The following is a 108,691-nucleotide window of genomic DNA, read 5'->3' as shown; positions in this document are numbered from 1 at the left end:
TAACAGACTCTAAAGGTCTTTACCAACTAATTGGGTTGAGAAGCGTGCCAAACATTTCAGACTGGGACTGCCGCGGACGAGCAGGGTGATTCCCTGATCCACCTCTACGCAAACGACATCTTTCTGTATACATCTGGCCCTTCTTTGGACACTGTGTTAAAACCAGTTGCGACGAGCAAACCCGGATCCGGGATCCTATTTATAGCCTCAAGCTCATTACCATAACGCAACGTTAACTATTCATGAAAATCGCAAATGAAATGAAATAAATATGCTAGCTCTCAAGCTTAGCCTTTTGTTAACAACACTGTCATCTCAGATTTTCAAAATATGCTTTTCAACCATAGCAAAACAAGCATTTGTGTAAGAGTATTGATACCTAGCGTAGCATTTAGCATAGCATTCAGCGTGCAACATTTTCACAAAAACAAGAAAAGCATTCAAATAAAATAATTTACCTTTGAAGAACTTTGGATGTTTTCAATGAGGAGACTCTCAGTTAGATAGCAAATGTTCAGTTTTTCCAAAAATATTATTTGTGTAGGACAAATCGCTCCGTTTTGTTCGTCACGTTTGGCTACCAAAAAAAAACGAAAATTCAGTCATCAAAACGGCAAACTCCATAATATCGACTGAAACATGGCAAACGTTGTTTAGAATCAATCCTCAAGGTGTTTTTCACATATCTCTTTGATGATATATCGTTCGTGGAAGTCTGGTTTCTCCTCTGAATCAAATGGAAGAATACTTGCAGCTGGCGGTTGCGCACCAATTTCGATGCAGGACACCAGGCGGACACCTGGCAAATGTAGTCTCTTATGGTCAATCTTCCAATGATATGCCTACAAATACATCACAATGCTGCCGACACCTTGGGGAAACGGCAGAAAGTGTATGCTCATTCCTGTCGCATTCACAGCCATATAAGGAGACAATGGAAAACAGCGCCTCAAAAATTTTGCTCACTTCCTGTTTGAAGTTTCATCTTGGTTTCGCCTGTAGCATCAGTTCTGGGGCACTCACAGACAATATCTTTGCAGATTTGGAAACGTCAGAGTGTTTTCTTTCCAAAGCTGTCAATTATATGCATAGTCAAGCATCTTTTTGTGACAAAATATTGCGCTTAAAACGGGAACGTTTTTTTATCCAATAATGAAATAGCGCCCCCATATTAACAAACCTCCAAATGAGCTTCAATGCCATACTCATTATGTGGCCTCCAACTGCTCTTAAACGCTAGCAAAACCAAATGCATGCTTTTCAACCGTTCGCTGCCCGCACCTGACCTAGCATACGTGGACAACTACAAATACCCAGGTGTCTGGCTAGACTGTAAACTCTCCTTCCAGACTCATATCAAACATCTACAATCCAAAATCAAATCTATAATCGTCTTTCTATTTCGCAACAAAGCCTCCTTCACTCACGCCGCCAAACTTACCCTATCCTACCGATCCTCGACTTTGGCGATGTCATCTACAAAATAGCTTCCAATACTCTACTCAACAAATTGGATACAGTCTATCACAACGCCATCCGTTTTGTTACCAAAGCCCCTTATCTTCTTATGGCTTAGATCCCGCTAACGGGATCGATATGACAACAGCCAGTGAAAGTGCAGGGCGCCAAATTCAAAACAACAGAAATCTCGTAATTAAAATTCCTCAAACAAAGAAGTATTTTACACCATTTTAAAGATAAACTTGTTGTTAATCCCACCACAGTGTCCGATTTCAAAAAGGTTTCGAAAGCACACTAAACGATTATGTTAGGTCTGCACCTAGTCACAGAAAAACACAGCCATTTTTCTAGCCAAAGAGAGGAGTCACGAAAAGCAGAAATAGAGAAAAAATTAATCACTAACCTTTGATGATCTTCATCAGATGACACTCATGTTACACAACACATGTATGTTTTGTTCGATAAAGTTCATATTTATATCCAAAAATCAGAGTTTACATTGGCGCATTATGTTCAGTAGTTCCAAAACATCCAGTGATTTACAGAAATACTCATCATAAATGTTGATGAAAATACAAGTGTTATGCATGGAACTTTAGATAAACTTCTCCTTAATGCAACCACTGTGTCAGATTTAAAAAAGCTTTACCGAAAAAGCACACCATGCAATAATCAGAGTACAGCGCTCAGACAACAAAACGAGCCATATCAGCCATGTTGTGGAGTCAACAAAGTCAGAAATAGCATTATAATTATTCACTTACCTTTGATGATCTTCATCAGAATGCACTCCCAGAAACCCCAGTTCCACAATAAATGTTTGATTTGTTCGATAAAGTCCATTTACAGTGCCTTGCGAAAGTATTCGGCCCCCTTGAACTTTGCGACCTTTTGCCACATTTCAGGCTTCAAACATAAAGATATAAAACTGCATTTTTTTGTGAAGAATCAACAACAAGTGGGACACAATCATGAAGTGGAATGACATTTATTTGAACAAATCAAAAACTGAACAAATTAAAAACTGAAAAATTGGGCGTGCAAAATTATTCAGCCCCCTTAAGTTAATACTTTGTAGCGCCACCTTTTGCTGTGATTACAGCTGTAAGTCGCTTGGGGTATGTCTCTATCAGTTTTGCACATCGAGAGACTGACATTTTTTCCCATTCCTCCTTGCAAAACAGCTCGAGCTCAGTGAGGTTGGATGGAGAGCATTTGTGAACAGCAGTTTTCAGTTCTTTCCACAGATTCTCGATTGGATTCAGGTCTGGACTTTGACTTGGCCATTCTAACACCTGGATATGTTTATTTTTGAACCATTCCATTGTAGATTTTGCTTTATGTTTTGGATCATTGTCTTGTTGGAAGACAAATCTCCGTCCCAGTCTCAGGTCTTTTGCAGACTCCATCAGGTTTTCTTCCAGAATGGTCCTGTATTTGGCTCCATCCATCTTCCCATCAATTTTAACCATCTTCTCTGTCCCTGCTGAAGAAAAGCAGGCCCAAACCATGATGCTGCCACCACCATGTTTGACAGTGGGGATGGTGTGTTCAGCTGTGTTGCTTTTACGCCAAACATAACGTTTTGCATTGTTGCCAAAAAGTTCAATTTTGGTTTCATCTGACCAGAGCACCTTCTTCCACATGTTTGGTGTGTCTCCCAGGTGTCTTGTGGCAAACTTTAAACAACACTTTTTATGGATATCTTTAAGAAATGGCTTTCTTCTTGCCACTCTTCCATAAAGGCCAGATTTGTGCAATATACGACTGATTGTTGTCGTATGGACAGAGTCTCCCACCTCAGCTGTAGATCTCTGCAGTTCATCCAGAGTGATCATGGGCCTCTTGGCTGCATCTCTGATCAGTCTTCTCCTTGTATGAGCTGAAAGTTTAGAGGGACGGCCAGGTCTTGGTAGATTTGCAGTGGTCTGATACTCCTTCCATTTCAATATTATCGCTTGCACAGTGCTCCTTGGCATGTTTAAAGTTTGGGAAATCTTTTTGTATCCAAATCCGGCTTTAAACTTCTTCACAACAGTATCTCGGACCTGCCTGGTGTGTTCCTTGTTCTTCATGATGCTCTCTGCGCTTTTAACGGACCTCTGAGACTATCACAGTGCAGGTGCATTTATACGCAGACTTGATTACACACAGGTGGATTGTATTTATCATCATTAGTCATTTAGGTCAACATTGGATCATTCAGAGATCCTCACTGAACTTCTGGAGAGAGTTTGCTGCACTGAAAGTAAAGGGGCTGAATAATTTTGCACACCCAATTTTTCAGTTTTTGATTTGTTAAAAAAGTTTGAAATATCCAATAAATGTCGTTCCACTTCATGATTGTGTCCCACTTGTTGTTGATTCTTCACAAAAAATACAGTTTTATATCTTTATGTTTGAAGCCTGAAATGTGGCAAAAGGTCGCAAAGTTCAAGGGGGCCAAATACTTTCGCAAGGCACTGTATGTCCAAATACCTCCTTTTTGTTCACGCGTTTAGCCCAGTATTCCAAATTCACGAGGCGCGATCACTAGGTCCAGATGAAAAGTCAAAAAGTTCCATTACAGGTCTTAGAAACATGTCAAACAATGTATAGAATTAATTTTTAGGATGTTTTTAACATAAATCTTCAATAATGTTCCAACCGGAGAATTCCTTTGTCTTCAGAAATGCAATGGAACGCAAGCTAACTCTCACGTGAACGTGTGTGACCAGCTCATGCCACTCTGGCAGACGTCTGACTCATTCAGCTTCCATTCCCCCCTCCTTCCCAGTAGAAGCATCAAACAAGGTTCTAAAGACTGTTGACATCTAGTGGAAGCCGTAGGAAGTGCAATATGACCCCATAGACACTGTATATTCGATAGGCAAAGAGTTGAAAAACTACAAACCTCAGATTTGCCACTTCCTGGTTGGATTTTTTCACAGGTTTTTGCCTGCCATATGAGTTCTGTTATACTCACAGACATCATTCAAACAGTTTTAGAAACTTCAGAGTGTTTTCTATCCATAATATGCATATATTAGCAACTGGGCCTGAGTAGCAGACAGTTTACAGGCAGTTTACTCTGGGCACCTTATTCATCCAAGCTACCCCATACTGCCCCAGCCATATTATACCACCCACCACTGCGACCTGTATGCTCTCGTCAGCTGGCCCTCGCTACATATTCGTCGCCAGACCCACTGGCAACAGGTCATCTATAAGTCTATTCCAGGTAAAGCTCCGCCTTATCTCAGCTCACTGGTCACGATAACAACACCCACCAGCGTTCCAGCAGGTATATCTCACTGGTCATCCCCAAAGCCAACACCTCCTTTGGACGCCTTTCCTTCCAGTTCTCTGCTGCCAGTGACTGGAACGAATTGCAAAATTGCAGCTATCTGAGCAGCTAACCGATCACTGCAGCTGTACATAGTCTATCTGTAAATAGCCCACCCAATCCCCATATTGTTTTTATTTACTTTGCTGCTCTTTTGCACACCAGTATCACTACTTACACACCATCATCTGCTCATCTATCACTCCAGTTTTAATTTGCTAAATTGTAATTACTTTGCTACTATGGCCTATTTATTTATTTTACCTTTATTTAACTAGGCAAGTCAGTTAAGAACAAATTCTTATTTTCAATGACGGCCTAGGAACAGTAGGTTAACTGCCTTGTTCAGGGGCAGAACGACAGATTTGTACCTTGTCAGCTCAGGGTTTGAACTTACAACCTTCCGGTTACTAGTCCACCGCTCTAACCGCTAGGCTACCCTGCCTTACCTCCTCATGCCTTTTGCACACACTGTATATAGACTTTGTTTTTTTCTATTGTGTTATTGACTGTATGCTTGTTTATCCCATGTGTTGTTGTTTCTGTCGCACTGCTTTGCTTTATCTTGGCCAGGTCGCAGTTGTAAATGAGAACTTGTTCTCAAGTAGCTTACCTGGTTAAATAAAGGTGAAATAAAAAAAACAGGTATGATCATGGGAAGCGACTCAAAGAAAAATGAAATACTCCTATAAAATGGGGGCTTAGTGCCCATTTGCAAGCAGATCTTCAATTCCCTAAATGTTTTATTTAATTCCCAGAGGCTAGGAGTTTCCCCATTGAGTAAAACTGATTAAATGCTAAACTAAGGTTCCCAGGTCGGCTTGTTTTTTCATTGATTACACTGCAGTCACAGGTCACACTTGATTGGCCAGGTCTATAACAGATGTAAGAACTGAATGATTTGACATTCATTCATCTGCATTTCAGGTCTAGAGTGGCTAGACCATGTTTGCTAACTAACTCACTGTGATGGATATCTCAACTGATGCATATTGGATGGACACATTGAAATAAAGCCTTCTAAAACACGACATTTGCCGAGGGGAATATATGCCTTCAATGGCATTGCAACTGGAAAAGGAAAACCTGCACTCACGGAAGTGAAACAAATGGTGGCATTGCCCAATGCCCAATACGTTGCCCCATCATGCTTATGTGATGAGTAAACTTGCCTGAGACTAGTATTAACTCCCCAAACTAATGCCCAGGCTTTAGCTTAGCGGGCTAACACTGTCTTCTGGTGCACAGACTACCTGGGTTCAAAACCCAGTCTGTCACATTAGGTGCACCATGCATCAAGACCATAAAATACACAACAGCTATTTTATGAGAGACTCTAAATCAAGTGACAGGACTAGATAACAATTACGAGACACTGTCTTCTGAATTTAACCTCCAGCCTGTAACAACCCAAACATCCACCTGGTCTGTTTACTCAAAGACTGTGTCCCAAATGGCATCCTATTCCATATGTGCTACATTACTTTTGACCCTCATGAAAAAGTACTACTGAATTACTACTCATTACTACTACACAAGATCTACACAAAACCTACTGGTTTTACTACTTGATTGCTATTGAGATGAGATGTGTAATAAATTAAGTAATAATGACTGATACATTGGGATGCTTCACTACTGGTGAACACTATGCATTTCCTATTTATTTCCATTCTCCCTTAATGACTACTGTGTAACTACTGAGCTTTTTTAGTATCTACTACCTAAAACTGTCATGCCCTGATCTGTTTCACCTGTCTTGGTGATTGTCTCTACCCACCTCCAGGTGTCTCCTGTTTTCCCCATTAGTGCCCGATGTATTTATCCCTGTGTTTCCTGTCTCTCTGTGCCAGTTCATCTGGTTTTGTCAAGTCAACCAGCGTTTCTCCTAGCTCGTATTGTTCCCAGTCTTTTTTCCTAGCCCTCCTGGTTTTGACCCTTGCCTGTCCTGACACCGAATCCGCCTGCCAGACCACTCTGCCTGTTCTGACCTCGAGCCTGCCTATCCCCTCGTACTGTTTGGACCTGGTTTATGAACTCGCCTGTCCCCGACCTGACGTTTGCCTACCCCTTTTGGTGTAGTAAATATCGGAGCTCAACCATCTGCCTCCTGTGTCTACATTTGGGTCTCGCCATGTGCCCTCATAAAAACCTACACATACCTACACAATTCCTACATGCTCTATGCCTACTCAATCCCTATTGAATTACTACTGCCATTTGTGTGTGTAGTGTTGTGTCACTGCTGAATTGCTCCTGATCCTTTTGAATTAATATTGAAAACTGACACATTTTGTCACATTGTTCGTAATAACGGTCGGACGAAAGGCGCAGCGTGCATAGAGTTCCACATGTTTATTAAAATGAAACTCACTAACAAAAACAATAAACCGCAAACGAGACGTAACGACTGGAGTGCTCACAGGCACTACACAAAAACAAGATCCCACAAACTAAAGGTGGAAAAATGGCTGCCTAAGTATGATCCCCAATCAGAGACAACGATAGACAGCTGCCTCTGATTGGGAACCATACTCGGCCAACAAAGAAATAGTTCAACTAGAATGCCCACCCAAATCACACCCCGACCTATCCAAATAGAGAAATAAAAAGGCTCTAAGGTCAGGGCGTGACACATTTACTACTCATCTTCTTGCTTCCCTACTGTCACTACTAGACGAGTGCACATGTTATTTCCTCAAGTTTCTAACTGTAGTTGTATAATCAAACAATAAATAACAAGCTAATACAAACTTAATTGAGATTTTGTTTTTATTAAATACATATTACATATTTACACTTATGTTAATCCCTTTTTGACCTTGTCTTCTTTGGCTTTGATTTAACTATCTTCAGATCCTCTTTTTTTGTTGCGGCAACATTTCTCCACCACAGTATCCTTTTAGAAAATTAAGACAAGCACAAGAGGCAACAAATTATAAGCCATTATCAACAGAGGTCACATAAGACAACCCAGAAAAACATTTGATAAACAATGTTAATCTTGCCAACAATGGTCTCCGGTATTCTTATTTCGAGGGCCTCCTTGGCAACGTGTCAAAAGAGGTAAGTAGAATGAGTAAGTATACTAATATGAACATACTTTATATTTGCACACAAACACATACTTATTAATTAGCTAGCAGTGTCACGCCTGCTCCCACTCCCCCTCTCGCCAGGCTCCCCAGCATTGCGCACTCCTGCCACCATCTTTACGCACACCTGCCTTCCCCCCTGTCACGCACATCACCGATTATTGGACTCAATCAACTCTGTCATTTCCTCCCCTATATCTGTCTGTTTCCCCGCTCTGTTCCCTGCTTCAGCATTAATGTTCACATGTCCTTGTATACCCGTGTGCTGACGCTGTTCCTGTCTTGTTTCATGGCTGTTCCTGATTAAACGTTTGCCTCCCCATACCTGCTTCTCGTCTCTGGCGTCAGTCCTTGCAAGCATGATGAAATCAGTCTACATAGCTTCATTTCAATGGGGCTAGCAAACAGCTAGGCTAAACACAAGACCATTTTGGCTAGCAGTCTTTTAGATGTGGTAAAAAGTTATATAAAAGACTAAACAACGACATGAAAGTAGTCATAAACCATAAAAGAATGTTTAAACTTACAGATGGTGCCAGCACAAGGGGTATGAAAGGGAGGATTACAAAGGATGGAAGATGATTATAGTTAGCTAACAGCTACTACTTCCTGTTTTGACTTCTTCTGTGGTCGCGAAAAGCTGGTAGTCTGGTTCTAGTGTAGTGACTACTTATTTACTACTAAGTAGTCAAAATCTATACCCGATTACTACTGAAAACACTACTGTTTTCCTACTGAACACTACAAAACTCTACTTGTGTATCTTGAGTAGTGCATAAACTACACGTTCACTACGTAGTCACTTCTGCTCAAATAGGTTTTTGTGTAGTAATTCACCAGTATTTTTCATGAGTGGGGTCTATAGGGCTCTGTTCAAAAGTAGTGTGCTAGGGAATATGGTGCCATTTGGGACACAGTAATGATATTTTTACCCCTTGTACTTTAATTTTATGGTTGTTTTTTTGTACCAGAGCCTCCTTCCAATCGCTGTTACTTTGTTTTGTACAATACCCCTTATTTTGACGTCAACACAAACAACTTCAATTATGGCAGTTTCAGACTGATCTATGTAGCGAACATAGAGCAGTGGAAGAATTCACTTTGATTCGTCAGGCAAATCTTTAAGGAGAGCCTGTGATATCTTGAGTTGGTTGCATACTAGGGAGATGTCGTGTGACCTCATGTCCATGGTTGTGGTGACTGGAACAAGTACTGGGACAAGTTCCAGTGTGTGTTGTAATGTGCTCAGTTGTTCTCAGTTCCCACCACAAATCCCAGCGGCCTGAAAAGGTATAGGGGAAAAAGGTATAGGGGAAAAAGGTATAGGGGAAAAAGGTATAGGGGAAATTCCACCCCTGGTCCTTGAATGTAACAGCGTATGTACAAACCACCATTAAACCACCTTATCTCTTGACTGGTGATATATCCTTAGGGAGTAAGGGTAAACAGGAATCCTCTCCAATACCAATAAAACAACATACATTTTTTAGCAGACACTCTTATCCAGAAAGACTTACAGAAGCAATTAGGGTTAAGTGCCTTGCTCAATATTTGTCTTTTTTTTTACCTAATTGGCTTCTGGATTCAAACCAGCGACCTTCTGGTTACTGGCCAATGCTCTTAATTGCTACATGGCTATTGCGGCCCACCCGCTCAATGACATGGTAGAGTAGGTCATTATTGGGCAATACCCAGAGTTATTGTAAATGTCTTCCATTTCCTGGTATCAATATAACGCCATGCCTGTGGATGGACACCAGCACTCTCATTGAACCGTCCAGTGTGGAGTAGTGTGTAGTAGTAGTCCATCTGTGCGTTCCCACAGTGTAGTCCGTCCATCTGGTCCACCCCCATCCATTCCCGTCCGGACTTATCCCTTGCCATAAGCCAACAGGTCAAAGGTCAATGCGGGGGTCAGTGGAGAGCTGTTGATCTCTCTCTGTTTTAGCCACGGGCCTGTGATGTAACCACAGGGTGCTGTACAATGACAAATAGCATCATGTCCAGTGTCGAACACTTGTGAATGTGAGCGGGAGAGAGAAAGTGAGCGTTGAAATTCACATTGGGTAGACAGCAGACTAGATACAGATGTAAGATCTTAATTTGAGCCAGTTTGCTACAGCAGGATAATTATCCTGCAGCAACAGGGAATGTGAATTATTATGTTGATTATAATTAATGTACATTTTTGTAGGGGTTGATACATTTCTTGTAAGGGAACATTTTAAAGTGGAAATTGCAAACTTCAGAAGCCTTTTTAAACCTCAAATACACTGCATTGCAGAACAGTTATCCTGCAACAGGGTTCTCAAATTAAGATCCTACATCTGTAGATGATCTGGTGGAATGACAAGGAGATCAAAAGTGATGCTGACACGCATGCACAAACACACACACAGAAAGAGAGATTGTGTGGAGGTCAATCTAAATTTAGTAGAAGTATGCTCTGCACTGTCTGGCTCTCCCTGCCAGTAGAATAAAGCAAATGTAACAGTATAACTTTAGACCGTCCCCTCGCCCATACCCGGGGGTGAACCAGGGACCCTCTGCACACATCAACAACAGTCACCCACGAAGCATCGTTACCCGTCGCTCCACAAAAGCCGCGGCCCTTGCAGAGCAAGGGGAACCACTACTTCAAGGTCTCAGAGCAAGTGACGTCACCGATTGAAACGCTATTTAGCGCGCACCACCGCTAACTAGCTAGCCGTTTCACATCTGTTACACAAACACAGCAGGACTACACACACCAATGGCATACCACACGCCCTCACAATACACTATAGACTCACTATGACCTCTTGGGAGCCTCCAACCCAATAATTTTTTGAGGGGGTTGGGGTCCAGGGGCCCTTTCCCTCCAGATAGCATATGAACAACTCATAAGCCATGTTCCTTGCTCAGACCTTGCAAGGGGGCCTCACAAAACTGTGGCATGCCAATGACACACACACAAACTGTATAATGTGTGTATTACATGAACTGACCCTGAAAATACGCCCGAAAGTGGGCCCCAAAATGTAATTCTTAGATGCTACTGTGAAAATAATGCCATGTGGTTTGATGGAATTTTTGTCTTAGGACTTTTGTCTGTGACTTTGTTTTGTTTAACTTGTCTGTGGCACTTGTTTTCTGCAACCGTTTTAATGAGGGATGGATCATCATCACTGTTTCTGGGATATAATTACTGCAGCAAGGCCGTATTCATAAAGCTTCTCAGAGTAGGAGTGCTGATCTACAATTAATAAATACCGCCCCTGGTATTGGAACCATAACAGTCACAGTGGAAGCTTAATTACAGTTAAGTTAAAATCCAAATATGTTCCATATCCATATACTGTACCTCTATGAAGGATGAGCAGTACAAACCTGCCAGTCCCAGATGATACTACCCCCCCCCCCCCTCCCTTCAAATCCTATCCTGCATTCTCCCCTCTCACCCTGGAGCGAGCAGAAGCACGCCACGACATCGGCAGCAGCAGCTGACGTCACTTGTTTACCATCTTCTAGGTCGGCGCTCACTCTACCTCGCTCTCTGACTGTGGCACACTGTTACGCAACCGCTTTTATGAACCTGGCTAACTCTGCAGTCCTACTGTGTAAAGTGAGACCTATGCTATGGCTGACTGTGGATGTTGGTTTGGCTTTTCATGACAGCAGACCATTGTATAGGCCTATATCCCTGTCCGGCATCTGCTCTACTGTATAAATGAACCAGGTGCCCCTACGATAAACCAGCGTGGAGTGTGTGTCTGTGTTCTCTGTCCTGCGGGCTCCATCTCTCCCTGGCTTTCTCCACTACTGCAGCAGCAGCAGAACTGGATATAAACAACTCTGGCTGTGAGGTGACTCAGGATGTGCGGCTCTCTCTCTCTCTCTCCCTCCCCCTCCCTCTCTCCCTCTCTCTAGCATGTAGAGGGAGAGGAGGCCCCCTAGTGGGCAAAGATTATTGCAAACCGGACGACCTACTTCAGAGGTAGACGTTGCCCCCTAAGCACAGGTCTAGGATCAGATTGCGCTACCCTGAATAATCCTCTTAACCATTAGGAGTGTCTGACTTTCTATCAGTGTCAGGGTATTTTACCTACGAGTGCCTCTGCATCCACTGCAAGCCCTATAGTTATTATTACATTATAATTAAAAGGAGTGAAGATCCTGTTCGTCTCTTTATAGATATATTGGTCGCTGGTTAAACTACAGTACCAGTCAAAAGTTTGGACACACCTACTCATTCAAGGGTTTTTCTTACTTTTTTACTATTTTCTACATTGTAGAATAATAATGAAGACATCAAAACTATGAAATAACACATATGGAATCATGTAGTAACCAATTTTTTTTTAAACAAACCAAAATATATTTTATATTTTAGATTCTTCAAAGAAGCCACCCTTTGCCTTACCGACAGCTTTGCACACTCTTGGCATTACAGTACTTGACTAGCATGGCTGGAGTCTTTGACAATTTTTAGGGCCTTCTTCTGAAACTGCCTGATATAGAGGTCCTGGATGGCAGGAACTTGTCCCTAGTGATGTACTGGGCTGTACGCACTACCCTCTGTAAAAAAAACAAACTTGAATGAGTAGATATGTCCAAACCTTTGACTGGTACTGTATATAGAATTCACTGTAAAGAGTAAGCAAGAAAAAATGTTTTTTGGTGTGCACACAAATTTCAGTCTAAAATACTTTCATTGATCTGTGGTGTACAATACTTTCTCGAGGAACTAAAGCACCACAGTTCATATACATCTTTATCTTCATGTTTTGCTTGGTGCAGGGACTCTTGACCTCGAGTAAATCTGTTGGTTGACATGTGGCAAGGTTGTTTGTAGGCCTACATTGTGTGTTATGTTTAGGGCAGTCAGGGCATTCCAGACTATATAGTTTAATACAGCCGTGAGGCATGTGTGTGTGTGTTGCATACTGTGTCAGGACTTAAATGACTTAACCCATTTTTATGGACATTGGAACATGAATTTGATCAAATTCAAAGCTATTATGTGTGTGTGTTTACATGTGTGTTTACAAAATGAATATTACTTAATGATTATTTTTCTGCATGTAACCAAAGGTATTGTGACCACGTGCTGTATCTGCATCAATTAATATGTATCGAAATTAAATGTTTTACAGAAACATTGATAAAATGAATGTTATCCTATCACCTTTTTATATATATAAAAAAAGTTGGACACAAAATAAAGGGCATTCTAATTAGCAGTGCGCTAACATCTAATTTATGCCACTCCTTCATCCAGCTGTGGTTTGACACATATATATATATATATTTTTACATGTATCTGCCGCCCTCTCCTGACGTATGAAAGAATTGCTTTTCCCCAGGTCCATTATGTCTCTTGTTTTGTTTCCGACTGGATGTTTTACGCGGCTGACGGTTTCCGCTTTGTGAACAAGGAAGTGTTTTTTTAGAAACTCATATAACAGTTTGTAAATAATCATCAAAAACGGCTATGTTTATGTTTTGAGACCGAGAAGAAGTAACCGGGTAATTTTATACGTTATTTGTTGAATTTGAAATCGCATCATACAACATGATAACATGAATGTATCTAACGTTAGTATCTGAGGTAAAAATCTGTCGTTCTGCCCCTGAACAAGGCAGTTAACCCACTGTTCCTAGGCCGTCATTGAAAATAAGAATTTGTTCTTAATAACTGACTTGCCTAGTTAAATAAATGTAGATAATAAATAATCTAACAGCTGTGCCTATAGATTGCATGCTAGCTAGCATAGCTTACCGAAGTGGCCCCAACTGCATAACCATGCACCATTGCACAACCTCTGGCACAACAACGCTAACTAGCTGTGTTTAGCATTCTAGTGCTCAACTACTGTCTGGTTTGTTTCAGTTTCGTCAGGACACGTATGATGGATGCAGTCATAACCCGGGCATGTCACAGCATGTTGTAGAGGAGGGATCCCCAAAGAGTTGCAAGACACTGACGAGTTGGCTGGTTGCTTTGAGGTAAGATAGCTAGCTAACTTTAGATGTTGTATTCAGGCTATGCATTGTATAGTGTACATTCTCACTAACTAGTTTCTAAACATGTGGCTGGTGTGATGGATTAGGTCATACAGATTTTTTAAAACACATTCTCAAGTTATGTTTTGTTTATTGAGTAGTCATTAGCTACGGAACTGTGAGTAATTTGGGAAATGTTGTTATACCCAATGTACTGTGCTGCATATAATGGACAGGCTCCAGCCCTGCATGTTGCAAATGAAGTAGTCACTGTAGAACACTACTTACTAAAGTACAGGATCATATTTTTCTATCATATAACAATTACATAAACACCTGAATGAAAACTAAGAGCATCCCTTAGAATCTATGGGTCATTAACGTTTGTTCTTTTTTAGTTTTTTTTAGCTTTTACAATGGAGGGAACCTCAAAAAGTGAATCTGCTGCTCCCCAGAGCTCTGTCGCTGCTCAAGTTCCATTTCTTCACCTGTGCACCACGCTTGAAAAAATACAGAAGACCAAACTCCGACCAGACAAATCAAAGTTTCTCCGTGACTTCATAGACTCCTGGAGGAAGTTCCATGCGGCCCTCCACAAAGACAACCCTACCACCACAGACTCTTTCTACCCGGCCATGCGTCTCATAGTCCCCTCGTTCGAAAGGGAGCGTGTGGCCTATGGCATTAAAGAGAGTATGTTAGCCAAGCTCTACATAGACGTCTTGGGTCTCCCCAAGAATGGACCGGAAGCCAACAAACTGTTGAATTACCGCACCCCCACCACATCTCAGGGGGAGGCGGGAGATTTCGCTCTTATGACCTACTTTGTGTTGAAGAAACGCTGCACAAGCCAGGGAAACCTCACCATCAGAGAAGTCAACGACTTTCTGGACTCGGTGGCCATCAACAATGCTGGTAAGCAGAAGGACCTGGTGAAGAAGAGCCTGCTGCACCTTATCACCCAGAGCACGGCACTGGAGCAGAAGTGGCTTATCCGCATGATCCTGAAGGACATGAAGCTGGGGGTCAGCAAAGAGACCGTGCTCCAGGTGTTCCACTTAGATGCGGCCGAGCTCTATAACGTCACCACAGACCTAAACAAGGTGTGCCGGCAGCTCCACGACCCCTTTGTGTCCCTCAGCGAAGTGTCCATTGGCCTGTTCTTTGCCTTCAAACCTATGCTGGCCGCCGTGGCCAACATGCGCCAGGTGGAGAAGCAGATGGGCAACAGCACCTTCTTCATAGAGACCAAGCTGGATGGAGAGCGCATCCAGCTGCACAAGGATGGCGATGTCTACAAGTACTTCACACGGAACTCCTTCGAGTACACCCAGCAGTTTGGTGCATCGCCGCTAGAGGGCTCCCTGACGCCTTTCATCCACAATGTCTTCAAGCCCCATGTAGTCAAATGCATCCTGGATGGGGAGATGATGGCGTACAACCCCACTACCGACACCTTCATGCAAAAAGGAAGCAAGTTTGACATCAAGAGGCTAGTGGATGACTCCGAGCTGCAGACGTGCTTTTGCGTTTTCGATGTACTTCTTGTGAACGACCACAAGTTTGGCAACGAGACGTTGAAGGTGCGCCACGACAACCTTCAGACTGTCTTCACTCCTGTTAAAGGGAGGATACACGTGGTGCCGAAAACGGAGGCCAAAACTATGCAAGAGGTGGTAAACGCCCTCAACGAAGCCATTGACAACAGGGAAGAGGGCATCATGGTGAAAGATCCCTCATCCGTCTACAAGCCCGATAAGCGAGGTGAGGGCTGGCTCAAGATAAAGCCGGAGTACGTTGATGGCTTGATGGATGAGCTCGACCTGTTGATTGTCGGAGGCTACTGGGGAAAAGGAAGGCGAGGTGGCATGATGTCTCATTTCCTTGTCGCGGTGGCCGAAGCTCCGAAGCCTGGAGAGAAACCCTCCGTTTTCCACACGCTCTGTCGCATCGGTTCCGGCTACACCATGAAGGAGCTGTATGACTTGGGGTTGAAGCTGGCCAAGCACTGGAAAGTCTACCGGAAGAACGACCCTCCGGCCTCTATTCTGTGTGGGACGGAGAGACCGGAAGTCTACATTGACCCGTGCAACTCGGTCATCATCCAGGTGAAGGCAGCAGAAATAGTCAGTAGTGAGATGTACAAAACCAACTGCACGCTACGCTTCCCCAGGATCGAGAAGATCCGGGAGGACAAAGAGTGGCACCAGTGCATGACCCTAGCTGAGCTCGATCAGTTTCGCAACAAGGCATCCGGGAAGTTGTTCTCGCGCCACTTCCGCATCAATGACGAGCCTGAAAAGAAGAAGCGCAAGTTGCCGGCAGCGGCCAAGCCCAAGAAAGCTGTCGGCGTCATCGACCACTTCAAGTCCCAGGACCTATCTGGCGTTACCAAGGAGACGGACATGTTCGAGGACGTGGAGTTCTGCGTTATGAATGGCAATGAGGCGCACCCCAAGGCGGACCTTGAGAAAGCAGTGGCCCGATGTGGCGGTATTGTAGTCCAGAACCCGGGACCGGACACCTACTGTGTGATCGCCGCTGTGGAGAACATGCGCGTGAAGAACCTGATCTCTTCAGACCAGCACGACGTAGTGTGGGCTGCCTGGCTGCTGGAGTGCCTAGACAGGAAGCAGGTGGTGCCATGGCAACCGCGTCACATGATACACATTTCACCCTCCACCAAGGAGCACTTTGCCAAGGAATACGACTGCTACGGAGACAGCTACTTTGTGGACACGGACGAGCAGCAGCTGAGGGAAGTCTTTGGTCGGATTGGTAGAGTGGACACTTTGACGGCACAGTGCATCGCTAAGTTGGAGGAACGCTTCAGCTGGGATGACCTCCCCACTAGCATGTTCAGACCTTTCAGGGTCTACATGGACAGATACGCAGACATAGGAGACCCTAAAAGCATCGTACCGGCAACTTGTCTGGACACGCGGGCTCTGGAATTCCGCTTCCACGGAGGGACAGTAGTGCAGAAGCTTGAGGAAGGGGTCTCTCATGTCATAGTGGTGGAGGAAATAAGAGTGTTGGCTTTAAGAACCCTCAGACGACTCTTTACCAAAAAGTTTAAGATTGTTAGAGAGTCATGGGTAACAGAATCTATCAAAGCAGGGTTTTTGCGGAATGACAATGACTACCTAGTGTAATGCAAGCACTGGACAATAAGCACGTTATGATTGACATATCTCTGGGATTGTAATATTTTGTTTTAATCCATTTTAGAGTGTAAATAAGTGTTTGTTTTAAAGGATTTTCTGAATCAAAGGTAACGTTATCCAGTGTTTTTCTACACATTTCAATATGGATATAGTGTAGGCCTATATGTAATGGTGTATCTACTTTAATTGAGGTAAGCTATTTTAATGTCCTTACCAATGCAGACTATTGTGTTGAGATATTTGAGACTGTCAATCCCATCATTTCCCAAACTGGCAGCGAGACACCAAAGGGTGAACGTTTTGGTTTTTGCCTTAACACTACACAGCTTGATGATTAGTTGATTATTTGAATCAGCTGTGTAGTGCTAGGGCAAAAACCAAAACGTGTTACCCTTGGGGTCCCGAGGCTGAGGTTGGGAAACCCTGGTCTATCCACTAAACTATTTGTTTCATTTAATGCAAATTATATTATACTGTATGTTTTTCTTTTAATCTTTTCAATTCTCATGTTTTGGAACTAAAATAAATATTTTGAATAAATATGGGAATTGGTATTAGAAGATTGTCTTCATGTTTTGTCCAGGTATCGAAATATTTCAACTGTTGTTGCAATGTTAACTTCAGTAGATTAACTGACTTTAATGAATGAAAAAGTGACTTTTTATAAAGCTGTTAATTTGAGATAAAAAATAAGAAACCTGCACACTGCTCTTCCTATTATCACTGCGCTTTATTAAGCTTTAAGGCCTTCTTCTTAGTTGGTAATTAAATTACATCTATGCTGAACAAAAATATAAACACAACAATTTCTACCATTTTACGTAGTAACATATCATATAAGAAAATCAGTCAATTGAAATAAATTCATTAGGCCCTAATCTATGGATTTTGCATGCGGTGATGGGGTGGATGAATGGCACGACAATGGGCTTCAGGATCTCGTCACCGTATCTCTGCATTCAAATAGCCATCAATAAAATGCAATTGTGTTCTTTGTCCATCGCTTATGCCTGCTCATACCATAACCCCACCGCCACCATGGAGCACTCTGTTCACAACTTTGACAGTTGACATTAGCAAACTGCTCGCCAAAACGATGTCATACACGTGGTCTGCAGTTGTGAGGCCGGTTGGACGTACTGCCAAAGTCTCCTAAATGACCATGGGGGCGGGTTATGGTAGAAAAATTACCATTAAATTCTCTGGCAACAGCTCTGGTGTACATTCCTGCAGTCAGCATGCCAATAGCACGCTCCATCAACATTTGAAGCATCAGTGGCATTGTGTTGTGGGACAAAACAGCAGTCTTTTATTGTCCCCAGCACAAGGTGCACCTGTGTAATGATTATGCTGTTTAATCAGCTTCTTGATATGCCACACCTGTCAGGTGGCTGGATTATCTTGGCCAAGGAGAAATGCTCACTAACAGATGGAAAAGAAAATTGTGCAGAACATTTTAAAGAAATACGTTTTTTGTGCGTGTGAAACATTTCTGGGATCTTTTATTTCAGCCCATGAAACATGGGACCAACACTTTACATTTACACAATGTTGTTGTTTATATTTTGGTTCAGTATAGATAAACAGTAAAAGTCAAACGTTTGGACACACCTACTCATTCAAGGTTTTTTATTTATTTGTACTGTTTTCTACATCATAGAATAATAGTGAAGATATCAAAACTATGAAATAACACATTGAATCATGTAGTAACCAAAAAAGTGTTAAACAAATCAAAATATATTTTATATTTCATATTCTTCAAAGTAGCCACCCTTTTCCTTGATGACAGCTTTGCACATTCTTGGCATTCTCTCAACCAGCTTCATGAGGTAGTCACCTGGAATACATTTCAATTAACAGGTGTGCCTTGTTAAAAGTTCATTTGTGGAATTTGTTTCCGTCTTAATGGATTTCAACCAATCAGTTGTGTTGTGACAAGGTAGGGGTGGTATACAGAAGATAGCCCTATTTGGTAAAATATCAAGTCCACATTATGGCAAGAACAGCTCAAATAAGCAAAGAGAAATGACAGTCCATCATTACTTTAAGACAAAGGGTAGTCAGTCAAGAGAATTTCAAGAACTGGCTCTCAGGAGGACCGCCACAGGAAAGAATGAACCAGAGTTACCTCTGCTACAGAGGATAAGTTCATTAGAGTTACAAGCCTCAGAAATTGCAGCCCAAAAAAATGTGTAACAGACACATCTCAACATCAACTGTTCAGAGGAGACCGTGTGAATCAAGCCTTTATGGTCAAATTGCTGCAAAGAAACCACTCCTAAAGTATACCAATAAGAAGAACAGACTTGCTTGGGCCAAGACAAACAAGAAATGGATATTAGACCGGTGGAAATCTGTCCTTTGGTCTGATGAGGAGAATGACCCAACACACCTCCAGGCTGTGTAAGGGCTATTTGACCTAGAAGGAGAGTGATGGAGTGCTGCATCAGATGACCTGGCCTCCACAATCACCCGACCTCAACCCAATTGAAATAGTTTTGGATGAGTTGGACCGCAAGGTGAAGGAAAAGCAGCCAAAAAGTGCTCAGCACATGTGGGAACTCCTTCAAGACTGTTGGAAAAGCATTCCAGGTGAAGCTGGTTGAGAGAATGCCAAGAGTGTGCAAAGCTGTCATCTAGGTAAAGGGTGGCTATTTTGAAGAATCTCAAATCTAATAGTTTTGATGTCTTCACTATTATTCTACAATGTAGAAAATAGTTTTTAAAAAGTAAGAAAAACCCTGGAATTAGTAGGTGTGTCCAAACTTTTGATTGTGACTGTACATAACATGAAACAGCACATTAGTAAGGCAGACAAATGACCTTGAACGAAGCCAAGAATGATTGTCTGTCTTTGCTGGTAAGCTGTTTTTTTCATGTTTGTACCTTCCAATCCACCTCCAGTTGCCATGCCTGTTGAGTGAGAGGAGAAAGAGTGCACTGCCTGGCCCTGCTTTGAGTAGAGTGAATCAGTGAGCCGTGGGGGGTTATTGATGGGTCCAGAAGGGAACGATGTGTCTGTCAGAGAGATGGGCAAGCCACAGGAGTCCTCCAAAACAGGATCCTCCTGGGGCTCTCTGCAAAGATGTTCCCTCTTGAGAAAAGGTCATAGAGGTACCGTGGGACTGAATGTCTGTTGTTGTTCCCTTCCCAACCAGTCCCTGTTGAGTGTATGGATTCGTCTCAAATGGCACTCTACTCCATATAAAGTGCACTACTTTTGACCAGGACCCAGAAGGCTCCGGTCAAAAGTAGTGCACTATATAGGAAATAAGGTGCCATTTGAGATGCAGGCCATGTGTTTGGGGGCTTTTTTTTCTCAACCAAGTAAACAGTGTGGTGGGATTAAATTGAGTCTTATTGGGGTTCCACATCGACAGCAAACTGTAAACTACTTTATTTGAATAAGTGCCACGGAAAGTATTCAGACCCCTTGACTTTTTCCACATTTTGTTACATTACAGCCTTATTCTAAAATTGATTAAATCGTTTTCCCCCCTCACCAATCTACACACAATACCCCACAATGACAAAGCAAAAACAGGTTTTCGAAAATTTAGCCCCCCCCCAAAAATAATGAAGTATTACATTTACATAAGTATTCAGACCCGTTATTCAGTACTTTGTTGAAGCACCTTTGGCAGTGATTACAGCATTGAGTCTTCTTGGGTATGATGCTACAAGCTTGACACCTGTATTTGTGGAGATACTCCCATTCTCTGCAGATCCTCTTCAGATCCTTGGATGGGCTATATTATGGATGAGCTATTTTCAGTTCTCTCTCGAGAGAGAGAGAGATGTTTTATCGGGTTCAAGTCCGAGCTCTGGCTGGGCCACTCAAGGACATTCAGAGACTTGTCCCAAAGCCTCTCCTGCTTTGTCTTGGCTGTGCTTAGGGTCGTTGTCCTGTTGGAAGGTGAACCTCCGCCCCAGTCTGAGGTCCTGAGCGCTCTGGAGCAGGTTTTCATCAAGGATCTCTCTGTACTTTGCTCTGTTTATCTTTGCCTTGATGCTGACTAGTCTCCCATTCCCTGCTGCTGAAAAACATCCCCAAGCATGATGCTGCCACCACCATTTTCCACCGTAGGGATGGTGCCAGGTTTCCTCCAGATGTGATGCTTGGCATTGGGCCAAATAGTTAAATCTTGGTATCATCTGACCAGAAAATCCTGTTTCTCATGGTCTGAGAGTCTTAAGCTGTCTTTTGGCAAATTCCAAGTGGAGGAACTCTAGAGCTCTGTCAGTGACCAACAGGTTCTTGGTCACCTCCCTGACCAAGGCCCTTCTCCCCCGATTGCTCAGTTTGGCCGGACGGCCAGCTCTAGGAAGAGTCTTGGTGGTTCCAAACTTCTTCCATTAAAGAATGATAGAGGCCACTGTGTTCTTGGGGACCTTCAATGCTGCAGAAATATTTTGATACCCTTCCCCAGATCTGTGCCTCGACACAATCCTGTCTCAGCGCTCTACAGATAATTTCTTCGACCTCATGGCTTGGTTTTTTTCTCTGACATGCACAGTCAACTGTGGGACCTTATATAGACTGGTGTTTGCCTTTCTAAATCATGTCCAATCAATGGAATTTACCACAGGTGGACTCTAATCACGTTGTAGAAACATCTCAAGGATGATCAATGGAAACAGGATGCACCTGAGCTCATTTATGAGTCTCATAGCAAAGGGTCTGAATACTTACAGTACCAGTTAAACGTTTAGACACACCTACTCATTCAAGGGTTTTTCTTTATTTTACTATTTTCTACATTGTAAAAATAATAGTGAAGACATCAAAACTACGAAATAACACATATGGAATCATGTAGTAATCAAAATGTTTTATATTTGAGATGCTTCAAAGAAGCTACCCTTTGCCTTGATGAACTTTGCACATTCTTGGCATTCTCTCAACCAACTTCACCTGGAATGCTTTTCCAACAGTCTTGAAGGAGTTCCCACATATACTGAGCACTTGTTGGCTGCTTTTCCTTCACTCTGCGGTCCAACTCATCCCAAACCATCTCAATTGGGTGGAGGTCGGGTGATTGTGGAGGCCAGGTCATCTTATGCAGCCTGGAGGTGTGTTGGGTCATTGTCCTGTTGAAAAACAAATGATAGTCCCAATAAGTGCAAACCAGATCTGATTGCATATTGCTGCAGAATGCTGTGGTAGCCATGCTAGTTACGTGTGTTTTAGTAGTGTAGTTCTTAAATGACCTGATTTGTAACTTTGAAAATAATTTAGTCAAACAGATAGTGAACTGAAACATTTAAATTTGATTCTAGAGGAGGGACAATGAATATACAAATAATTTGGTTAGGGTGTAGGGGCAGATTTATGTAATCTTGTCTTGAGGAGATTTGATTGTCTATTTACTTCATTTTTTCTGATCAGTGGAACAATTCTCATTATTAACATTGGTAAACAGTAATTAGTGTGCTTGTCATCAAGAACACTACCGTTATTCCTCACACTTATTTTATTATTCCACTTCTTCCCAACTTTTCCAGTGTAATCTGATATGCCTACTTGTGTCTTTTAAAATATATTATATGGAGCTATGTAATATTGCAGCCATTCATGGACAGTTTTGAATGTCCTACAAATAAGCATTGGATATTAAATGCGCCAAGAATCAAATGTAATTTTTCACATTTTAGTATTGTGTACATGCTTGGCAGAGATGGTAAGGGGACTCACAACTCATAAACACATATTTTGTCTATGTAGAGTAAGATGATGACAAGGATCTTCAACTAATAGACATAAACCACCTGAATATTGATATGTATTATGATTTTCTTGAAGGTTGGGTGATTTTGAGAAATGATTGTTATAAAAATAACATTTTCAAACACCCAGCACTTGGGAAACATAGATCAGGGATGGCCAACCCTCCTGGGGAGCAAGCAGGACCTTCTTCGAGATCTATTTTGAAGATAGAGTTCACCCAAATGACAAAATACAAAATGTTTGTGCCCTTACCTTGAAAGCAGTCTATGGACAAGGAGACTGCAATCTATGATTTGGTTATCCACTGCCATCAACCATTACTATTATTATTTCCTGTGCAGAGCCTTGGTGTAGTGGTAACACACCCCTGCACATACAACTTTCCACCTGAGAACAGGATCAATCCCTGTTTCCAACTTTCCTGCTGTTTCTAGCATTTGCCTTTCTCCCCACTTCATTACTGTCTGAAATAAAGTGTCAAACCACCTAAAGGAATATGTTAGCATTCTTAAATATTAGCATTCTTAAAGTTTCATCCCACCAGTCTCAACATCAACAGTGAAGAGGCGACTACGGGATGCTGGCCTTCTACGCAGAGTTGCAAACAAAAAGCCATATCTCAGACTGGCCAATAAAAATAAAATATTAAGATGGGCAAAAGAGCACAGACACTGGACAGAGGAACTCTGCCTAGAAGGTCAGCATCCCAGAGTCGCCTCTTCACTGTTGACGTTGAGACTGGTGTTTTGCGGGGACTATTTAATAAAGCTGCCAGTTGAGGACTTGTGAGGCGTCTGTTTCTCAAACTAGACACTCTAATTTACTTGCCCTCTTGCTCAGTTGTGCACCGGGGCCTCCCACTCCTCTTTCTAGTCTGGTTTTGAGCCAGTGTGCACTATTCTGTGAATGGAGTAGTACACAGCGTTGTACGCAATCTTCAATTTCTCGCATAGAATAGCCTTAATTTCTCAGAACAAGAATAGAATGATGAGTTTCAGAAGAAAGTTCTTTGTTTCTGGCCACTTTGAGCATGTACTCGAACCCACAAATGCTGATGCTCCAGATACTCAACTAGTCTAATACTCAACTAGCTTCTTTAAATCAGCACAACAGTTTTCAGCTGTGCTAACATAATTGCGAAAGGGTTTTCTAATGATCAATTAGCCTTTTAAAATTATAAACTTGGATTATCTAACACAACGTGCAATTGGAACACAGGAGTGATGGTTGCTGATAATGGGCCTCTGTATACCTATGTAGATATTCCATTAAAAGATCTGCCGTTTCCAGCTACAATAGTCATTTACAACATTAACAATGTCTACACTGTATTTCTGATCAATTTGAAGTTATTTTAATTGACCAAAATATAGCTTTTCTTTCAAACACAAGGACATTTCTTAGTGAACCCAAACTTTTGAACGGCAGTGTAAGTAGGACACGTGACATCCAGACAACTTTGAGAAAAAACACTTTATATCGGAGTTGTCTCGAGATGGCTTTGCATATTCATTGAATGAGGCTTGTAGCATAGAATCTCTCTCCATTGAATACAGGCGGTGGACGTCAACAACCCTAATCTAATATTCAAAAAGAGATTACAATAAATACATATTTCCACCAATCAAAAGAAAGGATAGGTGGGAGCTAGTCTTGCTGCTTTGTGGACAACGACTCCCATTGTTGGAGCGGAGAGACATGTACCTTGTCAGTAAATACATCATCTTTGACTGCACTCACCTATTCCGCATGTGTTTCTTCTGGTGCTCATTAAGAAATGCAGCAGCCATTACTGAAGCCCAAACAAGAGTTGTCTTTGGGGTGTGGTTTAATGTGGGTATTTCTTGGGTGTGTCTTTGCCATTTAATAACAGCAAACAAACAAGAGCAGCAGTGAGTAAGTAACTTAGTGACAGCGAGGCTAGCTTTGCTACCAAGAGAAGTTTTGAAGTTGAGGACTTCTCCCCTCCTGAGTTCTGACTGACTCTCCATCTCAAGATGATCTGCTAATTGAGTTCTATGTGTGGGCTAAAGCCTGAGCTGACCTTTAGCCAACTTGACAGCAGCTAGCTAGCTTAGCTTGGGGATAGCTACAGCTGTCAAAACACAGTATTGCCAAGATAGCAAGAAGTACCAGTGTCTGGAATGTATTTTATGAGACACTCGTTCTACAAGACCTTTCTACGAAAGTAGCTTGCAACTTGATGTTTTATCACGTAAAGACATGTTACCATGGAAACTATATCAACAACTGGGAGTTGAATGCCTGGTCTTCAGTCAGCTCAGCTGTCAACATGATATTCTATAACTGGTTAGTTTTGTCTTGTCTCGTCATTCTTTATGTTTGCTGCTAGACCTTTCCGGGGGACAAATCCTAGAACTACAGGTGTAGTTAGCTACATGTGGATATTGCACAAACACAGCCAGCTTGATTGTAGATAAATTGATTAAAAAAAAAAAATGGTTGTGTTTGTGTTAAAGACAAAACAGTGTCTGATGTAAATAGGATATCATATTGATTTGCTTACAAAGACGGTATGCCAACACTCTTAACAATCTTTGGTACAACTTCAGCTCTCCCAGAACTAGCATGGCATTCCATTCTATTTCTATGGTCTATTCTATGGGTTTGGTCTGAGATATGTTCCGGATATGTTCCGGATAGCCTCAGACAATAACATTGATGTATACGCTGACTCGGTGAGCGAGTTTATTAGCAAGTGCATCGGAGATATCGTTCCCTCTGTGACCATTAAAACCTTCCCTAACCGGAAACTGTGGATTGATGGCAGCATTTGCACTTTCAGTGCCACCGCTTTTAACCACCGCTTTTAATCATGGCAAGGTGACCGGAAATATGACCGAATACAAACAGTACAGCTATTGTAACGGTTGTCGGTGCAGCGTGGTAAGTGTCCATATTTTAAATATTTTAATGAACACTGAAAACAACCAACGAACAGTCCTGTAAGGTACAACACTAAACAGAAAATAACCACTCACAAAACACAATGGAAAACAGGCTACTTAAATATGGTTCTCAATCAGGGACAACAATTGACAGCTGCCTCTGATTGAGAACCATACCAGGGCAAACACAGAAATAGAAAATCATAGACAAACTAATATAGACAACCCACCCAACTCATGCCCTGACCATACTAAAACAAAAGGCAATACAAAGGAATTAAGGTCAGAACGTGACAGCTATTCCCTCCGCAAGGCAATCAAATAAGCAAAGCGTCAGTATAGAGACAAAGTAGAGTTGCAATTCAACGGCTCAAACACGAGACGCATATGGCAGTGTCTACAGTCAATCATGGATTACAAAAAGAAAACCAGCCCTGTCGCAGATACCGACGTCTTGCTCCCAGACAAAATAACAACTTCTTTGCTCGCTTTGAGGACAATACAGTGCCACTGACACGGCCCGCTACCAAAGCCTGTGGGCTCTCCTTCTACGTGGCCAACGTGAGTAAAAAATGTAAACGTGTTAACCCTCGCAAGAATGCCGGGCCAGACGGCATTCCTAGCCACGTCCTCAGAGCACGCACAGACCAGCTGGCTGGTGTGTTTACGGACATATTCAAACAATCCCTATCCCAGTCTGCTGTCCCCACATGCTTCAAGATGGCCACCATTGTTCCTGTTCCCAAGAAAGCTATGGTAACTGAACTAAATCGCCCTATTGCACTCCTGTCATCGTGAAGTGCTTTGAGTGACTAGTCAAGGACCATATCGCCTCCACCCTACCTGATACCCTAGACCCAATCCAATTTGATTACCGGCCCAATAGGTCCACTGACGATGCAATCGCCATCACACTGCACACTGCCCTGTCCCATCTGGACAAGAGGAATACCTATGTAAGAATGCTGTTCATTGACTACAGCTCAGCATTTAACACCATGGGACCCCCCAAACTCGTCATTAAGCTCGAGTTCCTGGGTCTCGACCCCACCCTGTACAACTGGGTCCTGGACTTTGACGGGCCGCCCCCAGGTGGTGAAGGTAGGAAACAACATCTCCACCCCACTGATCCTCAACACTGGGGCCCCACAAGGGTGCATTCTCAGCCCTCTCCTGTACTCCCTGTTCACCCATGACTGCATGGCCATGCATGCTTCCAACTCAATCATCAAGTTTGCAGATGACAATACAGTGGTAGGCCTGATTACCAACAACGACGAGACAGCCTACAGTGAGGAGGAGAGGGCCCTCGGAGTGTGGTGTCAAGAAAATAACCTCTCACTCAACGTCAACAAAACAAAGGAGATGATCGTGGACTTCAGGAAACAGCAGTCCAGTACGATCTGAGAAATTGCTGTCCTGATAGCCAGAAGCTCTTTTCGGTCATAAGTGGCAGACGGTGGCAGAAACATTATGTACAAAAGAAGTTACAAATAACGCAAAAAAACACACACAATAGCACAATTGGTTAAGAGCCTGTAAAACGGCAGCCATCTCCTCCCGCACCATTCAACTTTAACATATCAGCTAACCATATCATATGATATAGCAATCTGATCCTCAACTGTGCAGTCAATAACGTGGAGCACAATCATTAGTTGATGCAATGCAATGCCTGCAATGTAGTTGGGGGGAACGCCACCAAAAGCTTGATCATTAGGATACATTTTCCCCCAGTATACCCTATACTTGATTCAGAACTGAAACTTAAGAATGCAATTTTTAATGAGATTTTAAAAAAAGACAAGGTAGCAAAAATGATCGGACAACAGTACATGATATCTCAAAAAGACACCACACAGCAAACTACCAATAGCAGTGTAGTGTTTCTCATAAGCAATGAAATAGTAGCCTGTCTGTCTATTCCATAGTGTGTGTGTGTGTGTATATGTGCATGCTATAATATCAATAATTGTTTCCTAGAATGCATCTATGTTTGCCTATGTTTGTGTGTTTGTATGTGAGAGAGAGAGAGTTATAAAATAAGGAAATTCAATAAGACAGACAGAAACATATTTTTTTGCTCTTTTGCCTCTACAGCAAACTTCTGATCAGCTTATTTGTCTGCATCCTCTACACTACAGTCTACGGTTTAAAGCATAGCTCTCAGACCAGCTAGCTCTCAGACAACTGGTCCCATATTCTTAAAGCATCTCATAGTAGGAGTGCTGATACAGCTTCAGTTTTAACTTTTGATCATAATGAATAAAATCACATGAACAAGGGGGACCTGATCCTAGATCAGCATTCCCACTCTGAGATGCTTTATAAATATGACCCCTGACCTCAGTTCAGTTTCTGGTCTGTGGTAAATTGCCTATAGATTGCAGTCATCAATGTCAAGGACACATAGTGATGCGGAAGATTGCCAAATGCATGACGTTTTGTTTCTTTCCACTGATCTTCTCTCATGCTTTACTTTGTGTCAACTGGGTATTTACAAAAAAAAACAAAGCATTTGTGAATGAGTAGTAAACTAATTTGTGTGGAGAATAGAGAAGGAACTAAGAAGTATTCTACAGGAGAGAAGAGAGCGAATGCATTGGTGGACAGCACCTGGTGCTGAAATTAGTTCAAGGAGATTTGTTTCCAGGAATCTTTACCAAAGCTCATCTAGCTATTCACCCGTTTTATGCAACCTACACCATTCTGGAGTGTCAGTTATTTAACTGTGTAAATGAGAAAGAAACACTTTTGTTTTGGTTTTTAAATGGTGTATTTCAAATGTAATTCAAATTTTATTTTTTGCATTCAACTCCACTAGTGGGGGAACGCTTACAGACAGAACTGAAACCATTCCGGTTTCAGGATCATGGACAGCTATGGCTGCGTTTTGTGACTGAGGTTAAATATTTCATATTCTATTTTGTCATCCATTAGGCTACTTGTTGAGCTGACTCTCCTGTCTCTCGAGTCCTCACTATTTTCTAGACTCTTGTTTTAGCTTTCAGAGTAGCTGGATGGCTACTGATCCTGCACCTTCTGAAAACAGACCATTCAGGTGCGTCAGAATGGAACGGTCGCAACTCTAAAGATGTCGCGCACGACACAGCACCTCCAAAAAGTGTTCCAAGAAGAACACGATGGCGACAACTAACCCAGGACCGAGATGACAGTGGACATCAAAAGACAACATCTCTGGCACTTTGCCGCCTAGCAGACACGTAAGCGAAAATCACTGGGCTGACATAGAACCCAGCCCTCATCCGAGAGCCACCACCGGCGGATTCAAGGCGAACGTAAATGCAGGTTGCCGTAAAACGGGTCTACACAAAGGACCAGTGCTGAGCGCAGGCTATAGCAGAGGAGGGGGAAGCGAGACATGTTGCTACAGAAAACTAGCATCTTCATCGGAGAGCCATGGAGAACGCGGCCCCATCAAATCACGGCTTAATCTCCTCCAACACATTAATTGAATGTGAATTACAGATAATCGCGGCGGTAAACCAGCAGCACCACCCACGACACAACATTTAAGAGGTGAACAACGCAAATTAGACCCCAAGTCAATGCATGTTGTGGCAGAGAAACCCCCACGGTGGAGTCGGCCGGTGAAGAAGCGCGTTACCAAAATATGACCAGGGGTGCTTGGACGTGTCTGCAGCAAGAAGACGGCTTCAAAATCTGGCTAGAACCCCGCGAGAACGAAAAGCCATTCACCGACTCAGAGCGGGCCCAGAGATGGCGACTGTCCTTGGCTTCACTCTTGTTTGTAACCATTCTGCTCTCTGATCACTTATGGTTCTGCGCCGAGGCGAAATTGACAAGGACCCGTGATAAGTTTGCATTGACGGACATGGGAGTTTACCCATCTGCAAACCCAATCCCATCATCCAACCTCCATTTAGCACACAGCAGCCTCCGAGAAAACGAATATGCTATTTTTGTAGGGAATTCTACCAAACCTTTGTGGCGACTTGAAACTTGCCATCGCGATAGTTTATCTAAAAACTGCTTTACTTTTGATGACGCCGACCATTTGTGCAAGGACCTTTCGGGAAAAGAAGGGACCCGGACTGTAAATATAAGTGATTTGTACCTTTCCTTTTGTAATTCTTATTCTCTTTTGGATTTGTTTTACGGGTCTACGAGTCCGGACAATTTGAACTGCAGTCTTGACGTGATTATTGATGGCGATGTGGCGAGGTGCAGCCTGTGCGTCCAGGCGTACCAGCGCTACGACCAACACGCCCTGGAGAAATATGAGGAATTTGAGCTTATGACTCAGAAATATGAAACGGATGCATATTCAGTGAGAACATGCATGGATGAATGTAAGGTAGGCTGACGGGGATCGTCCCCCAATCTGTTGGTTTTGCCTAAATAGATGCAGTTTGGTCTCATACAGTCGTCGATCGTCATGGTAACGGATGTCAGATTCAAGGAGATCCTCTGCTCTCTTACCAGAAGGCTCAAACAGGATGAGAAGCATATGGCCTTATAGTCTAAGGTCTTGCATGTGTGTCTTTGGTTGCTTTTTCCACAATTGAGGAGTTTTAAATCGGTTGTGGAATGGAAAAAGGGCAAGGCCTTGAGGTGTCTTAACTTTCCTTCCACAGGCTCCACAATATCACTAGAAATAGGCTATTACTTCCAAGCAAATATCAGCCAGATTTACATGTTAATTCTTTCTGTAAAATATTGATTTAGATATTTTATTTTGTGCTAGGCTAGTATATGGCAAAGACTACAATAGCTACTACTATTTTCCTATTCATGCATCATCCCGCACCGCACCACACGCAGGTGGTGGTCTTTTTTCAGCATTGAGCTGCGCATGCGGTGTAGCGGCCACTCGGTGCCAGGTGTTCCGCCATGGCCACTCCACTCCACATTGAGTACATTTCAATAACGTTAACAGGGCACCGGTGGCTTCCATTCCTAATCCGCTGGAAGGGCCTTTCCCCCCGTCGCATTTGGCACAGCTCGTTATTCGCCTGCTGTATGTAGCCCAGGGCAGTCTTATCAGTCGTAAACTCGACAATGGCGTTGACACAGAATTACGACAGCTGCTCTCTTTTTATCACATAATTTATACCTCAAATATGACTATGTGGCCTGGAGGAAGCTCCGAACCTGTAGTATTGTTTTACACTTCACCGACTGGTTGGTCAAGAGCCATTAAAATAGAGGTCTATGTTTCAGTGTGCCCTTGCCATCTCTATTCGGTAATTGTATGCAACATTCACGAGTAGCCTGCTTGGAAAACATCGTTTATAGTGCATTCGAGGTTTTTGGTGTGAGATTTCCTGTGCCTTTAGAGTTTCAGTATAGAAATGTTGTTTAGTTTTAATCTTATTTTTTTAATAGTCGACAGCCAGACAGCCACCATGGACGTGTGTGAGAGCTGTCCATGGTGCTGAGATCCATCTATAGAAAGGCGACGCTCCAAGCGAATGGCAGCCAGGCGGTCAGTATTCATGAACCAGTCAGTGACAACAAACAAACAAATCATGATAAATCATCACTTAAATAAATGCATTTGCTTGAATATGACTATGATTCTGTATACACACATAGGCTACAGTAGCGCACCTCATTTTATTAATTCACGTGAATGATCAACACAACAGAGGGAGATTGATTCAAAATGTTTTATTCAGCATTGTGGAAATCGTATCAGCATTGTGGAAATCGTAAAGTAGGCCTATATTGTTGTTGGTTGACTGTTGAAGTGTAATGCTCTTTATACTGATGATGCACCAGTAGATTAGATAGGCCTAGCCTACATGATATCCAAAGCCACACAGGGGGGGGGGGGGGGGGGGGGCACAGTGTGGGATCGAGTTGCTCCTAGACACTGATCTTGGGTCAGTTTCACATTTCCCCCACTAATGGTTAAGGCTAGAATTGGGGGGTGGGGGAAATGGGGCACCACCTGAAGTGCTCTATGAAAACAGGTGTCTGTAAACCCGACATATGAGTCATGATAATAGTGTGTGTGTGTGTGGTGCTGAAAAAACAGCTCCCAGCCTCCCACCAATAGGCCAGGAATCACTGTGATGAGGATGCAGTAACAGCCACACTATTTTATGATGATTTTGGCAGGTTACTTTTGGCAGGATGTTTTCGTCCTTGTGGAGCTTACTGTGGTTCGACAATGATGAGGTAACACAACCAAAACATTGGCCTACCTTCATATTTGTTTGATAATTATCAAGGGACATCTCCATCACTACCAAATGTTGGTTAAGATTAGTTCTCTCTTATCAGTATTTACAGTTAATTTGTAAAAAAAAATATATATATACTTTGAATTTCATCCTCTTTTTCTCTCTCATGCTGTCTCAACCGCTCTTCCAGTACTACCTTCATCCCTGGTTTTGACAGGCAGATGACGGATGTTGAGGACATCACTCTAAAACCCAAAGCATTTTTAACTCAAATACATCTAGTAAGTTATACTCAAAGTCAATGAAAAGTCATTATCACTTAAAAATGTTAATATGGCACTGACTCAAAACTAAATGAGAAGTCACACCAATATATATATTTTTAAAGATACAGTATGATAACAAATTAACTTTTTTTCCCAGCATACTCTACTGCAGGTAGATTTTTTGGAATTGTTTTTAATATCTGTGTTTATGCATGTACATTGATTGATTGATTCAATCATTGAATTTTTGCATCGATAAGGGAAATGGTTCTTAACCCTAGCAGTCATTATGATTGCAGGTTGCGGGTGAATACAATTCGTAACTGTTGGATAGATGAATACAGGCTAGATTCCAATAGGAATTACATATCACTTTGCAAGCCAGCATAATGTCATTTACAGTTAGTGTTTCAAAATTCTAGTAAATTTCCCAGGTTTTCCAGAAATCCTGGTTGGAAGATTACTGGAAAAATGTTTGCGAAAGTTTGCAACCCTACTTGTAAACTATGAGTTTAAGGCCACTATATAAGGCCTTCTGATATATGTAGTGGTTCAATTACAATGATAATATTCACCTAGGAACTCACTTGGGGAAGTCCAAAGGACTGAAAATTGATGAATTCAACAACCATGTCTCAGTCACTAACAAATACAGTCATGGGTGGAAACTATACAAATGGATCAAAAAAAGGCAAGGCACACTGGGAAATTGTTAAAATCAAATCAAACTGTATTTGTCGACTACAACAAGTGTAGACTTTACTGTGAAATGCTTACTTACAAGCCCTTCACCAACAGTAAAGTTCAAGAAGAGAAGAAAATATTGACCAAGTAGACTAAAATAAAAAGTAATAATAAAAAGTAACACAATATCGAGGCTAAATACAGTGCCTTGCGAAAGTATTCGGCCCCCTTGAACTTTGCGACCTTTTGCCACATTTCAGGCTTCAAACATAAAGATATAAAACTGTATTGTTTTGTGAAGAATCAACAACAAGTGGGACACAATCATGAAGTGGAACGACATTTATTGGATATTTCAAACTTTTTTAACAAATCAAAAACTGAAAAGTTGGGCGTGCAAAATTATTCAGCCCCTTTACTTTCAGTGCAGCAAACTCTCTCCAGAAGTTCAGTGAGGATCTCTGAATGATCCAATGTTGACCTAAATGACTAATGATGATAAATACAATCCACCTGTTTGTAATCAAGTCTCCGTATAAATGCACCTGCACTGTGATAGTCTCAGAGGTCCGTTAAAAGCGCAGAGAGCATCATGAAGAACAAGGAACACACCAGGCAGGTCCGAGATACTGTTGTGAAGAAGTTTAAAGCCGGATTTGGATACAAAAAGATTTCCCAAGCTTTAAACATCCCAAGGAGCACTGTGCAAGAGATAATATTGAAATGGAAGGAGTATCAGACCACTGCAAATCTACCAAGACCTGGCCGTCCCTCTAAACTTTCAGCTCATACAAGGAGAAGACTGATCAGAGATGCAGCCAAGAGGCCCATGATCACTCTGGATGAACTGCAGAGATCTACAGCTGAGGTGGGAGACTCTGTCCATAGGACAACAATCAGTCGTATATTGCACAAATCTGGCCTTTATGGAAGAGTGGCAAGAAGAAAGCCATTTCTTAAAGATATCCATAAAAAGTGTCATTTAAAGTTTGCCACAAGCCACCTGGGAGACACACCAAACATGTGGAAGAAGGTGCTCTGGTCAGATTAAACCAAAATTGAACTTTTTGGCAACAATGCAAAACGTTATGTTTGGCGTAAAAGCAACACAGCTGAACACACCATTCCCACTGTCAAACATGGTGGTGGCAGCATCATGGTTTGGGCCTGCTTTTCTTCAGCAGGGACAGGGAAGATGGTTAAAATTGATGGGAAGATGGATGGAGCCAAATACAAGACCATTCTGGAAGAAAACCTGATGGAGTCTGCAAAAGACCTGAGACTGGGACGGAGATTTGTCTTCCAACAAGACAATGATCCAAAACATAAAGCAAAATCTACAATGGAATGGTTCAAAAATAAACATATCCAGATGTTAGAATGGCCAAGTCAAAGTCCAGACCTGAATCCAATCGAGAATCTGTGGAAAGAACTGAAAACTGCTGTTCACAAATGCTCTCCATCCAACCTCACTGAGCTCGAGCTGTTTTGCAAGGAGGAATGTGAAAAAAATTCAGTCTCTCGATGTGCAAAACTGATAGAGACATACCCCTAGCGACTTACAGCTGTAATCGCAGCAAAAGGTGGCTCTACAAAGTATTAACTTAAGGGGGCTGAATAATTTTGCACGCCCAATTTTTCAGTTTTTGATTTGTTAAAAAAGTTTGAAATATCCAATAAATGTCGTTCCACTTCATGATTGTGTCCCACTTGTTGTTGATTCTTTACAAAAAAATACAGTTTTATATCTTTATGTTTGAAGCCTGAAATGTGGCAAAAGGTCGCAAAGTTCAAGGGGGCCGAATACTTTCGCAAGGCACTGTATCTCACTGTCCAATTACTGTAAAGTATTACAGAGCTTCAGTATTGGAACAGTTATTCCAACCCCAACAATCATGCTTGCATTCCAAATGGCATCCTATTCCCTATATAGTGCACTGCTTTTGATCAGAGCCCTCAAAAGTAGTGCACTAAGTAGGGAATATGGATTTTTGTGTTGTTTATATCTTTAACTACATTATTTTGCCATAGATTCACTATGTCAGGCTGGTCCTATATCTGTTTGTGCTGGCTTTCCAATTCCTATTGTCAATGTTTGGTGTGACAATGAGAATAGGAGTTGACAAGATAGCGCAAATAGATCTGGGACCAGGCTAGAGTCGCTATGTGTCACAATATAGCGTGCCTGATGCAGTGCGTTCTGTTGGCCAATTGACTGCTGTCACAAGGGGCAGGTTCAAAGAGAGGTCACTCTTCAGAGAGTTGTATGGAAACATCTGGACATACTGTAGATACTTGTGGCTCAGTTGGTAGAGCATGGCGCTTGTGGGTGTGTGTGTCTGTGTGTGTGTGCATGTGTATGTGTGTTGTCAGACAAACAGGTCATGTACAATCAGGGTTGGTAAATTACTTTCTAAATGTAATCAGTAATGTAACTTTTGGATTACCCAAACTCAGTAACATAATCTGATTACATTCCATTACTTTTATGATTGCAGGATAAATCAGTGTTAAAGTTTACATAGCTGGCCATATATGAATGTTACATTTTACTTTATGGGTTGGTGATGTAGACTTCTTCTAACCCATCGCTTTCTACTTGCGAAAATATTAACCGCCTTGGCATTTTTCCTATTTTGTTGCCTTACTTCCTGGAATTAAAATAGATTTTTGGGGGGTTTGTATCATTTGATTTACACAACATGTCTACCACTTTGAAGATGCAAAATATGTTTTGTTGTGAAACAAACAAGAAATAAGACAAAAAAACAGAAAACTTGAGCGTGCATAACTATTCACCCCCCAAGTTAATACTTTCTCCTGGGGTATGTCTCTATAAGCTTGGCACATCTAGCCACTGATATTTTTGCCCATTCTTCAAGGCAAAACTGCTCCAGCTCCTTCAAGTTGGATGGGTTCTGCTGGTGTACAGCAATCTTTAAGTCATACAACAGATTCTCAATTGGATTGAGGTCTGGGCTTTGATTAGGCCATTCCAAGACATTTACATGTTTCACCTTAAACCACTCAAGTGTTGCTTTATCAGTATGCTTAGGGTCATTGTCCTGCTGGAAGGTGAACCTCCGTCCCAGTCTCAAATCTCTGGAAGACTGAAACAGGTTTCCCTTAAATATTCCCTGTATTTAGCACCATCCATCATTCCTTTAATTCTGACCGGTTTCCCAGTCCCTGGCGATGAAACACATCCCCACAGCAAGATGCTGCCACTATCATGATTCACTATGGGGATGGTATTCTCGGGGTGATGCGAAGTGTTGGGTTTGCGTCAGACATAGCATTTTCCTTGATGGCCAAAAAGCTCAATTTTAGTCACATCTGACCAGAGTACCTTCTTCCATATGTTTGGGGAGTCTCCCACATGCCTTTTGGCGAACACCAAACATGTTTGCTTATTCTTTTCTGGCCACTCTTCCGCGACGCCCATCTCAGTGGATTGTACAGCTTAAAGTGGTCCTATGGACAGATACTCCAATCTCTGCTGTGGAGCTTTGCAGCTCCTTCATGGTTATCTTTGGTCTCTTTGTTGCCTCTCTAATGCCCTCCTTTTTAAATATGTTTTTATTTCACCTTTATTTAGCCAGGTAGGAAAGTTGAGAACAAGAGAGGGTTCAGATTGTCTAGTCCGGCTGATTTGTAGGGGTCCAGATTTTGCAGCTCTTTCAGAACATCAGCTATCTGGATTTGGGTGAAAGAGAAATTGTGGGGGCTTGGGCGGGTTGCTGTGGAGGGTGCCGGGCAGTTGACCGGGGTAGGGGTAGCCAGGTGGAAAGCATGGCCAGCCTTAGAAAAATGCTTATTGAAATTCACTGTGGTCAAATCAAATCAAATCAAATGTATTTATATAGCCCTTCGTACATCAGCTGATATCTCAAAGTGCTGTACAGAAACCCAGCCTAAAACCCCAAACAGCAATCAATGCAGGTGTAGAAGCACGGTGGCTAGGAAAAACTCCCTAGAAAGGCCAAAACCTAGGAAGAAACCTAGAGAGGAACCAGGCTATGTGGGGTGGCCAGTCCTCTTCTGGCTGTGCCGGGTGGAGATTATAACAGAACATGGTCAAGATGTTCAAATGTTCATAAATGACCAGCATGGTCGAATAATAATAAGGCAGAACAGTTGAAACTGGAGCAGCAGCACAGTCAGGTGGACTGGGGACAGCAAGGAGTCATCATGTCAGGTATTCCTGGGGCATGGTCCTAGGGCTCAGGTCCTAAGAGAGAGAGAAAGAAAGAGAGAATTAGAGAGAGCATATGTGGGATGGCCAGTCCTCTTCTGGCTGTGCCGGGTGGAGATTATAACAGAACATGGCCAAGATGTTTAAATGTTCATAAATGACCAGCATGGTCGAATAATAATAAGGCAGAACAGTTGAAAGAAACTGGAGCAGCAGCACGGCCAGGTGGACTGGTGACAGCAAGGAGTCATCATGTCAGGTAGTCCTGGAGCATGGTCCTAGGGCTCAGGTCCTCCGAGAGAGAGAAAGAGAGAAAGAGAGAATTAGAGAACGCACACTTCGGTGTCCTGTGTGAATCTAATAGGACAGGAGAAGTACTCCAGATATAACAAACTGACCCTAGCCCCCCGACACATAAACTACTGCAGCATAAATACTGGAGGCTGAGACAGGAGGGGTCAGAAGACACTGTGGCCCCATCCGAGGACACCCCCGGACAGGGCCAAACAGGAAGGATATAACCCCACCCACTTTGCCAAAGCACAGCCCCCACACCACTAGAGGGATATCTTCAACCACCAACTTACCATCCTGAGACAAGGCTGAGTATAGCCCACAAAGACCTCCGCCACGGCACAACCCAAGGGGGGGGGGGGCGCCAACCCAGACAGGATGACCACATCAGTGACTCAACCCACTCAGGTGACGCACCCCCTCCAGGGACGGCATGAGAGAGCCCCAGTAAGCCAGTGACTCAGCCCCCGAAATAGGGTTAGAGGCAGAGAATCCCAGTGGAAAGAGGGGAACCGGCCAGGCAGAGACAGCAAGGGCGGTTCGTTGCTCCAGAGCCTTTCCGTTCACCCTCCCACTCCTGGGCCAGACTACACTCAATCATATGACCCACTGAAGAGATGAGTCTTCAGTAGAGACTTAAAGGTTGAGACCGAGTTTGCGTCTCTGACATGGGTAGGCAGACCGTTCCATAAAAATGGAGCTCTATAGGAGAAAGCCCTGCCTCCAGCTGTTTGCTTAGAAATTCTAGGGACAATTAGGAGGCCTGCGTCTTGTGACCGTAGCGTACGTGTAGGTATGTACGGCAGGACCAAATCAGAGAGATAGGTAGGAGCAAGCCCATGTAATGCTTTGTAGGTTAGCAGTAAAACCTTGAAATCAGCCCTTGCTTTGACAGGAAGCCAGTGTAGAGAGGCTAGCACTGGAGTAATATGATCAAATTTGTTGGTTCTAGTCAGGATTCTAGCAGCCGTATTTAGCACTAACTGAAGTTTATTTAGTGCTTTATCCGGGTAGCCGGAAAGTAGAGCATTGCAGTAGTCTAACCTAGAAGTGACAAAAGCATGGATTAATTTTTCTGCATCATTTTTGGACAGAAAGTTTCTGATTTTTGCAATGTTACGTAGATGGAAAAAAGCTGTCCTTGAAATGGTCTTGATATGTTCTTCAAAAGAGAGATCAGGGTCCAGAGTAACGCCGAGGTCCTTCACAGTTTTATTTGAGACGACTGTACAACCATTAAGATTAATTGTCAGATTCAACAGAAGATCTCTTTGTTTCTTGGGACCTAGAACAAGCATCTCTGTTTTGTCCGAGTTTAAAAGTAGAAAGTTTGCAGCCATCCACTTCCTTATGTCTGAAACACATTCTTCTAGCAAGGGCAATTTTGGGGCTTCACCATGTTTCATTGAAATGTACAGCTGTGTGTCATCCGCATAGCAGTGAAAGTTAACATTATGTTTTCGAATAACATCCCCAAGAGGTAAAACATATAGTGAAAACAATAGTGGTCCTAAAACGGAACCTTGAGGAACACCGAAATTTACAGTTGATTTGTCAGAGGACAAACCATTCACAGAGACAAACTGATATCTTTCCGACAGATAATATCTAAACCAGGCCAGAACTTGTCCATGTAGACCAATTTGGGTTTCCAATCTCTCCAAAAGAATGTGGTGATCGATGGTATCAAAAGCAGCACTAAGGTCTAGGAGCACGAGGACAGATGCAGAGCCTCGGTCCGATGCCATTAAAATGTAATTTACCACCTTCACAAGTGCCGTCTCAGTGCTATGTTGATGTCTAAAACCAGACTGAAGCATTTCGTATACATTGTTTGTCTTCAGGAAGGCAGTGAGTTGTTGCGCAACAGCCTTTTCTAAAATTTTTGAGAGGAATGGAAGATTCGATATAGGCCGATAGTTTTTTATATTTTCTGGGTCAAGGTTTGGCTTTTTCAAGAGAGGCTTTATTACTGCCACTTTTAGTGAGTTTGGTACACATCCGGTGGATAGAGAGCCGTTTATTATGTTCAACATAGGAGGGCCAAGCACAGGAAGCAGTTCTTTCAGTAGTTTAGTTGGAATAGGGTCCAGTATGCAGCTTGAAGGTTTAGAGGCCATGATTATTTTCATCATTGTGTCAAGAGATATAGTACTAAAACACTTGAGCGTCTCTCTTGATCCTAGGTCCTGGCAGAGTTGTGCAGATTCAGGACAACTGAGCTTTGAAGGAATACGCAGATTTAAGGAGGAGTCCGAAATTTGCTTTCTAATAATCATAATCTTTTCCTCAAAGAAGTTCATGAATTTATCACTGCTAAAGTGAAAGTCATCCTCTCTTGGGGAATGCTGCTTTTTAGTTAGCTTTGCGACAGTATCAAAAAGGAATTCCGGATTGTTCTTATTTTCCTCAATTAAGTTAGAAAAATAGGATGATCGAGCAGCAGTGAGGGCTCTTCGATACTGCACGGTACTGTCTTTCCAAGCTAGTCGGAAGACTTCCAGTTTGGTGTGGCGCCATTTCCGTTCCAATTTTCTGGAAGCTTGCTTCAGAGCTCGGGTATTTTCTGTGTACCAGGGAGCTAGTTTCTTATGAGAAATGTTTTTTGTTTTTAGGGGTGCAACTGCATCTAGGGTATTGCGCAAGGTTAAATTGAGTTCCTCAGTTAGGTGGTTAACTGATTTTTGTCCTCTGGCGTCCTTGGGTAGACAGAGGGAATCTGGAAGGACATCAAGGAATCTTTGTGCTGTCTGTGAATTTATAGTACGACTTTTGATGATCCTTGTTTGGGGTCTGAGCAGATTATTTGTTGCAATTGCAAACGTAATAAAATGGTGGTCCGATAGTCCAGGATTATGAGGAAAAACATTAAGATCCACAACATTTATTCCATGGGACAAAACTAGGTCCAGCGTATGACTGTGACAGTGAGTGGGTCCAGAGACATGTTGGACAAAACCCACTGAGTCGATGATGGCTCCGAAAGCCTTTTGGAGTGGGTCTGTGGACTTTTCCATGTGAATATTAAAGTCACCAAAGATTAGAATATTATCCGCTATGACTACAAGGTCCGATAGGAATTCAGGGAACTCAGTGAGGAACGCTGTATATGGCCCAGGAGGCCTGTAAACAGTAGCTATAAAAAGTGATTGAGTAGGCTGCATAGATTTCATGACTAGAAGCTCAAATGACGAAAACGTCATTTTTTTTTTTGTAAATTGAAATTTGCTATCGTAAATGTTAGCAACACCTCCGCCTTTGCGGGATGCACGGGGGATATGGTCACTAGTGTAGCCAGGAGGTGAGGCCTCATTTAACACAGTAAATTCATCAGGCTTAAGCCATGTTTCAGTCAGGCCAATCACATCAAGATTATGATCAGTGATTAGTTCATTGACTATAATTGCCTTTGAAGTAAGGGATCTAACATTAAGTAGCCCTATTTTGAGATGTGAGGTATCCTGATCTCTTTCAATAATGACAGGAATGGAGGTGGTCTTTATCCTAGTGAGATTGCTAAGGCGAACACCGCCATGTTTAGTTTTGCCCAACCTAGGTCGAGGCACAGACACGGTCTGTGGTGACAGTGTTTCCTAGCCTCAGTGCAGTGGGCAGCTGGGAGCTGCTCTTATTCTCCATGGACTTTACAGTGTCCCAGAACTTTTTTGAGTTTGTGGTACAGGATGCAAATTGCAGATCCTTGTCTGGTCTGTGAGTTTTGGTGGGCGGCCCTCTCTTGGCAGGTTTGTTGTGGTGCCATATTCTTTCCATTTTTTAATAATGGATTTAATGGTGCTCCGTGGGATGCTCAAAGTTGAGGATATTTTTTTATAACCCAACCCTGATCTGTACTTCTCCACAACTTTGTCCCTGACCTGTTTGGAAAGCTCCTTGGTCTTCATAGTGCCCCTTGCATAGTGGTGTTGCAGACTCTGGGGCCTTTCAGAACAGGTGTATATATACTGAGATCATGTGACAGATCATATGACACTTAAATAAAGTCCACCTGTGTGCAATGTAACTAATTATGTGTCTTCTGAAGGTAATTGTTTGCACCAGATCTTATCTTTGGGGCTTCACAGCAAAGGGGGTGAATACATATGCACGCACCACTTTTCCATAAAAAAAAAAAAAAGTTAAACAAGTAATTCTTTCATTTCACTTAACCAATTTGGTCTATTTTGTGTATGTCCATTACATGAAATCCAAATAAAAATGTATTTAAATTACAGGTTGTAATGCAACAAAATAGGAAAAACGCCAAGGCACAGTATATGGCTCCTATTGCAGGCTGGTCACTAGAAACACACAACAATTTCAGATATTTGAAAAGGTCCTGAGGTCTTCGATATATGCCGTCCTTTAGTTTGATACTTTCACCAAACCATAGCCCTAACCTTAACCATTCTGAATTAATACCTAAACGTAACCCTTTGAGATGTTTCTGTTTTAACCCTGTAACCACGCGGAATTAATGGGTCAAAAAACGACGTTTATCCAAATACGTCAAATCCCGAAGTGAAACTATGAGATCAAGTTGCCTACTGACTCTTATAGGCCCCGTTCACACTCAAATTGTACAACTGATGTACAAAATGTTTGACAAAATAGTTAAAACGAAGATCTTCTCTGTAACGGTTTCCTCCAGCATCTTCACAAGGTCCTTTGCTGTTGTTCTGGGATTGATTTGCACTTTTCTCACCAAAGTACGTTCATCTCTAGGAGACAGAACACGTCTCCTTCCTGAGCGGTATGACGGCTGCGTGGTCCCATGGTGTTTATACTTGCATAATATTGTTTGTACAGATGAACGTGGTACCTTCAGGCATTTGGAAATTGCTCCTAAGGATGAACCAGACTTGTGGAGGGCTCCAATTTATTTTCTGAGGTCTTGGCTGATTTCTTTTGATTTTCCCACGATGTCAAGCAAAGAGGCACTGAGTTTGAAGATAAGCCTTGAAATACATCCACATATGGCATATTAAATATATGATGCTATTGTTATCATATAGAAACATAATGGAATATTGTACATCATGTTAGCATCAACATACATTATTGTTTAACCTCTCTGATCTACCCATCCCGGATCCGGTATCGTGAATACAGACTCAAGCTCATTACCATTACGCAACGTTAACTATTCATGAAAATCGCAAATGAAATGAAATAAATATGCTAGCTCTCAAGCTTAGCCTTTTGTTAACAACACTGTCATCTCAGATTTTCAAAATATGCTTCTCAACCATAGGAAAACAATCATTTGTGTAACAGTAGCTAGCTAGCGTAGCATTTAGCGTTAGCATTATCGTTAGCATTTAGCAGGCAACACTTTCACAAAAACCAGAAAAGCATTCAAATAAAATAATTTACCTTTGAAGAACTTCAGATGTTTTCAATGAGGAGACTCTGTTAGATAGCAAATGTTCCGTTTTTCCTGAAAGATTATTTGTTTAGGAGAAATCGCTCCGTTTGGTGCGTCACATTTGGCTACCAAAAAAAACCGAAAATCCAGTCATCAATTACGCCGAACTTTTTTCCAAATTAACTCCATAATATCGACTTAAACATGGCAAACGTTGTTTAGAACCAATCCTCAAGGTGTTCTTCACATATCTCTTCGATGATATATCCTTCGTGGAAGTGTGCGTTTCGTTCTGAATCCCAGGACAAAATGACCGCAACTGGAGATTACGCACGAATTTAGATAAAGGCCACCGGGCGGACCCCTGGAAAATGTAGTCTCTTATGGCCAATCTTCCAATGATATGCCTACAAATACGTCACAATGCTGCAGACATCTTGAAGAAACCACAGAAAGCACATGGTCGTTCCTGCTGCATTCACAGCCATATAAGGAGACATTTGAAAACAGAGCTTCAGAGATTCTGCTCATTTCCTGTTAGACGTTTCATCTTGGTTTCGCCTGTAGAATTAGTTATGTGGCACTCACAGATAAAATCTTTGCAGTTTTGGAAACGTTAGACTGTGTTCTTTCCAAAGCTGTCAATTCTATGCATAGTCGAGCATCTTTTCGTGACAAAATATTGCGCTTAAAACGGGCACGTTTTTTTATCCAATAATGAAATAGCGCCCCTATAGGCTTAACAGGTTAATTCAATTTCACATAATTTCGTATTTCATTTTTGATACATGTGATGTTGGTTCAACCTTAATATCTAATGATCATCATCAACAGAGGGAACATATCAGGTGTACGCTAATAAGCTGTAAAAAAATATTTTTTAATTTATAAGACAGTCAATATTCAGACCACTAGGGGTCAATGTTTTTAGATAGGATATCCAGTAACCCTCTCTTTGTAGTAGTAGGATCTCAATGTTACCTCCTCTCCTTGTTAGAGCAACATGCTCAATGCCTGTGTATTTGAGGGAGGAGATGGGATATTTAGCTTCATCAAGGTGAGCTGCTACTGGATAGTCAATGTTCTTACACCTGATTGAGCTGCGGTGTTCAGCTATGCATTGTTTTAATTGTCTTTTCATTTGTCCTACATAGGCTTTTCCACATGAACAGGTGATGAGATAGATTACTCCCTTGGTCTTGCATGATATGATACCCCTAACAGGGATCTTTCGACCTGTATGTGGGTGTCTGAAGAAAGACGTTTCTATGGTGTTATTACGCTGTGCGCATGAGCCACATTTGCAGTTTCCTTTGGGATATGTGTCAAGAGTGTCTGAGTGGGCTCAGGGGGCATGTCAGATCTCACCAAGCTATCTCCAATATTGCGACCACGCTTATAGACCACCAGTAGGGGTTCCTTGAAGAGGTGTGCAATTTTTTTCTTGTCTGATTGCAGAATATGCTAGTGCTTTCTCAGGATTGCTTTCATTTTCTCCGAACCCTTGGTGTACTTACGACAAAGGACGGTTGCATTGTTTTTCTTTTTTGGTTGAGTTTTTAGTAATTCCGCTCTTGGTTTTTGAGATATTTTCATCATTGCCGCGTCAAGAGTTTTGTCCTTGTAGCCTCTCATTTTGAATGTATCTGTCATTTCTTTAGCATTTGCTGTTAAAACCGTTTAACCCTGTATAACTGGCTATATGGTAGACCATTCTTGAGGGGAAGGGGATGCATACTATCCTCACATAGCAAGGTATTGCGATCTGTGGGCTATGTGCATAAGTCTGTGTGGAATGCATCATTCTCTTTGATAATCCATCAATCCAGGTAGGATATCTTTCTCTTTTCAGTCTACATGGTGAATTTGAGGTATTCAGAGCTCTCGTTTAGTAGCGTTTGGAGTTCATTTAGTTCCTACTGACTTCCTTCCCAGAGCACAAAGACATCATCTATGTATCTCTTCCATCAAAGTATTTTACTTTCTAAGGGGTGTGTCTCTGTTTTAAAAAGGAATGCTTCTTCAAATTGTCCCACATACAGGTTTGCATAGTTGGGAGGAAAAGGGGAGCCCATGGCTACACCCCGAATTTGAAGGAACAAGTCTGACTCAAAGACAAGTAGTTATGGGATAATACCAGTTCAGGAAGTTGTAATGCAATGATTGGATGTAGCAAGGGTAGAGTCTTTTGTGACTAGTGTCTTTGACATAAGTGTCTTTTTTGGGGTTACTACATGATTCCATGTATGTCACCCCAAACCATCTCAATTGTGTTCAGGTTGGGTGATTGTGGAGACCAGGTCATCTGATGCAGCACTTCATCACTCTCCAAATAGCCCTTATACAGCCTGGAGGTGTGTTTTGGTCATTGTCCTGTTGAAAAACAAATGATTGCCCCACTTAGTGCAAACCAGATGGGATAGCGTATCGCTGCAGAATGCTGTGGTAGCCATGCTGGTTAAGTGTGCCTTGAATTCAAATAAATCACAGACAGTGTCACCAGGAAAGCACTCCCACACCATCACACATCCTCCTCCATACTTCACGGCGGGGACCACACATGCGGAGATCATCCGTTCACTTACTCTCACAAAGACACAACGATTGAAACCAAAAATCTCAAATTTGGACTCATCAGACCCAATGACAGATTTCCATTGTTTGTGTTTCTTGGCCCAAGCAAGTCTGGTCCTATTATTGGTGCCCTATAGTTGTGGTTTGATTCCAGCAATTCGACCATGAAGGCCTGATTCACACAGTCGCCTCTGAACAGTTGATGTTGAGATGTGTCTGTTACTTGAACTCTGTGAAGCATTTATTTGGGCTGTATTCTAAGGTGCAGTTTACTTTAATGAACTTATCCTCTGCAGCAGAGGTAACTCTGCTTCCATTCCTGTGGTGGTCCTCATGAGAGCCAGTTTCATCATAATGCTTGATGGCTCTTGCGACTGCTCTTGAAACTTTCAAAGTTCTTGACATTTTCCACATTGACTGACTTTCATGTTTTAAAGTAATGATGGACTGTTGTTTCTCTTTGCTTGGTCTTTTACCAAATAGGCTATCTTCTGTATGCCACCCCTACCTTGTCACAACACAACTGATTGGCTCAAACGCAAATTAACTTTTAAGGCACACCTGTTAATTGAATTGCATTCCAGGTGACTACCTTCATGAAGCTGGTTGACATAATGCCAAGAGCTGTGCAAAGCTGTCATCAAGGCAAAGGGTGGCTACTTTAAAGAATCTCAAACATAAAATATATTTGGATTTGTTTAACATTTTTTTGGGTTACTACATGATTCCATGTATGTTATTTCATAGTTTTGATGTCTTCACTACTATTCTACAATGTAGAAAATAGTATAAATATGGAAACACCCTTGAATGAGTAGGTGTGTCCAAACTTTTGACTGGTACTGTACATCACATAATGTATGTTGTGTAAGTAATTTGTGAGCTGTTGACATATTTTCCTCTTGAAAGATAGTAAACATGATCAGTCAGTCCATCCACCCACCCATCCATCTATCCATCCATTAGAATATCTTCGCTCTGAATGTTTATTATAGCTTTACTGTAAGTATTTTTATTGTAAAGTTACAATAAGTAATGCCGAAATTCAAGTTACTCAGTGGTTGGACCACATCATCATGGTGAATGGTAAATCATAAAGATGAAATAACTGAGTGAATGTATTTCAGGGTTTCACTGTTACAGTTTTTTTTTCAATTGCTAACAAGCATCGGTCAATACTGAAGCCACTTTTTAAAATCTCTTCACACAGTCTGCCTTGCCAACATGCACCTTGGCCGAACAGTTAATCTCACCTCCAGAACTCACTCAAACCACCAAAACACTTTATACATATCTCAAAATAAGCTCGTTCGACCATAACATTGGCAACAATTCTCACTCAGAAAGCATACATTGTCACCCATAACACACTGACCTAAAAAACACTAACAACAGGGACCATTACATAAATGATTATCTTTTTTCTTTGAAGTTTGAATGATTTTTCACATAAATAAGTATTTCATGATAGAATAAGAATAACACCTTTTCACTTTATTGACTGTACTAAAGTATATGTAACAAGAATTAATCAATTTGCTTCAGTAGCCTTTAGTTTTTTTCTATATCTTGGCATATAGTAATTTACTTGTGAAAAATAAAAAGTTAAAAAAACAAATTCCTGAAATTCCAGGGCTGCAATAATAATTGCAAAAAAAATTACATCAACAACATGTATAGTCTAACCACCCATACTGTAAAGTACTGTGGGTGTTCTAGTTCTCCCTCTCTCCGGCATTTGGCCACAAGTTCTCATCAACATCACATCTTATGTCTTCTCTGGCGATGCATCTTGGAAAGTATCTTCTGGGATGTCTAATCCAACCCTTGGCAGTCTTCAGGAGAAGTGTCTCCACACCCTGGCAGTCTTCAGGAGAAGTGTCTCCACACCCTGGCAGTCTTCAGGAGAAGTGTCTCCACACCCTGCATTCATGGCATCCAGTAAGGACATATGGTCATGTGGATGGTGGTCATAAACCTTCCACCTCCATGCAGAGAAAAACTCCTCTATGGGGTTTAGGAAGGGGGAGAATGGAGGCAGGAATAGTACTGACATCCTGGGATGTGCAGCAAACCAGTCTGTGACTGCAGCAGAGTGGTGGAATGCCACATTATCCCACACAACAACGATGGCAGGGAGTTTCTTGCCCCTCTCTCCTCCGCTGGCACAAGGCGATTATGCAGGTCATCTAGAAAGTAAATGAGCCCCTCTGTATTTTAGGGGCCAATGAGTGGCTTGTGTAACAGCAAACCATCATTGGACAGTGCTGCACACATTGTGATGTTAGCTCCTCTCTGGCCTGGAACATCTACAGTTGCTCTCTGTCCAATCACATTTCTTCCCCTGCAGTGTTTTTTTTGCCAGGTTGAATCCAGCTTCATCCACAAAGATTAATGTATGTGCAGATTGCCTGGCTTCCATCTCCATTATTCTCCAAAATAGAGTAAATATACAGTTTTACAGTACATTACATTACGCATAGCTGTGTATGTACCCTGTTTGGCAACGAGACTAAAAACAGGACACTTGGGTAGGCTTTCAGCTGAGATTTTCTATAGGTTTCAATATGGTTACTGCAGAAATGCACATTTGCCATCATTCTGTTTTGAATGTATTTTTAACAGTTTTGGAAACAGTGTGTTAGCATTTGAAAAACATGTGCTACAAATATATAGTTTTGCAGGGGGGTGGAGTATGAATGAGAAAAGAGTTAGTGGATTTCGAAGAATGTGGTCATTGAATGTGTTTTGTGTGAAAGCAATGAAAAATGATTCAAAGTTTGGTCCACACACTTCTGTTTCCGCTGACTGCGTGAAGAGTTTTGACAATGTTACTTCAGTTTTAACCAATGCATGTTAGCAATTGATTTTTTAAATTTGTATAATTAAGAGTCTTTTGACGGACCTGTGTGACAATCGAAGTAACATAATAAAAAAATCCCCTTCAAAATCAGTCAATTTAAACCACAGATCATAGGTTCCATCTCAATCCACCACATCCGTCTATGTCGGCCTTTCGCATCTGCGGTGGAAGGTGGCCGAGCGGTGTTGGTCAGACTATGAGACATCCCGAAAATCGGTCTTCTCACGAAAACGACTGTAACGTCCCAACGGTTTGGTATACAAATATGACCACTCTATAGAAATATGAGACTCTCATGAACATGATGGTGTTCTCCCTTTCGACCCCAAAAAGTGTCACAGGACTCGTAAGAAGGTAACCCTTACAAATGAATGGAAGTATGCAACAAACAAAAAAATCCTGATCTTTCTTATATCTCCTCGACATAGGACAGACACTTCAAAACCTTATTCATTATTATGTATTTTTTTTACTGTTCTTTTTTGTCATTTATGAATATGTAATTCAGTACGTTTCTATGGGCTACAGTAGTGAAGACCAAATTCAATATTTTATCAAATAAAAAATAAAAAAAGATACCCAAAGCATTCCTAAAATTCAAAATCATATAGCTAAATGATCCATGGTCAGACCATCGTAAAACAATTCCATACATTAGCTTAGTAGAACCCCCCCCCCCCCCCCCCCTTTCCAGGCTTGTAAGACATATGGCGAATAATTAACCTTTTTATGTTTAATGAAACATATCGACATCATTAATGGCCATAAATGGAACGTTATGAGTATTCATGACTGTGTGTGTTTGTGTGGGCATGACTGTGTGTGTCTTGATGTATGTTTATGATTGTGTGTGTGTGTGCATGTTCATGACTGTGTGTGTGCATGTTCATGACTGTGTGTGTGCATGTTCATGTGTGTGTGTGTGTGTGTGTGTGTGTGTGTATTGTCTGTGTGTGAGCAAGTTCATGACTCTCTGTGTGTGTGTGTGTGTGTGTGGGGGGGGGGGGGGTTCTATCTGTCTGCCCCCTCATGAAATTGTATCTGCATGTTGGAGGGCCTGGACATTATGAGTGAGTATTAGCAGTGAGAGGGGGAGTGAGAAAGAGTGAGAGAGAAAATTAAAATGCTAGTTAGCGTTGCGCGACATTTCTAATTATGTTCATGAATGGAGGGGTCTCTGTTTCACAGGTGTGAACAGGGGCCTTTGTGTCTCTCATTAGCACCAATGCTATCATCTTCTAGGGCCTGGTGGGAGGAGCACAGAGCTCTCTCTCTTAGTCTCTCTTTCTTTGCTCCCACTTTCTCTCTCTCTCTCTCTCTCTCTCTCTCTCTCTGGTTCACTCAAAAAAATACTGGGTTAAAAACAACCCAGTTTGGGTAAATATTGGACAGAACACACGTTGGGTTATTTTGACCCAGCCAGTTGGGTCACTTAGTTGGGTTGTTGGGTAATTGAGCAATGGGTATCCTACGAAACAGATTTGAGGAGGTAGTGAGGTAACTTTGGCCAACTCTGAGTTCAACTCAGGGTAACTGGTCATACAAAAGTGGCAAACCCTTTTCGCCAGGCAACGAATCCTTCATACCTACCCTGCTTTAGGGCAGGCTAACTCACGTCTAACTCCACTTACCCTGAATTAAATTTGACATGTATTCATGGCTGCCAAAGGAAGCCAGGCTTCTCCCAAAAATAGACCAAAAAAGAAAAAAAAACATTAAAAAAATAATTAATTTATCTTTCAACTCTGTGTTTCATAACTTTCTTTCAGTTCGCAAGAGGCTGAATATATCTCACCCTAGAATGAATCAGAGCGAACTAAACAGTAGCCCTGTATCTCGGTATGTGTAGTGTATCTATCTGATGCTTTCTGGTCAGAAAGAGTATGACATTCTTGCCGCCCATACCTTTGAATGCAAGGAAAGCCAACTAGCATTTGGCCTCCCTTGATAGAAACAAATATAACATAAAAGCCAATCAGCTTTGAGCTAAACTGAGCAAGCTCAGCTGTGAATGCTACTATTGCACCAAAACAAAGTGTCAAGGGAAGCCAGTTTGAATTTGGCTTCAGACTAATCACATCACAAGGCAAACGTCAACATTGACAGAAAAAAAATTCAATTGTTGCATCTTGTTGTGTTGTTGTCCACCAGGGGCTAGGTAGGTAGCTACAACCGTCCCTTTCCTAAATTAGCAATGGATGGAGATAGGGATTTGGACTTGTGGTTTTATTTAATTCTCCAACCATAAATCCATACATTGTTCCCCATATGTTTTGTGAACTTCACAGGACAGATGTTGTTCTCCGGTTTTGTAATGAAACAAATATATGGTTGAATTTATTCTGCCACTGAGACTTCTTATTGTCTCGGCCTTAGGCCTACAGATCACACTGTCAAGGCATATGAACTAACAGGTTATAAAGCAAACAACGCAATTATCACAACACACAGGTTGTTATTTGGCTTTTCTTCTTGATTGACTTCCCCAGTGATTTTACCCACGCACTGTTACTGCTGGGCCAGAAGTTGAGGACCAATGAAATTAGATTTCCTCCCTCTTGTGAAGATTGCATCATCATCCCCTTCATTTGTGAAAGATGACAGAGCCAGTATTTTATTAATCAAATGTTTATTTGTGTTTTATTTTTTTTAATGCTAAATACATCACATTACAAATTTAGTGATGACAAAAAGCATTTTAAACTTCAGAAAATTTGATACAACTTAATACAATTATTTTATCAACAGAAGTGGGATTGATAAGCACACCAAAGTCAGCATTAATGATAAGTAATAAAAGACATCACTTCTAAAAGCCTATTTCACACTATAGCTTGCTGAATTTGCTAAATAACATTTGTTTCATTTTGATTTTGGCACAAATGAAAAGGTGGCACTGACTCGCCCATGGATCGATATTTTAGCATTGTCTCAATCAAGAGTTTGGCATTAAACTAGCCATGTGTGAAAAGCATGCACAGTTACAAGCCCGCAAGAGTTAGTGGCAGGCGGACGAGCAATATCCACCATAGCAGAACAAATGAACCCAGAGCTTGAATGTGAAGCTAACTGTAGCTGGTTAGCTTTAGAAAACCCTGAGTAGATCTACAATGAACAAAAATATAAACGCAACATGTAAAGTGTTGGTCCCATGTTTCACGAGCTGAAATAAAATATCTCATATGCACAAAAAGCGTATTTCTCTCAAATGTTTTGCACAAATTTGTTTACATCCCTGTTTGTGAGCATTTCTCTTTTGCCAAGATAATCCTTCCACCTCACGTGTGTGACATATTAAGAAGCTGATTAAACAGCATAATCATTACACCTTGTGATGGGGACAATTAAAGATCACTCTAAAATGTGCAGTTTTGTCCCACAACACCACAGATGTCTCAAGTTTTGAGGGAGCATGCAATTGGCATGCTGACTGCAGGAATGTCCACCAGAGCTGTTGCCTGTTACTATAAGCTGCCTCCATTGTCATTTTAGAGAATTTGGCAGTTCGTTCAAATGGCCTCACAACTGCAGACCAACTGTAACCACGCCAGCCCAGGACCTCCACATCCGGCTTCTTCATCTGCAGGATTGTCTGAGACCAGCCACCTGGACAGCTGATGAAACTGGGCTTGCACAACCAAAGAAATCGTCTCAGGGAAGCTCATCTGCGTGCTCGTCGTCCTCACCAGGGTCTTGACTTGGCTCCAGTTTGGCGTCGTACCTGACTTCAGTGGGCAAATGCTTTCCTTGGATGGACACACTGGCACACTGGAGAAGAGTGCTCTTCGTGGATGAATCCCAGTTTCTACTGTACTGGACAGATGGCAGACAGCGTGTATGGAATCGTGTGGGCGAGCGGTTTGCTCTTGTCAACATTGTGAACAGAGTGCCCCATGTTGGCAGTGGGGTTAAGGTATGGGCAGACATAAGCTATGGACAACACGCAAAATTGCATTTTATTGATGGCAATTTGAAAGCAACAGCATTTTCCAGTTACCGCCATTATCTAGCAATTCCGCACATCTATTGAAGAGGATTGGGACATCATTCCAAAGGACTCAATCAACATCCTGATCAACTATCAACATCCTGATCAACTCTATGCGAAGGAGATGTGTCGCACTGTATGAGGTAAATCGTGGTTGACTGGCTGTCTGATCCACCTGGTTGTCTGATCCACTCCCCTACCTGCATTGTTCTCAAGGGCTAACCATGTTCGGTGTTAATTAGTTTCAGGTACAAACTTGAAGATTTTGGGGAGAGGATATTTTGGCTGCATTCCGGATCCTCAATCATTTTCCAGATGTTTAAATAGCATTGTCTGAGTCAGAACGGCCAATAAGGGCAGGAGCCTATCTACTGTTTTTGACATACATGTACACCCCTGCCCTGGACAGGACGCTAGTCTGTCGTAAGGCCTTTCCTTATCTTTCCATGTATTCAAAAGCACATGACTTGTGAAGGCGAAGTGAGTTTCCAATATTGTTAAACCCATGTGGAAAAAAATGTACAAATCAAACAACCAGAATCCCTCAAGCAAACCGGAAAACAATAGTTAACCTTAGATTACCCTAGATTTTAAGTACACAGGCTCCCATGTTCCCATGTTATGTTAGTATTGTGGAGTAAATACAATGTTGTTGATTCATCGTCAATTTCCTCCCATCACAGCCATTAAACTCTGTAACTGTTTTGAAGTCACCATTCTCCTCACGGTGAAATCCCTGTGCGGTTTCCTCCCTCTCCGGAAACTGAGTTAGGAAGGACGCCTGTACCTCTATAGTGACTTGGTGTATTGATACACCACTCTTCGGGTTGGTACAGTCATACTGTTGACACTTAGGGATTGTGTCTATTTTGGATCTCTTGAAACATGATCCCTGTGAGAGGCCATGTACAAAACTGATGTACAATACAATAGGTTTGTGATATACTGAGTTTCTTTCAAAATGTTGTGCAGATAAACTTTCTGTTTTATCACAAAAATGTCAGTTTATTGTCTTGTTACTTCAATGTTGTATTAACTAAAAGGCATTAAAAAATGTGTCGTCTCACAACCATTGTGTCAAATGTGTTGTACATCAGTTATACAGCCTGAGTGTATATGGGTCCAGAGAGTGACTAGTCACCCTGCATGAGAGAGACAAAGAAATGTTAAGTATAAGCAGGTCAGATCTTGGGGCAAAATGCAACTATAAGTCAGTGGCAATGGTTGTTATATAACTCTTATATGCCTTTTAACCATTCTTATAATTGTGTAACAAAGGTCATTAAATGTGGGACAGTGGTCAGCATTGGGCTATTAATGACCGAAAGTCATGCACTTGTGTAGATTTGCCTGTATGCTCAATAATACACTGTAGGCTATTACTAAGCGAAGGCATATATTCTCAGTCTCTCATTCTCATTGTCTTTCTACGTTTCTTCATTGATCAAACCGCTGTAGATGCTGTGTTGCATGTGTGTGTGTGAAAGAATTTGAGTTTAAATACACCTTTACAACCACATGCTATGTTGTGTGTGTGTATACAGTGGGGAGAACAAGTATTTGATACACTGCCGATTTTGCAGGTTTTCCTACTTACAAAGCACGTAGAGGTCTGTCATTTTTATCATAGGTACACTTCAACTGTGAGAGACGGAATCTAAAACAAAAGTCCAGAAAATCACATTGTATGATTTTTAAGTAATTATTTTGCATTTTTTTGCATGCAATAAGTATTTGATACATCAGAAAAGCAGAACTTAATATTTGGTATATAAACCTTTGTTTGCAATTACAGAGATCATGCGTTTCCTGTAGTTCTTGACCAGGTTTGCACACACTGCAGCAGGTATTTTGGCCCACTCCTCCATACAGACCTTCTCCAGATCCTTCAGGTTTCGGGGCTGTCACTGAGCAATACGGACTTTCAGCTCCCTCCAAAGATTTTCTATTTGGTTTAGGTCTGGAGACAGGCTAGGCCACTCCATGACCTTGAGATGCTTCTTACGGAGCCACTCCTTAGTTTCGGGTCATTGTCATGCTGGAAGACCCAGCCACGACCCATCTTCAATGCTCTTACTGAGGGAAGGAGGTTGTTGGCCAAGATCTCGTGATACATGGCCCCATCCATCCTCCCCTCAATACGGTGCAGTCGTCCTGTCCCCTTTGCAGAAAAGCATCCCCAAAGAATGATGTTTCCAACTCCATGCTTCACAGTTGGGATGGTGTTCTTGGGGTTGAGCAGGGGGACCTTGCGTGCGCTGCAGGATTTTAATCCATGACGGCGTAGTGTGTTACTAATGGTTTTCTTTGAGACTGTGGTCCCAGCTTTGTTCAGGTCATTGACCAGGTCCTGCCGTGTAGTTCTGGGCTGATCCCTCACCTTCCTCATGATCATTGATGCCCCACGAGGTGAGATCTTGCATGGAGCCCCAGACCGAGGGTGATTGACCGTCATCTTGAACTTCTTCCATTTTCTAATAATTGCGCCAACAGTTGTTTCCTTCTCACCAAGCTGCATGCCTATTGTCCTGTAGCCCATCCCAGCCTTGTGCAGGTCTACAATTTTATCCCTGATGTCCTTACACAGCTGTCTGGTCTTGGCCATTGTGGAGAGGTTGGAGTCTGTTCGATTGAGTGTGTGGACAGGTGTCTTTTATACAGGTAAGGAGTTCAAACAGGTGCAGTTAATACAGGTAATGAGTGGAGAACAGGAAGACTTCTTAAAGAAAAACTAACAGGTCTGTGAGAGCCGGAATTCTTACTGGTTGGTAGGTGATCAAATACTTATTGCATGCAATAAAATGCAAATTAATTACTTAAAAATCATACAATGTGATTTTCTGGATTTTTGTTTTAGATTCCGTATCTCACAGTTGAAGTGTACCTATGATACACATTTCAGACCTCTACATGCTTTGTAAGTAGGAAAACCTGCAAAATAGGCAGTGTATCAAATACTTGTTCTCCCCACTGTATATATATACAGTTGAAGTCGGAAGTTTACATATAGTTAGGTTGGAGTAATTCAAAATAGTTTTTCAACCAGCACAAATTTCTTGTTAACAAACTATAGTTTTGGCAAGTCATTTAGAACATCTACTTTGTGCATGACACAAATTTTTCCAACAAATTTTTACAGACAGATTATTTCACTTATAATTCACTGTTTCCCAGTTCCAGTGGGTCAGACATTTACATACACTAAGTGTACTGTGCCTTTAAACAGCTTGGAACATTCCAGAAAATGATGTCATGGCTTTAGAAGCTTCTGATAGGCTAATTTACATAATTTGAGTCAATTGGAGGTGTACCTGTGGATGTATTTCAAGGCCTACTTTCAAACTCAGTGCTTCTTTGCTTGACATCATGGGAACATCTAAATAAATCAGCCAAGACCTCAGAAAACAATTGTAGTTCTCCACAGGTCTGGTTCATCATTGGGATTAATTTCCAAACGCCTGAAGGTACCACGTTCATCTGTACAAACAATAGTACGCAAGTATAAACACCATGGGACCACACAGCCGTCATACCACTCAGGAAGGAGACGCGTTCTGTCTCCTAGAGATGAATGTATTTTGGTGCAAAAAGTGCAAATCAATCCCGAATGCATCAGGTTACAGTGAAATGCTTACTTACGAGCCCCTGTCCAACAGTGCAGTTTGAAAAAAAAGACGGATAAGAATAAGAAATAAAAGTAACAAGTAATTAAAGAGCAGCATAAAAATAAAAATAGTGAGACTATATACAGGGGGGTACCAGTACAGAGTCAATGTGCGGGGGCACCGGTTAGTTGAGGTAATATGTACATGAAGGTAGAGTTATTAAAGAGACTATGCATAGATGATAACAACAGAGAGTAGCAGTGATGTAAAAGAGGGAGGGGGGGGGGGGGGGGCAATGCAAATATTCTGGTTAGCCATTTGATTAGGTGTTCAGGAGTCTTATGGCTTGGGGGTAGAAGCTGTTTAGAAGCCTCTTGGACCTAGACTTTGGCGCTCCAGTAAAGCTTGCCGTGCGGTAGCAGAGAGAACAGTCTATGACTAGGGTGGCTGGAGTCTTTGACCATTTTTAGGGCCTTCATCTGACACCACCTGGTATAGAGGTCCTGGATGGCAGGAAGCGGGGCCCCATTGATGTACTGGGCTTTTTACACTACCCTCTGTAGTGCCTTGCGGTCGGAGGCCGAGCAGTTGCCATTCCAGGCAGCTGTAGAAACTTTTGAGGATCTGAGGATCCATGCCAAATCTTTTCAGTCTCCTGAGGGGGAACAGGTTTTGTCATGCCCTCTTCACGACTGTCTTGGTGTGCTTGGAGCATGTTAGTTTGTTGGTAATGTGGACACCAAGGAGCTTGAAGCTCTCAACCTACTCCACATCCCTGTCGATGAGAATAGGGGCGCGCTCTGTCCTCTTTTTCCTATAGTCCACAATCATCTCCTTTGTCTTGGTCACGTTGAGGGAGAGGGTGTTGTCCTGGCACCACATGGCCAGGTCTCTGACCTCCTCCCTATAGGCTGTCTCGATGTTGTCGGTGATCAGGCCTACCAATGTTGTGTCATCGGCAAACTTAATGATGGAGTCCAGGTGGGAAAGGGTAGTGTGGCGCGCAATAGAGATTGCATCATCTGTGGATCTGTTGGGGCGGTATGCAAATTGGAATGGGTCTAGGGTTTCTTGGATAATGGTGTTGATGTGAGCCATGACTAGCCTTTCAAAGCACTTCATGGCTTCAGACGTGAGTGCTACGGGTCGGTAGTCATTTAGGCAGGTTACCTTAGTGTTCTTGGGCACAGCCACTTTGGTGGTCTGCTTAAAACATGGTGGTATTACAGACTCGGACAGAGAGAGATTGAAAATGTCAGGGAAGACACTTTTGCTAGTTGGTCAGCGCATGCTCGCAGTACATGTCCTGGTAATCCATCTGGCCTTGTGAATGTTGACCTGTTTAAAAGGTCTTACTCATATCGGCTGCGGAGAGAGTGATCACACAGTCTTCCAGAACAGGACAATATATATTGGTCATGGCTCCCGAGTGGTGCACAATGGGACTGCCTAGCAGTTCTCCAGCTGTATCCACTGAAAGTGCGCGAGGTTCAAGGCATGAGGGCAGGGGGCACGGGATGGGCCACAGAGCCGCACACAGAAGATCGAACTAGCCCATGGGAAAGGGAGGAGGAGGAAGGGGGAGGGGGTGGACCCCCACCCCGCCACACTGGCAACATTTTAAGGGCATTGCACTAATTATGGCGCTGCCTAGGGAAACGTTCCCTCTGTTCTGTTCTTAGTGCCAGTCTGCACATTCAAATTAAAACACTGTAAGTAATAATGGCATATTTATGCATTCATTAAAAAAATATATTATAAAATTAGGGTGTAGAAATGTTATGATCTTAGTGTAACCTTTATTTAACTAGGCAAGTCAGTTAACAACAAATTCTTAATTACAAGGACAGCCTACTCCTTCCTCCCTGTCTGAGAATTGAACCCCGGTCTCTCGCACTGGATTCTTTAGCTAAATAGCCCAGTACTGTACTCCCGACCATCACGTTTTACAGTGCCATATTTTCTGTTCCATCCTAATGGAAACCCAGAGGGTTTTTTGTTTCCCTTGGAATAGAAACACCATCATATTAATCAAATGAATTAAGCAAGTACCAGTCAAAAGTTTGGACACACCTACTCATTCCAGGATTGTTCTTTATTTTTTACAATTTTCTACATTGTAGAATAATAGTGAAGATATCACAACTATGAAAAAACACATATGGAATCAGTTAAGAACAAATTGTTATTTACAAGGACAGCCTACTCCTTCCTCCCCATCAGGAAATTGAACCCTGGTCTCCTGTGTGCCCACATTCTCTAGTACAGCCATTATTGAAAGCTATCAAATGCTTCTCAAATATGCCCTCTGGTGGTCGAACTAGCACTAACTAGCATTAATGGTACCAGTGGTTCACACTTAAATAACGTACCATAGAATTCTGCGGCACCATGCAAGCTGTGCCGCAGTACGCTGCAACTTTTAAAGGAGGAACTACTGTATATGTGTGTGTGTGTGTGTGTGTATGTGTCTGTATGTGTGTGTGTAAATATGTATGTAAGGGTAGAGTAAGTGTGTGTGTGTTGATGAAAGTATCCCCTCCCTCCACTTGCATCTTGATATCAACTATGCCTCTATCTCTCTATCCACAGTCAAGTCCCTCATTCCACTGACATATTCAATTCATTTAGCAGGCTTGACCATGTCATCATCCTGACAATTTTAATCATCCTGATGGGATGCATGAGGCTTAGCCAAGAGTGCACTCTAAGGCTGCGTCCCAAATAGAACCTTATTCCCCATATAGTGGACTATTTTTGACCATGACCCAAAAAGCTCTGGTCAAAAGTAATGCACTATGTAAATAATTGGGTGCCATTTGGGACACAAACTAACTCATCCCTACCAGAGAGCAGATACTAACCTACACTGAGGTGTTCAATTTATTTCTGCATAATGGCCTCATACGCTCCAGATTTCTATAGTTTGAGCTAATGTTCGAAACATTATTACCTAACAATCTAAAATAATACAGGCAAATTAAGAAATATAGAAATATTAGAATGAGCAAAATCAGAATCCGGAATATAAATATACACTGAGTATACCAAATATTAGGAACACCCTCCTAATATTGATTTGCACCCCCACTCCGCTTTTGCGCACAGAGCAGCCTCAATTCATCAGGACTCTACAAGATTTGGAAAGCGTACCACAGAAATTCTGGCCCATGTTGACTCCAATGCTTTCCAAGGTTGTGTCAAGTTGGCTGGATGTCTTTTGGTTGGTGGACCATTCTTGAGGGGGGGTACCAAAACATTTCTGCAGCATTGAAGGTCCCCAAGAACAGTTGCCTCCATCATTCTTAAATGGAAGAAGTTTGGAACCACCAAGGCTCTTCCTAGAGCTGGCCTCCCAGCAAAACTGAGCAATTGGAGGATAATGGCCTTGGTTAGGGAGTTGACCAAGAACCCAATGGTCACTGAAAGAGCTCCAGAGTTCCTCTGTGGAGATGGGAGAACCTTCCAGAAGGACAACCATCTCTGCCGCACTTCACCAATCAGGCCTTTATGGTAGAGTGGCCAGATGAAAGCCACTCCTCAGTAAAAGGCACATGACAGCCCGCTTGGAGTTTGCCAAAAGGCACCTAAAGGACTCTCAGACCATGAAAAACAAGATGCTCTGGTCTGATGAAACCAAAGTTGAACTCTTTGGCCTGAATGCCAAGTGTCAGGTGTGGAGGAAACCTGGCACCATCCCTACAGTGAAGCATGATGGTGGCAGAAGTTTTTCAGCGGCAGAGACTGGGAGACTAGTCAGAATAGAGGGAAAGATGAACTGACCAAAGTACAGAGAGTTCCTTGATGAAAACCTGCTCCCGAGCGTTCAGGACCTCAGACTGGAGCGATGATTCACCTTCCAACAGAACAACGACTCTAAGCACACTGCCAAGACAATGCAGGAGTGGCTTCGGGGCAAGTCTCTGAATGTCCTTGAGTGGCCCAGCCAGAGCCCGATTGAACATCTCTGGAGAGATGTGAAAATATCTGAGCAGTGACGATTCCCAACCAACCTTTGGGTTGCAGAGAAGAAGGGGAGAAACTCCCCAAATACAGGTGTGACTCATCCCAAACCATCTCAATTTGGTTTAGGTTGGGTGATTGTGGAGGCCAAGTCATCTGATGCAGCACTCCATCACTCCTTCTTGATAAAATAGCCCTAACACAGCCTGGGGGTGTGTTGAATTATTGTCCTGTTGAAAAACCAATGATATTCCCACTAAGCCCAAACCAGATGGGATGGTGTATCGCTGCAGAATTCTGCAGTAGCCATGCTGGTTAAGTGTGCCTTGAATTCTAATGAATTCACAGACAGTGTCACCAGCAAAGCACCCCCACACCATAACACCTCTCCTCCACGTTTTATGGTGGGAAATACACATGCAGAGATCATCTCACAAAGACATAGCGGTTGGAACCAAAAATCTCCAATTTGGAATCCAGACCAAAGGACAAATTTCCACCGGTCTAATGTCCACTGTTCGTGTTTCTTGGCCCAAGCAAGTCTCTTCTTCTTATTGGTGACCTTTAGTAGTGGTTTCTTTGCAGCAATTTGACCATGAAGGCCTGATTCACACAGTCTCCTCTGAACAGTTGATGTTGTGTGTGTCTGTTACTTGAAAAGTTCTTGACATGTTCCGTATAGACTGATCTTCATGTCTTAAAGTAATGATGGACTGTCGTTTCTCTTTGCTCATTTGAGCTGTTCTTGCCATAACATAGACGTGATCTTTTACCAAATAGGGCTATCCTCTGTATATCTTCCTACCTTGTCACAACACAACTGATTGGCTCAAATGCATTCAGAAGGAAAGAAATTCCACAAATGAACTTTTTAAGAAGGCACATTGAAATGCATTCCAGGTGACTACCTCATGAAGCTGGTTGAGAGAATGCCAAAAGTGTGCAAAGGGTGGCTATTTGAAGAATCTCAAATATATTTTAACACTTTTTTTGGTTACTACATGATTCCATATGTGTTATTTCATAGTTTTGATGTCTTCACTATTATTCTACAATGTAGAAAATAGTAAAAATATTTTAAAAACAGTGAATGAGTAGTTGTTCTAAAAACTTTGACCGGTAATGCAATATTTCCGTTTTAAATTTTTAATAAATTAGAAAAAATGTGTAAAAACCTGTTTTTGCTTTGTAAATTATGGGTATTGTATTTATATAGATGAGGGAAAAAAAAACAATTGAATAAGTTTTAAAATAAGGCTACAGTATAACGTAACAAAATGTTGGAAAGGTCAAGGGGTCTGAATTCTTTCCAAATGCACTGTACATACCACTGCTAAGGGCTGTTCTTAAGCAGGACACAACGTGGAGTGCCTGTATACGGTCCTTAGCTGTGGTATATTGGCCATATTGGCCATACACCACATACCCCAATGTGCCTTATTGCTATTATAAACTGGTTACCAATGTAATTAGAACACAAAAAAATATATATTTTTGTCATACCCGTGGTTTGTGATCTGATATTCACCAAATACAGTACCACGGCTTTCATCCATTTAGCATTCAGGTATTGATCCACCCAGTTTATAACACAGTATATACTGTTCATATGAAGTGGGTAAAACAGTATGTAAACATTATTAATGTGACCAGTGTTCAATGACTATATACACAGGGCAGAAGTCTCTAAGGTGCAGGGTTAAGTACAGCTAGTAGCTGGCTGGTAACAGTTACTACAATTGAGGGCAGGGTACTGGGCGGAGGCTAGCTAGTGGTGACTATTTAACAGTCTGATAATCTGGAGATGAAAGCTATTTTTCAGTCTCTCTGTCCCAGTTTTGATGCACCTGTACTGTCTCCACCTTCTAGATGGTAGCGGGGTGAACAGGTCCAAGGCCCACCCATGATTGCACCCCTGCTCATTCATGTGAAATCCATAGATCAGGGCCTAAATAATTAATACAAATGTATTTTTTTCCTTGTATGAACTGTTACTCTGTAAAAACATTTAAATTGTTTCATTTCTTTCTTAGTCTACATGGACCCTGATAAAAGTAATGTCCTATAGAGGCCTCCTGAGTGGCGCAGCTGTCTAAGGCACTGCTTCACAATGCTTGAGGCATCACTACAGACCCAGGTTCGATCAAGGCTGTGTCACAACCAGCCGTGACCAGGAGTCCCATAGGGCGGTGCACAATTGGCCCAGCGTCGTCCAGGTTAGGGGATGGTTTGGTTGGGGTCTTTACTTGGCTCATTGCACTCTAGCGTCTTCTTGTGTTGGGCCAGGCACATGCAGGCTGACCTTGGTCGTCAGTTGAACAGTATTTCCTCCGACACAATGGTGTGGCTGGCTTCTGGGTTAAGCAGGTGGGTGTTAAGGAGTGCAGTTTGGCAGGTCATGTTTCAGAGGACGCATGACTCGACCTTTGCCTCTCCCAAGCCTTTTGGGGAGTTGCAGTGATGAGACAAGATCGTAATTCGATATGATGAAATTGGGGGGTAAAGTACAACAAAATTTGTATAGTAAAGGAAGGTCATACTTTATTTGGATTTTCATACTATCAACAAACTATCTTTTGATAAGTAACCGTTTACCGGTAGGGTTAGGTTTAGAATAACAGTTAAGAACTAGGGTAAGAACTAGGGTAAGGTTTAAGGTTAGTAGATAGTTAGTTGAAATGTTGCTGATAGTGTTACCCGAAGGAATGTGTGCCATTTGGGACACAGGCAATCATGTGGAGTGCAATAAGTCTGTTTTTCCTCGGCATTCTGTTCCTATCGTCAACAATTTGAATGTTACGCTCTGTTATAGGCAACTTATCGCATGAGGTACCAGGACAGATGATAAAGTAGGAAGTGGTATCAGGAGGATTGATACGATACTTCCTATGAAGGCTATTGCAGCCTAAAGTCTAAGGGAGGAAGCCTGTAAGGCCGCCACTGGTCCAAAGGAATATTCCCTTACATTTAAATGATCTACTGCGTGTGCTGGTAGTTAAGACATGGGAATGTGTCTAAGTAACAGCATACGTTCAGTTCATTGTCATTGGACTAATTCGAGCACACTGTTCGGTATTTATTGTACAGTATAGGAGTTAGGAGTTTGAACGATGGTGTTAAACTGTAACATCAAGACCAGGACTCATCCTGTAAATCACCATAGACTGCCATGCAAATGTCACGCAACAACATTTAACCTTTGTTGGTATAGATGGGTTTGTCAGCTAACAGGGCCAAAATAACTCTTATTAAGACTAGTTGGTCAAGGTCTTAAAACTGCTGTACTGCGACCTACTCGTAAGACTTTCAAAGGCCTACTTTGAGTCCACCTCTGAGATTGACATGAAACACCTGCAGTACCCTTGATCATTGCGGCCTAATGCAGAGCATCAAACCGTGTGGAAGGACCATGTGACGTACCTTCAATGCCTTGAAATCGGATCCTTTCCAATAAATCAATCGATCAATCAAATGTATATTTATAAAGCCCCTTCACGTCAGCAGATATCAATGACTCCTCGGACCTCTGCTTCACAATCAAAGGTGTTTACAGAATCACCCTCAAACCTTTACATCTAACTTCTCTGTCTGCAGTTTGAGAACTGTGTGTGTGTGTGTTACCTAGCTGTGGCTGGTGTCCTGTGTGTAATTCTGTAAAATAGTTGTCTAGGGTCTTTTTGCCCTATAGCTCTTTGTATGTAATGTGAAGGATCAAGACCTGTGTGCATAAAGCGTCTCAGAATAGGAGTGCTAATCTAGGATCAGTATTTGGGCTTGTGTATGTTTACTGTATATGAGACCTGCAGGTCTCTTGACACCCGCGCCAGGCGTTCTTGCTAAGAGTAGTGCTAATATTAGGTTTCTGCCTTAAAGCGGAAAAGAAAAGAGGCGTGTGTCTTTCTCATCCATTGTTGGTCTTATCAGCCCAGCGGGACCTTTCACACGTAATCTCTGCGGCTTGGTACAGCTGATCAACCGATCAGCCGGTAGGGAGGCGAAGATTACTGTCATTGAGAGCTCCTGCCGTTGTGCAATGGAAGGGTGAATTAGCCTAGCACAGAGGGACGCTACTCACGCTAGACTCGCTCACAGCACCGTTTTCTCTCCATCTCACTGTGGTAATAGAAGCCTGTGTGACATACATGACACTGAATTTTGATAGTGTGTGATAATCTGTTTATGATGTTTGTTTATGTTGATCTGTTTATGCTGCTCCACCATTAGAGGAGCTTTCACAACTGACCTTCCCTCGATCAGGTGCGTCCATCCATGTGTGTGTGCGTGTGTGTGTGCGTGTGTCTCACACACCCCACTCATGCATTCATACATGTGTGTGTGTGTGTATGTCTTTGTATGCTTGTGTTTGTGCAAGCGTTTCTCACACACCCCCCACTCATGACCCTGCTGTGATGCCTCTCTGCAGTGCTTGAGGACATTGACCTTGGCAAGGCTTTGACCCACACAGCGAGCCTGGCAGCCTAGAACTAAAACCAGTGCTGCAATGAACAACCTGGAACACAGACACAATTCAATCCTGCTTCCATATGGATGAATGGGAATGGAGGGAGAACAGGGAAGTCATATTATACAGTCCAGCAGTTAATAAAATGGTTTTGTGTTCAGATATTTACTGTAGGGTAAGGTAAACAACCCATCTGTATTTTACAATCCTGTTTATTCTTTTTTTCAAGCATTCCGGCTCTTGTATTTGGAGTCATAATCAGTGCTTAGTTACAATAAGAGGGTTGAATAATAAGAATTGCATAGATACTGCATAGACACCGCATATATACAAATTGTGGCTATTACCACCTAGGTGCTGTATTTGAGGTGTTTCATCGGTCGGTATGTTGTAGACCTTAAGCATTTCGCATATCCGGTGACATTAGCCTCTCTACTCTGCAGATTGCAGGGCTGGCTGTCTAGGCACATGGTGTGTGTGTGTTTGTGTGTAGGACCGGGGGGTTGCTGCTGTGTTTGCTTTGTGATGTTGGTCACCTGCAGGCTCTCTACAGAGACCCAACAGGGAGGCCTCGACTGTCGCTCACTCACTAGGGCGCCCCCCATGCCCCGTTGAGAGACGAACGCAATGCCACACAGACACACATGCATATGTTACTGACTGTTTCAAACCAAGCTTTCCTGTGTGCAACGAAACAGTTTAAGCCCACTGAGCTAAAGCCTAGACATTAGCTCAGGGAGTTAACGTGATTCTTCAGGTCTCAAGAAAGGGTACTCATCAAGTGAGTGTGGTTCAACCGCTGTTATACTTTACCTGCCTTTGACCTCCTTTGCAAAGACCCATCAGGGTCACGGCACCAAAGTGAGCAACTGGGTTTCAAACCCGGGTCTCCTCTACCTTCTGAGCCTATATAGCTGTACAAACAGTCTGCTCTTGTGCTCGATGTCCCAGCTCTCTCCTCTCTCATTAGCCTTGCTTACAGGCAGAGAGTGGTGTGTGTTTGTGTTGGCCTGTCTAGAGCCCCGTTTATACCTGGTTTGAACATGCGTCCGTTGTCCTGATCTTGTCCACATTCTGATTGTGCCTACATTTGTCAACAGGTGTAGGCAATCAAAAGACTCATTTTGATCTGATTATGATGAGATCTTCCTCACCACCTCTGGTAATTAAAGATGCATCTTGTACAAATATCCTTGAAGTGTAAACGAATCTGTACAATAGTAGTATATACTGTACATTTGACCAACTTCACAGTTGTCCTGCCCTCAAAAAAGTAATACACACAGGCCAGTTGAATTAAGGACCTACTGGCACTTTGGTTGGATGCCACAGTACAATACTGCGTCCAGCTCTAAAGTATCCTAGAGTCCTTCGTATTGAAGTCTACATCATATTGGACAGTTGCCTCACTCATGCTCACAGAAAGCAGTATGCATTTGCGCTTTGTTGTTGTTTGAATCCCAGATTGACCATTTACTGTAAGTGCTGGAGAGTCATTGTGCAAAGTCGTGACATGTCTGTAGTCTGTGACTGTGAGGAGCAAGTGGGAAATGGATGTGAAAGATGTGAATTCTTAGCGTGGTGAATTCAGTTGAGACACATTTTGACTACTGCATACAGGGTGGCAACAGAGATATGTGTTAAGGGAAATTATTAATTGACCTTACCAGCCAGCTGCCTGTACTTGCAACCTGGAGTGTCATTGCCTACCTGTTAGAACATACAGTATATGCTGTGTTTGACTTGGCACTATGGCTTTTAAACAGTTTATATGGAGATAACAGCCCACACAGCTCACAAAGATAAATATAAGACTCCTGCTAAAAGGTCAATGTGAGAATACCCCACACACACACTCTCCCTCTCTCTCCTCTGCAATTGAGATGCTCTCTGGCTGTTGAATGGGTTTTATGAACAAATCTGAAAAGTCAACAGATGACTGGTGATTTGACAGTCTTGTGATCTACAGTAGAGGCTTGACCTTCTGGCTGTCTCCCTCAGCTCTGAGCACCACTCTTGGGTTGTTGTGATGTAAGACTTTTGGCACTGCTGAAGTCAAATCAGCTCCCATTCCCCCAATCCTAACCTTAACCATTAGTGTGGGAGAAAAAAAAACTGACCCAAGATTAGCGTCTCGAGACCACTTCACCAAATCAAATCAAATCAAAGTTTATTTGTCACGTGCGCCGAATACAAGAGGTGCAGACCTTACAGTGAAATGCTTACTTACAGGCTCTAACCAATAGTGCAAAAAAGGTATTAGGCGAACAATAGGTAAGTAAAGAAATAAAACAACAGTAAAAAGACAGGCTATATACAGTATCGAGGCTATATACAGACACCGGTTAGTCATGCTGATTGCGGTAGTATGTACATGTAGATATGGTTAAAGTAACTATGCATATATGATGAACAGAGAGTAGCAGTATAGTAAAAGAGGGGTTGGCAGGTGGTGGGTGGCAGGACACAATGCAGAGAGCCCAGTTAGCCAATGTGCGAGAGCACTGGTTGGTCGGCCCAATTGAGGTAGTATGTACATGAATGTATAGTTACTGTGACTGCATATTTGATAAACAAAGAGTAGCAGCAGCGTAAAAAGAGGGTTTTGGGAGGGTTATTTTACTCGAGAGTCACCCTGGGAGCCATCAGGTGACCACTTGCGCAATGTAGCCGCCTACGGGTATTCTTCAGCATAAATGCATAAAACTACGTCACAATGCTGTAGAAACCTTCGGGAATACGGAGAAAGAGTAATCTGGTTGATAGCCCATTCACTGCTCAATAGGGATGCATTGGAACGCAGCGCTTTCAAAACATGAGGCACTTCCGGATTGGATTTTTCTCAGGCTTTCGCCTGCAACATCAGTTCTGTTATACTCACAGACAATATTTTTACAGTTTTGGAAACTTTAGAGTGTTTTCTATCCTAAGCAGTCAATTATATGCATATTCTAGCATCTTGTCCTGACAAAATATCCAGTTTTTTTTCCAAAAATGAAAATACTGCTCCCTAGTCACAATTAAAGGTCTTACTCAAGTCGGCTACGGAGAGCGTGATCACACAGTCGTCCGGAACAGCTCTCATGCATGCCTCAGTGTTGCTTGCCTCGAAGCAAGCATAGAAGTGATTTATCTCGTCTGGTAGGCTTGTGTCACTGGGCAGCTCACGGCTGTGCTTCCCTTTGCAGTCTGTAATAGTTTGCAAGCCCTGCCACATAAGACGAGAGTCTGAGCCGGTGTAGTATGATTCAATCTTAGCCCTGTCTTAACTCTTTGCCTGTTTGATGGTTTGTCGCAGGGCATAGCAGGGTTTCTTGTAAGCTTCCGGGTTAGAGTCCCACACCTCGAAAGCGACAGCTCTACCCTTTAGTTCAGTGCAAATGTTACCTGTAATCCATGGCTTCTGGTTGGGGTATGTACGTACAGTCACTGTGGGGACGACGTCCTCAAAGCACTTGTTGGTAAAGCCAGTGACTGATGTGGTGTACTCCTCAATGCCATCGGAAGAATCCCGGAACATGTTCCAGTCTGTGATAGCAAAACAGTCCTGTAGTTTAGCATCTGCTTCATCTGACCACTTTGTTATAGACCATGTCACTGGTGCTTCCTGCTTTAATTTTTGCTTGTAAGCAGGAATCAGGAGGATAGAGTTGTGGTCGGATTTACCAAATGGAGGGCCGAGGGAGAGCTTTGTACGCGTCTCTGTGTGTGGAGTACAGGTGATCTAGAATTGTTTTCCCTCTGGTTGCACGTTTAACATGTTGATAGAAATTTGGTAGAACTGATTTAAGTTTCCCTGCATTAAAGTCTCCGGCCACTAGGAGCGCCACCTCTGGGTGTGTGCCATATACCTTTGGCAATGATCATAGACGGGGTGGCCCTACACACACACATAGACAGGGTGGCAACAAAGTGACAACAGTAAGTCCATACATTTTCACCCCATTGGGAATCAACATCCATGGTGTTGCTAGAGCCATGTACTTAACAACTGAGCCACAAAGGACCATTACAATACATAAGTACAATACTGTAAAAAACAATACATGATTGTGGAAGAGGTATCCAATGACCACACCTTTGACCACACATGGGATAGAAAATATGAAAATTAGATGTTCAGTCAAAATTGATTGGTAGTGCAAAGCTTAATGTGAAACAGTGCAATGTACTGTGATTTACAGTACTGTAGCATATAACTTTCAGCACTTAAAAGGGCAATTTTGAAACATGTAGGACTGTCTTTCATGTTTTTGCTAATGGTTTAACTGGTTGTTAAAAGAGCTCAATTGAGGATGTGTTTTGGTGATTAAACCAATGTTTTCATTATATTTCACAGTAAACTTATATTTTGGATCAATGATTGTGTCGGGAAAGATGTCGCCAAACAAAATGAATGCACAATGAAAGGTTTTGAATGTAAGACCGGCTGTGTTACCAGTTTGGGGTTTTGTACTAAGACTTTATAAAATTCACCACATACTTGTGAAAATAGCACCAAAGCAATAAAAAAACTGTAACCCAGGGAGCAAAAGTGTTTGCAATGACATCTTGTTGACGTCTATTGTGACATGGTCTGGTTGTGTACCGGTTGCAGAAGGATGCTATTTCTTTGCAAAAAAATAATATGTTTTCACATGGTTGTAATCACACCCACCAGATATACAGTATGTGCCTTTTGGTGTATTCAACCAACTGAATTTCACAATGTTCCCTGCACAATTTTATTTGCTGACTGCCACATTTCCTCTCTTCCTTTCATTTCTTCTCCATCAGTCAGGCAGACAACAGGTATGTGAAAGGAGTTGAGGCTGAATGAGAGTGTTAAACAGGATGTGGAAAGAGGTTGCTTTTGAAGAGACGGGGGCACACATTGCAAATAGTCTGGGTAGCCATTTGATTATCTGTTCAGGAGTCTTATGGCTTGGGGGTAAAAACAGCTGAGAAGCCTTTTTGTCCTAGACTTGGCACTCTGGTACCGCTTGCCATGCGGTAGTAGAGAGAACAGTCTATGGCTGGGGTCTTTGACAATTTTTAGGGCCTTCCTCTGACACTGCCTGGTGTAGAGGTCCTGGATGGCAGGCAGCTTAGCCCCAGTGATGTACTGGGCCGTACCCACTAGCCTCTTTAGTGCCTTGCGGTCATAGGCCGAGCAATTGCCGTACCAGGCAGTGATGCAACCAGGATGCTCTCGATGTTGCAGCTGTAGAACCCTTTGAGGATCTCAGGACCCATGCCAAATCTTTTTAGTTTCCTGAGGGGGAATAGGCTTTGTCGTGCCCTCTTCACGACTGTCTTGGTGTGTTTGGACCATTCTAGTTTGTTGTTGATGTGGACACCAAGGAACATGAAGCTCTCAACCTACTCCACTACAGCCCCGTCGATGAGAATGGGGGCATGTTCGGTCCTCCTTTTCCTGTAGTCCACAATCATCTCCTTAGTCTTGGTTACGTTGAGGGATAGGTTGTTATTCTGCCACCACCAGGCCAGGTCTCTGACCTCCTCCCTATAGGCTGTCTCGTTGTTGTCGTCTGCAAACTTAATGATGGTGTTGCAGTCGTGCCTGGCCATGCAGTCGTAGGTGAACAGGGAGTACAGGAGGGGACTGAGCATGCACCCCTGTGGGGCCCCAGTGTTGAGGATCAGCATGGCAGATGTGTTGCTACCTACCCTCTCCACCTGGGGGCGGCCCGTCAGGAAGTCCAGGATCCAGTTGCAGAGGGATGTGTTTAGTCCCAGGATCCTTAGCTTAGTGATGAGCTTTGAGGGTACTATTGTGTTGAAAGCTGAGCTGTAGTCAATGAATAGCATTCTCACATAAGTGTTCCTTTTGTCCAGGTGGGAAAGGGCAGTGTGGAGTGCAATAGAGATTGCATCATCTGTGGACCTGTTTGAGTGGTATGCAAATTCGAGTGGGTCTAGCGTTTCTGGGATAATGGTGTAGATGTGAGCCATTACCAACCTTTCAAAGCACTGCATGGCTACGGACGTGAGTACCACGGGTCTGTAGTCATTTAGGCAGGTTGCCTTTGTGTTCTTGGGCACAGGGACTATGCTAGTCTGCTTGAAACATGTTGGTTTTACAGACTCAATCAGGGACATGTTGAAAATGATCAGCACATGCCCGGAGCACACGTCCTGGTAATCCATCTGGCTCCGCAGCCTTGTGTATGTTGATCTGTTTAACCTCTAGTGACACCCCATCCTGTGAACGGGACCGTTGTCATCATCTGGCACTAATTAGCATAATGCAACGGACATAAATATTCCTAGAAAATATTCCTATTCATGAAAATCACAAATGAAATATATTGAGACACAGTTTAGCCTTTTGTTAATCACCCTGTCATCTCAGTTTTTCAAAATATGCTTTACAGCCAAAGCTAGACAAGCATTTGTGTAAGTTTATCGATAGCCTAGCATAGCATTTTGTCCAGCTAGCAGCAGGTAACTTGGTCACGGAAATCAGAAAAGCAATCAAATTAAATTGTTTACCTTTGATGAGCTTCGGATGTTTCACTCACGAGACTCCCAGTTAGATAGCAAATGTTCCTTTTTTCCCAAAATATTATTTTTGTAGGCGAAATAGCTCCGTTTGTTCTTCACGTTTGGCTGAGAAATCTCCCGGAAATTGCAGTCACGAAAACGGCAAAGAATATTCCAAATTAGCTTCATCATATCGACAGAAACATGGCAAGCGTTGTTTATAATCAATCCTCAAGGTGTTTTTCAAATATCATCTATTCGATAATATATCCATCGGGACAATTCGTTTTTCAGTATGACCGATTGGAGTAATGGCTACCTCTGTATTTTACGCTAGAGTCAGCCTGGGAGCCATCAGGTGACCACTTGCGCAATGTAGCCGCCTACGGGTATTCTTCAACATAAATGCGTAAAACTAGTCACAATGCTGTAGAAACCTTCGGGAATACGGAGAAAGAGTAATCTGGTTGATAGCCCATTCACTGCTCAATAGGGATGCATTGGAACGCAGCGCTTTCAAAACATGAGGCTTTATAAAATTCACCACATACTTGTGAAAATAGCACCAAAGCAATAAAAAAAACTGTAACCCAGGGAGCAAAAGTGTTTGCAATGACATCTTGTTGACATCTATTGTGACATGGTCTGGTTGTGTACCTGTTGCAGAAGGATGCTATTTCTTTGCAAAAAAATAATATGTTTTCACATGGTTGTAATCACACCCACCAGATATACAGTATGTGCCTTTTGGTGTATTCAACCAACTGAATTTCACAATGTTCCCTGCACAATTTTATTTGCTGACTGCCACATTTCCTCTCTTCCTTTCAGTTCTTCTCCATCAGTCAGGCAGACAACAGGTATGTGAAAGGAGTTGAGGCTGAATGAGAGTGTTAAACAGGATGTGGAAAGAGGTTGCTTTTGAAGAGACGGTGGCACTCAAGGCACCTCAGCTCTAGGAGCTGTCACTCAAAGCCAGCAGGCTTCCTTTGAAGTGTGGTTCTCTGTAGGAAAAGGACCTAACTATTTTGGCTGTGTGCGCTGATGGAGTGGAGACCTGTGTTTTGTTTGGAAGAGAGGCATTTTTAAAAGGAGATCAAAAAAAGAGAGGGATTTCCCATTTCTTTATGGAAGAGAGGAGGAATGTCAAGTTGTCTTTTCCAGAGAAGAGCAGGACTTGCTCAACTGATGATGCTCTGTTCAATGGACTGTTTTTCGTTTTGATTTTTTAAATAATTTTTACAGCTGGATTCCTTTGAGATTAAAGCTACATTTTATTACAAGAGAGACCTATTCCCAAAAGGCAGCAGTCAAGAGACTACAGTAAAATAACAATATGACTTACTGGCATCATGATCTCAGTTTTCCTAGTAGATTCATCCCTCCACAGATGTGTATGGTTGCAGGGTGTACATTTTCTCTCACTTCATGATATAATGCTGAAATTAGTTATGAAGGCCATGTTCCAGGCTAACTACATTGCAGACGCATGCCAAATCTCACAATGTCTAGATATGTGTATAAAATCAAATAATATAGCAATCTGATGCCCGACTGCGCAGACGATGTGACAACCGATGGTTGATACAATGTAATGTCTGCAATGTATTCGGCCTGGTATGTGTGTGTGCTCGCGCGTGTTCCCTGTAATAAGAGAGAAAGCCAGCACATTTACTCTGACTGATCTAATCTGTCTGAGAGGTCTGCTTCCTGCAGCCATACACATAACTCAATTAACCCTCGGACACATTTCTCTTTCTGCGCACAGACACAAGACACACAACACAGTCAGTCATACACAGCTTGGATGCACACACACACACTACTCACCTACAAAGACAAACATGTTGTTTTCTCTATTGCCTTGGCTTTTCAACATACAGTGCCTTCAGAAAGTATTCAAACCTCTTGACTTTTTCCACACATTTTCTTGTGTTACTGCCTGAATTTACAATTGATTAAATTTAGATTGTTTGACACTGGCCTACACACAATACCCCATAATGTCAAAGTGGAATTATATTTTTCAATTTTTTTTTACAAATTAATATAAAAAATGGAAAGCTCAAATGTCTCGAGTCAATAAGTATTCAACCCCTTTGTTATGGCAAGCCATAATAAGTTCAGGAGTAAACATTTTCTTAACAAGTCACATAATAAGTTGCATAGACTCTGCTCTTTGTAAGCAATAATAGTGTTTAACATGATTTTTGAATGACTATGTCACGGCCGGCTGAAGGACTGGACCAAGGTGCAGCATGGTAAGCGTACATTTTCTCTTTATTAAAAATGACGCCGACAAAACAAAGAACAAAACCAAACCGTGAAGCTTTGGGCTATGTGCCCTGAACAAAGACAAAGTTAACTTCCCACAAAACAGGTGGGGGGAAAAGGGTACCTAAGTATGGTTCTCAATCAGAGACAACGATAGACAGCTGCCTCTGATGGAGAACCACACCCGGCCAAACACATAGAAATCGAAAACCATAGAACATAGACTGCCCACCCAAATCACACCCTGACCAAACCAAAATAGAGACATAAAACGCTCTCTACGGTCAGGGCGTTACAGACTACCTGTACCCCACACATACAATTATCTGTAAGGTCCCTCAATCAAGCAGTGCATTACAAGATAGAACTGCCAAAGGGGGTGGAGTTGCAATCTACTGCAGCGATAGCCTGCAGAGTTATGTCATGCTATCCAGGTCCTAAATAGTTCGAGCCCAAACAGTTCGAGCTTCTACTTTTAAAAATCCACCTTTCCAGAAATAAGTCTCTCACCGTTGCCGCTTGTTATAGACCCCCCTCAGCCCCCAGCTGTGCCCTGGACACCATATGTGAATGAATTGCACCCTATTTATCTTCAGAGTTTGTACTGTTAGGTGACCTAAACTGGGATATGCTTAACACCCCAGCCGTCCTACAATCTAAGCTAGATGCCCTCAATCTCACACAAATTATCATGGAACCTACCAGGTACAACCCTAAATCCGGAAACATAGGCACCCACCCTCATAGATATCATCCTGACCAACCTGCCCTCCAAATACACCTCTGCTGTCTTCAACCAGTGTCTCAGTGATCACTGTCTCATTGCCTGCGTCCGTAATGGGTCCGCGGTCAAACGACCACCCCTCATCACTGTCATCACTGCCCAAAGTGCTTCTACAAAGTATTGACTCGAGTGTGAATACTTACAGTATGTTAATTAGATATTTCTGTATTTCATTTTCAATACATTTGCAAAAATGTTTTGCTTTGTCAATATAGGATATTGTGTGTAGATGTGTGAGAAAAAAATCTATTCAATCCATATTGAATTCAGGTTGCAACACAACGAAATGTGAAATAAGTCAAGGGGTATGAATACTTTCTGAAGGCACTGTAAGCCTATTTGTCACATAATTTATACCTCATTCAGAGGACTTGAACTTGAAATTAGTGCACTACTTTGGACCAGGGCTCAGTGCATTATATACAGATGTATGATCTTAATTTGAACCAGTTTTCTACAGCAGGAAAGAAATACTGCAGCAACAGGAAATGTGAATTATTAAGGGGATGATAATTAATGGACATTTGTTGTAGGGGTTGATATATTTTTTGTTATGGCAAATCAAGTCACATTTTAAGGTGAAAATTACAAACTTTAGAAGCCTTTTTAAACCTCGAATGCACTACACGTTTGCATTTCGTGTTGTGCAGGAAATTTCTCAGCAACAAAGAGTGATAGAATTAAGATCCTACATCGGTAGAGAATAGTGTGTCATTTGTGATGCACCACATCTTTCCTCCAGTGAAAGCTCCAGTGGGCTTCCAGGATGTGTAGACTGAAGAGATGGGAGAAGGGAGCATGAGCAGGGCAGGATGTGCACAAGGACAGATCAAGCTAACGGAGGGGAGAGAGGCACTTCTTGACTCTACGCCATAATGAAAATCATCCTGACAATAACCGACAATGTGATTTGTATTTTGTTTTTTTGTTGTTGTTGTGGCGGGTGGCATTACCACGAAGGAGCCGACAGATTTAAGGCTAGCAGCGGGTGGCAGGGAATTTTGGCTGCTTCCCCAAATAAGGGGGATAGGCTTTGCTTTGCTACACCATCCCACAGCCTAAGACTGAAGTGAAGCTTATTTGATTCAGTTGTGCCTTATTTGGGGGACAAATGGACTTGCCACCATGAAGTACATGCCTCAGCTTGCTGGAGAGATAATTACAAACTGTGCTGTGCTGTGCTGCCAAGGCATGAAACTACCCCTTCTGCCCAATCCAAAATCTGCCGCTATCTCTTAGGGAGTGGTGTAAATTTGAGGATTGTGTGGGTATTGGCAATATGGAAGTAGCTCCACCTTGCGATCGACAGGTTAGGTTAAGTAGGTTTTCAAATCAAATGTTATTTGTCACATGCGCCGAATACAACAGGTGTAGACTTTCCACCATATTGCGCATGTCTATCCAGTCCTCACAGATCTACACACGGGGTTAGGGGATATAGGGATATGAGTTCAATTGGGATTGCATGTTACTGTGTGTAACGTCTGCTTCCAACTCACAGCCTCAATCACCTACCATCCCCTGAACGCAACTCACTCTCCAGATCCCAATCACCTGAATTCTAATCACCTGTTCACACACCTGTATGTCATTATCACACCATTTAGTTCAGTTCTTTGCACCACATCACTGTGAGGTTTTGTTTGTTTGTGACGCATGTCTTTCGGAGCGCTGGTGGTCCCGTGATGTACGCCTCCCGTGTATGATAGTTTTGGCCTGCCTCACTAACGACGCCTTTTGCCTATTCCCTGCCTGTACTTTTGCCTATCGGATTTCCTGTTGTCTGTCTATTGCCTGATCTCCCGGACTACGTTACTAGCCTTTTCCCTGCCTGTACTGTTGCCCTTTTGGACCTCCTGTGTATGACCTTCTGCCTGCTCCTGGACCCAGCTACCTGCCTCCTCATGTGGTCCTTTGCAATAAACACCTGCTGTGCTCTGCGCTTCAAACCAGCTCTCTGTCTCCCCTCGAGTTCATTACACTGTGATGTTAGAATGGGGAATGGCGATGATGTACGTACGGTATAGCAGATCACAGTTTTTGACTCATTCTTTATTTATATCAGGCAACAGATTTGGGCCTAATTTCTACAAAAACTAGCTCAATCCTTTTACTTGCTGAACTGTGAACACCAACTCAGCCAACCTACCCAGAGCTAAACTTCATGCCACAGTTAGCATAGCATTAGCCAGTGCCTTGCAACAGTCACTTTGCATTAGTATTATTTAGCAAATGACAGCGTTAGCTTCCACATCAAACTTATGCAATATCTCTTGTGTCATTGGGTCATCTATTGGCCTTATTGGATTCTGCATCCCTGCCTGTATTCTCTAGCTTGTTTTACACGTTGATGTGAAATCCTACAAAAACATGTTCTTACACCTATAGGCCTATAGTGCATAGCTTAGCCATGCATACCCGCCTAACAAATCATAATTACCAAGGTTATAAAGCCAGACTCTGTTGTGTAGTAATTGTCCTCTCTTCAGACACTTTTAGTCAAAAGACAAGGACCAACATGTTACGTTGACATTGTGTGTGTAGTGTATTCCTCAATAGTATTCGTGGCATTCGCACGATAGATGTCAGTGAGCAACTCTCAATTCCCTCCCCCTGATGTGCTGTGCGCTCTTCCTCTCTTACCCCGTGCAGAGAACGGAACAGGAGAGCAGCGTTGCATGTGAAAGGATCTCAGGGGATACACGTTAGGTCCAGGCAGAAAGGAGAGGAAGGCATGCACGCGAGATGGAGAGGAGGATGGAGCGTGAGGCAGAGCGAGTTCTTCTTTGTCATCAGTTCTTCTTTATAATCTAAATGCAAATGTGTGGAGTAGCAAAAAAACAAATGTAATCTCCAAAAACACTTGTCTACTATTGTGCATAGTGTTTGTGTGTGTGTGTGTGTTCTTCATTGATCAAACTGCATTATAAACACAATGGGTTGCCTGTAGGAGAGAGTTTTGAGTGTAAACATCACTTTACAATCACGTGTTGTGTGTAAGTACACTGAATTTAAAAACATGACATAGACCGACCAGGTGAATCCAGGTGAAAGCTATGATCCCTTATTGATGTCACTTGTTAAATCCACTTCAATCACTGTAGATGAAGGAGAGGACAGGTTAAGGAAGGATTTTGAACCTCTTTGATGTAAATCCCATGGTTTATGGGACCTGCGCTGTTCTGGTACCGGTTTTGACCTACATTTGAATTTATAAGTCAATCTGTGTACACCGTAGATCGAAATTTGACACCACTTGAAGCTGGGATGTCTCTTCTACCATTTAATTCGCTCTTCTGACTGTCCATCAACTCCTGGAAGAACCCTACTTCGCAGGCACTAACAACACATATGCCTGGAATCCATACATCACAACCCAGCAGGAAAGAGTGGCTTCATCGCTGTACCACATTCAGAGATCAATTTATAGCCAGTATTCAAAAAATAATGAATACATAAAAAAATATATATAGAAACTTTCTGTTTGTCATAGATGGACAATATTAATATGAGATGAAAGGCAAGTTCCTAATGAGTTCAGGAAGCCAAGTTGCAGCTCTATGAGACGTTCACATCGATGGGAGCAGATGTGTTGATCAAGAGAGACCTTAAAAAAATATGCACATTTTCTGGAACACTAAATGTACAAATAGGTATTTTACAGTTATAAGGAAGGTGAAATCTTATAGTTATTAATTTAATAAATTGATTATACAAATATTTAGATGAATAGAAGTCATTTAAAGCCTTACGTAGTTTTGTTGAATAGGAAATACATCATACAAAAAAAATCATATTTGTACTGTCTTCTGTACTTGAGCTTCTGTCCTCAAAAGTGACGACACCTCAGCAATTTATAACTATCTTTACCAGAAAGGTGAGATTTTAACCTTTCTTGGAGTATGTAGCATTACTAGTTGTTGTTTATGGCCCTCATGATAAATAATTACTTTTGGGTAATTATTTTAGTTACATTTGAAGCCTTGATACTTTTGACAGGTGGATAATTGTGTATGCGTGCCGTTTAGAGGGTGAATGGGCAAGAAAAAAGATTTTGCCTTTGAATGGGGTATGGTAGTTGGTGCCAGGCTCAACGGTTTGTGTCAAGAACTGCAACTCTGCTGGATTTTCCACACAACAGTTGCCCATGTGTATCAAGAACAGTCCACCACCCAAAGGACATCCAGCCAACTTGACATGACTGTGGGAAGCATTGGCGTCAACATGGGCCAGCATCCTTGTTAAACACTTTTGACAAAAAAAAGGGTGAGGGGGGGTACAACTCAATGTCTGTGTATGTGTTTGTATACTGTATGCAAGAATGCTGTTCATTGACTACAGCTCAGCATTCAACACCATAGTACCCTCCAAGCTCATCATCAAGCTTGAGGCCCTGGGTCTCAACCCCGCCCTGTGCTTTTGGGTCCTGGACTTTCTGACGGGCCGCCCCCAGGTGGTGAAGGTAGGAAACAACATTTCCACTTAGTTGACCCTGAACACTGGGGCTCCACAAGGGTGCGTGCTCAGCCCACTCCTGTACTCCCTGTTCATCCACGACTGCATGGCCATGCACACCTCCAACTCAATCGTCAAGTTTGCAGACGACACAACAGTCGTGGGCTTGATTACCAACAACGACGAGACAGCCTATAGGGAGGAGGTGAGGGCACTGAGTGTAGTGTCAGGAAAACAACCTCCCACTCAACGCCAACAAAACAAAAGAGATGATTGTGGACTTCACAAACAGCAGAGGCAACACCCCCCTATCCACATTGAAGGGACAGCACTGGAGAAGGTGGAAAGTTTTAAGTTCCTCTGCGTACACATCACAGACGCACTGAAATGGTCCACCCACACAGACAGTGTGGTGAAGAAATTTGGCTTGTCACCCAAAACCCTTACTAACTTTTACAGATGCACAATCGAGAGCATCCTGTCGGGCTGTATCACAGCCTGGTACGGCAACTGCACCACCCTCAACCGCAAGGCTCTCCAGAGGGTGGTGCGGTCTGCACAACGCATCACCGGGGGAAAACTGCCTGCCCTCCAAGGCACCTATAGCACCTGATGTCACAGGAAGGCCAAAAAGATCATCAAGGACAACAACCACCTGAGCCACTGCCTGTTCACCCCGCTACCATCTAGGAGGCGAGATCAGTACAGGTGCATCAAAGCTGGGACCGAGAGACTGAAGAACTATCTCAAGGCCATCAGGCTGCTCAACAGCAATCACTAACTCAGAGAGGCTGCTGCCTACATTGAGACCCAATCTCTAGCCCCTTTAACAAATGGATCACTAGTCACTTTAAACAATGCCACTTTAAATAATGCCACTGTAATAATGTTTACATATCTTACATTACTCATCAAATGTATATACTGTATTCTATGTAATCTATTGCACCGTGCCTATCCCGCTCGGCCATCGCTCATCCGTACATATTCTCATTCACCCCTTTTAGATGTGTGTATTAGGTAGTTGTTGGGGAATTATTTGATTACTTGTTAGATATTACTGCACTGTCAGAACTATAAGCACAAACGTCTCGCTAAACTCGCATTAACATCTGCTAACCATGTGTATGTGACCAATAAAATTTGATTTGATTTGAAAAACAGTCCCAGACCACTATTCCTCCTCCACCAAACTTTAGTTGGCACTATGCATTTGGGCAGGTAGCGTTCTCGTGGCATCCGACAAACCCAGATCAGTCCCTCAGACTATCGAGAACAGACAGCTGAGCCGCTGTTGCTCCTAAACATTTCCACTTCAAAATATCAGCTATTACATTAACCGGGGAAGCTCTAGCAGGGCAGATGAAATCACTTGTTGGAAAGGTAGCCACGTTGAAAGTCACTGAGCTCTTCAGTAAGGTTATTCTACTGCCAATGTTGTGCTATGGAGATTGCATGGTTGTGTGCTCGATTTTATACTCCTGTCAGCAACGGGTGTGGCAGAAATGGTCAAATCCACTTTTTTGAAGGGGTGTCCAAATAGTTTTGTATATACTGTGCCATCGAAATCTATTCAGACCCCTTGACATTTTGCGACATTTCAGCCTTATTCTAAAATGGATTAAATAAAGAAAAATCCTCAGCAATCTCCACACAATACCACGTAATGACAAAGCAAAAACTGTATTTTAGATGTTGCCAAATTTATTACAAATAAAAAACAGAAGCATCTTATTAACGTAAGTATTCAGACCCTTTGCTATGAGACTTGAAATTGACCTCGGGGGCATCCTATGATCATCCTTGAGATGTTTCCACAACTTTATTGGAGTCCACCTGTGGTAAATTCAATTGATTGGACATGATTTGGAAAGGCACACACCTGTCTATATAAGGTCCCACAGTTGACAGTGCATGTCAGAGCAAAAACCAAGCCATGAGGTCAAAGGAATTGTTTGTAGAGCGCCGAGACAGGGTTGTGTTGAGGAACAGATCTGGGGAAGGGTACCAAAACATTTCTGCAGCATTGAAGTTCTCCAAGAACACATTGGCCTCTATCATTCTTAAATGGAAGATGTTTGGAACCACCAAGACTCTTCCTAGAGCTGGCCTCCCGACCAAACTGAGAAATCGAGGTTAGAAGGGCATTGTGTGCATGTGTGCATAGCTTAAAAGTGGAACTTCCCTTGCAAGGCATTAAACATAGTGAAGGTGCTACACTGGCCATGTTTTAACCCCCCCCTCACTCTCTCTCCTTTCTTTCTCTCCCTCTCTCTGGCCGTTAAAGCAGTGGATATAGTGACTAATCCCATCTGGATCCTGATTGGTCAGAATGTGTATTGGTCACGGTGATGGTCATCAATGCATGGAAAAGGTCGCTTGAAACGATACTGAAACCCATTGAAGGCACTAGGCTATTCACTCCATTATGCAATCAAGCACACACACAGGTGCACCGAAAATAGTTATTTGTCCACATGAATGAATAGGAAACATATCAATATAATTGTATAGGGAAATCCATCTCACTCCATGGCAATTTGACTGCACTCTCATGGGTACCCACCCATGTATTTCTATGCTGGGAACATGACCGAGGTGTTGTCTTTCACACTGCGAGACCTTGGGAATATAAGGTTCTATCTGCGCAAAGTATAGTTCTGAGATATGCGCAAGCATAGTTCTGCGATATTGAGCATCAACGTTTTCACGTCCCAGGTCTCAGAACTGTATTTTTTGTGAATTCTTCTTTCGTAACCCATTTTGAAATGGGCTCCCGAGTGCCGCAGCGGTCTAAGGCAGTGCAAGATGCGTCACTAAAGTCCCTGGTTCAAATCCACGCTGTATCCCATCCGGCCATCATTGGGAGTCCCATAGGACAGTGCACTATTGATTAATAGCAATTGAAAACTCAAGTCACGTGCAAACGCCAGACCCCCTCTTCAATCCCTGAAATGTAAATCTGGGTTCAACCTTAAGGTTCTTTTTTTATTATTTAAGTTCATTTGGAAAAGTAAAGACATTTTAATGATGAAATAGAGAGAATACCCTCCATTCTTTCTAATCACTTCAAATATATGAATTAATGTTCATCACACATTTGTTAAAGCGATAGTTACCGAAAATGACAAATACATTATATCCTATGGATAAGTAGCAACATTACTAAAGCTTACCACTGGATTAGTAAACTGATACATTTTTCTGGTCTCTGTCACACAAAGACAGTAAACGACTTGCTATTTAAACCTCCATGGAGGATTTGGTATTGATATACATAGGACAAGACAAAAAAGCAATGCCTCTCCCAAGGGCCTTAAACATGCTCGTTGCCCATTTGTGGCCCTTTTGAACCTTAACTCTTGCCATCCTAGCATTGGGTGACTACAGTGAAAGAAGCAGAGATTTCATAATCACATAGTGCTTCTCAATGGCTCCCTATTTCCTATATATATTATGACCTGGGCCCAAAAATAGTGCACTATATAGGGAACAGTCCATATGGTGCCATTCGGAAAACTCCTGACTACTGTAACCACTGATCTGTAAGGACGGTAGCCTAATCTAGCCTAGCCTAGTGTATCGCCTACTGAGTAAGAGGGCTTTATGAAAGAAAGATGCACACACAACCTATGTTTTGACTAGGGTCAACAATCCACCCACTTCAGATCCAAAGTTGTTCCTAGTTGGGTCAAGATGTTATTTTTGTTGTGCTGGAACAGCTTGACCTAATGTCTGTGCTATTTCTGGTGCTGTAACTGATCCTGGACAAGTGCAAAAAGCAGCAGTGAGATCCTTGAAATAGCATTGATCCGGAAGCCAGTCATTTCTCCCATGGCAATGTATCTGACTGCAGACACGCTCTCAAGTGCAAGTTTCATGACTATACTCAAAATCAAATCAAATTGTATTGGTAATATGCACCGAATTACAGCAGGCGCAGACTTCACAGTGAAATGCTTAGTTACGAGCCCATTCCCAACAGTGCAGAGTTAAAAAGTAAGACAAATATTTGCTTCATTAATTAATTTATATGTCTGAATTTGGTCACTATCGAATTCTTAAGAGTCAAAGGGGGAGGGGGGGGGGGGGGTCTAAGTTGACAAATGTAATTGTTTTAAGATCATACCATGGATAATTCAGCTTTTTTATGTTTAGGGTTCAGAAAGCTTTAATTTTGAAGATAGATTGTGGCTTCTATCAATGTAATTGTCTGCATCATTTTCAATCCCCCATATATTTTTGAGGTAAATAGATATACCAGTCAAAAGTTTAGACACACCTAGTCATTCAAGGGTTTTTCTTTATTTTTACTATTTTCTACATTGTAGAATAATAGTGAAGACATCAAAACTATGTAATAACACATATGTAATCATGTAGTAACCAAAAAGTGTTAAACAAATCAAAATATGTTTGCCTTGTTGACAGCTTTGCATTCTGTCAACCAGCTTCATGAGGTAGTCACTTGGAATGCTTTTCCAACAGCCTTGAAATAGTTCCCACATATGACGGCTGCTTTTCCTTCACTTTGCGGTCTAACTCATCCCAAACCATCTCAATTTGGTTGAGGTCAGGTGATTGTGGAGGCCAGGTCATCTGATGCAGCACTCCATCACTCTCCTTCTTGGTCAAATAGCCCTTACACACACTGGAGATGTGTTTGGGTCATTGTCCTGTTGAAAAACAAATGATAGTCCCACTAAGCCCAAACCAGATGGGATGGTTTATCGCTGCAGAATGCTGTGTTAGCCATGCTGGTTACGTGTGCCTTGAATTCTAAATAAATCACTGACAGTGTCACCATCACCACCACACCTCCTCCTCCATGCTTCACGGTAAGAACTACGTAGAGATCATCCGCACACCTACTCTGTGTCTCACAAAGACACAATGATTGGCAAATTTGGACTCATCAGACCAAAGGACAGATTTCCGCCGGTCTAATGTCCATTGCTTGTGTTTCTTGGCACAAGCAAGTCTCTTCTTATTATTGGTGTTCTTTAGTAGTGGTTTCTTCACAGTAATTCGACCATGAAGGCCTGATTCATGCAGTCTCCTCTGAACAATTGATGTTGAGATGTGTCTGTTACTTGAACTCGGTGAAGCATTTATTTGAGCTACAATTAACTGAGGCTGGGAAATCTAATGAACTTATCCTCTGCAGCAGAGGTAACTCTGGGTCTTCCTTTCCTGTGGCGGTCCTCATGAGAGCCAGTTTCCTGATAGGGCTTGATGGTTTTTACCCCCCTTACTTTGTCACAACATAACCTATTGGCTCAAACGCATTAAGAAGGAAATACATTTTACAATGAACTTTTAACAAGGCACACCTGTTAATTGAAGTGCATTCCTCACTAATTTGCTTGAGAGAATACCAAGAGTGTGCAAAGCTGTCATCAAGGCAAATGGTGGCTACTTTGAAGAATCTCAAATATATAGATATATATTTAGATTTGTTTAACACTTTTCTGGTTACTACATGATTCCAAATGTAATATTTCACAGTTTTGATGTCTTAACTATTATTCTATATTGTAGAAAATAGTAAAATAAAGAAAAACCCTTTAATGAGTAGGTGTGTCCAAACTTTTGACTGGTACTGTAATATAAATATACACTGCTCAAAAAATAAAGGGAACACTTAAACAACACAATGTAACTCAAAGTCAATCACACTTCTGTGAAATCAAACTGTCCGCTTAGGAAACAACACTGATTGACAATAAATTTCACATGCTGTTGTGCAAATGGAATAGACAACAGGTGGAAATTATAGGCACTTAGCAAGACACCCCCAATAAAGGAGTGGTTCTGCAGGTGGTGACCACAGACCACTTCTCAGTTCCTATGCTTCCTGGCTAATGTTTTGGTCACTTTTGAATGCTGGCGGTGCTGTCACTCTAGTGGTAGCATGAGACGGAGTCTACAACCCACACAAGTGGCTCAGGTAGTGCAGCTCATCCAGGATGACACATCAATGCGAGCTGTGGCAAGACGGTTTGCTGTGTCTGTCAGCGTAGTGTCCAGAGCATGGAGGCGCTACCAGGAGACAGGCCAGTACATCAGGAGACGTGGAGGAGGCCGTAGGAGGGCAACAACCCAGCAGCAGGACCGCTACCTCCGCCTTTGTGCAAGGAGGAGCAGGAGGAGCTGCCAGAGCCCTGCAAAATGACCTCCAGCAGGCCACACATGTGCATGTGTCTGTTAAAACGGTCAGAAACAGACTCCATGAGGATGGTATGAGGACCCGACATCCACAGTTGGGGGTTGTATTTACAGCCCAACACCGTGCATTTGCCAGAGAACACCAAGATTGGCAAATTCGCCACTGGCGCCCTGTGCACTTCACAGATGAAAGCAGGTTCACACTGAGCACATGTGACAGAGTCTGGAGACGCCGTGGAGAACGTTCTGCTGCCTGCAACATCCTCCAGCATGACCGGTTTGGCGGTGGGTCAGTCATGGTGTGGGGTGGCACCACAGACTGTCCAGGAGTTGACGGATGCTTTAGTCCAGGTCTGGGAGGAGATCCCTCAGGAGACCATCCGCCACCTCATCAGGAGCATGCCCAGGCATTGTAGGGAGGTCATACAGGCACGTGGAGGCCACACACACTACTGAGCCTCATTTTGACTTGTTTTAAGGACATTACATCAAAGTTGGATCAGCCTGTAGTGTGGTTTTCCACTTTAATTTTGAGTGTGACTCCAAATCCAGACCTCCATGGGTTGATACATTTGATTTTCATTGATCATTTTTGTGTTATTTTGTTGTCAGCACATTCAACTATGTAAAGAAAAAAGTATTTAATAAGAATATTTCATTCATTCAGATCTAGGATGTGTTATTTTAGTGTTCCCTTTATTTTTTTGAGCAGTGTATATATAAATATATATGTATATATATATATGTATTATTTTAAACTCTACCACCCTTCCCCTAATTTGAGTAAACTATTGGACAACAACACTTAGGCTTCTACTTCCAGCTTATACATACTATATACATTTTACGGACACAGAATATTTTACATTAGTTTTTGTTTGTTTTTAGTCCCATCGTTCAGCTACTCAGCTGTTTGATTTAAAATGTTAGGACCCAAAAATATATATATATAAAAAATTGATAAAATATTGAATTTACCCCCCCAAAAGCATTGAATAACACATTCATAAATGGCAAAAAAGACGAAGTTTCTGTCCTATATCTTGCAGATATAAGAAAGCTCAGGAAATATGCATTGAACAAAAATATAAACGCAACATGTAAAGTGTCGGTCCCATGTTTCATGAGCTGAAATAAAACATCTGAGGAATTGTCCATATGCACAAAAAGCTTATTTCTCTCAAATGATGTGCACAAATTTGTTTACATCCCTGTTAGTGAACATTTATCCGTTGCCAAGATAATCCATCCACCTGACAGGTGTGGCATATCAAGAAGTTGATTAGACAGCATTATCATTACACAGGTGCATCTTGTGTTGGTGTCAGACTGTGTGCGCAACTGGTCAACTGGAGTCAGGTGCAGGAGAGCAGAGATGAGTGAACAGGCACACTTTAATTGGCAGAAGCAAATCAGTCGGATGCAACAGCGTCACAGCACTCCAGCCAAAGGCAAAAGCGAATAGCGCACTGGTCACACAAAATAATGTACAACAATACAATACCACGGGTTCAAAACAATATCTGGAAAAAAACAGCCTGACGCGTCACACAATAAACATAACGACAATTAAACACACAGATATGGGGGGGGACAGAGGATAATATACACATAGAGTGATGAGGGGCTGTAAACCAGGTGTGCGGGAAAACAAGATAAAACAAATGGAAAATGGAAGGTGGAGCGGCGATGGCTAGAAGACCGGTGACGTCGACCGCCGAGCGCCGCCCGAACAAGGAGAGGAGGCGACTTCGGCGGGAGTCGTGACAGTTGGGGACAATTAAAGGCCACTCTGAAATGTGCAGTTTTGTCATACAACACAATGCCACAGATGTCTGAAGTTTTGAGGTAATGTACAATTGTCATGCTGACTGCAGGAATGTCCACCAGAGCTGTTGCCAGATAACTGAATGTTAATTTCTCTACTTGTTTTAGAGAATTTGGCAGTATGTCCCAACCGGCCTCATAACCGCACATCATGTGTAACCACGCCAGCCCAGGACCTCCAAATCTGGCTTCTTCAACTGCAGGATCATCTGAGACCAGCCACCCAGACAGCTGATGAAACTTTGGATTTGCACAAACAAATAATTTCTGCACAAGAACCCATCATAAACCGTCTTAGGGAAGGTCTTCTGTGTGCTCGATGTCCTCACTGGGGTCTTGACCCGACTGCAATTCGGCGTCGTAAGCCACTTTTGTGGGCAAATTGTCACCTTCGATGGCCACTGGCACGCTGGAGAAGTGTGCTCTTCATGGATGAATCACGGTATTAACTACCGGGCGAGCTGTTTGCTGATGTCAACGTCATGAACAGAGTGCCCATGGTGGTTGTAGGGTTATGGTATAGGCAGGCATAAGCTTTGGACAATGAACACAATTGCATTTTATTGATGGCAATTTGAATGCACATAGATACCATGACGAGATCCTGAGGCCCATTCTTGTGCCATTCCTCCGCCGCCATCACCTCAAGTTTCAGTATGATAATGCACGGCCCCATGTAGCAAGGATCTATCTGTACACAATTCCTAGAAACTGAAAATGTCCCACGTGCTTCAATGCCTGCACTCTCACCATATACTGTATGTCACCCATTGAGCATGTCCGAGATGCTCTGGATCTACATGTACAACAGCATGTTCCAGTTCCCGCCAATATCCAGCAACTTCACATAGTCATTGACGAGCAGTGGGACAACATTCCAGACAGACCACAATCAACAGCCTCTATGCAAAGGAGATGTGTTGCACTGCATGAGGCAATTGGTGGTCACTCCAGTTAATGACTGGTTTTCTGATCCACTCCCCTACCTTTTTTTAAAAGGAGTTTACCACATCTGGCTTCATTAATAAGTGCATCGACAACAATGTCCCCACAGTGACCGTACATACATATCCCAACCAGAAGCCATGGATTACAGGAAACATCTGCACTGAGCTAAATGCTAGAGCTGTCGCTTTCAAGAAGCAGGACACAAAATCCCGACATTTATAAGAAATCCCGCTACAACCTCTGACGAGCCATCAACCAGGCAAAGCCTCAATACAGGACTAAGATCGAATCCTACTATACTGGCTCTGACTCTTGTTGGATGTGGCAGGGCTTGCAAACAATCACAGATTACAAAGGAAACCCCAACCACGATCTGCCCAGATAAGCTAGATGCCTTCTAAGCTCGCTTCGATGCAAGCAACACTAAACCATGCATGAGAGCACCAGGTGTTCTGGACAACTGTGCGATCACGCTCTCTGTTGCCTATGTGAGTAAGACCTTTAAACAGGATAACATTCACAAGGCCGCAGAGCCAGACGGATTAACAGGCCATTTTGGTTTACCAAAAAGCTGCGTGGTCTATCTGCATTGACCCTTTCTGCACTAACTTTTTTCCTGTTGCCTAGTCACTTTATTCCTAGTTATATACATGATCTACCTCAATTAACATGTTCCCCTGCACAGTGACTCAGTACTGGTATCCTATGTATATAGCCAAGTTATAACTAATTATTGTGTATTTATTATTACTTTTATTACTATGTGTTATTACTTGTCTATTATCTATCTATTTTCTTTCTCTCTGCATTGTCTACACCTGTTGTTACAAAGCATGTGATGAATACAATTGATTCCATCTTCTCTATTGGTCAGGTACTTGCATCCAGCAAAACAGACCGGATCCAAAGGGCAGCTCACCATACTCAGAAGGCACATACTATTGCTCTGAGTTTGAGGCCAGCAAGGTTTCCATCTGGCAGTTGCTTTGAATTGCTGCAAGGTTTTGCAGGATGTTTCTTGCAAACTCTTTACTGGGCAATGGTGTAGGGACTGGACAATAGAGGTTTGGCACAATCCACTCACAAGTCCTCCGGATCTTGTTGGCAGGTGCAATGTCTTTCTTTGGTGGCTGAACGTTCAATATTTGAACTGTATTAAGAGGTTTTGACTGCAGACCTGACATATGTGTGGGAATGTGCCATGTTTGAGGCAAGGATGATTTGCTCTCTGTTGGTGGAAAAAGACGGGTAGCACATTTTAATGTAATGCGCCACGGTGTACAGTAAACCGATGGCATGGTTGCACTGTCCCTGGCCCGCTTTCCAGTTCTATTTAGTCTCCATGATGAATGGACTTTCAGGAGAGAACTCTACCTGGAAACAAAGTAAAAACAGAGTTGGGCTAGACAAGACAACCTAATATTTATTTTAATACACCATTAGGGACACACAAATAAGAACATATAATGATATGGATTGTCCATACAATTTTATAATGCATTAACATTAGCTATAACAAAGCAGAAACCAAAAGCAGAACAATGCAAAAAAGGCTACTTACCTGAAATTGAAAACAACATGTTTGATTATTGAATAGATTTCAGGGTTTTCAGTAGTGATAGGCTTCAAAAAAATGTTTTTCATTGTAACTGGTAGGGCCAAAATGATTCAATTTGGGTCTACTAAATCTAATTGAAGATCCATAAACCATTTGCATTTCAGCAGCGTGTTTAGCAAGCAGATTTGAAATCATGTTGGAACTGAAACAGGCTGAATATAAAGTTGGTGTCATTTCAGCGACATTTTGAGCATGGCAGAATGGCTATTGATTATTTAATATAGCATTTTCTGGATTTAAATGAAAATGGGAATTGGGTAGGTTTTTACACACATGCAGTACCTTCTATATGTGGATTCCGTGGTTCATGGCATCCCAGCGCACGACTAGAATGCATACTACCACACTTTCTTAATTTGCAAGAAGAAATTGCCATACTCAATTGACACCCCCCACTTACCTAACTGACCAGCAAACTATCTGAATTATGTAAAGCTCATTCTTTCGCACCTGCCTGACTCACTCCTGACTGTGAAACCATTGGACGAGTAAAGATGACAAGCACAGCCACAACAACAACAGGGAACATTAACTACTTAGCTACAATGGTTGTAAGTAGCAATAGCTGAAAGTATTCTGTAATATTGTCAATGACGTTATGTTAAAATATCAACTTTGCACCTTTTTCAACCTACAACGTTACGGTAGCTATAGAAAGCTAGCTAGCTACCGAGCTAGCAACAAACTGGATGCAAAAACACGTACATACAATCTTACCTTGTACATCGTTAATGTAACCCTTGATCCAGTTACTGTAACCTTTTAGTTGGACTGCCTTGGGCAGTCTGACATCTTCATCTGCCATTTATCAATATAAGTCGATGTTATAGCCGGCAACAGTTGTAAACTATGTGCACGTGACATTAAAACTTCAAACTTGAAAAACTAGAAGTCCATACAATTGTTGTTTTGACTTCCGGGGTTCCCCACCTCGCTTTCGTTTCAAAATGGCGGCTGCGTGACTAAAGCGTATGGCTTTAAGCTATATTACCGACATAATATAAGAATACATGGCATTTAGCAGACACTTTTATCCAAAGCGACTTATAGTCATGTGTGTATACATTTGACATATTGTTGGTCCCAGGAATCAAACCCACTATCCTGGCATTGCAAGCACCATGCTCCACCTAATGGGCTACAAAGGACCACCATCAAATGGCCACAATAATTGAATGACACACTGTAGGCTCCTGTGAATCACCAATATTAGCTTTATGCTTTTTTCAAACACAAAATAATAAATAAATAAATGGACTACCTTAAAATGAAAATAGCCACAATGGCGCTGCCCATGATGCCACAGATGCCAAAATGGCACAGATACTATTTCTATGAGGTCTACAGACAGTTTTGTGGGTGGCCTCGTCGAAGCTGAAGATGGTGCTGAACTGGACAATGCCGCTTTGCAGTCACTTGTGGAAGGCTGATGTAACCTGATAGATGCTGTCCATGGTGCTGAAACAGTGATATCCTTGGGAAAGCTGATGTATATTTATTCACAGTTTATACAGACATAGCTTTATCTAACCGTGTTCCTGAGGGTGTGTGGGAACAGATGAGGGTGTGTGAACAGATGAGTGAGTGTGTGTCTGTGTGTGTGAGAGAGTGCGTGGGTGGGTCCGTGCCTGTGTGCATGTGCTCAAAAACCCCTGTGTTTGGTCATGTAAAAGAGTGGTGTATGGTTTGGGTCCCAGATGGAGAATGAGTGATTATGTTTTCTTCTTTGGTAAAGTTGTGTTCAGGTTACTCCAGGGTGGCATTCAGCACTGCACAATGTTATGGAACGTTCAGTTAGAAATACATTATGAGAACTGACATGCCTCTCATACAGTATATGTAGGGTAAGGAATAATATCTGCTTTATTCGTGGCATTTCTACCTGCAACATTTTGTGTTTTGCACACTCCTGAACATGACCAATATTATTGCACCAGTTGTTAATCACTTGCTTTTTTCACTCTTTATTGATGCTCCTCTGATTGGAGCATGGCCATGCTGAAGCCATTGGAAGAAGTGACACTTAAATTCTGACCTTGGCTCTCAGCCAATAACATGGGCCGTTCGGGTCGATATCATCATTATCGCTGTTTAGCATGCTCTAAGACTAATTTACACTACAACTCTAGGAAGCTTTGCCAGCTCTGATCCCCTGACCTTTACTATTGTGTGGGCCTAGATAGACTGATCCGTTGAACCACTAACTAAACAGTCTGATTACCAACAATGACGAGACAGCCCACAGGGAGAAGGTGAGGGCCCTGGCGGAGTGGTGCCAGGAAAATAACCTCTCCCTCAACGTCAACAAAGCAAAGGAGCTTATCTTGGACTTTACATACTGCTTTGCTAATTCAATATGTATATACTTTGTTCTGCTGTATTTTAGTCAATGCCACTCCAACAATAATTTTCCTAATAATTATATATTTCTTAATTCCATTCTTTTTTAATTAGATTTTTTAAAATGTCAACTTTATTTAACTAGGCAAGTCAGTTAAGAACAAATTCTTATTTACAATGACGGCCTACCCCGGCCAAACCCAGACGACGCTGGGCCGGTCGTGCGATACCATATGGGACTGCCATATGGGACTCCTAACCACGGCTTGATGTGATACTTTTAGATGTTTGTGTATTTCTGTGAATTGTTAGATACTACTGCACTGTTGGAACTAGGAACACAAGCATTTCGCTACACACGCAATAACATAAATGTGTATGTGATTTCATTTTTTTGTTTTTAACAGTCAAACCCTGATAGGTACATTATGCATTTTTGTGTGAAGGTAGTGTCGTCTACTGGGAGAAAGGGAGATTGCACTGGGGGATGGGGGCCATCGATTTGTTTAAGGGCAGAGTCAATTGTACAGTACATTAGCAGTAGCAGCACTATGAATGGTATTGTGTGGCTCAGTTGGTAGTGAATGGTACTTGTAATGCCAGGGTTGTGTGTTTGACTCCCACTGGGACTACAAATATGAAAATGTATGCACTAAGGTAAATGTCATACGTTATGGGGCTTGGCTGGGTATTAGAGAACCTTATCCTGAGGATGAATTAGGAGGAGACATTCCCCTCTGCTGGTTGTATATAGGTCATAGTAGCAAGAGTAGGAGTTTTATTTTAACCTTTTTTTTTAACTAGGCAAGTCAATTGAGAACACATTTGTATTTACAATGAAGGCCTAGGAAGAAAATAACAGATTTTTACTTTGTCAGCTCAGGGATTTGATCCAGCGAGCTTTCGGTTACTGGCCCAATGCACTAGGCTACCTGCTGCCTCAGGAGTGCTGAAGTACTGAAAGCTTTATGAATACAGGCCCAGTACAGGCCCAGGTGATTCCAAATACAATGTACTAAACAGTAATTAGTAGAGTCATTGAATTCAAAATCCTTTTCAAAATTCCAGTAACTTTCCAAAAATGTCCCAGTTTTCCAGAAGTCCCAGTTGGAGGATTGCCATAGGCTACTTCCTGTTTATTTCCTCCTAATGCCAATCATCTTCCAACCAGGATTATGGGAAAGTTACTGGAATTTTGCAATTCTATACCTTCTGCTATTCTTTTGATATTGTTTTCATATACTCCTTTTAGGTATCAGGTAAGTATGAAAGTAGTATAAGTATAAAAGGCAGGACATAAGTACAAGTACTGTAGTATGAGAGGAAACGTGCCTCAGCTAGGGCACACTGCCACAAATCCTTATTCTCCTCGAGATACTTTAATTTAATCAAAGCATTCCTAATCACAACAAATATGATTTAGTCACATGTCATGGGTGGTTTACATTGACAAATGGTGATTGGCATCTGGTTGTATTTTATAGTCATGTATCTCTCACACATATCAACTTATAAGGCTGAATCACATCAAATGGGATTTTGCAAGATCTGTGAGAAATGGTTGAATCTCTGTTTCTGAATAATGCCTATAGTATTTTCTGGAAACATGTGTACTGAAAAATCTCTCATTTTGAAGATAGGATGGATGTTATTTACTAACATTCAGAGCCATACAGAAGACCACTGAGACCTTTGCTATTGAACAGACATAGCTTAGTCTTGATGTCAAAGTAATAGTTTGCTTATATATGATGGCTAAAACTGAACTTCCCCTTTAAGTTGTTTGCATTTACATATGGGTTTCATTTGGTTTAACTAACATGCTCTATCTTCTACCTCTAAGGTTGCCTACAAACCGTGGCTGTGTGCACAGTATTTCCCCACCACACAGAGGCATTGTGGGAGGACAGTACCGTGTCTCCAGTACTGCTTGGAGGTTCAGCAGAGGTGTCCCTTCATACTGCCGGACAACGATGATCTCATCCATGGAGGAAGCCCCAGCTTCATATGTACAGGTGGGTGTGGTGGTGTGGACTGATCAATCAGTCAGTCAATCAATCAATCAAGTGTGATTTGTAGCCACAGCTTATACAGGTGGGCGTATATCCACTCTAAGGCTATGCTGTTTAGCTGAGATGCGCCATAGATCTAGGATAGATTGGTTTGGGTAAATACATTTTGCAATGTAATAAATTTAGGAATTTGGATGGAATTGTATGTTTGAGGATATATGTAATAGTGCTCTTGTGCCCCTGATGATGCCTTGAATTATTACTTTTCAGTGGTATCGATAAAGTTGTATGGTTTTGAACTCTGGGAACATAACCAATAATGAATTATAGTACTTGTCACTGGCGACATCTAGCGGCCACATAAGGCAGTGATAGTAAAATCAATGACACTTCCCTCTAAGTGTAAAGTGTATAGCTGAGATATCACTGTGATGGGGTACAGCTACAGGGTAGTATTTTAATACTCCACAAGGATCAGAGCAGAACCAGAATAACATGACCTACCCTGACTTGATCTCAGTGGGGTGCTCTGTCATTTCTTCCCCCAGCCCTCAAAGTTTCAAGTATTTCAATACCGTAATTAGAATAGCCTTTGATTTTTTTTTATTACTTGTGCATCAGCGATTAAATGGTAGGCTTTGCCTTTTGAGATCCCTGTTTTTCTGCCGGTCATTCGATGTCTTCCTTTAGTGTGAACTGGCAGTTGCTTTGAAAAGAGATTACACAAGGCGTGACATCAAATCAAACCACATTTCATTGGTCACATACACATGGTTAGCAGATGTTATTGCGAGTGTAGCGAAATGCTTGTTCTTCTAGTTCTGACTGTGCGGTAAAATCTAACAAGTAATCTAACAATTCCACAACAACCACCTAATACACACAAATCTAAGTAAAGGGATGGAATAAGAATATGTACATATATATATAAATATACACATTTTGGGGTTCCCGAGTGGTGCAGTGGTCTAAGGCACTGCATTGCAGTGCAAGAAGCATCTCAACAGTACCTGGTTCAAATCCAGGCTGCATCACATCCAGCTTTGATTGGGAGTCCCATAGGGTGGTACACAATTGGCCCAGTGTTGTCTGGGGTAGTCTGTCATTGTAAATAAGACTTTGTTCTTAACTGACTTGCCTGGTTAAACAACTAAAAAAAATATATCGATGAGTGATTACTGAGTGCCATAGGCAAGATGAAACAGATGGGATGAGTAATGCAAGATATATGAACATTATTAAAGTGAGTAGTGATCTATTTATTAAAGTGGCCAATGATTTCAGGTCTGTATCTTGGCAGCAGCCTCTCTGTGTTAATGACGGCTGTTTAACAGTCTGATGGCCTTGAGATAGAAGCTATTTTTCAGTCTCTCGGTCCCTGCTGTGATGCACCTGTACTGACCTCGCCTTCTGGATGGTAGCGGGGTGAAAGGGCAGTGGCTCGGGTGGTTGTTGTCCTTGATGATCTTTTTGGCCTTCCAGTGACATCAGGTGCTGTAGGTGTTCTGGTGGGCAACGGTGTAGATTATATTTACCATGCTGCAGTATGGGGTCGGTACAAAATGTGACTTTTTTTCATTTTGAGTTCAGTATATGGTCATTATTGTTAGGTTATGATACAACATATGACTAATACTGATAGTTGAGTCGTATGAAGACTATGGTTTAATCGTGCTTACTGACTGGTATTTATGCTCTTATGCACATGGTAATATGTCTTTTTTTGGTGATACATTTCAACAAAACACTGCGTTAGCACACTGCAAGTAAGGCTGGAACTAGGCTGGGTCGTTTATTTAGCTTATTGTGGGTCATCTGAATGAATGAATACACTTTATTGGTATTGGGGAAATTGAGTTTGTCATCATCATCAGACACAGGCATGGATGATACAGACACACAGGGATGCATGAGAGGGATGCACAGTGACATTTGCATTTATGGCTTATATCAGTGTTTACCCACTACTCTCTTCATCCCCCACAGGGCTACAGGGGAGCCATGGGCAGCCCAACAGCCAGGCAGAGTGCTGCGACGTCCGGTGGGACTCTAAACCGGACAACCGCTCCCGTGGGACGCTGAAAAGGACTTCAACACCCTCCTGCCATCACCAACAGGGGGTGTCGACATCAGTCACCTCGGCCGCCACACCCACCAGACTGTGCAGCAGCAGCGGCCGGCTGAAGCTGTGCCTGTTGGTCTTTGTTCTCCTGCACACTGTAGTCACCATCACCACCGCATCCCACAATTCCACTGGGGTCGTCGGTGTGGCGGCCATTTTCCCCCTGGAGGAAAGCTCCTCCAGTGAGGAATAATGGATAAAAATTGCAAAAAAACGTCAGGGTTTTATCTGGGTGAGTGAGTTGAAAAACCGGTTCTGACCAGTTCTGGCTGCTGCGTCTCTGTTCAGAGAGAACCCTGGAAGGTCCCTGGTATGTGCTGTCAAAGCCTCATTGGGCCACAGGAAGTGAGAGCAATTTACCAGGAGCAAAGGATGCTGGTAATTGTAGTCATGTGGAGAGGCAACGACATGGGCGGAACCAACACACCTCAGACCAAAGGATCAATATCATATCATCGTGTCAATCTAAACCTGAGTTCACCTTTTCTGTCTCTTGTTTCATCAGAATGTACAATATAATTTTCTCTCTCCTCCTTGTTCAGTTGTTTGTGGAGTTTATTGGAATGTGAATTGGTTGTCTTAGAACATATAAAAGGCAGAGAATATTGAAAAAGGTATCACCAACCTGTGTATTTTTATCCACCCCTCTCATCACCAGTAACAAATAGCTTCTTTTGAATTAACAGACAGTGGATATGCTAACAATATTCTTAACTCAAACACTCACAAACAGAAAGAGCAAACAGGTATAGATCCCCGCCTGTCCTGGTGGGTACATTGAAAATATCAGTCATAACAGGGTACTCTCATGGCAGTACATATAACTCTAATCCAGAGCCAGTGAAGAGCAGGTGTAGTATGCCTTTTTGCACTATTTTGCCGACCTGAACCGTATTGTGCTCGCTTGGATTATTTTCTTTACACGGTTGCATGGTTCCAGCAAATATGCTGAATGTGTAACCAGGCCAGTGCAGTACAGTACAGCTCTGCTCATCTTAGCTTGGCTCAGTAGTGTGAATAGGGTAGCAGTGGAGGTCTTGTCACTTGGATTCAAAACTGTCCCACCAATTGGCTTCAGTTCATATTATTTGAGCCAATAAGTTTCTCTCTCATTATACTGTGTCCATGTGTTTGTATGTGATGGGCCCAAAGGGGACGTCAGATCAACAAAGCTCAATTTACCTCAAATCAAGTCATCTGTTGGCTTAGATAGACTATGTTTTTCTAAAGCAGTACGTCCTAGAACTGTACGTCTGACTTTTATATTTGACTCATATATTTCTCAATATAAGTCTCTGGTACGTCATACCAGTACATTACAGCCAGTTCTCTTCACACAGTGGGACAGGTGTCACAAGGGGAGACACAGGAACACATCGAAACAAAATATATCTCTTACTGAGACGTTTTTACATGTGAAAGTGCTAGTCGAGTAGCATTGAAAAGATCAACCATACCCAGACCTGGGTTTAAATAGTATTTGTTCTCTTTGAAATATTTTAGCTGCACTCGATTGAGCTTGCCTGGCGCAATGTACCCAATGGGATTGTCCCAAAAGTATAAATGAAAACCCTGCCCATGTGGCATCTCCAGACAACCTCAATCAAATGCTCAACACATTTGACAGAAAACGGACACAATTTGAACCCAGGATGGATCATACATACCCTCTCCTCTTTGTCTCTATTTGACCTTATTATCATCGTGACCAAGATACTTACCTTGTATCTTTACACAGAGCTAAGGCCTTAGCTAGTAGGCATTTGTGTAAGGAGATTTCAAGGGCTGGCTCTACATACTGTATTTACTTCCGTTGGTGTGACTGCTGCTAACCGGTACTCATTGATATGGCATGTAGGGGAAGACATCTGATAGGCTCCTTATGCTTTCACCTTTGACCTTGACGTCCCTGTCTTATCCTTTCCATTCAACTGAGTAGTGCATATTATGGCAACTTTGTTTTTTCTATGCGTACATATAATCAGTACTGGAATAACTCTGAAGTCAACCGTACTCGGGCATGAAGACATCAATCTGAGGATTAGGGTGAAGTTTCTTCAATACGCTGATCTTGGGTCAGTTTAGCATTTTACCCACTAATGGTTAGGTGTTAGAATTGAGGGAGGGAAACTGATCCTAGATCTATGTGCTTTAGCCTTTTCACTTTATACTGTTTCCCCCTTAGGTTCTCGTAACAGTTGATTTTCTCACACTCATCGAGGTGAGCTGTTCTTTTGTAACCACCAATCAACAACATGACTTTATTGTTTCCCTCACATTTACTTTATTCCCCCAAAAGACAGCAGCGGATGTAACCGCCTCTCTGTAGAAATAACCTCCAACAAACTCCCCCAAAACTTCATGATCTGAACTTTGTGGATCTATGCAGATGTCCTACCCCTGTCTGGCCCCATATATACAGCACTCAAGTTGCACAACTGATGTACAACACATTTGGCACAATGGTTGTGATACAACTGATGTTTTTGTGATTCAACAGAGAGTTTGTCTGCACAATGGTTGTGTAATAATCTTTCTGAAGAAAAAAAACGATGTTGAATGACATGTTATGCCATATGCATTGTACTTCAGTTGAACAACTGGAGTGTTAACTGGTGTAAATATGTCCTAGAGAAGTGAGATATTCAAGATTTTTCTGTTTTTCTTTTTAGGGAAAGCTTCTTGTGTTTGTTTTTGGTTGCATTTTCTGTTAATGGTCTCACTTCAAACAAACTACAACCTTTAAAGGCTTTATAAGCATCTGCAGTATGTAGTGCTTATGAAGACTTTATGCATGCTTTATAAAGCCTTTTAATGTTGTACTTCGTTTGAAGTTGGACCTTGTTAAGAACTGTCTACAGCATTGTAAGTCAGATCAGTAGGAGAGAGGATTGGGAAAAGGTGTGATAGGTGTGTGCAAGGAAAATAATGAAGAAAAAGGTGGGAATTATGATGAAAAAAAAAAAAAGAAACAAATGAACACAGATACCTTATTTATCTTACTATTGTCATATTATCATAAGATAGATGCTTTAGTTTGCAATTATCTTTTCTTTTTCTACAGAAGAGTTTGATGAAATAATTTATAATGCGTCTCGAAAGTCATCTTTTTTGAACGTAAGAGAAATGCAGAAACATTTATTAAAATTTTGTTCAAAATAAAATAAAAATGATGTTAAATATGATTGTTGTCTGCTTTCTTTTGGATTGTATTTTATTTTGTACCACTGACCACGGTTACCTGACTGTAGGCCTATAGCCATAACAATTGAATGTGGCCAACCTTCTGTGGTAAGTGGGCAATCTGGGATTCAAACAATAGCAAAAAAGCAGTACTTTTTTGGTGAACAAGTAAACTTGCAGGGCAAGTTTTACTCTGCATCTGCACCAGGTGCAACATTTTGCAGCTTTTTTTCAGAAAGGCATAAAACCTAAACAATTCAGCTAAAACATGAAACAGTCTAAATTCATGTATACTTTATATGCTTTATTCTTTCTCTTTAATTGACCTCTTTGATTCGGTCTTCATTGTTTAATCCCCTTTTGATAAAAAAAAAGGCATCAGTCCAGTGCAAAACTGTAATAAATCTGGACCTCAGATTGTTGACGTGTTTGAGTGGTATGGCTTAAGCAACCGATTAGATGAAAGTCGAGGAGTGAAGTCGGGGAGGTGCATCTGCCACAGCCGAAATTCAGAAACTCATGTGGTTTTCCAACTGCAAGGCTCAGATCAACATGGCAAAGGTTTTTATAATGTTGAAAAAAAGTCAACCAGTCACAAACTGAAATAATATGTGTGTACATTATACAGTGAATATATAAAGTATTCAGACCCCTTGACTTTTTCCACATTTTCTTATGGTACAGCCTTATTCAAAAGTTGATTAAATCGTTTCCCCCCCCCATCAATCTACACGCAATGCCCCGTAATGACAAAGCAAAAGTTATTTAAAAAAAAAATAATTTTGCAAACGTAAAAAAAAAAAAAATGAAATATTACATTTACATAAGTATTCAGACCCTTTACTCAGTACTTTGCTGAATCAAATCAAATCACATTTTATTGGTCACATACACATGGTTATCAGATGTTATTGCGAGTGTAGCGAAATGCTGGTGCTTCCAGTTGCGCTTCTAGTTCCAACAGTGCAGCAATATCTAACAAGTCATCTAACAAGAACGTTGCTGAAGTGCCTTTGGCGGCGATTAAGTCTTCTTGGGTATGACGCTACAAACTTTGCACACCTGTATTTGGGGAATTTCTCCTATTCTTCTCTACAGTTCCTCTCAAGCTCTGTCCGTTTGGATGGTGAGCGTCGCTGCACAGCTATTTTCAGGTCTCTCCAGAGATGTTTGATCGGTTTCAAGTCCGGGCTCTTGCTGGGCCAATCAAGGAGATTCAGAGACTTGTCCCAAAGCCACCCCTGTGTTGTCTTGGCTGTGCTTAGGGTCATTGTCCTGTTGGAAGGTAAACCTTTACCCCAGTCTGAGGTCCTGAACACTCTGGAGCAGGTTTTCATCATGGATATCTATGTACTTAGCTCCATGCATCTTTCCCTCCCTCCCTCTTGGTCTCCCAGTCTGTGCCACTGAAAAACATCCCCACAGCATGATGCTGCCATCGCCATACTTCACAGTAGGGATGGTGCCAGGTTTCCTCTAGAATTGACGCTTGATATTCAGGCCAAAGAGTTCAGTTTCATCAGATCAGAGAATCTGGGGTTGTCGTGTGCCTTTTACTGAGGAGTGGCTTCCATATAGCCACTCTAAGATAAAGGCCTGATTGGTGGAGTGCTGCAGAGATGGTTGTCCTTCTGGAAGGTTCTCCCATCTCAGAGGAACTCTGGGTTCTTGGTCACCTCCCTGACCAAGGCCCATCTCCCCCGATTGCTCAGCCCTAGCAAGTCTTGGTGGTTCCAAATTTCTTTCATTTAAGAATGATGGAGGCCACTGTATTCTTGGGGACCTTCAATGCCGCAGAATGTTTTTGGTACCCTTCCCCAGATCTGTGCCTCGACACAATCCTGCCTCGGAGCTCTACAGACGAATGAATGAAATGAATGAAATTTTATTTTTGTGTCAAATCGCATATTGGCAACCAATCCCTTATGGTATTAATTGACACATAAACAAACATTACAATCATTTACTATGGTAATTAAATAATAATTATTCTTATGCTTTTCTCTGCATTGCGTATCACTTAAAGAGTGAAAGAATGTAAGGTAAAAATACTTAGCAGTAAATAAGGTTATTCAAACAATAATTATATCCCTGGAGTAGTAAAATAATATAAATACATACAGTGCCTTGCGAAAGTATTCGGCCCCCTTGAACTTTGCGACCTTTTGCCACATTTCAGGCTTCAAACATAAAGATATAAAAGTGTATTTGTTTGTGAAGAATCAACATCAAGTGGGACACAATCATGAAGTGGAACGACATTTATTGGATATTTCAAACTTTTTTAACAAATCAAAAACTGAAAAATTGGGCGTGCAAAATTATTCAGCCCCTTTACTTTCAGTGCAGCAAACTCTCTCCAGAAGTTCAGTGAGGATCTCTGAATGATCCAATGTTGACCTAAATGAGTAATGATGATAAATACAATCCACCTGTGTGTAATCAAGTCTCCGTATAAATGCACCTGCACTGTGATAGTCTCAGAGGTCCGTTAAAAGCGCAGAGAGCATTATGAAGAACAAGGAACACACCAGGCAGGTCCGAGATACTGTTGTGAAGAAGTTTAAAGCCGGATTTGGATACAAAAGATTTCCCAAGCATTAAACATCCCAAGGAGCACTGTGCAAGCGATAATATTGAAATGGAAGGAGTATCAGACCACTGCAAATCTACCAAGACCTGGCCATCCCTCTAAACTTTCAGCTCATACAAGGAGAAGACTGATCAGAGATGCAGCCAAGAGGCCCATGATCACTCTGGATGAACTGCAGAGATCTACAGCTGAGGTGGGAGACTGTCCATAGGACAACAATCAGTCGTATATTGCACAAATCTGGCCTTTATGGAAGAGTGGCAAGAAGAAAGCCATTTCTTAAAGATATCCATAAAAAGTGTTGTTTAAAGTTTGCCACAAGCCACCTGGGAGACACACCAAACATGTGGAAGAAGGTGCTCTGGTCAGATGAAACCAAAATTTAACTTTTTGGCAACAATGCAAAACGTTATGTTTGGCGTAAAAGCAACACAGCTGAACACACCATCCCCACTGTCAAACATATTGGTGGCAGCATCATGGTTTGGGCCTGCTTTTCTTCAGCAGGGATAGGGAAGATGGTTAAAATTGATGGGAAGATGGATGGAGCCAAATACAGGACCATTCTGGAAGAAAACCTGATGGAGTCTGCAAAAGACCTGAGACTGGGACGGAGATTTGTCTTCCAACAAGACAATGATCCAAAACATAAAGCAAAATCTACAATGGAATGGTTCAAAAATAAACATATCCAGGTGTTAGAATGGCCAAGTCAAAGTCCAGACCTGAATCCAATCGAGAATCTGTGGAAAGAACTGAAAACTGCTGTTCACAAATGCTCTCCATCCAACCTCACTGAGCTCGAGCTGTTTTGCAAGGAGGAATGGGAAAAAAATTCAGTCTCTCAATGTGCAAAACTGATAGAGACATACCCCAAGCGACTTACAGCTGTAATCGCAGCAAAAGGTGGCGCTACAAAGTATTAACTTAAGGGGGCTGAATAATTTTGCACGCCCAATTTTTCAGTTTTTGATTTGTTAAAAAAGTTTGAAATATCCAATAAATGTCGTTCCACTTCATGATTGTGTCCCACAAATACAGTTGTATATCTTTATGTTTGAAGCCTGAAATGTGGCAAAAGGTCGCAAAGTTCAAGGGGGCCGAATACTTTCGCAAGGCACTGTACATACATACATACATGCATACATGCATACATACATACATACATGCATACATACATGCATACATACATACATACATACATACATACATACATACATTACATACATACATACATTACATACATACATACATACATTTACAGATAAATATATACAGAAAAAAAACAGAAAGCATTTGAACCATCTGGCACAAAAATAAGATTCATATGGAACAATCTATACACAATCTATATACACACACGGGCCATTTACTACATAGAAGCTAAATATTTGTATCATTGAATTATAGGTAGCCATTTTTATTTTATTCCAGGCTTTATCTAAATATTCTGCAAATGGAAATACACAATGGACAAAAAAACAATATGCATAGGCAATATCCCTGATCTTACCTGTGCACATAGTGATCTCTTGCTTTTAGGTAGGTTATACTTAATATATCTCTCACACACAAATTCACCCTTAATCAAACAAAAGGTTCTCAATTAGGGTTTATGATTAATCTCCTCCACCCATTTATTTTCATATTGCATCAACGGTTGTTTTTAATCATATCTATGTCTCCCTTAATTTGTTTTTAGGACAGATGTTCCCAGTCAGACTGTTGAAAAAGGTCAGACATTTCAGTTGCCCAGGCTCCCCCTATAGATCCGAATTCCTTTGACCCCAAGACAGTTTTTTTCTCTGACATGCACTGTCAACTGTGGGACCTTATATAGACAGGTGTGTGCCTTTCCAAATCATGTCCAATCAATTGAATTTACCACAGGTGGACTCCAATCAAGTTGTAGAAACATCTCATGGATGATCAATGGAAACAGGATGCACCTCAGCTTCCTTTCGAGTCTCATAGCAAAGAATACTTAAGTAAATAAGGTATTTCTGTTTTATTTTTTAAAATAAATTTGCACAAATGTCAAAGAACCTGTTTTCACTTCCTCATTATGGGGTATTGTGTGTAGATTGATTAGGGGGGAAATGATTCAATCCATTTTAGAATAAGTAATTTTATAATAAGTGAGCTTCAATTGCATTTATTTCTTCACTGTATTATACACATGAATGGTGATAAATTAATTTCTCTCAGTCAAGTCTTTGGTCACGTTCGCATGGGTAAAACAAAAACACCGGAATGATTAGTTGACAATAGAGCCTCCCACAATGCATGCGATGGCTGCAGGATGAAGTTGATGAAAATCAACTGCAGTAACGTATGCAGTCAATATGCAGTCAAAACGTCATGCTTTTTGTAAAGTTCATGCAGTCAACATGTAGATGCAAGTCAGACAATTTTTATCCCCAGAAAGCAAAACACTTTGAAAAGCGTGACCTTTGACTTGACAAAAGTGATCAACTCGAACGTGCCCATCGGTTCCAGGCCGACTATCTTGCAAAGCATCAACCAATGGATCAGATTCCTAAATCATATGATGTGATTAGCTGAAATGTTAAACACTTATCCAGCCATTGTGAGATCTGGCAGGCACCTGCAATGTTGTTAGCGTAGAATGCAGACAATATTTGTAAACGTGTCCTAGGAAAAATACCGTCACAATATCCTTACTGGCATTGCAGGTGTGAAGCCACCAGAGGAGTGTTACTCCAGAGTCATAACTTTGTAGTACACATACTGATACCCATATGTAGTAAGCAGTAATGCTCTCCTGCACCACAAGATGTCATTACATAGCCACTATATAGCCAGAGCTTCATCCAGTGTGGACATCAAATCAAATTACATAACAGTGAGTAGCAGCAGAGTAAAATCAAAGGGGGGGGGGGGGGGGGGCAATGTAAATAGTCCGGGTGGCCATTTGATTAATTGTTCAGCAGTCTTATGACTTGGGGGTAGAAGCTGTTAAAGAGCCCTTTGGACCTAGACTTGACGCTCATGTACCGCTTGCCGTGCGGTAGCAGAGAGAACAGTCTGTGACTTGGGTGACTGGAGTGACTGGAGTCTGACAATTGTTTGGGCCTTCCTCTGACACCGCCTAGTATATAGGTCCTGGATGGCAGGAAGCTTGTCCCCAGTGATGTACTGGGCCGTACGCACTACTCTGTAGAGCTTTATGGTCAGATGCCGAGCAGTTTCCATAACAGGCGGTGATGTAACTGGTCAGGATGCTCTCGATGGTGATGCTATAGACATTTTTGAGGATGTGGGGACACATGCCAAATCTTTTAAGTCTCCTGAGGGGGAAAAGGTGTTGTGCGCTTGTCGTGTTGTCGACTGTCTTGGTGTGTTTGGACCATGATAGTTTGTTGGTAATGTGGACACCAAGGAACTCTCAACCCGCTCCAAGGCCCTCCTTTTCCTACAGGAAGTCCATGCTCATCTCCTTTGTCTTGTTCACATTCAGGGAGAGGTTGTTGTCCTGGCACCACACTGCCAGGTCTCTGAACTCCTCCCAATAGTCTGTCTCATCGTTGTTGGTTATCAGGCCTACCACTGTTGTGTCGTCAGCAAACTTAATGATAGTGTTGGAGTCATGGTTGGCAACGCGGGTGAGCAGGGAATACAGGAGGGGACTAAGTACGCACCCCTGAGGGACCCCCGTGTAGAGGATCAGCGTGGCAGATGTGTTGTTGCCTACCCTTACCACCTGGGGGCGGCCCGTCAGGAAGTCCAGGATATGTTTAGTCCCAGGGTCCTTAGCTTAGTGATGAGCTTTGTGGGTATTATGGTATTGAACGCTGAGCTGTAGTCCATGAACAGCATTCTCACATAGGTGTTCCTTTTGTCCAGGTGGGAAAGGTCAGTGTGGAGTGCGATTGAGGTTGCGTCATCTGTGGATCTGTTGGGGCGGTATGCGAATTGGAGTGGACCTAGTGTTTCCGGGATAATGGTGCTGATGTAGGTGGTCCTAAAAGTATAGCTAATAGGCTCATTTTCTGACAATGTATTCCCAGGGATTTTATATCCCTGGTAGCATTTGCTAATCATAATATGCTGTTTATGCTTAGCAGTTATATGTATAATGTTTAGAGGTTTAAGGGCTACGTGCCTTGTTCAGGGGTACAACAGCAGGAGATGGCATCTAAGATGCTGATGCCAGCAACCCTCCAGTTGCCAGCCCACTCCTGACCAGATTTTTCAGTTTCAGACATGGGATTTGCGTAACCTGTAGGCCAAGCTTGCTGGTAAAATGTACATGAGGTGGTATTTCATGGGGACTCTGGGCAGAGCAAAATTCAGTTGGAAACCACTGCTCTAGGCTACCTGTCAATCCCAATGTAGTAATGTAATGTATGTTAACCATTATAATATTATGCCTTCTGTATGGAGAGTCATCTCTAGGTGTAAGTTATCTAATCGGTAACACTCTAACACTAATGAGTCACATCAGCACCACTGAGTGTGAAACCAAAGGTGTTGTTAGGCAGAACAGTGCTGTGTAAAAGTATTGGTCTGGTGTCAGTTGCTGCCCTCATCTATGGTGAAGTTACACTGCAAACATTGTGTTTGCATTCTGTCAGTGCTATCTTTTGCCAGCTTTTTTAAAAACTTTAACACCTGTAGATGCATTGACTAGCCAATGGGAGTGTAACAGTTCCGTTTCATGTCCATTAATAATTGTGTGACTGTTGATAGGCTGAAATCCCGTTTATACCTAGTTCTAACATGTGTCCTTTGTACTGATCTCATTTCACGTTCTGATTGTACCCACATTTTTAACAAATGTAGACAATTAAAAGACACATTTTCATCTGATTGTGATTAGATCTTCCTTACCAGATGATCTTCCGGAGGTAGTCAGGCACATTTAAAAAAAAATGTGGGAACAATCAGAATGTGGACAAGATCAGGACACGTGATTTAGTGACAGGTATAAAAAGGGTTATTGTCTGCATCCAAAATGGCACCCTATTCTCTACATAGTTCAGTAAATATAGAATAGGGTGCCTTTTTGGATGCAACCGTAGTTATTTCTGCTCAGGCATTCTTTTCTCTGCATAAACCTTTCTCTCCACTTATGGGCACTTCCTGTGTATGTGAATACAACTAAGATTGTACCCTTAGGGCTAACAGAGCAAGGATGTAGGGCAAGATTCAACCAGATTGACATCCGCATAGCGGCTCATTGTGTTGGATGCAACGAAACCACACCCAAATAATCTGACAAATCCCATGCAGCCACATGAGAAATTCATGCAACCACGTTCCAAGCTCAAACACTCAAATTAGACTGATAGGCATAAAATCCTCCATCCAAATGAACATGAAAACATGCATTAGCCTAACATCACTGGTTAGACATTTGAGAGCCTACACTTTCTAGCTTCTAACACGGTAGGGATAATAAGGAAGGGAGTTGTTTGTGACACAGAAGAGCAGCCACTCACCGATATGACAGTTCATACCGCAGTTACACCGCCAACACTGCTATGCGGATGTCGGCCAATGCTGGTTAACGCTCAATCTGATTGAATCCAGGACTTAGTCACGTCAGGTGATCTGGGATGCTTCCTTTTAGCAGCTGTGTACAATTTTTTTATGAGCATGGCCTTAATTCTATTACAGTATATTGGATGACTGTCATTCATATTCCATTCACCTAGCTCAAGGTCACATCGATAGGTCTAGGCTACTATGTTGATAAAAAATATAAACACAACATGTAAAGTGTTGGTCCCATTTTTATTGAGCTGAAATAAAAGATCCCAGAAGTGTTCCATATGCACAAAAAGCTTATTTCCAGAAGCTTATTTCTATTTCTACTAACACTGTTAGTGAGAATTTCTCCTTTGCCAATATAATCTATCCAACAGGTGTGGCATATCAATAATCTGATTATACAACATGATCATTACACAGGTGCACCTTGTGCTGGGGACAATAAAAGGTCACTCTAAAATGTGCAGTTTTGTCACACTGTTAGGGTTTTCTTCCGTCGAAGGAGAGTCGGACCAAAATGCAGCGTGGTAATTTTCATACATGTTTAATAATGATGAAACACAAACAGTATAAAAACAATAAACATAACAAGAAAACCTAACAGCCTATACTGGTGCACAAACAAACACAGAGACAGGAACAATCACCCACGAAACACTCAAAGAATATGGCTGCCTAAATATGGTTCCCAATCAGAGACAACGATAAACACCTGCCTCTGATTGAGAACCATTCCAGACAGCCATAGACTATGCTAGATAACCCTACTAAGCCACAAACCCAATACCTAACAAAAATACCAAGACAAAACACACCACATAAATAAACCCATGTCACACCCTGGCCTGACCAAAATAATAAAGAAAACACAAAATACTAAGACCAGGGCGTGACACACACAACAGAATGCCACATATATCTCAAGCTTTGAGGGAGCGTGAAAGAATTTGAGAATTTGGCAGTACATCCAAACTGCCTAACAACCACAGACCACATGTAACCATGGAGTATGTCTGTATTTAATAAAGCGCTTTTGTGGGAAAAACTCATTCTGATTGGCTGGAACTGACTCCTCATTGGGTGGACCTGGCTCCCAAATAATGTGCAATCCATAGATTAGAGTCAAATGAATGTATTTAATTTGACTGATTTCCATCTATGAACTGTAATTCTATGAACTGTAATCCTTTTTAGCTAACGTTATAGTCAATATAGCTACTAGAACAAGGGCGTTAGTAAACCCACAATCCAATCCATGTGTACTATGATGGAGTAGTGTACAGCAAGCAGTTTAGCAGTTACACCGGCGGGCCCCGGTGACAAAAGATTAATAAAACCAAAAGCTTACCTTGAATTGGAAGCGTTGAAGTGTTGGACAGCCTCAGCCAGCTAGCTAACAAAAATGGAATTCCTCTCTATTTGAGTCAGGTTGTTGAGTAGGCTAAATTAGCTGCATTGGCTAGAGTAAGTGAAACTGAAAAAATAAATACAACAACATATCTCTCTGTATCCCTCTCTCTGCTGGTTCTCCTTAATTTTTGAAGAAATGTATTTGTTCAAAACTATTCAACTATTGTCTTTCTCTCTCTTTGTGTCAACTACTCACCACATTTTATGCACTGCAATACTACAGTAGCTAGCTGTAGCTTATTCCTTCAGTACTAGATTCATTCTCTGATCCTTTGATTGGAGAGACAACATGTCTGTTCATGCTGCAAGTGCTTTGATAGGTTGGAGGACGTCCTCCAGAAGTCGTCATAATTAGTATGTAAGTGTATGGAAGTAGGTGAGAACCATGAGCCTACTAGGTTTTGTATTGAAGTCAATGCACCCAGAGGAGGACAGAAAATAGCTGTCCTCCAGCTACACCATGTAACGACTTCCTCCGAAGTCGCTTCCTCTCCTTGTTCGGGCGACGTACGGCGGTTGACGTCACCGGTCATCTAGCCATTGCCGATCCACCTTTCATTTTCCATTTGTTTTGTCTTGTCTTCCCACAAACCTGGTTTCAATTCCATTAATTACATGTTGTGTATTTAAGCCTCTGTTCCCCACGTCTTTGTCCGGTATTGTTTATTGTAAGTGCTTGTGCACATTATGTCTGGGGTTTTGTCCCATTGTATATATTGTTATTGTTCAGGGTGATTTTTATCATTAAACTGCGCCGTTTTAACACAATCTTTGCTCTCCTACGCCTGACTTTTCTACCGCCAGTACGCACGCCTTACACACTATGGTTCTACCCTACACTGATGCGTA

General features: G+C 42.1%; 2 protein-coding genes across 2 annotated transcripts; both read left to right on the top strand.

Annotated features, from left to right (window-relative positions):
* The first annotated feature begins 13,242 nt into the window (after positions 1-13,242).
* LOC139413129 (DNA ligase 4-like) lies at positions 13,243-17,734 on the top strand. Its single transcript, XM_071160213.1, has 3 exons — positions 13,243-13,389; positions 13,754-13,869; positions 14,265-17,734. The coding sequence occupies exon 3, from the start codon at positions 14,283-14,285 to the stop codon at positions 17,019-17,021; it is 2,739 nt and encodes a 912-aa protein (XP_071016314.1). The 5' UTR covers positions 13,243-13,389; positions 13,754-13,869; positions 14,265-14,282; the 3' UTR covers positions 17,022-17,734.
* Positions 17,735-28,910: 11,176 nt separating this feature from the next.
* LOC139413130 (NALCN channel auxiliary factor 1-like) lies at positions 28,911-98,109 on the top strand. The gene is made up of 3 exons (XM_071160214.1): positions 28,911-30,012; positions 92,849-93,020; positions 95,004-98,109. Exons 1-3 carry the CDS (start codon positions 29,308-29,310, stop codon positions 95,330-95,332), a joined length of 1,206 nt encoding a protein of 401 aa, XP_071016315.1. The 5' UTR covers positions 28,911-29,307; the 3' UTR covers positions 95,333-98,109.
* The last annotated feature ends 10,582 nt before the right edge of the window (positions 98,110-108,691 follow it).

This window comes from Oncorhynchus clarkii, chromosome 7 (genome assembly GCF_045791955.1).
Source record: "Oncorhynchus clarkii lewisi isolate Uvic-CL-2024 chromosome 7, UVic_Ocla_1.0, whole genome shotgun sequence".
Taxonomy (NCBI): Eukaryota; Metazoa; Chordata; class Actinopteri; order Salmoniformes; family Salmonidae; genus Oncorhynchus; species Oncorhynchus clarkii.
The sequence above is the reverse complement of the archived record's forward strand: the minus strand, read 5'-3'. Positions and strand labels throughout refer to the sequence as shown.

What these genes read in the sequence shown, in the direction of transcription:
- LOC139413129 (XM_071160213.1), top strand. Translation starts at nt 14,283, where the DNA reads ATGGAGGGAACCTCAAAAAGTGAATCTGCTGCTCCCCAGAGCTCTGTC.
- LOC139413130 (XM_071160214.1), top strand. Translation starts at nt 29,308, where the DNA reads ATGACCAGGGGTGCTTGGACGTGTCTGCAGCAAGAAGACGGCTTCAAA. An exon ending in CATGCATGGATGAATGTAAG is followed by an intron (nt 30,013 to 92,848) that starts GTAGGCTGACGG and finishes TCTACCTCTAAG; the next exon opens with GTTGCCTACAAACCGTGGCT. An exon ending in CCCCAGCTTCATATGTACAG is followed by an intron (nt 93,021 to 95,003) that starts GTGGGTGTGGTG and finishes CATCCCCCACAG; the next exon opens with GGCTACAGGGGAGCCATGGG.